The sequence below is a fragment of the Dasypus novemcinctus genome, chromosome 21 (genome assembly GCF_030445035.2).
Source record: "Dasypus novemcinctus isolate mDasNov1 chromosome 21, mDasNov1.1.hap2, whole genome shotgun sequence".
NCBI classification, from domain to species: Eukaryota; Metazoa; Chordata; class Mammalia; order Cingulata; family Dasypodidae; genus Dasypus; species Dasypus novemcinctus.
This window is the reverse complement of record NC_080693.1, coordinates 28273878-28395773: the sequence shown is the minus strand read 5'-3', so window position 1 is coordinate 28395773 and position 121896 is coordinate 28273878. Positions and strand designations below refer to the sequence as shown.

The 121896-nt window shown below is 38.6% G+C and overlaps 1 protein-coding gene across 1 annotated transcript; it reads right to left on the bottom strand.

Annotated features, from left to right (window-relative positions):
• Nucleotides 1-214: 214 nt before the first annotated feature.
• UBE2G1 (ubiquitin conjugating enzyme E2 G1) lies at nt 215-117842 on the bottom strand. Its single transcript, XM_023584215.2, has 6 exons — nt 117397-117842; nt 33078-33180; nt 24565-24662; nt 19376-19554; nt 15127-15250; nt 215-3229 (listed from the first exon to the last, which is right to left on the bottom strand). The coding sequence occupies exons 1-5, from the start codon at nt 117440-117442 to the stop codon at nt 15164-15166; spliced, it is 513 nt and encodes a 170-aa protein (XP_023439983.2). The 5' UTR covers nt 117443-117842; the 3' UTR covers nt 215-3229; nt 15127-15163.
• Between the last annotated feature and the right edge of the window lie 4054 nt (nt 117843-121896).

Sequence of the window (121896 nt, the reverse complement as noted above, 5' to 3'; positions counted from 1 at the left end):
TAAGAATGATGTTTGGCCCCCTATTTGGAAATTTTAAAGCATTGGAAAAGGCAAAAAGTTAGTGTCCCACCCTCTGAATCCTCCTTTAAATAAAGTTTGTAAATTATTTATCATAATTCCCTCCTGGACCCTTTGGCATCATGTGCTGTTTACATAGAAAGAATCGCACAATTTGCTTTTGAGACCTGCATCCTAAAACCAAAATAGCTCATGATACAGCCTCTAAGTCATCATTTATTGATTTATAGAGCACCCATCACATGATTGAGGTGCTTTACAATACAGTAAACATCACAACAGAACTCACATAGTTAAATACAGTCAACAAATTACAGAACTAAAAAAAAAAAAAAAAAAAACTGGAATGAAGCAACGTTATGTCAAATTTTAAAGATGCTGAGAAGTGGCAGTACAAAAAAAAGTTAATTCCACCAATTGGACACCAGATGGGCAAAGATACACAGGCACCACAACCCAAAGTGGGTAGATTTGTAGAGGGCAAGCAAGCATATAAAATAAAATTTCACAACCAAGAATGAAGGCCATTAAAGATACTACATGACTCTCAAGTAATCACAGAACTAGTGGAATAACCTAACAAAGATAATACCTTATAATGACAAGGAAACCAACCTTGTATGTATTTTGAACTCACAAGAGCAGGCCAGAAAGCCACTGGGATCATCTGTCCCATTATGAGCACAGACTGAAATCTATAAGCCTCACAAGAACTTGGGATAAATTTAGGAAACAGAAGTTTTACAATCCATGAAACTACATAGATGTTGTTGATGGTTGGCACAAGGTTAAGGGGGAAAAATCCTTTTCCTAAAGCAGAGAGGAATCACCTCACACTAATGATGAGGCACTGGGCCAGTGTCACCTGAGTGTGGTTTAATACCAAATAGAGGCATTTAAATTCCATTGTCAGGTGAATACTGAGAAAGGCACAGATGACACCTCTGACAGAGGAAAAGAAGTCATAAACTATGTTTCAGTATGTTGCACTGTCAGAGCACCAGGTAGAAAGGGGTGTAGAGAGATGAACACTCATTCCTTGCTTTCCCTTCCACTTCCCCAGATCTAGCCCTAAAAAAACACACCACATTCATGGTTACACCAAAGTAACTGCATTAAAGTGGCACTTAATGTTCAATAATAGTTGTCCCTGAGTTACTAAGTCATTTGCTACTCCCAGGAGAACCAAATCGCTTTGACTTGGCAGATTACCAGCAGAATTACAGCAATAGGAGAGCAAAATTCAGACTTCATCTTGCCACAAGCAACCACTATGTGAACATTTTCTGATTTAAGTAAAAAGGACTGCATTCCAAGTCCCAGACAAGTGTACAGTGCTGACACTTGGGGGCAACAATTTTGAGAGTCTTTGAAAAAAAAGTCACAAAAGAACTTCTGAAGAAAACTGGGCTCCAATGAATCAAATCAACAAATCTACATTTATAGTTACTACATATTTACGAATTTTTATAATGCTTCAGAGTGAAGAACACACTGGGATTTAGAAAACTCACTCTCTACTTGGACTAAACCCTCAACCATTTTACTTCTGCTTAAGAAGGTCATGCAAAGCTTGTAGAGGCCTGAACTATGAGCAGACATCCTTTCCCTCTTCTGTCAAAGCACTTCTCCAAAACCTACTGAGCAGAGATGCACTAATTCTCACTGATTCTCACAAACATAATGTTCCATCTGGTACACCTCAAGGTCTAGCCCTTATATGCCAAAGACTACTCCCCATTTCCAGCCTCACAACAAACAGCAGAGCCTAGCCCTGCCTTTAACACTGCACATGCTCATTTTACCATTTTCTGAAGTTGTTTTAGAAAACTGTATGATATGAAATGCATTTATGCTCAAATATTAATCAAATCTACTATGTCTGAGACAGAACCTTTGTGTCAAATGGCAAACCATTTACCCCTTTAATGCTTTTATATTCACCTAAGAATCTAGGTATAACCCAATACATATACTGCTAGGGTCATGTGATTTTTCAAGTATTGAGTTTGTTTGCATAAGGAATCAACCTGAGATTTTTCTAACCTGCACTTCTCTGGCATTCTGTTTTATAACCTTCATTAAATACAATAAAAGCCAACAAATTGACCATTATTGGAAAAAAATTATATTTTGGAAGAACTCACTACATAAGGAGACAGAATTCCAAAATCAAATTACATGAAAATATACATCACAATTTCTTTGTACAATAGGTGAGAAAAATCTGCAGTGTAGAAGAATAGAGGCAAAGAATTCAGAGGGGCCATGGAGAAGGTTATGAAGGTAAACCGTACTTTTAATAGCAAACCCAGAAATTGAGTAGAAAGCCTATAGCTGTGCATGCTTTATTTATTTAACCTTAACATAGGCAACTGGAAGGCAAAAGTGAAGCCAAATCAGAATTTTGTATTGTCTGGGGTAAATTTCCAATAAACTGAATATAGAACCAATGCTTTTTAGTTCTCAGGGGATAATGATGGGTTCAAGAGCTTTCAACAGCCAAAAATGTTATTGCTACATCCAATCCAAGAGATGGGTGCAACTAGAATACAAAAAGGACAAAGCACCTAGTGATGACCACTCTTTGGAAGTCATCATAAAAAATCAAGTAATTGCTTATTAAGTATTTTAATATTTGAACTAAATGATTGAGAACTTTCTGGCAGATAGACGGGATAAAAGCAAAGGGTAATGTGTCAAAACAAAGAAGATAACAAAAGTTTAGTAAGTGAAAAGAGTTTAATGATGCCTCAATGGTTTAAAAGGAAATTAATGGAAACTTTTAATCCTAATTGCTTTTCATTTGACATGCTTTAAGGAAGTCTTTTAAAACTGATAAGAAACAATAGGGAAAGAAAACCCGCTAAAATCTTTTAGAATTTACACGATTCTTATTCTACTACAAGAAAGCATTATTTGGTACAAGGTGTATTTGTGGATGTACATGAACAGTATATATATTATCCGGATCATGTTGTGCTATGTACAGGTCTTTACAATTCTTCCTGAAGGTTAAAACAGTTCATTAGAATTCAAAATGCGTAATCATCTGTAAGTTGGCACTTGTTAGGCTCTTGTCAGCATTGATAACTGGCATGTTTTATTGCAGCCCAGTTCCAGCCAGTGTTTGCCAACTTGTTACATCAGAAGTCCAGCAATAGGTGGGTAGAGTGCAGGAAAAACAGTGCCATGTTTCTCAATTGGAGACCTACAATAAAACAAACGGCATTTTATAATCAGTTTATAAATTACAGAAGAATATATGAATCATTTAGAAATTTTTATTTATAAATTTTTTAGTTCCTCAGTTGTACTGGCCACATTTCAAGTGCTAAATAGCCACACAGGCTGCCATAATGTACAGACCATATAGAATAATTCCATCATCAAAGAAAATTTTACTGGACAACACTGATTTAGGTTTTTCCAATACTCCAAATGTCTTTCCATTTATATTACATTTAGAATTTTTAAAATGGAAGAATTATTTAAAGCCAATTGATTTGGGAATTTATAAATATTTGGGGATATTCAGAGAAGCAATTTAAGATTGCCAGACTTTTCAATTTTCTAAATTCTAATCTAACCCTCTAAGTTCAGTCCAAACCCATTTTTCTCCCTGGAGCCTCCCTCACCCCATCCCAATGACAGTTGTCTAATTGTTTTGTATCCGCTGATCTCATGTCCTCAATTAGATTGAAAGTCAAGAACCACACCCAAATTTTAAAAACTACCATCTTATTCAGTGTTTACTATGTACCAAGTAGCACGCTAAATGCCTCAAAAACTTCTCATTTAATGCTCACAATCATCATATGAAAAGTAGTTTTTTTTCCTGTTTTGCAGAGAAAAGTAAGACAACATCACACTGGCTAAATCAGGGACAGTTTCCTGCCTAAAAAATTAGGGAAACACTGGGCTCAAGTTAAAAAAAAAAAAGTATTATTTAACCATTGGACTTTCCAGAGTCTTTATTCTATTAATGTGCACTACTCTGAATATTTGTTCGGGCGGTGTAAGGGCACAGCAGGAATGAGAACACCTATTACATCTTTAGATCAAGTGTTCCAAAGAACCTAGAAATATGCTGCCACACACAATGTTGAGCACAAATTCAAAGACAAGATGATTGTGAATTCAAGGGTTATAATTTAAAATTCCTGACAAAGAAGCCATTTAGAGTTAAAACAAACTCTATCTTAGATCAGATACGTTAAAAGTTTACTTTGTCTTCTAAAAATTGCCCTAACTGAATCATGCCAAACCTCTGTTGTGAGTAAAAAGAAAGTTGTGGGCAAATCTGCAGTGCCTATTTCTATAATTTAGACAAGTATAGATCACAAGAGGTAGAGCTACTGCTAAATGTCTTTCCAAAGGACTGTACCAAACAATGTAAATGTCCCCCAGAAAAGCATGAAACGCAGCAAATTTGAATCTATTACCTTTACCAGGATGAGTTTCTACCATTTACACATACATAGACATGTGCATAAGTATTTCATTAGAAAATCAAGGACATCTACTGAAACTCAAGAGACATTGTTATAGAGTAGATATTGTAATGTTTAGGTAATTTGACTTGAATATTTTTCCAAAAAGTATGACACGTCCAAATTAATCCCTGGTCAATCAATTCCTCACTGCTGAATGAGAAGTTGCATTCAGTAATCACTCCCCATGACAAACCATGAGAAATTTCAAGGCTACAAAAGAACCATTTAAAAACAGTTTTTGTGTGAGGTTTTAAAGAAAATCCCCCAGAGAAGACTGAATGCATAAAGTCATTAAATATCTACAATCAGGAAACCCAGCCTTTTAATAGTGAGGACCCAGCTTTAAATAGCATTAGCTTCTTCAGCAGGAATAGGAAAATACTGATGATGATTCTAAATAGAGAAAAAGTCTCAGTACAGAAAATGCAAGTTTGTCTTTCTTTTCTCTAGAAAGATAAATGTGAAAACGAAATTACATGAATAACAATACTCTAAATAAATGGTGTTAACCTGACAGTTGCTTATATTTTTAAGCATATCCCATTTCTAACTTAGATATATCTGCCTGTTTTTAAAACTGCACATATTTGTTAATTGAAATCATACCAACTGCATGTCTTATATGAAAGAATCCACATGTCTAATTTTACTGCATATCTTTTCCTACCAGTTCCTGATTTTTAACCTACAAATCTGGAGATGGTTCACCTCCAAAGGACTTAAAGTATTCCATTTATTTCTAAATTTAAACCAAATCATTAATTTCCTAAGGCCAAAGCATAATCTTTTCAAAATGCCTAAAAACTACATAACTCATGCATGTTTCAAATCAGAAAGCATTATTTGTTGTTAACTCATTACCTTTCATACAGATGCTTCCAACATTTCCAATTCATACTATACTGCCCACCCAGTGTACTATCAGACAGAAACCACCTCCTCATCAATTCATTTCCCAAAACTGATCTCTTCTTACTTCTTTTCCTTAAATCATGATATTGCTGGCCACACATACCCTACTTTCTTTCTGAGGTTTGTAAACTCTTCTTCCTATGACCATGTTTCCACATGTGTCTGTCTCTGTTTTGTTCCCTAAATATGGAAATTGAATAGAATAAAAAACCCAGAGTAATTGTTGGCTGGCAACATGGGTTAAGCAACAATGTATCAATTAAATGTGTTGAGAAGACCCACCTTTGTACAATGCTCTAACACTTTAGGCAGGGAAAACATATTCAAAAAATGCTGGTATTATCTGATTAAAGAGATAAAACACTGAAAAAAGCAAACCAACTTCTCAAAACAGAAGTAAACAATCACCTAATAAGATGAATGAGAACTTTGGAGTCACTTTAGTCCACATGATTTATATCAAAATGTACATCCCAGAGCTGTGAATCCTGTATGAGTATGTAGCAGTTTGATATTGTTTATGAATTCCAAAAATAGATATTGGATTATGTTTGTGAACTGGTCTATTCCTCTGGGACTGGTTCGGATTCAGAGGTTTCACTTTTACTTGATCAAATAACAACTAAGGCTTTGACTGGGCCACTTCAGTAGGACATTGAGTCCTACTAACCCACCAAGGGGGCAAGGATCATAGAGAAAACAACATGGCAGAGGAGAAAAGTTAAGGGTTTTGATCTTGGAGCCTGAGATGTAAGCATACAGAGAAGGCTCCATTAGACATGGCAGAGACCCTGGGAAGAGAGACAGGCTGTTCACCTGACAGTTTAGAGCTGACCTTGTGAAGAGAGCAGAGCAGCTGAGCCCAGAGAGAAACGAGCCCTGGAGAGAGACTAGACTTGTCCCAGCCTGCAGCTGAGACTGGAAGAAGCTGGGACTACGGAGCCTTGGGAGGGGAAGGAAGACTAAACTGTAGCAGACATAACCTGCCATCTTGTGTCAACATGTGGCAAAAGACTTTGGTGAAGGAAGTAATTTACCTTTATAGCCTGGTAACTGTAAACTTCTATCCCAAATAAATAGCCTTTATAAAAGTCAACAGATTTCTGGTATTTTGCATCAGCACCCCACCCTTTTGGCTGACTAATATACAGTACCATTGCTTTCTCTACCTATAAACACCCATCTCCTGACTTCTAGGAGTAGAGGATGATATTTGTTGAAGAACCTATCATGTTAGCAAATATGAGTATTAAATCTTTCCAGAAAATTAGATTAAGGAGAAAGCTAGGAATAGTTTTATGTACTGTGAAAACATAAGAAAAAAACACAGCTAACTCCTAATAGCCCTATTAATAATATAGGGCAAAGGGGAGGAATGAGGGGTTAAGCACAGGAAGTTTATACCATTCACAGGTAATCCCGGTACACCCTCCACACACACCTTTCTTATTAAAAGTATATCAAAAGGATCAAAGGAGTCAAAAGGATCACTACAACAGATCACCCGTAACAGTGGATGCCCAAGAATAAGATGGATAAGCTCCTGAAGCAGATTGGGTAGTTTTTGCTTTTCTATATAATCTTACTACAACACAGGAGCTCAAAAAGGCTCAACAATCCAAGGAGCCTTGATTTTAAGGAAATGTGGGTAAGATGTGGTCCAATCCTTAAATTTTAGGTTGATCTCTCAGATTGAAGACTGAAATAAATATTATTAAATAATCTTTTCTAGGTAAAGAAAAAATGTAGCCCTCCTGAGGTATGACTATGATACCCATCAAGGACTCAGCCATCTTGGATAACCACTTATTCCAAATGTGGTCTCAAATAAGAAATGGAGACTATATGGTTGCATTGGAAAAACCGAAGCCATGTATGTGCAGCTATTTAATCTTATTTCTGAGAAATGATTCTGGATTCACTCACACACATGTGCAGCTACGTAATACAGGAAATCTTCTGACTATAACAGGCTGGTATCCCCAGGTCAGGTTCCCTGGGAAACAGATTCTGGGAAGAGATTTATTTGTACAAGATTTACTGGGAGGTGCTCCAAGAAACAAGAATGAGGGAAGTAGGATAAGGCAGAAGGAGAAGATAAGCTGAGAGATCAGCTGAAACACAGGGTTCCTTGAGTCCTACACTTCAATGGCTTTGCAGAGAATTCCCAAACTGAGGCAAGGGGGTTAATGTCCAAGCCTTTGTACTAAACTGTATCACCCCTCAAACTGACTAGTCATTGGATACAGATGATGCCTAGGGAGGGACTAACCCAGGCAAGTCATTCTTTTTAGCTGAGGATAATTCCTAGAGAGAAACTCAGCTCTGACTTATCAGAAGGCAACACTCCCAGCTGTTTGTGGTATGTACAGCTTCCTTAAGGGAAGGAATCAGGGCAGGAGACTATAATACACACTACAACTAGCTTGCCCTCTTACTCTCTCACTTGCTCCCTCTGATGAAGCCAACTGCCATCTTACAAGCTGACCTATGAAGAGGCCCACATTAGAAACAACTGAGAGTGGCCTACAGCCTACGGCTTATAGTCAGTGGGGAATTAAATCCTGCCAATCACCACCTGAGTGAGCTTGGAAGCAGATCCAACCTCAGTATAGTTTTATGCTTTATGACTCAACTTTGTGATTGCAGCGCCAGTCAACACCCTTATTGGAGTTTTGAGAAAGACCCAGATCAGGAGGACTCAATTAAATCACACCCAGAGCTCATCTCAGGCCTACATAAAGTATGAGAGAATAAATGTTCTTAAACCACTAAGTTTAGGGTAGCTTGTTACATGCGCAGTGGTATAGAAAGTGGCCATATTGCTGGTCTGGGGAAAAGGAAAGATTTGTTTCTCTTCCTTTCTCTCCTCTTCCCATCCCACACTTGAACTAAAAGATAGGTAAGACTACTTATTACTAATCTCTACATGGGAAGAGGTAGAAACACTGATAAAAGCAGAGTAAAGAAATTATGGGCCAAGTAACATATACAATACTTCCATTTTTAGAACACATAATCATGGATTTTGGTGTATACTTTTTAAACAATTTTAAATTAATTCAACCCAAACAGATAGTACACTCTTCAAGGGTTTATTGTGGGTTTTATTTCATATCCATATCCTATTACATGACTAGAGGTATTGAGGATGCTCAGAAAGGTGTGTGACAAGCCATGAAAAAAGCCAGCTGTTAAGTCTGAGTGACAGGCCAAATTTAACACAAGACAACAGGTTTCTATCATAAGGCTTAAACCTAAAAATTATGTAATGACAGTGACATTTAAAAATTATGTGGGCACCTCAAAAAAAAAAAAAAAAGACTGACCAATTTATTCAAACACTTGATTGCCTGCATCATACCATACTCTGTGCATCATCACGTGGAAGAATACAACATAGTTGTGACTTTTAAATCCAATTTTCAAGTGATTTCATTTTTAATTCAACCCAGACAGTGGGGTCAGCTGCTTACTGAGATTATTTCTCAACTGACTCATTGTATATATAATGAGAGAAGTAAAACAAGTTCATAAATGACTGAAAGATAGACTGTAAATACCACAGATCAGAAAAGGAAAATTCTCCCAACAGTAACTGGAATTTGAAATGGGCCTCATCTCAACAAGTGGCAAAAGAAGTAGAAGACAAATATTCCAGACTACTGCCATAGGAACTGGCTTACTGATACTGAAATACTTGCTGAATGAAATGTGGAATGCATTACAGAAAGAGGAGGTCTATATAGGAAAGATAGGGAAATACTAGTTATTTTTAGGAAACTGACAATAGACAAGAAATACACTGGATATTTGAATGCCAGTTTAAGAAGTCTGCACATTATTCATTAAGCCAGTATTTTCCAAAGAATGTTTGTCTCCCTACCCATAGGTGGGCCAGACAGTCCTGATGAGCTTCAAACTGATGATAAAATACAAATTCCTGGGAAAAAGATGTGGCTCAAGCAATTGGGCTCCCATTTACCACATAGGAGGTCCAGGGTTCAATACCAAGGGCCTCCTGATGAAGGCGAGTTGGTCCACATGGAGTGCTGGCCCATGTGGAGAGCTGGCCCACGTGGAGAGATGACACAGCAAGTTGACACCACAGAAAGAGACACAGAGGAGAGATAACAAGAGATGCAGCAGACCAGGGAGCTGAGGTGGCCCAAGAGAATGATCACCTCTCCCCCACTCCAGAAGGTCCCAGGATTGGCTCCCAAAGCCACCTAATGAGAATACAAGCAGACACAGAACACACAACGAATGGACACAAAGAGCAGACAATGGAGGGAGGGGGGAAAATCAATCAATCAATCAGTCTTTTAAAAAAACACCAATTCCCTTCTTCAGTTTATCAATGAAAAACACATAGTTCCCAGGACTATAATTTTTTCACCCAAGTCTGAGGTTAATAGTAACCTGAGGGAACCGGACTTGACCCAGTGGTTAGGGCATCTGTCTACCACATGGGAGGTCCACGGTTCAAACCCCAGGTCTCCTTGACCGGAGTGCAGCTGGCCCACATGCAGTGATGATGCACGCAAGGAATGCCCTGCCACGCAGGGGTGTCCCTGCGCAGGGGAGCCCCATATACAAGAGTGCGCCCTGTAAGGAGAGCCACCCAGCGCAAAAGAAAGTGCAGCCTGCCCAAGAATGGCGCTGCACATGTGGAGAGCTGACACAACAAGATGAAACACAGATTCCCATGCCGCTGACAACAACAGAAGCAGACAAACAACACGCAGCAAACAGACACAGAGAACAGACAACTGGGGCGGGGGGGGGAGGGGAGAAAAATAAATAAATCTTAAAAAAAAATAGTAACCTGAAAAAGTGAGGAACAGTAACTAAAATAAATCATTTAATAAAATTAATGTATTACTAATTTCATTTAAGACTGTTCAACCAAGAACTCCAGCTGACACACACTTTTGCAACAGTGCAAATGCATGCACAAAATTATCCTGAGTACTTGGAACTTCTAAGGAGGTTTGCTGCACTAACAGTATTGTCCAATGTTAGTCAAGATTTCTGATTGGGAAACGGACTTTGGCCCAGTGGTTAGGGCGTCCGTCTACCACATGGGAGGTCCGCGGTTCAAACCCCGGGCCTCCTTGACCCGTGTGGAGCTGGCCCATGCGCAGTGCTGATGCGCGCAAGGAGTGTCATGCCACACAGAGGTGTCCCCCGCGTAGCGGAGCCCCACGCGCAAGGAGTGCACCCATAAGGAGAGCCGCCCAGCGTGAAGGAGGGAGCAGCCTGCCCAGGAATGGCGCCGCCCACACTTCCCAAGCCGCTGACGACAACAGAAGCGGACAAAGAAACAAGACGCAGCAAAAAGACACAGAAAACAGACAACCGGGGGAGGGGAGGGGAATTAAATAAATAAAAATAAATCTTAAAAAAAAAAAAAAAAAAGATTTCTGATTGCTGCTTTCTTACTCTCTAAGTTATTCTAAGTTTAATTATTAGCAGTGTACTATATTGCTTTTAATTAACCTAGTCTATGCAATAAAATAAGTTTGATTAACATTATAGGTAAGTGGACCTTAATCTTATTAAATATAAGACATATATATACTTATTAAGTATAAGAACCATATATATGGTTCAAATATAAATCAACTCTAATCCTACTAGTAAAGCAGATAATACACAAACCCTCCCTTAATTTGTTTGTGACACTCCATTAGTATTCTTTAAATAATTTGCAATATATTATCAAGAAAATGTAATAAAATTCTAGATTTCCTAAATTTATAAAGTACTATCTATATTTATAAGGTAAAATGATACATAAGTTTAGGCTTAAATATGATTATTTTGTTTCTCTTCATGTCTTAGCTCTTTTCTGACTAGAAAACAGGTATGAGTAAAGAAAACAAGTCCAGATACTCTTTGTTGTTTCTAAGAGGGTGTCATACACATAAAATAACAAATCCATAAGCTGAGCTGTGTGAAGACTAACATGGCAACTGTATCTAGGACGAAGATCTAGGATAAGGTGCGGGCAGTTACAAAAGATGCTGCACATCAGGAGACTAAGAAGAGTTTAGTAAACAAGAACTGGATCTAAGATGGTGGCAAGTAAGAATCAAAGAAGGGGAAAGATCAGATCCAAGGACCACTGACTAAGATGTGAGGGAGATACCAGATATGATAATGAAGTAAGGACAAGATTATTAGCAAAAATAGAACAAAATTAAACAGGGTAGGTATAAACAAGATGGTGAAAAACAGAAGTAATCTGGAGGCTGCAATATTATTGGTATATTTGGGAGTAATAAGAAAGAGGTTTAATTTTCAGCATATTGAACTTCAAGATTATCAAAAGGAGATCTAAAAGTACATATAATATCTTATCAGAAACAAGAGACAGAAAACATGAAAACAGGGTGAGTAGACTGGCTTAAGCCTGACTTCTGATTTGCATCTTTGTATTTGAAATATTTAGTCCTAAAAACAAATAAAAATAAAGACAGGGAAGGAGCTGTGGCTCAATCAGTTGGGCTCCCATCTACCACATGGGAGGCCCTGGGTTCGCGTCCCGGGGCCTCCTTATGAAGGCAGGCTCGCCCACACGCTGCAGATAGCCGCCAGCTCGCAAGTGCCGTGGAGAGCCACCAGCCCGCAAGTGCTGTGGAGAGCCATCTTAGCAAGGTGATGCAGCGAAAAAGGGAGACAAGTAAAAAAACACAGAAGAGTGTGCAGCGAATGGACACAGAGAGAGCAGACAGCAAGCAAGCCGCAAGTGAGGAGAGGAAATAAAATAAATAAATATAGACACAGAAGAACGCACAGCGAATGGACAGAGAGCAGACAGCATGCAAAAAAGCCATGGGGGGTGGGGGTGGGGGATAAAATAAAAACAAACTAACAAATAAATAAATAAAGACAGTGTGATATTGGTTCAGGGATAGACAAACCAACCCATGAAAAAAACAGAAAGCCCAGAAATAAATCCACACATACCTGGAAATATGATTTTATAAAAAAAGTGTCATTGAATATCAGTGGTTAGTGGATGAACTTGTTAAGAAATGGTGTCATCAATAGTTATACAGATAGAGGGGAAATGAAGATGAACCCCTACCTCTCACCATATACAGAGGCAACACTATAAAACTATAAACTACATATAAAATAAAAGCACTTTTTTTTTTTTTTAGAAGGAGGTACTGGGGATTGAACTCAGGACTTTATACATAGAAAGCAGGCACTCAATACACTCAATACTCCCCAGAACAGAAGCTTCTTTTTTTTTCTTCACTTTACAAAAGTTGTTTCATGTGTTAGAAAATGTACAGACATAATTACATCAGCATTTTTACTTACACAATATATTATGTTGACAAAGCACTGGGCCCAATTCTATCTAATGGTAATATGATCCAGTTAGGAATTGTTAACTAAGACACACTAAGTAAAATCCATAAAGGAAAGGATTTCCTTCAACTGCATTAAAAGTAAGAACCTCTATTCATCCAAATGTACCATAAAGAAAGCAAAATGATAAACCTACAAATCAACAACCTAACAGAAAAATAGTCCAAAGATCTGAACAAGCATTTCACAAAAGAAACATCAAAGGCCAATGTGGTAGTCTGAGTGTTTTGTGGACCCAGAAATTTATGATCTAAAATTGGTCCATTCTTGGGTGTGGGACCCTTTGAGGGCCATTTGATTGGACCGCTTCAGTGAGGCATAGCCCAGGGTGGGTCTTGGTCCTTTTGCTGGAGTCCTTTATAAAGGGAGAGAAGACACTGCAGAAACAGAGAGGAACACCCAGGAGTTGAGAAAGAAGGTCCCAAGAGCCAGAAGCAGAAATCAATGGAACATAGAAACTAAGAGGAGCCATTGAAGCCAGAAGCTGAAAGCAACGAGCCTGGAAGAAAGGGAATAGACAAAACAAATGCTGCCACATGCCTGACTGCCCAAAGCTGCAGCCTGGGGAGAAAGCATCTCCTGACAATGCCTTGATTTGGACATCATCACAGCCTCAGAACTGTAAGCTTGTAAGTTAATAAACCCCCAATATAAAAGCCAACCCATTTCTGGTATATTACCTTGGCAGCCTTTAGCAAACTAAAACTGTCAAACATGTAATGATGCACAAACTTCACTGATCACGTGGAAAATGCGCATTAAGGTCACAATGACATTTAGTCCTCCAGTTAAAAATTTTCCAAAGTCTTATAAAACAAGTTCTGCTTATACCTTTAATTCAACGATTTCACCCCATCCTAGAGAAACTCTTACAGTTTATGTGCAATAGAAAATCAAGAATAGCTACTCTTTATAGCAAGGAATTCATACATTCTAATACCACATCTGTACAGTTCAAAAATATGCAATACATTGCTTAAGAATAAAAACTTGGTAAAATTATGAAGAAAAGGAATGGTAAACATAGAAAGAACTGGGAATTTGAGAAGATGGGATAGGGGGAAACGCATCCAGGGGATGTAAAAGAGAATGGTAATGTTCTTTTTCTTAAACTTGGTGGTGAGTACCATGATCTCTGATTCTTTAGACATTTCAGAAATAGTTTTCATCACTTAAGTATTTAATTTTTTAAAAAGAAACCAGATAATTAAATGCCACATGTGTGGTCAATTCATCTAGACTGTATATCCTTCTTTAAAGTCAGGCCTGCTATCTTTGATTCCTTGTTAGATCTAAGATAAACTGCAATCAGATGTTTTACAATAAAAGGGAAATTTCTCCCACTGGTCCCATCAGTAACAAACAAGTAACTAACAAGAAGATAAAGACCAACTAAACAAGAAAGGTAAACATTTAATGGTCTTGGCCATATATTATGAAAACAATCTTTAAAAAATAGAAAACAAATTTAAATCACCCTTTATCATACATAATAGAATCTGAAAAGGAATAAGAAACCCAGCAATGGTCAAGATGGGAGATCAAAAGGTAAAACAGTACTTTATCATTAGAAATAAGTACTTTATCATTAGAAACTTTACCATCAGTGAAAAAGAAACAGACCACACTAAACATTTTAACACAATATCTAATTAACACAATATCTGGCAAGTAGATTGGCTCAAGCAATTGAGCTCCTGCCTACCACATGGGAGGTCCCTGGTTCAGTTTCTGGTGCCTCCTAAAGAAGACAGTGAACTTGCTGTGAAAGACAGGCACAGCAAGCCAACACAACAAGAGACACAAGAAGAAAAAACATAATGAGAGACACAACAAAAGCAGGGAACAGAGGTTCCCGGTACCTCCTAAAGAAGATGAGCAAGACAGCAATCTGATATGACGAGCAGGTGCATCAAAGTGACTTGACAATAGACACAAGAAGAAAAACATAATAAGAGATACAACAAAGCAGGGAACAGAGGTGGCTCAAGCAATTAGGTGCCTCCCTTCCATATCAGAGGTCCCAGGTTTGGTTCCTGGTGCCTCCTAAAGAAACAAAGAACAGAGACAGCAAGTGTAAACAACAAGGGGGTGGGAAGAAGTAAATAAACAAAAATAAATCATCTGGGTTTACTTAACAAGACAGCAAACATATTACACTGTAGCCTCCAGAACCAGCAGGCTACTATAAAATATTACTAAAATACGAAACCTATGAAAACAAGCAACTCAAATACCCAAACCACCCGATTTCCAAAAACTTATATGGCATAAAAACAAAACAGTAGTATGATTTTTAAAATGAACTTACCCTGAAATAAGTGAAGTTACTAACTGCTGAATAAATGTCACTCAAAAGCAGTCTCTTGACTTTTTCTTACACAACGAGCAACTTTCCTCTTGAATTCTCCATTTCTGTCTTCCCTCCATTCCTTCTATAGGTAAAAAGTAATATCAAATGATTTTATGTGAATTCCCCTTATACTGTCAAATACTAATTTTAATATTGAATGCAATGCTTTGGCAATTTGTATACTTTTTAAAATGTTTACAAGTAGATAAGGTTAAAAAAAGGAGTCAAAATAATTTTGCAAACATTCTGCTGAAATAAAGGAGTAGAAATTTCCTATGCAAATAACCTGTACAGAAAAAATCTCTTAATAAAAGCAAAAGGTCATGAAGAATTTTAATGGTTTTGTATTACACTGAAAGAATCTACAATTTACAAATAAGACAATCAGCCTATCTGAAGGATTACCAACTCTGTTGCAAACAACGAGAAAATAAAGTGGATATAAAAGTGCCTCTGATATAAGGTATATGGGTGGGAAAATAGCTGGTTCACAATGAGATGATATTGAGTACTGTTTTCTAGTGCCAAAAGGGGGAAACAAGCAAACAAAGAAAAACAGATGACAGTTTCTTTATTACTGCCAGGAGCATTAAAATGGAACACAGGGAAATGGACTTTGGCCCAGTGGTTAGGGCGTCCGTCTACCACATGGGAGGTCCGCGGTTCAAACCCCGGGCCTCCTTGACCCGTGTGGAGCTGGCCATGCGCAGCACTGATGCGCGCAAGGAGTGCCGTGCCACGCAAGGGTGTCCCCCGCGTGGGGGAGCCCCACGCGCAAGGAGTGCGCCCGTGAGGAAAAGCCGCCCAGCGTGAAAAGAAAGAGCAGCCTGCCTAGGAATGGCGCCGCCCACACTTCCTGTGCCGCTGACGACAACAGAAGCGGACAAAGAAACAAGACACAGCAAATAGACACCAAGAACAGACAACCAGGGGAGGGGGGGAAATTAAATAAATAAATAAATCTTTAAAAAAAAAAAATGGAACACAAAGGAAAGCAGATGTAGCTCAAGGGGTTGAACGCCTGCTTCCCATGTACAATGTCCTGGGTTTGATCCCTGGTACCTCCTAAAAACAAAATAAACAAATGAAAAAACCAACTCTCTCCTTGGGGAGTGGCTATAGCTCAGTGGCTGAGCACCTGCTTTCCATGTACAAGGTCGTAGGTTCAATCCCCGGTACAACCTTTAAAAATAAAAAATAAGTAAGTAAGTAAGTAAATAAATAAATAAATAAATAAATAAATAGGATGTGGATGTTGCTTGACCAGTTGGGTATCCGCATCCCATGTCCTGGGTTTGGTTCCTGGTGCCCAAAAACAAACAAGCAAAACAAATGAAAAAAAAAAAGCTCAGAAAAGCTGATGTGGATCAATCAATGTTTGAGTGCTGGCTTCCCCACATACGAGGTCCCAAGTTCAATCTCTGGCCTTCACTACCTCAAACAAATAAAATAGCACCAAGGATAGTTCTGCAAGTGAACAGAACTGCTTTTACATGTAAATGTACATGGCAGGAAATTCTCACAAAAATGCCCAGCCTTTTTTTTGTGTGTGGAAAATCTTCCACAAAAAGCAAGACACACCAGTAAGCCAACTATTATAACACATTGTGAGATGAACTATGTGCCTCTCACAAAGTGACATGTACAGATCACTAAGGAACTATGGAGCAAGAGAACTAATTTAGGGCAGAAGATCAGGAAAGTCAGTTATCATCAGGCCTGGGGAAAAAAGTAGTTCTGAATACTTTGTGGGACTACTGGGAAAATATGAATATAAACTGGATATTTGAATATATATCAGGGAATTATAGTTTACTTGGTTAGGTATGATAATGGCATTGTGATTACATAGGAAAATGTCCTGATCTTTTGAAGATGTTTCTTGAACATGGGTAAAATGTTGTAATGTCTGTAATTACCTCATCATTTTTTATGTAAAAGAAACAAAAAGGCAATTCCATTTGTAGCAGTTTCATATGGTTATGAATTCCAAAAAAAGATACTGGATTATGTTTCTAATCTGATCTGTACCTGGGCCTGACTGAATTATGATTAAGGCTTTAACTGGCCCACGTCATTAGGGTACCAAGGGGCAGGAACTCAACAGATAAAAGGCATGGCAAAGGACAGAGTTGGGGGTTCTTAAAGTTGGAGTTTGATGCTGAAGTCTTAAGCTGGAACCCCGGGGAAAGAGAGCTGTTCGCCTGATAGCCTAGAGCTAACCTTGTCGAAAGAGGCAAAGCCTAGAGAGCCTCACAGTCTACAGCTGTCCTTTGGAGAAAACAGGAGCTGAGCCCAGAGGAAGCCAGGAAGCCTCGCAGATGTCAGCAGTCATCTTGCTCCAACATATGAAAACAGACTTTGGTGAGGGAAGTAACTTATGCTTTATGGCCTGGTATCTGTAAGCTCCTACCCCAAATAAATACCCTTTATAAAAACCAACCCATTTCTGGTATTTTGCATCAGCACCCCTTTGGGTGACTAATACACCATCCAAAGGGGAAAAGGACAATTTCAAGAGGGGAGGGATCACCCAAAACAATACTACGGTGAGAATTAAGTCATTTCAGTCAGAGAATTAAGACTGAAAACAGGAAGATCAGATAGGAAGTCATTATAATAATGTAGGTAAGAAAAAAAAGTAAAAGGACTCAAGTCAATGGCAGAAGAATGGATAAGAATTTAGAAACTTATATATATGTAATATGACTGAAATTTCCTGGTGACTGAGACAAGATTGGACAAGGATGATTTCTGGGGGAACAGCAGATTGGTAGATGACGATTCCAAAGTAGGAAATAGCTACTACAGCTACTATTCATTGGCTCCATTGTGCCACACACTGTGGATTATCAGAGAGGTGATGTTATTAGGCTCATTTTACATATATTGTTATATGAATTAGATAGAGCAATAAGTACATATATTTATCTCCTTTCTATCCTAAGATCCCATTAAAATTATCGTATCGGATTTTTTTTAAAGGTATAAAACCTCAACGAAGAAAATAGCATGGAAGTCAACCAATAATGGGGTAAGGGGAGGAATGACAACAAATTTATAGGAAACCAAAAGCAGATTGAGTTTTGAAACATATAGCAGAAGAAGAATTATAGCAGCCAAGAGAAGTCTCAGTGTAAAGAACCTAAAAAGGAAGAAGAAAGTATAGAATAGGTCACACAAAAATGGAGATGCAACTAACATTAACCTTCTCATGGTAACAATAAATGCTAAAAGATAAACTTTGTTGAAATTTGATCCCCCCCACCAGAATACTATAAACAAAGTTTCAGTCAAGTATAAGGATAGGATTAAAATGCTTTCAGTCATGTAAGGACTCAAGATTTAATTCCCTCATGTCCTTTCGAAGACATTACTTTAGGATGAAGTACAGCAAAAGGAGCATATCAACCAAGAAAGAGAAGAAATGAGATCCAGGAAACAAGATTCAATGCAGAAAAGTAATGAAGGGAGACCCAGGGAAGGTAGCAGAGTAACAGGTGGAGAAACAAATCTAGTTTGGACCAGAGGATGGAGGAAACCAAGACAGAGAGCTCCAAGAAAAACAAGAAATGAAAAATGAAACAAAACAAAACAAAAGAGGAGGAGGAGGAGGAATGATAACAGGCATATAAAATGTTAGAGTTGGGAATAGGTGTGGCACAAGCCACATCCTTCCTGCTTCCCACATAGAAGACCCAGTGCCTCCTAAAACCAAAACAAAGCAAAAGCAAAACAAAAAACAACAAGCAAACAAACAAACAAACAATAACTCAGGAGACAATGTGGTTCAGTGGTCAATTCCCAGTCCCGGTACATCCGAAAAAAGCAAGAGTTGAAAATGCAAATAAAAAAGTTAAAACTGTTCATAAGAAAGTTATGCTAAATATGAGACAACTGGTTAAAGCATAAGAGAAAAGTGACTTTCAAGAAAAAAAGAATGGAATCAATTTTGTACAATTTGTAGTGCAAAACTCAGGACAGTAATACAGACTTTAATAAGGATTTGACATTAAATTTTCTCAGGTATGACAAATGGTATGCAGTTATGTAAGACAGTTCAGTTATTCTGGCTCAAGTATGTAGAGCGGAGCTTACTCACATCTGCAAATGACTCCAGAGAAAAAGAAATTAATATAAATAGTGATATGGCTATAGTAGCCTAGTTGACTTTTACTGGGGGAGGAGCACGCACAGGCCATCTTACCGCAGCATCGACATTAGCAGGTGAGTCTCCATTAGGGTCTGCCAGCATAGAAATGACACTAATCATGATGGTTTCCACAGTGTGGATAGGGAGCCAGCGTTCCTCTGGCTTTTCATAACCATATTTATCTTCCCCAGGTTCATGAAGAATAGAAATGCACACATCACCATTTTTATCAACTGCAAAATTAGAGAATAAAATCCTCTTGTTTAAAATATCAGTAATTTCATCATATACAAAATATCAAATATCTCTTACAAATGTGATCCTCATTCCCAGAATATCTATATGAAACATTAAACATATACAGAAATTAATTGCCAAATTGGAATCTGCTACCCTTTTAGAAAGACCACACAGTACCAAATATACAGGATCTATTTGACAAACTCAACAGGAATGAAAGCTACCTTTTTCATCTGTGTAAAATTTCAAGATGCCTAGTGCTCAGGAAATACAATGCAAATGAATGACAACTACTGAATCTGTCTCTCATTTTATAGAAAACATATGGTCCAAAAATCCTGGAAAATGAAATTCTATTTAATCGTTCCCAGTTTCTCCACTACCTTAAGCATTTAAATTAACGATAAGTTAAAAGTCCAAAGACTTTCCTCAGGAAAAAAATGGGAAGGACTAACAATGTATTTTTTAAAATTTATTTTTCCATAATGTACTTTTTATATCACAAAAAGGCAAAGCTGTATTTTCAGAGAAAGGAGTACATTCAGATTCACAAAAAGAACATGTCATATTGCCAGTGAAAATTCATCAACACAAATGACATTCATAAAGCCCCTTTTCTATAAATCTGTTATAAAATTAAAGCCACAAGTAACAGTCATATGCAAGAAAAGGAAAATGTCCTTATTTTCAGGAGACACATGTTAAAGTAACTGTATCTGACTTTGAAATTGTTCAGCCAGAAGTACAATAAAGTCCATGCCTTCAATGTCTTGTACATGACCTTTTTCTATAATTAAAGTTCCTCTTCCCAACCTACCCCTACCCTCCTGTAAAAGCTATTACCTAAAATGGATTAACTAGGTCAAAAGGCAAGAATAGTAACCATTTATAATAGCATAACAAAAATTAGAATTTTTAAAAGATGTCTTCCTCACTTACTACAGGATTTTTCCAAGTTATTTTCTTTCAAAACAAGATATTAAATGTATATATAGAATTCTATCAGAGGGAATCAATTTAACATCTCTTTTCCTTTTTATTAAAACTTTAAATATTAATCTTCTCATGCCTTTTCACATTAACATACAGTTTAAATTTTTAGAATGTTTGGGGGCAGGTGTTAATATCTATTACCAAAAAAGAACAAAATATAATAATGTCTATTACCAAATTACATTAAAAAGGATTATATCAATTTATACAGAGATCACCAATTTATGAGGATTAAGATTTTTTAAAAATAATTTTTAATGTCATAGCTGAAATCTGGTTTAATTTACATTTCTAAAATTTTTGGGGGTGAAGACTTTCCACATAAAAACCATATTTATTTCCTCTTTTGTAAAATGTCCATTCTTATCCTTTACCCATTTATGTATGCAAGTAGTTAGTTTTTTCTTGCCAAACTGCATTTTAATTTTCCCCATATAACAGTCTTCGGCTGTTACTTTTCCCATTCATTTCATTGTCCCAGTTATGTCTTTTATAGGTGGTCATATTTTCAGATACAAGATCCAATGAAGAATCCTATATTGCACTTAGTCACCTTTTTGCTTTAGTCTGGTTTTTAGTCTTTCATATCTATTGCTTTTGCATTACCCAACAAATAATTTATATTTACTTTTTAAATCATTTCTAACTTTTTATTCCATTTAGCTTTTTTACTTCACTTTGCTGTCTGGTGTGAAGAAAATGTCTAAATTCATTTTTCCATGAATGGTTAGCCAATGTCTCAACATCAATTACTAATAAGAAAACACATCTCTTCTACACTAACCTAACCTGAACAATGAATACCCTTCTAGCTATCTTGTTTTTCTTGAGGTTGTGTATCTCAAATTATGAAAAATTGATTTACCCTCATCTTATCTATTTTCTCACTCTTTTAACCTTACTGGAAACTGGCTTCTGTTCACTACCAGGACACTGTGACTGTTCTCAAAAGGTAGTCTAGATAACATAGTCCCTGAGGACTTTCATCTATATAAACTCAACCCTTCTGCGCCAAGACAACTGATACTGTTGATGACACCTTCCTGGACACATTTTCCTGATTTGGCTTTTGTGACACAGGTCTTTTCTCTCTGATTCTTGGACCACTCTCTTAGTTATTTTCTAGTTTTCCTCTTCCTTGGTCTGATTTGTGACTTTACCCTAATCGCTAAAATTATCTTTTCCCTGGGTAAGTTAACTCATTCATCATATCAAAACATTACCTATTATCTTGATGCCAGTAACTTCCAAGGTCTTGAGCTCACTGCTGAACTATGGACTAGTTTTATCTAATTACCTTTCTGAAAACAGTAAGTGTGCCTCACAAAAACAAATCCAAAACTGAATACATCTAAAGCACACAAAGTTAAACCTTAATCCAATAATCATTTTTAACAGCTTTACTGACAGTATAACCCATATACAATATACTCATTTAAGTGTAAGTTTAATGGTTTGACAGTTGTACAACCACCATAATAAATCCTAGAATACTGTTATCCCCCAAAAGCAAACCCTGCACTACTCATTATCAGCCATGCCCTATTTCCCCCTAGCCCTAGGTAACCACTAGTGTTCCTCTGCTTCTACAGAGCTGCCTTATCTGGATATTTCACATAAATACAATCATATATTACGTCATCTTTTGTAACTGAATTCTTTCACTGCTAAATTCCATATGGACATAAGTTTTCCATTTTCTTGGGTATATACCTTGAAGTGGAATTGCTGGGTCATATGGTAACTATGTTTGACCTTTGAGGAACAGCCAGACTATTTCCAAGGTAGCTATACCATTTTACTTTTTTTTTTTTTTTGGTCCTTGGTCAATTTTTTTTTTTTATTGATTTTGTAAAAATATTACATTAAAAAAAAATATGAGGTCCCATTCAACCCCATCACCCCCACCCCACCATTCCCCCCCCAGCAACACTCACTCCCATCATCATGACACATCCATTGCATTTGGTAAGTACATCTCTGGGCATCTCTGCACCTCATGGTCAATGGTCCACATCATGGCCCATACTCTCCCACATTCCATCCAGTGGGCCCTGGGAGGATTTACAATGTCTGGTGATTGCCCCTGAAGTACCGTCCAGGGCAACTCTAAGTCCCAAAGGCGCTTCCCCATCTCATCTCTTCCTGCCATTCCCCATACCCATCAGCCACCATGTCCACTTTTCCCACTCCAATGCCACCTTTTCTCTGTGGACCTTGGATTGGTTGTGTCCGTTGCACCTCTATGTCAAGAGGAGGCTCAGATTCCACATGGATACTGTATGTAACCCTCCTGCAATCAGTTGTAGGCACTCTAGGCTCCATGGTGTGGTGGTTGTCCTTCTTCAACTCCATCTTAGCTGAGTGAGGTGAGTCCAATAAATCAGATTGTAGGCGTTGAAGTCTGTTGAGGCTCAGAGCCTGGCTATCATATTGTCAGTCCAGAGATTCAAATCCCCTAAATATATCTTAAACCTCAACACCAACTACAATTCCAGTAAAGCAGCATGAAAGTCTTGTGAAAAGAGATCCCCTCTGAGTCCGATTTCATCACGCAGAAACACCAGCTCCAAAGAAGGGCCATCTGACATGGCAGTGAACCCCATCTGCCATGACCATAGAACCCCTGGGTCTCTTTAGCCCTCAAAGGAACGAATACCTGGGGTTGTATCTACTTTCTCTCTTAGACTCTGCTCAGTTGTGCATAAGGGCAATCCTTTTGACAGCCTCCAGACTCTTTTTTAGAGACTCGTAGCCATATAAACTCATTTCTCCTTTCCATTTCCCCCTTACATTAGGTCAAACAGCATTTTAAAGTCATGTTATTCCATTTTACATTCTTATCAGCAATGTTTGAGGGTCGAAATTGCTACATATCCTCATAAATACGTGTTACCACCTCTTTCTGATTACAGCTATCCTAATGTGTATGAAGTCATATGTATCTCTCATGTTTTGAATCTATAAATATTTTTTGAATTGCCAGTGAATTCTAATTATTTCTCCATTACCACCGCATCTGGTAGTCAAGAAGTGAGAGTTGTTTCCTGTTGCTACTTTCAGTTCAAGCTTTTATTGTCTCTTCCCTAAACCATTTACAAAATCCTCTACCTCCTGGCTATCAGTCTTGCTTCCCTTCCAATCCTTCCTCAGTGAGTATAATCTTTGTAGAAGGAAAATATAATCAAAATGAACCTAAAATACCACTTTAAAACCATTCATTTAATGAGTCCCCACTGCCTAAACAACCATATTCTCAAGAATTATTCCCCGATTCCCTCTTCTGTATTACCAAAACACTTTTTTATCTACAACGCTTTTATCTCCCAAGTTCACCATTATATTTACATATCTATTCCCCATTACATAGCCCATAGTATCAGTACTAAAAGGTACCAAAACGCATTAGTCATCTTTGTACCTCCAGCGTCCAAGCAGACATCCAAATGCTTACTTACCGAGGCTTTCCTTCCATTCCTATTTCAGAATGACTTTTCACTCTGTCCTAGGTCTAACTTTTCTGTAGTTGCCATCCCTGTTCCCATCACCTCCTCAGGTATCCTTTCTTCCAAATTATCTCCTCTCTCAAATCAAGTCTTGATTATTTCCCTCTCTAACTCATTCTCCCTTATGGGCCTACAAAAACAAAAAGCTTCGCCTGCCTTTTAAAAGAAAATCAAAAACAAAAACTAAAAAACAAACAAACTGATTTCGACCAGCTCTTCTCCTAAGCCATCTAGTATCAGCCAGAAACCCTACCTCTTATTTTGGAACATGGTTAATCTTAAAAAGAGCTGAAAATTAAGTAAATAAATATCTTTTTTTCTGTATGATCAGTCACTCCATCTCTTTTAAAGACTCTAGCACCAGCCATGTGCACAATGAACAAAGAACTTAGGAAAAATTCCAAAGGACCTCATTGAGAAGGACATCTCTCTTATTGAACTTAAAAAACTTTAATGGCAAGCCATCATATTTGCAAATGTAAAAGGAAAACTAGATAAACTTACCATTCGGATGCCAAATTTCTGTTATGAATTTCATTTTAGGAGGCCGGAGGGGATAATCTTTTGGGAAAGTGAGATGAGCCTTAAAAACACCTCCTTCACTGGAAAAATAAACAAACAAAAAAAGTTGTCTATAAGTTCCTGCTGATAAGCAATTATTCAAACAAATATAAAACAAGGATGTGTTAGCACTAACACTAAAACTGGAATAAATGTGTAATCTCAACTCCAAGCAGTTACTTACTAAAATACCCAGTTTAATAGACTGTCATACCTAGCACCTTTTATTAAACTCTCAAGAGAGCTAGTAAAATGGTAAGATCACATTACTAACCAAGCTACAAACTTTTCCACCACTTCTCATTGCACTTAGAACAAAATTCAGAAGGCTTAACATTGCCTATAGTGCTCAAGTTGTCCATTTCTCTGTTCATCACAATCACTTTTCTCTCTGTGACAGCCAGTCTTCTTTTAGTTCCTTGAACACATGAAGCTTTTCCTCATCTCAGAGTTTCTGAGATTTCGTTGATCTTTGTCTGGAATTAGATGTGCTCCCGATCTTCTATTTATCCAGCAATTTATTCAATTCATCATGTTAACAAATATTTGGCACTCATGTGTCAGACACTAGGAGAATAGTGAACAAAATACAAAGTCTCAGGCCTCAAGGAGTTTATATTCTAGTGACGCTCTACAGCAGTGCCATCCAATAGTACTTTGTGCAACTCTGGAAATGTTCTCTATCTTCACTAATACGGGGGCCACTGGCCACTTGAAATATGTCTACTGCAATTCAGGAACTATAGTTTCAGTTTAAATTGATTTTAAAAGACTAATGTGGTTAGTGACTAATGTACTAGACAGTGCAGTTCCAGTACACTGCCATCTCATTAAGAATAGCTCTTGAAGAACTGTCAAAAGAACAAAATGACTTGTATACATTAGTAACTAAAACCAAAGAGAACAAGTCAGCCTTAAGGGCAACAATAACTAAATTCATGCCTTAAGGCCTCAGTATTACCCAAGTATTTTCCTCTGAAACATCCTTCTCTCCTTCTCTTTTTTAAAGATTTTTTAAAAAATTTAAACCTCCTGCCTTGCCACTTGCTTGCTGTCTGCTCTCTGTGTCCATTCCCTGCACATTCTTCTGTCTGCTTGTCTAGCTTTGTTGTGTCATCTTGCTGTGTCAGCTCTCCGCGGGCGTGGGCCAGCTTGCCTTCACAAGGATAGGAGCCTAATGAATTAAGCCACATCCACTTCCCTCCCCTTGTTTTTCATTTTTTTTTAAAGATTTATCTATCTGTATTTCTCTCCTCTTCCCCGCCCCCGGACCCAGTTGTCTGCTTTCTGTGTCCATTCACTATATGTTCTTCTGTATTGGCTTATATTCTTGTCAGCGGCACTGGGAATCTGTGCCTCTTTTTGTTGTATCATCTTGCTGCATCAGTTCTCCATGTGTGCGGCGCCATTCCTGGGCAGGCTGCACTTTTTTTGCACTGGGCGGCTCTCCTTGAGGGGCGCACTCCTTGCGCGGGGGACTCCCCTGCGGGGCACGGCACTCCTTGAGTGCATCAGTACTGCACGGGGGCCAGCTCATCACACGGGTCAGGAGGCCCTGGGTTTGAATCCTGGGTCCCCATGTGGTAGGCGGACGCTCTATCCATTGAGCCAAATCCGCTTCCCTTTTCCCCTTGTCTTTTTTTTTCTTCAAGATTTATTTATTTTATTTCTTTCTTTCCCCTCCCCCGTAGTCCCCAGTTGTCTGTTCTCTGTGTCTATTTGCTCATCTTCTTTGTCCGCTTCTGTTGTTGTCAGCGGTACGGGAATCTGTGTTTCTTTTTCTGTTGCGTCATCTTCTTGTGTCAGCTCTCTGTATGTGCGGCGTACTGGGGAGGCTGAAATTTCTTTCGCGCTGGGTGGCTCTCCTTACAGGGCGCACTCCTTGCGCATGGGGCTCCCCTACGCAGGGGACACCCCTGAATGGCACAGCACTCCCTGCGCGCATCAGCACTGCACATGGGCCAGCTCCACACGGGTCAAGGAGGCCTGGGGTTTGAACCGCGGACCTCCCATATGGTAGATGGACACCCTAACCACTGGGCCAAGTCTGCTTTTCCCTCCCGTTGTTTTTTGGTTGTTACTGAGAACTCAGCTTAAATGTTACCTCCTAAGAAAGAGTTTACTTGACCATCCAATCTAAACTAACCACTAGGTCCTTTTATACTTTTTTTATTGCAGAGTAATGCTCAATCTGATTCTTTTTATTGTTCACTGTAAACTACATGAGAATAGGATATATAATCATAGTTGTTTCAGCATTCAGATCAGTGAAAATCAGAATTCTTAACTCATTAAATGGTTGTCATTCCCTGAATAAATATACAATGAGTATCCAGTATGCGTTGGACACTTTTTTTTTGTAAAAGAACACAACAGTGATCAAGACCTTAGAGGAAGCAGATGTGGCTCAAGCAGCCAAGCTCCGCCTCCTACATAGGAGGTCCCAGGTTTGGTTCCCAGTGCCTCCTAAAGAAGACAAACAAGACAGCACGCTGATGCAATGGGCTGGTGTAGAGAGATGACACAGCAAGATGATGCAACCAAGAGACACAGCAAGGAAACAAAGAGACACAACAAAACAGAGTGGAGGTGGCTCAAGCATTAGGTACCTCCCTCTTACATGGGAGGCCCTGGGTTTACTTTCCAGTGCCTCCTAAAAAGAAGACAAGCAGGTAATGAGCACAAACAATGCGGGGGAGAGGGGAGAATAAATAAAGAAATCTTTTTTTAAAAAGACCTTAGAGAGCACTGGTTTCATGGACTTTGCATTCTAGTGGCACATGAAAAATACCTATCAAGAAAAGTATCAGTAATAAAGTACTGTCATGGAATGATTGAGCAATCTATTGATAAATGAAAAAAAGCAAGGATTTATAAAATAAGCAATTTATGTTTTTAAGAAGATACAGTGGGGAAATGTTTGTGTACAAATAGGAAACTCTGGATACATGACACCAATATACAGCAATGATTAACCCTGGAGGGCAGGATTATGGGATCTTTTACTTTCTGCTTTATACATTTCAATATTGTTTACATTTTTTACTATAAGCAAGTGTTAATTTTTATTGCCTTTTCTGATCTTAAAAACAAAATTATGTGTTGTGTGGGAAGTCTATACATGTGCATGATTGTTTTCTAAGTTCATAACTTCTGTAATAAAATATTTTTTTAAAAAACCAAAATTAGAGGGAGAAATTAATTTTTAAAAAGAGGCAGCATCAGTAATAGCACGTAAGTCAGAATACTTAAGGCACTAGTTTGAAACGTAAAGAAACGCTGATAAAACAATTTTGGTGACAAAATAGGAAAAACAACTGCAGAGGATTAAAGAATGGGGTGGCAAAGTACAAGTATAATCCACAGGAAAATTTGTTTAAGAAGTTTAACAGTTAAAGAAAATGGTAACTATATGAGGGGATTATACAAATGAAGGGCTTTAAGAGAGGTAAAAAAGGAATGTGGTTTCCAAGGATATAGAAAGGTGCTGGGAGAAAGACTAAAGATACTAGAGAAAGAGTAACTCAGAAATTAGGTAGAAATGGGACAGGAAGAAATTAAGGGCAGGAGAAGACTTAACTATGAAAAAGAAAAGAACATTTCTCCTTTCACACAGGAAGAAAAACAGATATATAGTACAGCTATCTAGGGGTAGAAAGAAAAATGACAGTTTATGTCTGTCTTATGGCCTTGATTTACATAATTTATGGAGTCAACTATTCAAGGGGGAAAAAAACCATGAAGGCTTAAGGGAAATGTAGGCTGGAATGCCTGTTGTAAAGAATGCATTACACTGATAAGAGATAAGTGTTTATCTTCTCAGTCTATGTTACCTCAACTGTGTAAGTAAGTGCCAAAACTGGTCTTAGAACATTAATTATTTGGACTAATTTTCCAAACTGGGGCTACAAAACCTATTTAATGAGTCACTAACCATTTTTTAAAAAACAAATAAAAAGCAACTAGATAACACTGGGATCATCACAGGTAGTTTATTTCTGTTACTTAAGTTTCATGCACATTTCTGTTTACTAACCTATATATACATATGTATGCACTATATATGAATATAGTTTTATCTGATGTAAAATATTTTTGATTATGGGTTGTGGGAAAAACAGTTTGAAAGCTACAAATACAGAACATATATTTGAATGTGGTTTAAAGCAAATTTTAGGTTATATAAATGTTACTAGAATAAAAAAATATTTCTTACAAAACCATAGGACTGTACAACACAGTGAACCCTAATATAAAACATGGACTTTAATTAAAAGCACAATTTTAATAATATTCCTTCATCAACTGTAACGAATATACCACATTAAGATAAAGTTTAAAAAATAATGGGGAAGAGGAGTTATATGGGAACTCTATCTTCTGCATGATTTTTTTGTAAACCTACAACTTTTCTAATTTAAAAAACAAAACTACATCAAAACAGCCCCTACAAAGCCCACACAGTTGATTCCAACTGTAAGAACTGTAAGGCTGTTTCTTAATAATATTAAGTTAGCTGTCCCAGGCTCCTTTTTTTTTTTTTTTTTAGGAGGTACTGGGGCTTGAACCTGGGACCTCATACATTCATTCATGGGAAGCAGGTGCTCAACCATTAAGCAACACCAGCTCCCTAAGGCTCCTTAATTTCAATTCATCAGATCCACTCAAACTCAACAGTAGATTACTAGAATCCCCATCATGAAAAATCACCACCTTTGTGCCTTTTCAAGCTGTCTGAAATGCCCTTATCCACTCTAAACTAACCATGCTATCTATTCCTTATAGTTCTTCTTTCTGTGGTAAAACTAGTTTTGGTTCAGTAAAGAACATTTATCAGAATAGAAAAGATTTCTTTTGAAATAAATTGTCATTAAAAACAAATTTCGTTGCATAAATAAAAGTCAAAATAAACCGCAAATCCCCTGTTACGATACTTAATAATTTGAATCATATTTTAAAATATGACTCTAACTGATAACATTCTAAATAAAAATTCTTCATTAGCCATGCGTTGCCCTTAGGATGCAGGATAAATCTCAACTCTTTCATAATGAACGTTAATTAAGAAATTGCAAAAAAGGAAAGTGAAAGGCTCAAAATATATTAACAGTGCTACTGCTTTTTAGAGAGCTTTAAAAATAATTTTTAACTTTAAGCACATGAATATTAGAAAAGGTCATTAATAAAAAGGAATCAATCCAAGCATTTTTGTATTATTATTATTATTATGTCTTTCAACCGCTTTAAGGCTTCACTATTTACAGTATGTTAAAAGTATGTGTGGGCTGAGTTTAAGCTACAGCCAGGGTGCTACAAGTACTCTAATCAGGAAGGAAAAGTACAGAAGTGGCAACCAGTGGTTGCATTAGCAAATACACACTCCAGACGCAGCTGCCAAAAGTAATTTTGCTATCCACGTCTCAAATAAACAGTTAACACTTTTAAAAATAAACACTGAATACCAAAAATGGATTTTTCTTGGTGAAAGGAATGACCTATTAATTAGCACAATGTATATTAAAAATTGGTTCTGTAGTGAAGCTGAAAGTATAAAGAATATGTGGACCTGATAATATTTTTTTAATTTTTTAAAAAAGATTTATTTTTTATTTATTTCTCTCCCCTCCCTCCCCCCCACCAGCTGTCTGTTCTCTGTATCCACTCGCTGTGTGTTCTCCTGTGACTGCTTCTATCTTATCAGCAGCACCGGGAATCTGTGTTTCTTTTTGTTGCATCTTGTATCAGCTCTCCGTGTGTGCGGCGCCATTCTTGGGCAGGCTGCATTTTCTTTCGCACTGGGCGGCTCTCCTTACAGGGCACACTCCTTGCACGTGAGGCTCCCCTACGCGGGGGACACTCCTGCGTGGCAGGAAACTCCCTGCGCACATCAGCACTGTGCGTGGGCCAGCTCCACACGGGTCAAGGAGGTCCGGGGTTTGAACCGCGGACCTCCCATGTGGTAGGCAGACGCCCTATCCATTGGGCCAAGTCCACTTCCCTAATAATATTTAGAGATACCCTCCACCACAGCATAAAAAAGAATCCAGTGAGGCCTTTACAAATGGATCTCAAGAATGGATCCCCAGGGAAACAATGTGGCTCAACTGACGGAATGTCCACCTACCATATAGGAGGTCCAGGGTTTGATACCCAGGGCCTCCTGGCCTGTGTGGTAAGCTGGCCCATGCACAGTGCTACCGTGCATAAGGAATGCCATGCCATGCAGGGGTGTACCCCGAGTAGGGGTGTACCACACACAAGGAATGTGCCCCACAAGGAGAGCTGCCCCATGGGAAAAAAGCACAGCCCACCCAAGAGTGGCACTGCACACAAGGAGAGCTGACACAGGAAGATGGCACAACGAGAGACACAGATTCCCGGTGCCACCTGACGAGAATGCAAGTGGACACAGAAGGACACACAGCAAATGGACACAGAGAGTAGACAACAGGGAAGGGGAGAGAAATAAATTTAAAAAAGAAATCTTTAAAAAAAAATAGTGGGGAAACGGACTTGGCCCAGTGGTTAGGGCGTCCGTCTACCACATGGGAGGTCCGTGGTTCAAACCCCGGGCCTCCTTGACCCATGTGGAGCTGGCCCACGTGCAGCGCTGATGCGCGCAAGGAGTGCCACGCCACGCAGGGGTGTCCCCCGCGTAGGGGAGCCCCACGCGCAAGGAGTGCACCCCATAAGGAGAGCTGCCTAGCGCAAAAGAAAGTGCAGCCTGCCCAGGAATGGCACCGCCCACACTTCCCGTGCCACTGACGACAACAGAAGCGGACAAAGAAACAAGACGCAGCAAATAGACACAGAGAACAGACAACTGGGGGAGGGGGGGAATTAAATAAATAAATAAATCTTAAAAAAAAAAAAAAAAGTGGATCCCCAAGCAATCCTCTATATAGATAACTGTTTAGAAGAATTTCTCTCTTTGCCTCTTATCTACTCTAAAGGTAGCAAGATTCTGTCTCTGGAATATTGCTGTCTCCCCCTCAGTTGCATGGTTTTAAAAAGGTCACTCTCCCCTCCCTGCCCTGAACACTTTAACTTCTACAACAAAAATAGGAATATACACTATTTTTGAACTCACACCAATCACTAACATAAGGAAACCATGGTGCATCTCATAAAATGTAGATACTAGTAAATTTAAGTAGTCTATAAACAATCTGAGTAGAAAATAAGATTATATAGTCTTTGTATATAGTAATGTATTAAATGAACCATTTAAGAAATTCCATCTCTCTTTCTCCATTGCTCTTTGGAACCACTATATTCTGTTGTCTATATTTAAATCATTGGTTCAACAAGAGGTAGTCAGTTAACAGATTATTTTATACCCCAATAACTGCTTTTGTAAACTAAGAAAAGGTGACCGTTAGTTCATTTTAGGGTCGGAACACCTTGGTTCTGCCAGTATTCTTTGACCAATTAGAGAACCACTAAAATATATGCTTCTGAAAAGTCTCTCCAGTCTTGAGACTACATGTTCAAAATGTTATAATGAAATCTCTCTGAAATATGCATCAATATATATTAATGTACATTTGTTACATTAATATATATTTAAATACATTTCAATAGAGAATTTTCTTCTTTTCCTGACCCTGTCAAAATTAATTCTCCAATTTCTGAATAATATATATATTACTAACATAAAACATCACCTTTATTAAAGACAGCTTTTCTGAAATAAAATTTATTCCAGATATTCAGAAATATTCTATTAAGAACTTTAAAAAAAAAAAAAGATTTATTTATTTATTTATTTATTTATTTATTTATTTATTTATTTATTTATCTCCCCTCCCCCCGCCCCGTCCCGGTTATCTGTTCTCTGTGTCTATTTGCTGTGTTGTCTTGTTTGTCCACTTCTGTTGTTGTCAGCGGCACGGGAATCTGTGTTTCTTTTTTGTTGTGTCATCTTGTGTGTCAGCTCTCCGAGTGTGCGGCGCCATTCCTGGGCAGGCTGCACTTTCTTTCGTGCTGGGCGGCTCTCCCTATGGGGCGTACTCCTTGCACGTGGGGCTCCCCTACGCGGGGAACACCCCTGCGTGGCACAGCACTCCTTGCACGCATCAGCACTGCCCGCATGGGCTAGCTCCACATGGGTCAAGGAGGCCCAGGGTTTGAACTGCGGACCTCCCATGTGGTAGACGGACGCCCCAACCACTGGGCCAAGTCTGCTTCCCAAAAACTTTTATATATATATATACACACACACACATATATATATAAAAGAAAGCAACACATTTTAGAAATTATAGCTTGAAGTGGAACACAAAAAGTCTAGACATAATCAAATTCAGTACAAATGGCAGCAAATACAGGCCTTTTACCTGTTCTTCACAAAATAGTATTTTAGTTTATATTTCATTTAATTAAATAGTTTATATTTTATATTTCAATCAATTAACAGAGCTCCATTTTGAAGATGTTAGTTCCATTATACTTACTAAAGAGTATCTGGAGGACCAATAATAAGGACTTCCCATCGGTAGAGATCATTATCATCTATTAAACCTGCTGAAAAGCCTTCCACTGGATTTTTGTTGAGTTCTGTAGAAAAAGAAAAATTTGATTTAAAAAACCTACAAGGCATGTAATTTACATCAAACAGATAAATTATGCAATAAAAGCATACATTATAAATTCTAAACCATTAAATGGATATGCCCTACCAGGCACCTAAGAGCCAAAGCATTCCTATCTCTATAATACAAGGAAGACATGCAAACTACCAAGAAAACCAACTTCTACTACCTTCTTGCTTTACCGAGGTTTATAGCTAGCCTCTCACCATTCTAAGTAGCCCTATAGTAGCCTTTAAGCAAGCTTGTTAAAATGCATATACCCAAGCCCATTCTCAAGAGATTCAGATTCAGAAAACTGATAGGGAGCCAGAAATCAAACCAGGACATGATGTTTTTTACATTGTGAAAATATGTTTCAGAGCATACTTTAAGAAACACCAATAGAGTGTCTAATACCTTCACATTGGAATTTGCTGGGTTTAACCAACCTTCTTTTCTTCTAATATTTGCTTGTATATCTATTTGACAAACCCTCTGTGGTCCTGAGGATCCATGCCTACAGTTGGTGTTCATGTGTAGCCCATTAGACTCTAAGCACAGAAGGAGCAAAAGCCCCATGTGTCTTGCCCATGTTTCTTGGCCTCTCTGTCAGCCACAGCTTCCAGCACACAAGAATGCTTACGAATAACAGCTAGAGTCTATGGGAATGGCAGTAACATCATGAGGTTTTTCTCTTCTAGAAAGAGTGCTCTGGCACAGATGAAGAATGACAAGGGTGTGGGGTGAAGATAGAGACAACAGCCTAGTAACTTAGAGAAACATGGGCTAAGAAGAGCCCTTAAAGGAAGAGGTGAGAGTGGTATGGAGCCTCAACAGTTTTCAGAGTGAGACGAAGTCTTTAGTAATGTGACCTATTTATGGTGAGCAGATCATGTGGAAATTTCCTTCCAGTTATAATGAAACATGATTGACATTCACTGCAATGCACATATGTGAATACAATTTAGTAAGTAATGATGTATGTATATACCTGAGACACTATTAGTTTCCCAAATGCTAAAACAAACCCATATAATGGGTAGGCATAACAACAACAAATTATGGGCTCATGGTTTCAGAGGCTGGAAAGCTTGCTTCCTCCTGGGGTCAGTATCTTCTGGCTGGTTGGCCATCCTTGGAGTTCCTTAGCTTTCCTGTCACACGGGTATGACCCTGGTGCTATTGCCTTTCTCTTCCAGGTTCCCTTGACTTCCAGCTCTGATTGTTCCCCGTGACTTATCCTTTCGTGCCCAATTTCCCTTGCTTATAAGGACTTCAGCCATATTAATATTAGATTAAGGTTCACCCTCATTCAGTCTTGGCACATCTTACTGAATAACATTTTCAAAGGTCCTATTTATATAGACTCAGGGGGTGGGACCTGAACATCCTTCTGCAGAAGGCATGATTCAACTCCCAACAGAAACCATCACAATTATGACAGTGAACATATATATCCATCACCACCAAAATTATCAGTTGTTTAACCTGCCAAGAAAGCTTAGCACTAACTGGCTCAAATTGAGAAATGGGACAGAGTAGGTACAAGTGGGAAGAATGGTTCAGAAAGGACTTGCTGGGAGCCTGAATAGGTTTTTCATGTAATTCAGTATTTTGAGGAGTCAGGAAAAGCTTCTGAAAGAAAGGAAACTTCTGAAATAAGATAAAGGAATTGGGTGGGGTAGGGTAAAGGTTTACAGAGAAGCATGTATAAAAACTTAAAAAAGGTAGAGCAGTATATGACTGGTTCAAAAAGTAGAGGGCAGTTGAAACTAGGCAGAATGCCAGAATGTCAGAGCCTATCTCAGCCATAGAAGTTTAGATTTTATCCAATGGGCATTGATGAGCCTCTGGAGATTTTTCATTTTTTTGTAATAATGGATGATCTCATAAAATTTACATTTTAAAACACAAATCTTGCAGAGACTGTGGGAAGATGATGCAGTAGGGAACTCTAGGAATTTGTTCCTCCACCGAACTATTGAATTCATAGGAACTTTCTGAATCAGTTATTTTAGAAACTCTGGAGTCTAGTGAAACACTTGCAGCTTACAGGGAAGAGCTGGATGAAGGCTTGTAAATATGAGTAAATTTCACCTTCCATGTAGAGGCTACCAGACTCCAAGCCCCACCACATGGCAGGCAACCGGGTAGTAGCCTAAAGCCCACATTCCTGGAGTGTGGCTTGCTGGTCGGGTGGCAGAGTAGGCAATAAGGACCTCATCCTTCAAAATCTAAGGGAGGGAAAGAGGAAGAGGAAGAGGAGAGGGGGGGAGAGAGAGAGAGAGAAAGTGTGTTTGTTTGTGTGGTCTGATTGCTACTTTTGATGGGGGGGGGGCAGAGAACCAAGGGTGGCCACGGTTTCAAAACCCACAGGTTGAGGTAGCAGTCTTAGAGACAGTATTTTTCCCCCCTTTTCTTTCCTTTCCCCATTTGGGAACAAAAACAGTTTCTGGAAATGTCACAAACAGATGGTTACAGCACTCAACAAGGAAAAAGACTAGCAATCCCGAAGGAATAGAAGAATTAAATTACCAGAGTTAAAACAAAATAATACTCGGAATTTCCCGTTCTTAAACAACTTGTTCAAAAAGTAGGCAAAACGCTTGAAAAGACATTTCTACAAGAAGATATACAAATGGTCAAAAAGAACATGAAGGTACTCAATATCATTAGCCATTAGAGAAATGCAAATCAAAACCACAATGGGCTACACCGTTTCACACCCACTAGAATGGCAATTATTTTTTAAAAAAAACAAAGCAAAACAAAACAAAAAACAAAGTAAAACTTCAGCTCCTACACTTTGACTTATTGGACTTACTCCACTCAGCTAACATGGAGTTGAAGAAGGTCAACCACCACAACATGGAGCCTAGAGTGTCTACAACTAGAAGCGGGAAGAGTGCATCCAGTACCCATGTGGAATCTAAGCCCTCACTTGACATAGGTGTGCAATGGACACAACCAATCCAATGTCCACAGAGGAAATGTGAAATGGGTATGGGAACGGTAGCCATGGGGGCTGCTGGGTGTGGGGAACGGGAGGAAGAGATGAGATGTGGAGGCGTTTTCGGGACGTGGAGTTGTCCTGGATAGTGCTTCACGGACAATTACGGGACACCGTAGATCCCCCCAGGGCCCACTGGATGGAACGTGAGAGAGTCTGGGCTATGATGTGGACCATTGACTATGGGGTGCAGTGATGCTCAGAGATGAACTTACCAGGTGCAATGGATGTATCACGATGATGGGAGAGAGTGTTGCTGTGGGGGGAGTGGGGGGAGGGGGCGGTGGGGTTGAATGGGACCTCATATATATTTTTTAATGTAATTAAAAAATAATAATAAATAAATATTTAAAAAGAAAAAACAAAGTAAAAATTGTTGGAAAGGATGTGGAAAAATAGGAACCCTTGTTCAATGTTAGCAGAATGTAAAATGTGAAATGGTGTAACCACTGTGGAAGACAGTTTGGCAGTTCCTTAGAAAGTATAGAATGGCCATATCACCAAGCAATCCCACTTGTAAGTAAGCGTATATCCAAAAGAATTGATAGCAGGGACATGAACAGACAATTGCATATTGATGTTTATGCAGCATTATTCACAAATGCCAAAAGACAGAAGCAATCCAAGGGACCATCAGCAGATGAAAGGACAAACAAAATGTGCTACATATATACAATTGAATATTATCCAGTCATAAAAAGGAATGAACTGATATGTGTGAAAACTTGGATGAACCTTAAGACATCATGTTGAATGAAATAAGCCAAACACAAAAGGACAAATATTGTTATGACCTCATTGACATGAAATAATTAGAGTAAGCCAAACTCAGAATTAGAAACTAGAATACAGGTTATCAGGGGTCCGAGTAGGGGCAGGGAATGGGGAGTCAACACTCAATGGGTACAGAGTATCTGTTTGGGATGATAGAAAAGTTGGTAACGGATGTTGTGATGGTACTACAACATTGTGAATGAATTTAACATCACTAAATGGTATATTTGAATGTGGTTTAGAAAAATTTTAGCTTATATATCTGTTACTAAAGTAAAGATATTATCAACGAACAAGCAAAAGAACCATAGAAAAGAAACAGATTTGGCTTAATGGATAGAGCGTCCACCTACCACACGGGAGGTCCAGGGTTCAAACCCAGGGCCTCCTGGCCCGTGTGGAGCTGGCCCACGCACAGCGCTGATGCGTACAAGGAGTGCCCTGCCATGTACGGGAACCCCACATGCAAGGAGTGCATCCTGCAAGGAGAGCCATATAGCACGAAAAAAGCACAGTCTGCCCAGGAGTGGAGCCACACACACGGAGAGCTGATGCAGCAAGATGACACAACAAAAAGAAACACAGATAACTCAGGGCCGCTGACAGGAATACAAGCAGACAGAGAAGAACACACAGTGAATGGATAGAGAGAGCAGACAATGGGGGATGGGGAGTGGCGGGGAATGGGAGAGAAATAAATAAAAAAAGAAATCTTTAAAAAAAAAAAGAACACACAGTGAATGGACACATAGAACAGACAACAGGGGGGCGGGGGGGAAGGGAGATAAATAAATAAATCTTAAAAAAATAATAATAGGGAAGCGGACTTGGCCCAGTGGTTAGGGCATCTTTCTACCACATGGGAGGTCTGCGGTTCAAACCCCGGGCCTCCTTGACCCGTGTGCAGCTGGCCCACTCGCAGTGCTGATGCATGCAAGGAGTGCTGTGCCACACAGGGGTGTCCCCTGCATACGGGAGCCCCACGCACAAGGAGTGCACCCCATAAGGAGAGCCGCCCAGGGCGAAAGAAAGTGCAGCCTGCCCAGGAATGGCGCTGCCCACATGAAAAGCTGACATCAACAAAGATGACGAAACAAAAAGAAACACAGATTCCCATGCCACTGACAACAACAGAAGCGGATAAAGAAGATAACACAGCAAATAGACACAGAGAACAGACAACCGGGGCAGGGGTGAGGGGGAAAGGGAGAAAAATAAATCTTTAAAATAATAATAATAATAATAATAATAATAGAACATCTAGACAGAAGATAAATAAGAAAATAGAGGACTTAAACAATATTATAACCCACTTAGAGCTAGAGACATATATAGAAAACTTACACTTAATAAGAACAGAATATGCATTCTTATAAAGTGCATATGAATCATTCTTCAGGCCACAAATCAATAAATTTTAAAAGACAGCAATCAAAGCATCTTCTCTGACTAAAAGAGAATGATGGTAGAAATCAGTAACAGAAGGAAAACTGGAAAATTTACAAATACGTGGAAATTAACATATTCAAACAATCACTTGGTCAAAGAGACAATCACAAGGAGAATTAGAAAATACTTAAGAGACAAGTGACAATGAAAACACAACATACCAAAATTCACAGGACACAACAAAGACAGTGCACAGAGGGAAATTTATAGCTTACATGCTATTAAAAAAAAGAAGACTGCAAATCAATAACCTGCCTTCATACCTCAGGAAATAGAAAAAGAAGAGCAGAGCAAATTAAACTAAACCTAAAGTTAGCAGAAGGAAGGCAACAATAAGGAGTACATCAGATGAATGAAAGAGAAATAAAAACAATAAAAAGAATCAACAAAAACTAAAGTTGTTTCTTGGAAAAGCTCACTAACATCAATAAACCTTTAACGAGGGAAGCAGATGTGGCTCAACTGATAGTGTCTGTCTACCACATGGAGGGTCTAGGGTTTGATCCCCAGGGCCTCCTGACCTGTGTGGTGAGTTGGCCCATGCACAGTGCTGCCGCATGCAAGGAGTACCCTGCCACGCAGGAGCGCCACTGCGCAGGGGTGCCCCACATGCACGTGTACATCCCACAGGAAGAGCCACCCCGCATGAAAAAAGTGCAGCCCACCCAGGAGTGGCACCACACACATTGGAGAGCTGATGGAGGAAGATGATGCAACAAAAAAGAGACGCAGTTTTCCAGTGCTGCTGGATAATGCAAGCGGATGCAGAGGAACACACAGCGAATGGACACAGAGAGCAGATGACCGGGGGGGGGGGCGGGGGAATAAATAAAATAAATCTTAAAAAAAAAAACAACAAAACGAAACAGACAAACCTTTAACCAGACTGACAAAAAACGAGGACACAAATAACTAAAATCAGGAAAGAGTGAACATTACTACTGACCTTACAGAAATAAAAAGGATTATAAAGTACTATGAACCAACAAATTAGAAAAGTTAAATAAAATAGTCCTTGAAATATATAAATTATCTAATCTGATGCAAGAAGAAATAGAAAATCTCAATAGACCTTTAACAAACAGATGGAATAAATCATTTAAAAGTTTTCCAACAAAGAAAAATCCAGGACTTAGATGGTTTTGCTATTTAATTTTACCAAACATTTAAAGACAATTTAGGGAAGCAGATGTGATTCAAGTGACTGGGCTTCCACTACTACATGAGGGTTCAGTTTTCAGTGCCTCCTGAGAAGGCGAGCAACAAGATGATGCAACAAAGAAACACAAAGAGGGTAGACAATGAGACACACAGCAAGCCAGGGAGCTGAGGTGGCTCAAGCAACTGAGCACCTCTCTCCCACATGGAAGGTTCCAGGTTTGGTTCATGGTGCCTCTTAGAGAGAAGGTGAGCAGACACAGAGAGCAGACAGACCTCAAACAACAAGGGGGAGGGGAATAAATACATAAAACAAATCTAAAAAAAAAAAGTTTAACACCAATCCTTCTCAAACTCTAAAAAAAGAAAAGAGGAAGGATTACTTCCTAATTCATTTTAAGGAGGCCAGCATTGTCCTGATACCAAAGCCAGATACAGACAGCCCAAGAAAAGAAAAATATAGACCAATACTGAAAGCATGGGCAGGAAAAACAGTTTGTAGAGGTATCTTCTGTTCCTATAAACTCTTCTTCTCGATATGTTTAACTGCGGGTCCTATAACCTGAGCACGAACAGAAAACCCTGCATTTGTCCCTCAGACAACCTTTGAGACACCATGAACAGAAGTCACCTCCCTCAGATCCAAGATTATAAGGACAGGGAGACACTGGAAGCAAATCAATTGTGAGAAGTCCTTCAATAAGGAAGATCTGGCCTAAAACATACTCTAACACATACGGACAGCTCTATATTTAACCAGCTGGACCATGCCAAGTCAAACCTCCCCATTTCTGTCCCCACCTCTCACCTCAGATTCCCATAAAATCTCCCTTAGCTCTCAGGTCAGGAAGACAGATTTGAGCCATGATTCCTGTCTCTAAGCTGGTCAACCTTGCATTAAAGCTTCTAATTTTCTCAAAATCCCAGTGTCATAGTATTGGCTTCTATGTGTGCATCAGGCAGTAAGCCCTTGCTTGGTAACAATATCTAATATGAATATAGTTGTAAAAACCCACAACAAAATACTGGTAAACCAATTCCAACATTAATAGGATTGTACACCATGACCAAGTGGGATTTATCCTAGGAATGCAAGGGTGGTTGAAAAATTAAGGTAGGAAGCAGACTTGGCCCAGTGGTTAGGGTGTCCGTCTACCACATGCGAGGTCCGCGGTTGAAACCCCGGGCCTCCCTGACCCATGTGGAGCTGGCCCACACACAGTCCTGATGCACGCAAGGAGTGCCCTGCCATGCAGGGGTGTCCCCCGCGGAGGGGAGCCCCATGAGCAAGGAGTGTGCCCCGTAAGGAGAGCTGCCCAGCACAGAAGAAAGTGCAGCCTGCCCAGGAATGGTGCCACACACACAGAGAGCTGACACACAAGATGACACAACAAAAAGAGACACAGATGACAACAACAGAAGTGGACAAAGAAGAACATGCAGCAAATAGACACAGAGAACAGACAACTGGGGGTGGGGGCGGGGATAAAATAAATAAATCTTTTTTAAAAAAATTAAAGGAAAGAAAAAGAAAAATTAAGGTAATACATCAAATTAATAGAATGAAGGAGGGAAAAAAACCACATGATCATTTTAATTGCTGCAGAAAGGGCACTTCAGAGCATCCATCATGCTTTCAAGATTTTAAAAAAACAACAAAAAAGCCCAGGAATAGCAGGGAACTATCTCAACATGATGAAGTACATTTATTTAAAAACCCACAGGAAAAAATATTCAATGGGGAAAAACTGAAAGCTTTTCCCTTATGATCAGGAATAAGACAAGGATTTCTGCTGACCCCACTGTTATTCAACATTGTACTAGAAGTTCTAGACAGAGAACATAGATAAATAAAAGGCACCGAAACTGAACAGGAAGAAGTAAAATTGTCTCTATTCACAGATGACATGGTCCTATACATATTCACAAGAATTTACAAGAAAGCTACTAGAACTAATAAAAGAATTCAGCAAAATTGAAGGATACAAGATCGACAGAAAAAAAACGAGTTTTGTTTGTATACACAAGTAATGAACAATCTAAAACGGAAATTAAGAAAAGAATTTCATTTAAAATAGCATCAAAAATATTAAATACCTAGGAGTAAATTTAATCAAGAAAATGGAAAACCTGTACACTAAAAATTATAAAACATGTTGAAAGAAATTAAGGAAGACCTAAATTAATAGCAAGATATCCCATGATCATGGGTTAGAAGACTTAATATTATTAAGATGTCAATACTACCCAAAAGAATCTGCAGATTCAATGCATCCCAACCAAAATCCCAGCAGCAGTTTTTTTGTTTGTTTGGTTTTTTGCAAAAATGGAAAAGCTAACCATTAAATTCATATAGTATTGTAAGGGGTCCTGAATAGCCAAAACAATCTTGAAAAAAGAACAAAGTTGGAGGACTCTCATTTCATGAATGCAAAGCTACAGAAATCAAAACAGTGTGATACGGACATATGGATAGGCAAAAACCAATGATAAGGAATTGAGAGTTCAGAAATAAAACCATTCATCTATGGTCAATCGGTTTAGACAAGAATACCAAGGCAATTCAACAGGGGAAAGAATGGTCTATTCAACAAATGGTGCTGGGAAAACTGGATGGTCACATGCAGAGGAATGAAAGTGGATCCCTACCTCACACCATATACAAAAATTAACTGAAAATTGATCAAGAACCTAAACATAAGAGCTAAAACGATAAAATTCTAAGGGAAAAAAAGGGAAACATCTTCAGACCCTTGTATGTGGCAATGGAGTCTGAACAGATATGACACCAAAACAGTAACAAAAGAAAAAATATAGAGAAATTGGATTTTATCAAAATTAAATAAAAAGCCTTTGTGTATCAAAGGACATTATCAAGGAAGTGAGGGGGGGGAAAACAACCTACACAATAAGAGAAAGTTGGAAATGAAACATCTAAAAAGGGTTTAATATTCAGAATATATAAAAACTACAACTCAACAACAAAAACAATTAAAAAATGGGTAAAGGACTTGAACAGATACTTCTTCAAAGAAGATATATAAATGGCCACTAAGCACATGAAAAGATGCTTGATCAACATTATTAGCTATCAGGGACATGCAAGTCAAACACTGCACAGAGACACACTACTTTACACCCATGAGACTGGCTATTCTTTAAAAATCGCAGAGTATATCTTGGCCACTGTACTGAGAAATAGGAACCCTCATACATTGTTGGTAAGGATGCAAAATGGTGCAACCACTATGGAAAACAATGTATGGATTTCTCAGAAAGTTAACCACAGAATTACCACAAGTCCTGGCAATTCCACTCTTAAGTACTTAACCAACAGAACAGAATTGAAAATAGGGACTTGAATTTGTTTTATACAGATATTCATAGTGGCATTATTCACAATAGCCAAAAAAATGTAGAAGCAATCCGTAAGTCCATTAACAGACAAATGAAAACAAAATGTGTTATATCCATACAGTGCAATGTTATTCAGCTATAAAAGGAATGATGTTCTGATTCATGCTACAACATGAAAGAACCTTGAAGACATCATATTGAGCAAAATAAGCCAGACACAAAAGGAAAATATTGTATTATTTCAGATATAGGAAATTCTTACTATAAGCAAACTCACAGAAACAGAAGGCTGGGGGAATGCAGGAATTGGGGGGGGGGTTATTGTTTAATGGGTACAGAGTTTCTATTCAGGATGATGAAAATGTTCTAGATATAGAAAGTGGCAAAAGTCATACAATACTGCCAGTGTACTTAAAGTCACTAAACTGCTCATTTTAAAATGGTTTAAAAGAGTTTTATGATATATATATTTTGCCACCAATTAAAAAAAAACAACTTTTGCAGTGTGTGGAAGATGACATAAAATAAGGCAATGGTGAGGGAGGACAAAGAAACCAAAATAGAAGCTATTCCAGTAGTCCTGGAAAGTATAACTGAAATATATGGTAGTGAAAATGATGACAGAAAACACGGATATTTAGGAAATAAAATCAGCCAACCAAACCTGGTAGTGTGGGGATTAAAGTAACAAAAGTCAGGTGTCTGTACAGAGCAATTGGGTAGGAGTCTATTCATTCAATGAAATGGAGAACACAGGAGGTGCTGATTTGAGGGGTGAGGCTAAGAAATGATGATGGTTTAGTTTTGTTTGTTTTTTTTTATCCCCCTCCCTTGAAGCTTTTTGTGTGCTGCCTGCTCTCTGGGTCCAGTCACTGTACGTTCTTCTGTGTCTGTGTTTATTTATTTATTTTATTTCCCCTCCCCCCTTGCGGCTTACTTGCTGTCTGCTCTCTGTGTACATTTGGAGTGGGCTGTTCTGTGTTCTCACTTGTCTCCCTTCCTTGTTGCATCACCTTGCTGAGCTGGCTCTCCCCGGCATCTGTGGGCCAGGCGGCGCTCCGCGGCATGCGGGCCAGCCTGCCTTCACAAGGAGGCCCCAGGACCCGAACTGAGGGCCTCCTATATGGTAAACAGGAGCTTATCTGATTGAGTGACAGCCACTTCCCTATGATGGTTAGTTTTAAATGCCTATGGAGCATAAGTACTTTGTTTTAAAACTTTTGAGAACTAAGGATAGACATTTGGGATTGTCAGAACATTGTTGAAAACTTAAATCATGAGACAGACCCGGGTGCTGAGTGTAACATTTACAGTTTTATGCATGTTTGTTATACTTGAATTTAAAAGTAAATCCTGGACATCACATGACTGTTAAATAAGAGTTAAATGCATGTTATGAGTTTGGAAATCACTACAGGCCACAGTGGTCCATAAACTGTGAATAAAGAGGAAATCAAAAGACAAAGTCAAAACAAAAACAAAAATAAGTAAAAGATAAAGAAATGTCCTTGAAGAGTAATGATTTGGATAGGTATAAATAATGCAAAGAAAACAACAGACTTACTAAGATAGATTCATTATCAAGAATAAGACTAAAAGAATGGGGGGAGCATATGAAAAGTAAAAACCATCTAGTCCTGAATTTCAATTAAGAGTTAATTCCAGTATGAATTCATGACAGTGCTTTAAAATATGTATTCCTTAGCTCTGTCCACTGAAAAGTTCTTGAAAAATAAAATGACCATCCCAATAGCAATGAGCAATCCTAATGCTAAAAATATGGCCTCCATATATGATTTACAAGAAAAGTGACCAGGGCTCTTCAGAGAAATGGCTGATTCCAGCCTGGCACAGGAAATGTTCCAGACACCATTTATATATCAGATAAAAATTAAGATATTAAGTAATACTAAGTCCTTGTCAAAAAGACTCAAGAGTCAACTTGAAGATGCTCCCACTGGTCAAATGTGGGACAATTTGAATATCAATAGAGATAAAAACCATAAACGTCCTAAACACAAATGTCTAAACCTATGACTTCATGACTGTGGCATCAAAAACAACAAACTAACTGGTCATTATTCTAAGATGCTAGTAAACCAATGTTATTGTGAAAGCCAAGAAAGAATCAAGATTTTTCCTACCTTTCCTGTACAAATTATATCACCAAATAATCAAAAAGTAATTGCAATTTGACTAAATGAGCAATTTCTCTCTCTAGAAATACTCCACGTATTTTCTCCATGGAAAAATTAAAACACTGCCATTTTACTATTTGAATCTATGCATAAAAAGAAATACAACCAGACATTATGTCTCCTGATAAATGAATGAGCCACCAGTTAACAAAGAAATTCACCTCATTCACTCAGGAACCTGAACTGATCAAATCTCTAGGTCCAATTACCAATTTACAAGAAATAATGAGGACAGAGAAATAAAGTTTAAAGACATCCCAGGATGCAATCAGCAAAATCTACATTGTGGGAAATACTAAAGGACAAAACCTGGAATCTTCAGCAAAAACACTGCAAGAGCAACAAAAGAGAACTAAACACAAATTTTTAAAAAGTTTTGACAACTGACTAATATTAAATGATATTACAAAATTATTATTGGCTTTGTTAAGTGTAGTAATGGTGGTGTACTGGCTTTTTTTTCCTTCATTTTTTTAGAGATAATGCAACATTTACATGCAAATGGCATTTGAGATTTGCTTCAAAACAATGAGAGAAAGGTAGAGATAGATGAAACAAGATTGTTTCTTTAATAGTTTACTGTTGTGGCTAGGTGAAGAGACGGAGATTCATTATATTAATCAGTCTACTTGGTATTTTATGCTTGAAAACATTCTCAAAACACCCCAAAAATAATTACACTACAAGACCGGTTTAACATAGTCTAAAACAATGCTTTAAGTATTCTGTCCATCATTATGTGAAAATAAACCTTTACTGCAACTCAGCAAGAATACAAGCTGTCAGGATAACAATGTTCAAACTCCCACTATATGCCTATTTGTACTTGACTACTGAGGAAGTAAGTTACTTTACCTGTAAACATACTTTACCAAGACTAAATCTATGTGATACAAAGTTAAATACAACCTGATATTTATAGCCTCGCACTGATTTTCTTTTATGTCTGGGTGGCTGTGGTCTCCTGCTCAGGGAATGTGCATTCCTATCAAGTTTATTTATATAACACATAACTGGTTGTAAGATGCATTTATGTAAAGTAACTATTTATACACTGCCTTCATTTTGAACTTTTTTTTTTTTTTTTTTAATTTATTTATTTAATTCCCCTCCCCTCCCCTGGTTGTCTGTTTTCTGTGTCTTTTTGCTGCGTCTTGTTTTTCTTTTGTCCGCTTCTGTTGTCAGCGGCACGGGAAGTGTGGGCGTCGCCATTCCTCGGCAGGCTGCTTCCCTCCTTCGCGCTGGGCAGCTCTCCTTATGGGCGCACTCCTTGCGCGTGGGGCTCCCCTACGCGGGGGACACCCCTGTGTGGCACGGCACTCCTTGCGCGCATCAGCACTGCGCATGGGCCAGCTCCACACGGGTCAAGGAGGCCGGGGCTTGAACCGCGGACCTCCCATGTGGTAGACGGACGCCCTAACCACTGGGCCAAAGTCCGTTTCCCCATTTTGAACTTTTTTGATCACAGAACTTATCTAGATATTATCTAATTACTCCTATAAGTATTGAGATAGCTTGTCAAAATAATTCTGACTTTATCATACGAATAAACTGCCATATTCCTTTGAAAGATATAAACTGTCACAAAACTAACCACACCAAAGTTAACTGAGAAAACATTCATTTCCTCCAAGTTTCCATTAAATTATCTATATTGGAAAAAGAATGTATCAAACAATTCCAAAGATCTATTTTAATTTCCTCTGTAGATTTTTAAATGCACCATCAATTAAATGATCTTATAGATTTCTGGCAAGCCTTAAAACTTTGCTTAAAATTATTTCCCCTTGTATACCATGCGATGAGCTAGGCCTAGCTAGTTTTCTGATGAAAATCATTTTGAACCAAGATGAATTTCTTCAAAAGCATAAGGAATACAGAGCAGACAAACAGGTCAGAGATTATATCTTGCAAATATTTGCCAATTTGCTCTGCCCAAAATTTGCTTGGCAGAATTCTGTACCACAGTCCTAAAATATCACTTAAGGAATTCTGCTGCTTGCAATATTTTACCTTGATCTTATCCTCTTTGACCAATTATCTAAGGGTCCTTAGGTATTAAGTTCTAATCACACTGTTGCTTGGCTTCAAAGACAGTACCTGTATTATCACCATACATCTCTGCCAAATGTGCTGCATCAAGAATTTCTAGGGAAGCGGACTTGGCTCAAGAGATAGAGCGTCTGCCTACCACATGGGAGGTTCGCAGTTCAAACCCAGGACCTCCTTCACCAGTGTGGAGCTGGACCATGCGTACTGCTGATGCACGCAAGGAGTGTCATGCCACGCAGGGGTGTCCCCAGCATAGGGGAGCCCCATGTGCAAGGAATGCACCCTGTAAGGAGAGCCGCCCGGGTGAAAGAAAGTCCAGCCTGCCCAGGAGTGGTGCCACACACACGGAGAGCTGACACAGCAAGATGATGCAAGAAAAGGAAACACAGATTTCCGGTGCTGCTGCCAAGAACAGAAGCAGGCACCAGAGGAACTCACAGCGAATGGACACAGAGAGCAAACAACTGGGGGGGAGGAGGAAGGGAAGGGGAGAGAAATAAAATTAAAAAAAAAAAAAAAAGAATTTGTAATAGTACAGAAATTGTTATACCCTGACAATATACTCCAATTTTACAAAATCATCAACCTACTTTGAGCTCATCTACATTATTATAGATTTGGTAAGTTTCATTTAAAAAGAGAGAAATTGGGCTACAGCTTTTGGCCACAAAATGTTACAGTATATCTGTCAGACCTGGGTTTCATGCCTGATCTTTCACTGGTCTTATCATCTTAAATAAGTCATTTCACCCTTTTTCAGTCTCATTTTCGTCATCAATAAAGTAAAGGTACATGTAGAATTGCAAGACATACAGGAGATACTGTATAAATAAGAGACTGTCCCATATTAGAGAATGATAAATGTTATTTGTCCCTTATCTTTAGGATTGCTCTTTAGACTACACGATCTAAGAGGAATTCAGTCAATGTTCTTTACATTAAGCCATACCTTAAATACTTTTTTTAAAAAAAGAAATGCACTTTTTTTTTCCTTCCCCTCCCCCTCCGCTGCCCTGCTGTTTTTGCTGTCTGTGTCCATTTGCTGTGTGATCTCCTGTATTAATTTCTCATTTTGTCATCTCTTCTCATATTTCTCCTCTAGGATTCACCAGGATTCAATCCCGGGGACCTCTGAGGTGGAGACAGGTTCCCTATCAATTGTGCCACCTCAGTTCCTGGTTTCTGCTGCTCTTCACCTTGACTCTCCCCTTTGTTTCTCTTTTGTTGCATCATCATCTTGCTGCTTGACTTGCTTGCATCAGCACTGGCTCACTGTGTGGGAACTCAACTCACAGTTTGGGCATCAGCTCATTGCATACGCACTGGCACTTACATGGGCACTTGGCTTGCCACGCAGGCACTTGTGTGGGCACCTGGCTCACCTCGTGGGCACCCACATGGGCTCTCGGCTCACCGCGTGGGCTCTCAGCTCACCATGTGAGCACTTGGATCACCGCGCAGGGCACTTGGCTCACCACAAGGGCACAGACTCGCTGCACAGGCACACTTTCTTCTCTTCTTTTTCAACAGGAGGCCCCAGGGATTGAACCCGGGTCTTCCCATAAGATAGGCAGAGGTCTTACCATTTGAGCCATGTCCACTTCCCTTAAATGCTTCTTTGGGAAATATTTTTTGGGGAAATACTATCCTTCCCCCAAACATCAACTTCAATGATTAATTACACCTTAAATTAAAAGACAATGATTATATACATGAACAGAGTAAAGATATTAAAGAAGACATATAAATAAAATTGGTATTCCTAAAGATATGAGAACATAAAAATGCCATAAAACTTTCCTGTAATAAATACCTAAATATGCAAACTCTTAAAACCCAAGAAAAAACTGGAGCAGAGTAAGCACCAAACATCTTTCAAATGAAAGATAAATAATACTGTTCTCATTGAAATACTATTTCAAATGAAAGATAATATTATTTATCTTTCTAGAGATAAACTTTATAAAGAAATATAATATCATGGGCATTTGGATAGGAAAAAAAAGCAAGTCAAATATAGGTGGGTGGATGAAATCAGGTCAGCCTTAGATTTCTACACAACATTCCAAATAGATAATTATAAAAGTGTGATATAAAAGAATTTAAAACCCAAAAAAAGGTCCAAATACGAAGGCAATAAACATTCACCAGTATTAAATAATTTGGAATAAGTAGCACTTTTTGAAATGACTTCTGGGAAATGAATAAAAAAATTCTGCCAATGAAAAAAACAAGGACTGATATAATTACTGACCACATGTAAATATATAACCTAAAACAAAACCACGATGAACTGTTGTTTAAAGCAAATTTTTCCATGTGATCCAACAATACCACTACTAGGTATATACCCAGAAGAACTGAGAGTACTGACACGAACGGACATCTACACACTGATGGTCACAGTAGCATTAGTCATGACTGCCAAAAGATGGAAACAACCCAGGTGTCCATCAACTGATGAATGGATAAACAAATTGTGGTATATGCACATGATGGAATATTATGCAGCTTTAAGAAGAAATGAAGTTGTGAAGCATGAGAACATGGATGAAACTGAAGGACATTATGTTTGAGGGATGCAAGTCAGACACAAAAGGACCAATACTATATGTGCTATTATGAACTACATATATTGTGTAAACTCATAGATTAATAACTAGAATATAGGTCAGAAAATAGAATGAGGTTAGAGAGTGGAAAAAAGAGGGTTAATCTGTACAGAATTGGTAAAAGGGTTGCTTGTAAATCTTTGGAAAGGAAACAGAAAGGTGAAAGCATATCAGTGTTTGTAATTAGCAGTGCTAATACATGGTTATGACAGTGGTTCAAAGTGAAAAGTCTGAGGTCATGTTTATTAGTAGAAGGAAAGCTAAAAAACATAACATGGCACTGTATGGCATAATGAAACCTCATGTAAAATATGAATATGGGTGATACTGCATATATAAGATTGTTTTTACAAAACTTAAACACAAATAAACTAAAGAGAAGAAATCAGAATAGCAGCTATGTACAGCAGGGGAAGCATAGAGAGACTAAGAGGTAATAAGTTTTGTTTGTTGTCTGGCTGGTTTTGTTTTTTAGTATTTAAAGGGAAAGAGGGAAGCAGACATGGCTCAACTGATAAAGTGTCTGCCTACCACATGGAGGGTCCAGGGTTCGATTCCCAGAGCTTCCTGACTCGTGTGGTAAGCTGCCCCACATGCAAGGTATGTGCCCCACAAGGAGAGCTGCCCCACATGCAAAAGCACAGCCCACCCAGGAGTGGTGCCACACACACAGAGAGGTGATGCAGCAAGATTAAGCAACAAAAAAGAGACGCAGATTCCCAGTGCCGCCTGATAATGCAAACAGACGCAGAAGAACACACAGCAAATGGACACAGAGAGCAGACAATGGGGGGAAGAAGAGAGAAATAAATAAATCTTTAAAAACAAATAAATAAAGGAAAGAAATTAGACACAAGGTACTATATACATTGCTTGACTCCATCTAGACAAAATATAAATACAAATAAACTAGGAAGACAGAAATAGAATAGCAGCTATGTATGGCAGGGGAAGCATACACAGATTGAGAGGTGATGAGTTTTTGTCTGTGTTATTATTATTATTATAACTGGAATAACAAAAATGTCTAAAAATGACTGAAGTGATAAATGCACAACTACGTGATTATACCGAATACTGAATATGGGTAATACTGCATAATATAAAACTGCTTTCCTTTGAAACTGAACAAATGTATCTTAATGTTACAAGATGTTAATATCAGACAAAAATATTTTCTTTTTAAAGATTTTTTTATTTATTTCTCTCCCCTTCCCCGCCCCGCCCCCAGTTGTCTGCTCTGTGTTATTCCTGCATGTTCTTCTCTGTCCGCCTGTGTTCTTGTCAGCGACACCAGGAATCCGTGTTTCTTTTTGGTGCATCATCTTGCTGCATCAGCTCTCCGTGTGGCTGGGCAGCTCTCCTTACAGGGCTCACTCCTTGCGCGTGGGGCTCCCCTACATAGAGGACACCCATGTGGCATGGCACTCCTTGCGCACATCAGCACTGCACGTGGGCCAGCTCATCACATGGGTCAGGAGGCCCTGGGTTTGAACCCTGGACCTCCCACATGGTAGGCGGCCAAATCCACTTTCCTCAGGCAAAAATATTAACACAACTAAAGCAAAATATGAACAGTAGTGTACAGCAGTATACGAATGATCTTTTATTAAGGGTGAAAAAAGAAATATACTAAGTGAAAGAAACTAGACAAGAGGTACTACATATTGTTTGACTCTATCTATACAAAATATAAACACAAATAAAGGGAAGCTGATGCAGCAAGATGAGAGAAAGAGAGAGAAAGAGAGAGAGTGTGTGTTCCCTCATTCAGGACAGCAGAAAGTCAACAGATTCTATCAAAAAATAAATACTCAAAACTATTTATAGACCTTTTATAATTTTCTTCTCTTAACTTCAGGACCCTTTTAGGAATTTATCTCTTCTTGTGGCAACAAAATATACCTGTAGTTCAATCATTTTTTTTCAGTATTACCTTGGTTGTTTTTGTATTTTCAATCTAATCCAAACAATTTAAAATTTGTAAATGGCATGCATATTACAACCCCATATTTGTAAAAACTAATTTGTACCTGCACTTATGCTTTTCAATCTAGCTATAGTTACAATAAAGAATTTTTAAAATATTACACAAAGCCCAGATAAAATGTTTGCTAGACAGTCAAACATACGGACTACTTCCAATTAAAGGAAAAGGCAACTCCCCTAAAGCAACACAAGGAAAAACTAAACTTAAACCAGGAAGAAGCATGATACTAAAGAGGGTGGGTGACCACTGAACATCGAGATGCAATGTATTAATAGCTCTTAAAGTAATATAATGAATGAGCTTGATCCAAAGCCAACAGAAAATCTCAATTTGCTATGCTAACTAGTGGTTTGGCTTAAATGCATTAATTTCATTGCCTTTAAAGGGATGAAAGAAAATAACATCACAAAGAAATCAGATGCAGTGATTTGTGTCATCAGTTGAAGTTTAGGATAACACACTCATTAAACCATGTCATCTCCCAACCCACTATTCCTCTACCCCCATTTCTTGATAAACTCTAAGCTGTCAAGTAACAGGACTTTTAGGGTTTAGGGCCAAATGCACTTGATACATACACAGTCTATGTTCTCATCATTTACTTAAAGTTAGCAACTAACTATTCTGTTATACAAAGTTGAGTTGCTAGCATGCAGAAGTAAACGGCAAAGACTGTTTATCACAATATCAAAGCAATTTAAATTCTGTCAACTTTTATAAAAATTTGTATAACATTTTAGATATCTTAACCTTAGCTATTGAGACCAATGACAAGATCAAACCACCATAATAAACCGCATATAAAATATATTAAAGCAAGAAATTGTCTTATAAATCTCTTGCTCTGTCCTTAACTCTTTTCTATTAAAAAAGTCACCTTAGTGCACTTAATATTAAGCTGAAAAACCAGATTATAGTGAAATTTAATTTTTAATTATCAATGAAATGTTTCCAGATGTTAAGAAATTCATATCCATCCTATGCTTATTAGCACCCTATATTAGTCAGCCAAAGAGGTGCTAATATAAAGTACCAGAACTCTTGGCTTTTATAAAGGGTATTTATTTGGGTAGAAGCTTAAAGTCACAAGACCCTAAAGAGTCCAACTCAAGGTGCATAAATGGTACTTTCTCACCCGAAGTCTGCTGCTACATGTTGATGCAAGACAGAAGGCCATGTCTGTGAGGATTCAGCCTTCCTCCTTCCTCTTAAGGTTCCATGGTTCCAGCTTCTTCCTATCTCAGCTGTAGACTGGCATAAAGCTTGTCTTTCTCCCCGGGGCTTGTTTCTTTCTGGGCTCAGCTGCTCTGTTCTCTTCAAAAGGCTGTAGACTATCCGGCTCATCTCTCTCCTGGGGCTGCAGGATCCTCTGTGTATCTTCTCTGTGTTTACTTCCATGTGAGTGTGTTTCACCTCCACCAAGGGGGCAGGGACTCAACCCTGCACACCCTAATGATGTGGTCAAAAGCCCTCATCTTGATTTAATAAAGTGAAAATGAAACCTCTGGATCTAATACAATCTAACATGCCCTGAGGAACAGAGTAGTTTACAAACACAATACAACATCTATTTTTGGAATTTATAAACAACCCCAAACTGCTACATGCCCCAAGTCAGAAGTCCTTTCAATCTTCCTCATTGACAAAGAATAGGGAAACAGATATTTTTTAAAGTGCTGTTTATGTAGACATAAAATACATACCAGAGAGTAAAATATTTCACTGTGTATATGCACTAAAATTTGATTTAAAAGAAAATATGAATTACAATAATTTAGCTTAATTTTTTTTTGACGAGATTAAACATGATATGAAACGCAAATGTCATGGAAGTCAGAATGACAGCTTTGTCTACTTAGAAATGTGTACTTGAATGACAAGGAAAAAACACTTCCAAAATGGCAAAGTATTAGTATATTTAGCATATATTTTTAGTGCCTTTACTTTTAATACATGTTTAAGCGGATTCACAAAACAAAAGCAAAAAGAAATAATGCACAAAGTATGAAGAAGTAATACAAATAAGATATTCTACTTCACAAATGTATATTAAAAGTGTTGATTGCTCATTCTTCCACTACTTCTAAGTAGGCCCAATACCCATCTCAGCATAAGACAGAAAGAATAATCTAAGGAGGCCATGCCAGTTCCAATCCAAGATTTCTTTCAGACAGGGGAATAACAGATGTCTTATGTGGAAATACCCGTGATATAATGCTATTAATTAACCTCTGGTTTACTTCCCTATCTGTTTAAACTCCTTAAATCTTCCCTAAAGTGCACTAAGAGATCATGTTTGTCTAATTCTAATCCCTGTTTACTTTATTTGTATGCGCTTTTTCTCATTATAATCACACTAGCAAAAGGAAAGAACCTTGTTGCATCATCAAGAATGGTATACAGTGGAATCTAAGCCCCACTTGACATAGATGTGCAATGGACACAACCAATCCAATGCCCACAGAGACAATGTGGAATGGGTGTGGGAAGGGTGGCCATGGTGGCAGCTGGGTTTGGGGAATGGGAGGAAGAGATGAGATGTGGAGGCGTTTTCGGGACGAGGAGATGTCCTGGGTGGTGCTTCACGGACAATTACGGGACATTGTAGATCCCCCCAGGGCCCACTGGATGGAACATGGGAGAGTGTGGGCTATGATGTGGACCATTGACTAGGGGTGCAGTGATGCTCAGAAATGTACTTATCAGGTGCAATGGATGTGTCACGATTATGGGAGAGAGTGTTGCTGTGGGGGGAGTGGGGGGCGGGGGCAATGGGGGTGAACGGGGACCTCATATTTTTTTAATGTAACTTAAAAAAATAATAATAATAAATAAATAAATAAATAAAAGAATGGTATACATACAATAAGCCTTTACTGAAAGGCATGCTGTACATTATTACAATTTTCTCTACAGTAAGTAAAATGCTTCTAATACAGTGAGATACCCTGTGAAAAAAAATACAGGTGTATCTAAGAGGCCCAAAAAAGCACATATATTAGAAGAAAAAGTTAGAAATGATAAAACTTAGTAAGACAAGGGAACCAAAAAATATATCCCCATCCTCCATATATAAGGTTGTTTCTATGAAAAAGAAATACAAGTGATGAAGATAATATTGGTTGGTCATAGCATGATTTTTTTCTAAATACTAGAAAAATTATTTTGTACAGTAGATAATAATCAGCATGGGATGCCACTGAACACTGTATGGGTGCAAAAATAGGCACATATTATCTTAAAGATGTGAAGGTGGAAATGGAAGGAGGAGAGGAATTAAGTGAGAAAACTGAGTTGAGTCCCTAAATTGTTTGAGAGATTTAAGAACCATGCAAGAATGAATTAAATGTCATCGGTAAAATGGCTTCTGCTCATAGTGAGGATGCAATAAATTTTCACCAGTGAGCTGGAGAAATTATGAATCAAGACAATAATGTTGAAAAGCAAATAATATCAATGTAAAGGGACTTTTTAAAACAAATGCTATCTTATACTTCCATTTCATAAGAAGAAAATGTATCAGGCTAACAGTGCTTTTAGACAGAGAAAGTGAAGAAGCTGTTAGGCTGAAGCCTTTGTTGGTATGCTCTGAAAACCCATGATATTTAAGAAAATGTGGATGAGTGCACTGCCTATCATATGGAATTCAAATGGATTGAGTGGACAGTAAAAACGTTAAAAAAAAAATACCATCTCAAAGTGAAGAACTTCCTACTAAGAATCTTGTATAACTTGAAGCTCATTTTTAGAGGAAAAGGAAATAGAGCCACAAAATTCAATGCTAAATCTTTAAAAGCTTTAAACCAGGGGTCTTAACCTTTTTTGTTAAGACAAAAGCCAGATGAAAATCACAAACCCCTTACTAAGTCCACACCATACTGCGTATTATTTAATAAATATATCACACACCCACTCCAACACATCCCCACAAGAATTTTTTTTTTTATTAAATTCAAGCTCATGGACCCTTGTTAAGAATCCTGCTTTAGATCAGACTGACATATGACTCTGTTACAACTAAGTGCCATAAGGAACACAACATTCAAAAACTCAATGTAAGCACAGTCTCATTATGTTGAGTTGTACAATGATAAAGGGAAAAAGAACAGAATTCTGCAGGGGTTTTGTTTTTTTTGTTTGTTTGTTTGCTGTTTTAATCCTGATGCTTCGGAAGATAGCTCAAAATTGTTCCCTTCTGGAGCCTCAAGAAGAAAAAAAGTTTATTCTCAATAGTTCTTTGAATTTAGACCAAATGAATCTCACTTAATCAGCTCATACTCATTTATCACATAAGAGTTACATTTAAGTAAGCTTTTAAATGGTGATCATTTTTTACTTTATTGTGCTATTATCTGCATTCACTTTGTATTTTTTACATTATTGCTTATTGACATTATAGTGTATGTTCATTACGGTATAGACAGAAAATATAATTTCTGATAATGTAGTTCATATCATCAGATCCTGTGTAGTCTACATAAATGCACCCACTAATGAGTTTATTAATGTTAAATAATTAGGTAACTGACATTTTAAATGCTGTATAAATTAGAAATGCCCAATCTAAATTGTTATATAGGTCTATTTAGCATATTTCAGTTGCAATCCATAATATACTTTTTTTTAAAGATTTATTTTGTATTTATTTCTCTCCCTCCCCCCCCCCCCCACTTGTCTGCTCTCTGTGTCCATTCGCTGTTTTTATGTGTCCTCCTCTATTCTTGTCAGTGGCTCGGCAATCTGTGTCTCTTTTTGGTGCTTCATCTTGCTGCGTCAGCTCTCCGTGTGTGCGGCGCCACACCTGGGCGGGCTGCGGTTTTCATGCAGGGTGGCTCTCCTTATGGGGCGCACTCCTTGCGCGTGGGGCTCCCCTACGCAGGGGACACCCCTGCGTGGCACGGCACTCCTGGAGTGCATCAGCACTGCGCATGGGCCAGCTCCACACCGGTCAAAGAGGCCCAGGGTTTGAACTGAGTACCTCCCATGTGGTAGGTAGATGCTCTACCCCCTGAGCCAAATCCGCTTCCCCCATAATATTCTAATTCAGGTAAGGATCATCAACAGCAGAGGCTAAACCCATGAAGTGCAAGGTCACTGGGAAACAGAATATTAGCATGGTAGCCAAGCATCACCCCACAGATGACTTACCAATATGAAGGGAAAAATGTATCTTGACTATGGCAAAATCTGATAATTACCAACAAATGAAGTGTTCAAACTAACAGCAAGGTGACCCAACAATGTCTGCACAACATCACCTATGACATAATCTTGACCTCCCCCTTCAAAAAAAATGTTTACATGGAATCATACCAAGCCTTTAAATCTATTCTGTCCAATCAGTAGACATTTGCTATATAGGGCTATAGAGGACATATAACACAGCTGGTCTGAACTAAAATGTGTTTTAAGAGCAAAATAAACACTGGCTTTTGTGAAAAAGGAATGTAAAATATCTATATTAACTGATACTTCCATTACTGGATCCAGAGCCCAATTCTGAACAACAAGGAAAATTCAAATGCCAAACAATCCAGGTTGCAACAAGAATCAAAAAGCAGCAATAACACACAACTTCCCACCACTAAATCCATACGAAGAAAAGAAACTGAACATCTGAGGTAAACTACCAAATGCCTAGACATCAGCAAAAAATTACAAGCCATACTAAGAAAATGGAAGACATGGCCCAAGAAAATGAATATATTAAAGCCCCAGAAAAGATGCATGATTTGAGAAAACTAATTAGCGAGATGAGATAAACAACATCAAGACCCTGAGCGAGCAAAAAAAAGAATTTGAAACCCTGAATAGAAAAGTAACAGAGCTCATGGGAATGAAAGACATAATAGGTGAGATTGAAAACACATGACAGGAATACAACAGCAGATTCAAAATGAGAGAAGAATGAATAAGTGATACCAAAGACAGAACAACCAAAATTGAAGAGAGAAAAGAATGGAAAAAATTGATCAGGGCCTCAGGGAAATGAATGACAGCATGAAAGGCAACAACATATATGTAATGGGTGTTCCAGAAGGAAAAGAGAAGGGAAAAGGGGCAGGAAGAGTTATCTGAGGAAATAAAAGTTGAACATTTCCCAACTCTCATGAAAGAAATAAGCTTACATGTCCAAGAAGTGCACCATATCCCAATTAGAATAAATACCTATAGTAATCTATTTATATTCATTAGATGTTGAAATAGATATATTGGGTTAAAGAAAACATATTAAAAGCAATTTTACCTATTATTTTTACTTTTTAAAATGTGCTTACCAGATAATTTAAAACTACATATTAGGCTCTCACTTGTGGTTTATAAAATATTTCTATTGGACAACAGTATTCTAGACCTAACTTTCAGAGCATATATAATCAAGTGGTTTTTACAGCCAGTTCCAGAAGACAGAACCATGTTATTCAGGGTACAATAAGAAACTTAAAATCAGGAACTGTGAGTGCTACAACCCTTTTTTTTTTCAAGATTGTTTTGGCTATTCAGGGCCTGAAACAATTCCACATGTAATTTTTTTTTTTTTAAGATTTATTTTATTTATTTCTCTCCCCTTTCCCCCTATTGTCTGCTCTCTGTGTCCATTTACTATGTATTTTTCTGCGTCCATTTGCATTGTCGGGTGGCACCAGGAAACCGCGTCTCTTTTTTTGTTGTGTCATCTTGCTGCGTCAGCTCTCCATGTATGCAGCACCACTCCTGGGCAGGCTGTGCTTTTTTTTCATGTGGTGTGCACTTCTTGCGCATGGGGCACCCCCCTACGTGGCACCACACTCCTCGCACGCGGCAGCACTGCGCGTGGGCTGGCTCACCACACCAGCCAGGAGGCCCTGCGTATCGAACCCTGGACCCTCCATATGGTAGGTAGATGCTCTATCAGTTGGGCTACATCTGTTTCCCTTCCATAAGTAATTGATGACTGGCTTTTCCCCATTTTTGCAAAAATGGCTGCCGGAATTTTGATTAGGATTATGTTGAATCTGCAGATTGTTTTGCATAGCACTGACATCTTAACAATATTCAATCTTATAATCAATGAACATGGGATGCCTTGCCATTTATTTAGATCTTTTTAATTTCTTTCAGCAATATTTGTAGGTTTTAGCATATGCATCTTTTACATCCATGGTTAAATTTATTTGTAGCTATTTTATTATAATAGCTACTTTACTCTTAATCCTATTCTCTTCCAATCCTGGGCATAATAGAACATAGATTTAGACTCAAACTGGTCTCTGGAATAAAATATTTTCAGACTTGGGCACTCGAGGTATTCTATTCTAGCTATACCACCGGGTTCTAGGAAATTCTGTCCTCCCATGTCTCTAGGATTCCAATCACCCCTAGTTAATAACACAAATCTTCTCGGTGCACAGTGTTCTGTGTGTGTGAATACAAAGCATACATTTAAAAAAAAAGACAAAATCTAGAAATAAACTCAAGGGTTAGATAAGAGAGATACCTTTAAACAAACAAAAATTCCACTATACCTCAAATGGAAGTCAAGCATGTTCCTACCTCCTTGTGAGGCAAACATAAGTATATATCACTGTTCTTTTTTTTTTTTTAAGATTTATTATTTATTTATTCCCCTACCTCCCCCGTTGTCTGCTTTGCGTGTATTCTTCTGTGACCACTTCTATCCTTATCAGCAGTGCTGGGAATCTGTGTTTCTTTTTGTGGCATCATCTTGTTGTGTCAGCTCTCTATGTGTGCAGCGCCATTCTTGGGCAGGCTGCGCTTTCTTTCGCACTGGGCGGCTCTCCTTACACAGGGCACACTCCTTGCACACGGGGCTGCCCTACACAGGGGACACCCCTGGGTGGCATGGCACTCCTTGTACACATCAGCACTGTGCATAGGCCAGCTCCACACAGGTCAAGAAGGCCCGGGGTTTGAACCACGGACCTCCCATGTGGTAGGCAGATGCCTTATCCATTGGGCCAAGTCCGCTTCCCTATCACTGTTTTTAATCATCAAGATGTGGCCCATACTCAAGAAAGGTACCATTAATAACTAATCATAGAACTCAAAATTTCTCTCAACATAGAACTCAGGCAGCCACAACCAACCAAAAAACCTGGCACAGAGATGAGACATTTGCCATCCTTGCCTTAAAATAAATGACCTATGAAAACAAATCTCCACTTCCTTCCATGGGGATTCTTTCCCCTTTGTTTTCTATAGAGCTTCTCCTACATGAGAGGAGCACTTTAGTTCATATGAGGTGCAAGTAAGCTAATATCCTCATGAAGTAGAAATAACTCCAAACACATCAATAAATCAGACTTCTTAGGTTTTTAAGAGGCATCAAACTCCACCAAGTTGTAAAGCCACCATTTTACAGACTGGTAACTCAAAGCCAAAGACTAAAAAAATGATAGCTAGTCTGGTTCTCCCAGCTAAGTACCAAACTAGAAGCAGCACACAAAGACAATTTAATCTTGCTTCATTTAAATGTACAAGCTGCAATGATTTTATGCTATTCAAAATACTGACATACTGGATTTGTTACAAAAGCATTTTAGAATCTTATGTAAACCAAAGAGCTTTTTCCAGTTTGGGTAGTTTAATGGACAAATGATTAATGTTTGGCTAACAAGAAATACAGTAAAACCTGATTTTGTTCCAAATTCACTGACTGGGCCTTGAGTACTAGAGAAGGAAAGGTGATAGAACAAAATAAAAGGATGCTGTCATGTTTGCTTCTTTGCTTCCTGTTTCATTCCTCTACATTAATGCCTACCTAATGCTACAGAACAATTTCTATCAGCTTGTGGTACCAATAAGTCATGAGAATTAAAATTATTTTTATATATATTTGCTCAAACTTAGATTAGGAAATTTAAGGACCAACAGGAAAACTATAATTTGAAACTTTTTCAAAAGGATCTAAATGAGAAATTATGTGACCACCACTGGTGGGTTCTTGTACTGCATTAAAAATGAAAATGAAGACAATAGTATAGCAAAATTGGAAATGTTTATAGAATTAGAAGAGTTATATGATTATAAAATAGAGAAACAAAAGCATATAAAAATCCTAAGTGGATGTGTTCAGGTGAAATGAAACGGAGATCATCTCTTTCCACTATTAGTCAACCTCTTACCTCTCACAAACCGGGTATCATTTCTACAGTTTAAAGACTTTAATACAATGAAATTTCAAGATGCTTTTATAATGATTAAGGATATTTCAACAACCAGGAAAATAAGGATCCCGTCAAAATAATATTAATCTATCTTTTGTAGCCAATTTATAAACCAATTTATCTTCCCAATATAACTTTTTTTAACTATGCTGCCTACCTAGTTCACTGCCATTTAGACTTTATAAAAGACTTTTTTTTTTTTTAAAGAAAGTACCAGAGATTGAACCCTGGACCTTGTACATGTGAAGTAGGCACTCAACCACTGAACTACATTCACTCCCCTAAAAGATGTTTTTTAACATGTATAATGTTGTTGCTTATAAGTACCCTAAAATGTCATAAAGTTCTCTTAGTCCAAATAAGTTTTTCCCCAAAAAGAACTAAACTAAAACCAGTAGAAGTTCCTAATTGAATTATACCAAATGGTGAGAAATTCCCTGGAGATGTTCCATGGCTCATTAGGAGAAAGCTTATGTATCATACCCTTTGACTAGAAAGACTAGTTTAGCCAGATTATCCAGTACAATGAATTAGTAATAACATCTTGTATGTCTAAAAAGCTTTACACTTAATAAGACACTTTCACGAAGAATTTAACAATTTAACAACTTTTTAAGACAAAGGCAACTGATCTTATTTGGAGGGCAACAATTCAAAACTAAATTATTATGATGGATTTTCTAAACCCAAATCAAAGGTCAATTGTTTGATTGTTGTCAGAACTCTTTACATTATTTCCCCACTTCAAAGCTATCTCAAAAATTTCCATTGTCTTATCTGATCTTAAGAATGGAAAACATCATTCTAAGCATTGAAGAAAAGGGAGAACACATAGGAAAGTCTAATTAATGGAACAATTCTTTAAAAAAAAAAAAATTTCCATAGTGAAAATACCCTTAAAATAGGAAAAGGCAAACAATTGCTCTTACATCTAAAACAACCAAAACACATACACACAAATCTAAAACTGTCAAAAAGTGTTCAACTTTCTTGAGAATTTTTAAATAAAATTATTTTCTTTTTGCCTGGCAAAATCAAACATGTTTAGAAACATTTTAGAAACATTTTAGACTAAGAACATAGTGAAAAAGAGGCAATTTATACACTGATAGTGGGAATATAAATTAGCATTATCTTCCTAGAAGGCTAAAGGTGGTATTAAGAAACTCAAAAAATGTTTATCTTCTTTAACTCAGCAATGACCACTCCTAGAATTTTTTTCCTAAGAGAAATAATCGTTTATGTATAAATCTCTTCATTAAGAAAATCCACAGAAATATTAGCTATAATTTAAATTATTTATAATTTAAAAACCTAAACATCAAAATTGGGGTAATATTATGGTACCAGCATATAAAAGAACGCTATCCATCTATTTTTAGCATTTTGAAAGAGTATCTAATGACATGAGAATATTTACAATGTTTTTTAAAGATAAAATAGTAAATATATCCAACTCTTTAAAACATATCACACATATTTAAAAAGAATAGAAAACTTTGCCCTAAATATCTGTCTTCCAATTCAAGGTGCCAGTATGAGCACACATGTATATCTCTTCTCCCTCCTAAAATCTTAATTTTTCTAAAGAAATTACAAAATATATGTTTATCTAGTAAAAAAAATAATTTTTTAAAGAGTAGATTGCCCATGGTTCTGAAAGATGAAAAACACAGGAAGAATGCGAAATTATTAAGCAGAGTGGAGGGAGCAGAAGAACAAAATACTCACAGAGGGGGCTGCAGCGAAGAAGGGAGGCTAATCTTCTGGGCAGAACCCCAGAGAGGCGCCAGTTCAGTGACCGTCGTACGAGGAAGGTCAGTAGTGAGAAGTGGGACTGAAAACATCTGTCATAGCAAGAAGTCAACAGATAATGTCTAAAGTTGATAAACCAAAAATTAAACACTATAAGCATATTATTTAGAAACATGGAGTTTAGCCCCAGGAGATCCAAACCTAAAAGCTTTTTTAAAGTAGCTGCCTCTAGGGGCTGGGGTTCTTCATTATTAGGACTTCTGTATAATTGGTGATTTTATTTTTTTTACTATGTACATTATACAATATGGATTTTAAGATTTTCTTTTTCACATTATACTATGTTCATTTCCCCTTAATATACAATATCCTAAATTTTACTTCCTTTCTACTATGTCAGAGGCTACCTGCCATTTGGCAGTGTTTCTCAACTATAGGTCAGAGAGTCATGAAATAAACCTAGTAGGACATAACCAGCATTTCTTTTTCTTAATAGAAAAGAAAAATGAAATGGGATATTGTAGGTAAACCTTTCATTTCAGTTACAAATGTTTACTTAAATGTGTGTAAAATATTTTTCTTATTGTGTGTTTATTCTCAACTCAGCAGCCAGAGAGATCCTATGATGAAAATGTGAATTCAGATCATGTCCCTACTTCAATACTTTTCCATTCTCACTCAGAGTGATGGCCTATAAGGTCCTTTAGAATTAACTAACTTCCCTCTCCAACCTTCTCTTCTCTGCCATTTTTTCTTGGCTTCAGCTAACTGCTCTCTCTCATCTTCCCACATTCAACTCTGTCCTCCCTTCAAAGCTTTTGGGCTTATGATACCCTCTGCATGATTGATTCACTCTCTCTTTTACCTCAATTATTTGGTCAAATGTCACTATATATTAAATTATAATCCCATGCCCTTATACACTATTTCATCTCCTTTCCCTGTCTTATTTTTCTCCTTAGCACACTACAACTTTTTATTAATTTGTTTTCTCTCCCCCACTTCCACTAGAATGCAAGTTCTAAGAGGGCATGGGTTTGTGTTTGTTTATGTATAGCCCTAGCACCTGTTAAAGTCCCTGGCATGTTGTAGACCCTCAGTAAATATTTGCTGAATTAACAGATTAGCTAAAAAATAAAATCATATTAGAAAGACGTTACATTATTGGCAACCAAGTACAACAGTTTGGTACTCTTAGGAAACTGACAATTTTAACTGATGAGGATAAACTACTGTAATTTAAACCCTGGAGTAGCAAATTAAGGCTATTCACAATACTGAATATGTTGTTGGTATGTGCAAGTTAGCTAAAATAATGAAAAACAATGAGAATAACCTTTCTTAAAACCAACAATAACAATAACCTAAGAATGTTTTTATTTCAGCCACTATTAAAAACAAACAAAACAAACAAACAAACAAAAACCTCATGGGAGTACCTGTCCCCTGAACAGTTAAGATGCTTTAAAGTTTAAAGGGTAAAAGTCTTATACCTTGTTTATGAGGCACAATTAAAGCCTTACTCTCAGTAACCATAATTTGCACATATTCAGAATTTTCACAATTTCCTTCAACCTAGAATGGAGATCAAGGGAACAAGCGTTGACCACCTAGCTTCTTCAGAATAAAACAAAGAGTTGGCTGGGCAGGGCATACAGGAATCCCCTACAGTTTTCATATACATTTAATAATCTAAAGCTTCTTTAAAAATAAAAAAATTAAAAAAAAAACAAAAAACAACTAAGAGTGAACTAACATTCAGGTGAAATTCACATAGCAGGTATTTTATTGTGGCACACAACAGGGCCTCTGTCAGTAGTGGTATCAATTAATTTTTTCTAGTCTACATTACAAGTCACTGAAGGAACAGATTTTCAATTAAAAAAAAGTCACTGAACGCCTCTGCCTCATACAGAAAACACACAGAGCAAAGAGTTCTAGTAAGTGCAAAAGAAGCTTATCTGATTGAAAAAGACATGTCAGTAAGCCTGCAAATGGGTAACAGCCATTTATCATGCCATTTATAAAATACAACTTATAGCATAACTTGATAAAAACAATTTTACTAATCATCTGTTTTATGTTCTCAGCAAATAAATTCTGATATTAGATACTTTACAACTATTTTACCAATCTTCTTGAAACCAATATGATTTTACCTGTTTTTCCTACAAGCTCTAAAGGACGTTTTAAAGAAGAAAATAAATGAGAACAAGTTGAAAGAGCAGTTCACTGACATAAAAAAAAAAAAAAAGAATGAAATACCAAAACCACTGGAAAAATTCAAACCAGATTGTATATATGAGAAGTTGACCCGATACTGGTAAAATGTATACAATGAAAGATAATTTTGAGAAAGTAACACAGAACATAGCAGAAAAGAACAAGAGAAGCATTTAGAAAAATAATAAAATGGAAGACAAAAAATAAAAAATGAAACTATCATAAACCCAATGTTCCTTGAGGAGAGAAAAATAATACAAAATCATATTAAAAGATAAATAAGAAAATATTCCTGAATCTACAGATTAAAATGCCTTACCATGTAACAAGAATATGTAATAGAGAATTATACCAAGACCAAAATATATACTGAAGTCACTGAACTTCAAGGATAAAGAAAGAATTTCTAACAATACCCAGGCAGAAGTAGGTCACCTACAAAGGGAAAAGAGTCAGGCTGACCCTAGACTTCTCTACAGTAACTTCAGAAGCCAGAGGCTAAATGGAATATATCTACTGGGCATTACAGGAAAGGATATGTAGCCAAAAAATTCTATAACCACCCAAAATGCACTCCCTTGTGAAAACCACTGATAGACATTTTCAAATACATAAGAATCATGAGAACGGAACATTCAAAAAACCACTCTTGGAAAATTTGATAAATGTAACTTAAACATATTAAAACTGTATAAATAACCACAGAACTAAAAACAACAAACCATATTTCATCCATTTAAGATGTATTTTTGTCTACATTTTAACAGTTGAAAGCAACATGCATATTACACTTTGAGGGCATGTCATATTTTCTTTGACAGCGTTTTACCATGTTAGAGCTATCCAAACTAGTGAGGCATCTTACAATCAATGTTACCTAGACATAATGAAATACAGTACCAAATATCCAAAATAAGAGTGAGTCAATATAAAGAAAACAAGTCATTAGTTTAAAAGAAAAAACTAAGCAAAAAGAAAGGAAACAAAAAATACAATAATAGTATAGAAGCAAAACCAAATATATACTACTGTAAATGATGAAAAGCATCTCAAACAGGGTCCAAAAACATGACCTTGAACCAACTACATGTGGTCTACGAGACATAAACCTAAAACAGAGTTTAAAAAAGTAAAAGATTAGACAATATATCACCCAAATATAAACATCCTTTTAAAATCTGCTGAATTCAAAGTAAAAAAGCATTAAAGGGGGCAAAATGAAGGACACTTTTTATAATGATCACAATTACAATCTATAAAGATAAAACTTCTGAAAAAAACTATACACACCACATTCTTCAAAATAAGTATTTCAAACAATAACTTTAAAGAAATAAAAGAAAAACTGGGCCTAACTGAAGGCAATCACCATTTTTAATCCTGAAAGAGCAAATAGACAAAATGAAAAATGGCTGAACATATTATGTAATGAGATCAAGTCCCTAGGAAACAGTTAAAAAATTAGTCATCTATTTTGGCCACAACATGCCCCTTGTCACCGCCCCTGCCCTCCATCATCAAAAAGGTAAGGAATAGTATAGACCACAATCTGACCGGAAGCAATTAAACTGCAAATTAGTAACAGTAGGGGAAAAAAATCTTTGGTGGGCAGACTTGAAAATTTACATAATATCTCTCCCTAAAGTACTTCATTCAAAGATTATCTAGAAAATAAAAGTTATAAAAAATACTTACTTAAGAACCTTTGGTATACGTGTAAAGCTATATTCAGAGGAAGACCCATAACCTAAATACTTTCAAAAGAACAAGAATTAAACTAAAATGTATAAAGCATTCACCTCAAGATAAGAAAAAAAATGACTAGGATTGGCAATTTATATCAAAACCCCCTTACCTAACAGCACAGAAGAAACTATAGCTGTGCCTTAGAATTCCTAAAGGCAGCAAACATTGTCTCTTATTGATGCTGTAGTACTGCACAATCACAGAGCCCTTAACATGCTAACAGCAGCACAGGGGGCATCTAACTAAGTGTATTTCTTCTAGAATTAACACCTTCCAAAACAAGGCATTAGTCAAGTGGGGATTTCAGCCAGTTCTAACCACAGTGCCAGACCCATCTTCCCTTAACCTCAACAGAACAGCCAGAGAGGTTTACACCCTGTCAGGCAGGGACTACAGTCCTAACCAGCAGTAAGTAACTACAGAAGAATGATCATCGCCCTTCAGCACCCCCTTAAGAATAAGAGCATAAACTTTCTGAGGGCAGAGTTAAGGCAGGTTAGTATAGGGTAACTGGAAGAGAAGATGAGCCACACATGGCTGGCAGACTGCATAGCCAGCTGACTGCAAGACCAGCAGACAACATGGCTACAAGACCTCACTGGGATCTGGAGTATAACCTTGAGGTCGCAGTTTCTCTTTTCAGGACCTCCCCTTGGCTCCAGATTTTCCCAACAGTCCTCACTATTGGCCCCACCATTGGTGGGGTAACCAATAACAGCTGGGGCCCATCCCTTATCATTAGGAAGGAGGAGGAATAATAGTTTAAAAGGTAATCACACTGGGAAGCAGATTTGGTTCAACTGATAGAGCATCTGCCTACCATATGGGAGGTCCAGGGTTCAAACCCAGGGCCTCATGACCTCTGTGGTGAGCTGGTCCACAGGCAGTGTGCTAATGCACGCAAGGAGTGGCATGTGGGGGGGTCGCACGCACAAGGAGTGCACCCCGCAAGGAGAACTGCCCCGTGCGAAGAAAGTGCAGCCTGCCCAGGAGTGGCTCCATACACAGAGAGCTGATGCAGGAAGATGATGTAGCAAAAAGAGACAGAGATTCCCAGTGCCTCTGACAAAAAAGCAAGCAGACACAGAAGAACACACAGCGAGGGACACAGAGAGCAGACAACGGGAAGGGGAGAGAAATAAATAAAAAATAAATCTTTGGGGGAAAAAAAGGTAATCACAGGAGGGAGAGCTGTTTCTCTCTGCCTAGAAGAGTGCACACCAAATCTTGGTGTGTATTTATTTCTGTCTTTCCCATTTCTTGCCAAGATCCATTCTTTCTCCTATTTCCCAAATAAATTATTTTTATTGGCCTTAAAATCAGAAAAAAGGCATTAAAGAAATATAGAAATAACCTTATTAAAAACAGAAGCCATTTGCTAGATTTGAAAAAAAACATAACTACATAAAATTATGACTGAAAAATAAAGAATAAGATGATAAAGAAAAAACAAAATAAGTATGAAACAAGTTTCCAGTCAATCTTGTTTTTTCTTAATAGCCTTTTTTTTTTAAGATTTATTTTATTTATTTCTTTCTCTCCCCTCTCACCCCCTCTCCACCCCAGTTGTCTGTTCTCTGTGTCTATTTGCTGTGTCTTCTTCTTTGTCCACTTCTGTTGTTGTCAGCAGCACGGGAATCTGTGTTTCTTTTTGTTGTGTCATCTTGTTGTGTTAGCTCTCCCCGTGTGTGCGGCACCATTCCTGGGCAGGCTGCACTTTCTTTTGCGCTGGGCGGCTCTCCTTATGGGGCACACTCCGTGTGCTTGGGGCTCCCCTACGCGGGGGACACCCGTGTGGCACGGCACTCCTTGCACACATCAGCACTGCTCATGGGCCAGCTCCACACGGGTCAAGGAGGCCCGGGGTTTGAACCGTGGACCTCCCATGTGGTAGACGGATGCCCTAACCACTGGGCCAAGTCCGCTTCCCTCCAGTCAATCTTTAAGTTACTAATTTTCAAATATCACTAAAGCAAATGCTTTTCTAGGAAAATATAAATTGTCAAGTGGAATCAAACAGAATTAGAAAACAAAAATGTATCAACTTCAAAAAGTTTAGGAAGTTGTCCAAGCTATTTCCCCAACTACTCCAAATACCAGTCCCAGATATTTTAATAAGTTTTTTCAAAAGATTAATCCTTTATTAAACTATTCTATGAAACAGAAAACTTCCTAATCATTTCATAAAGCTGACTGCACAGATAACATTAAGAATGCTCTTGGCAAAAATTCTAAGTAATAATGGCAAACTAAAGTATATATAGTATTTACTGTACCCAGGCATTGGTCTAGGACATGTTCATACATTAACTCATTTACTCCAAAACAGTATGTGGAGTTAGGATAAGTGTCAAAATATTTAAAAGCAAACACAGAACTGGCACTCATCAATCAGAAAGATGCCAGAGCTAGGCTACAGTAGAGCAGGGTTCTAGAGGTGTTCTTTTTTGTGCCACTCACTATCACTCTGAATGTCTAGAAGATGAAGAAAGAATATTCAAGGCAACTGCTAATTAGCAACTAACATGCAAGTATTTTAACAACCTGTTAACCAACATATTGGTGATAGCTCCTACTGACTGATCACCACTCCCTAAGAGCTGAAAACTTAATCTCTATTTTACAGTTTAAGAAATACTCAGAAAAATTAGATTAACAGAAAAGGGGGGGTTTGAAACCATACAATGAGGCTCCAGAGATCAGGCACTTGAACCTCTATTCTACAGGGCTTTTCTAAAATAAATTATTTCTAAATATAAACCAAAAAATAGATTTAAAAGATATCAATCTTCCACAAACTCAAGGGAGGGTCAATCTCTTGATTTTAAATCACATTAAGGTAAAAGGAAGGAAAAAAATCTTTCATTGTTGTTGAAAAGTTTTCATAAAATGCAATATACTAGCACCATGCTGCCATCCGCTGGCTGGGAGACTGGGAACACACCAGCGCCCAGAGGCCTGCCTTGCCCACGCCACCTTTGCCACCTGCCCTTGCACAGGAGGCCGACCTGGCTTCCTTGACAAGAGATCTAACTCTTTCTGCTGGATCCCTGTGGATCAGTCTAGAAAAGAGCAAGGTAAACAAACTAAATTCACTGAATGAAACAAAGCTGCTTGAAATGAGGACCGAAGTAGAAGCACTTAATGCCCAGCAAGGTCAACCTCTCACAAGACAGGAAAAGAGACACTGAGGTCACTGGCCTCAACCATGCTCAAATCGCACAGGCTTGATAACAGTAAATATTTAGCTGGCTCTGTATTTACATGCTTACCAGTAGCTCTGGGATTTTGTCACCTTTGAATATAATAAAGCCTATTTAAAGAGATCTCTATTGTTTTTCCTTAAAATATCAGACTACCTTTTTTTCTCATTTCAAATTTTAACCCTGATTTTGTTTTTAGTGCATACTATTTATTTGCGTGAAAACTATAGACATTATAGCTAAAGTAGCATAATCAGGAATTTCATAATCACCCCTTCCACCTTTTCTGTGAGTTGACTTTAAACACGAATGATGGTGGACAAAGCTTTGAAGAGTCCACTTAGCCACACCAGGGAACTTGGTCTAACCTGTGGTACATACCAAAAGTAAGTGTTTTTCATCATTTTCTACCAACTTTTTAAGTTTTTTGTCACACAGAGAATCTGGGGTCTCTAATTAAAAGGTACAATGGCTTTAATAAATGTTAAAGTATCACTGAAACTAAACCAAGGACACTAAATCTTCTTTACCTAATAACCCAACCCTTAACATACATTAGTTCCCGTATCATATTTTCTGACTCCAGAGTACCCTGAGTTTCATCTCTCCTTAGTAGGTATGTTAATAATACACTTGTACTTCTATGCTCAAAAAGAGTTTGTCCTGTTGATGTTGTTGTTTTAATTTTCTATTGTCTTAACAAGTTTTTTTTTTTTTAAGATTTATTTATTTTATTTAATTCCCACCCCCCCTTCCCCGGTTGTCTGTTCTCTGTGTCTATTTGCTGCATCTTGTTTCTTTGTCCGCTTCCGTTGTCGTCAGCAGCAGGGGAAGTGTGGGCAGCGCCATTCCTGGGCAGGCTGCTCTTTCTTCCGCGCTGGGCAGCTCTCCTTACGTGTGCACTCCTTGCGCGTGGGGCTCCCCTACACGGGGGACACCCCTGCATGGCGCGGCACTCCTTGCGCGCATCAGCACTGCGCGTGGGCCAGCTGCACACGGGTCAAGGAGGCCCCGGGTTTGAACTGCGGACCTCCCATGTGGTAGACAGACGACCTAACCACTGGGCCAAGTCCGTTTCCCTTAATAAGTTATTGTTACAGTTATTTTTTCTGTGCCCTCCAGGCAGAAAATTGTGTTGCCTAAGGAAGTGTTATAATGCAATAGGGATTCTATTTTACCTGTTAGAATTAAATTTTCCTCCCTCCCTTCTGATTCCCCCCCAACACACACATACTGTCTCACTTCCCCACCCCTTTTCTACCTTCTCCCCTCCCTTCCCCCCCAAAATGCAATACACTTTCTTGATATTAAAAGGAAAGAGAATCCCAATCAATTAGAGGTGGCTATGGTACCAGTATTTTCAAGAAAAACATACCACATACTATATTAATAGTAATAAATTAAGCTATGTGTGTGTTTATTAAGATTTTACATTAGAACAGTAAGCTGAAAATGAGAAACCTTCCAATTGAAGTCAGGCAACAAGACAAAACAAGGATGCCAACCATGACAACTACTATTTAACAGTTTTTAAATTAGGCAATCTATTCAGGTAAAAAAAAAAAAAAAAGATTAAAATATTGAAGGAGGAAATTTGAATATGATTATTGTACAGCCAGGACAGATAACATCAAAGGGAAACTTAAAATAAAGTGATCAATTATAAAATTAAATCAATAACTTTCTTATGAATACCAATTTTTTAAAAAAGTGGAAAATGATACTGAACACAGTAGGAACTCAAGTCTAACAGAAAATATAAAGGGTGTAAATTTACAAATTGAAATTCATTTAAAAAGTACACTGGAGGGAAGCAGATGTGGCTCAACCAACTACTATATGGGACGTGAACCCAGGGCCTCCTTGTGAAGGCAAGCTGGCCTGCACGCTGCAGAGAGCTGACGGCCTGCACTGGCGGAGAGCTGGCACAGCAAGATGACGCAACAAAGGGAGACACACAGACACAGAAGAACACACAGCAAATGGACACAGAGAGCAGACAGCAAGCAAGCAGCAGGGGGTGGGGATAAATAAATCTAAAAAAAAAAAAAGTACACTGGAGTACTTGAATATGTAGGAAGTCAGATTTTTTCCTTGGGAAAGATAACTCAATGTAGTAAAGATGTTAAATCTCCCCTAATTCATCTCCCCTAACGTAAATTTAATGCACTCAATCAAAATTTTTTTTTGGAGGGGGGTGCAGCTAGGGAGACTAATGAATAAAACTTGGCAAAGTGATTCTAGTGTTTATAATCTTGGAGCAAAAGAATATCTGGAGGAACATCTAAGTTTGTTTACAGGATTAGATGAGACAAAAGTGCGTGGACAGAACTTTTTTGGAGTAAAGCTTCTAACATGTTAGGCTTGTTAACTTGTTAAGCTGCATTTTGTCTGTTATTTTACTTTTTGAATTTGAAATAAAGTTTGAATGAAAAAAGGATATCAACGTTTTTTCACATAAGACCTAAATTACCTGTATTAATACAGGCATTTTAATTAAGGTGTTCAGAATTTTTAACAGTTTCAAAAATTAGCAAAATTAAAGAATCATCTCAAATGGACAAAACTCTAATTGTAAAATATCAAGAAAATATAAATTTATTAAAATAAATGTTAAATATATAATCCAATACGCACTAACAAACTATTTTGAAAATAAAATCTGCTTCCAACTAATGCAGGGTGTTAGTGGTAGGGTGGTATTACTCCTGTACTTTATGAATGATTGTTCATAAACCTACTTCTCTTATTAAAAAAATTAAACACTGCATAAAAATTTACTTAAAACACAAAAAATGAAAAACTGTAAGCTTGATCTTTAAAAAAAATGCAGGTATTCTAGCTGCAGAAAAAGTGCACTCTGACCCTATAAGTACTCAAATTTGATTATATCCTTAAGTAATTCCATCTCCTAATCAGTAATGCTGAGGGTTGCAATTTTTGTTTTATTCAGAGTGCGCCTATTAAAAATAAGAGATCATATCTCTCCTTTTAAAAAAAACCCTCCATGGCATATCACCTCACTTGGAATAAAAGCCCAAGTTCTCATAAAAGCCTATAAGGCCCTACAGGCCCTGATACATACCTTTTCCCTTTATCTGTCTCGTCTCCTCAGACTCTCACCATTGTGCACCTTTTCACATTGGTCAACAAGTCTATATACAGGTATACAGAGATAGATATATATACATACACTCACATACATAGAAAACTTTTCCAGAACTACAAGACATGTTTATAAACTGCCCAACATATTAAATGAAAAAGCTTACACCAAGTCACAACAAAATAAAATTTCAGAACAGAAAATCCTAAAAGCTACCAAACAGAAAAAGTTGACTTTTTTTATTTTAGTCAAATAAAATATTTGGTCTTGGATTCCCCAAGTGAAAAGGAACAAAGGCGGCTGCCTGTTAATAAGCCTTTTAGAATATATTTTTAAAATCTATGTGCCCATAATTGATAAAAATAAATTTTAAATTGAGATGATCTACACATGAAAAACTTTTCTAAAATTATAGTAATTAACATAGCATAATCTAGCCTAAGGATAGACCTGAAGGTCTATAGAACAGAAGAGTACAGAAATGGGAAGCGGAGATGGCTCAAGCAATTGGGCTCCCATCTACCATATAGGAGGTCCAGGTTTGATGCCTAGGGCCTTCTACTGAAGGCAGGCTAGCTCATGTGGTGAGCTGGCCCACGCAGAAAGTTGGCCCACATGGAGAAGTGGCCTGGGTGTAGTGCTGACCCATGTGGCATACTGGCCCACATGGAGAGCTGGTGCAACAAGAAGAAGCAACAAAAAGAGAAACAGAGGAGAGACAATAAGAGACAGAGCAGACCAGGGAGCTGAAGTGACACAAGAGATTAATCACCTCTCTCCCACTCGGGAAGGTCCCAGGATTGGTTCCCGGTGCCACCTAAAAGAGAAGACAAGCAGACACAGAAGAACACAGCAAAAGGACACAGAGAGAGACAGCAAGCGCCAAAAAAAACAAAGGGAGGGGGGGAATTAATTAATAATAAAAAAAGTGTGCAGAAATGAATTTGATAATGAATTTGATGGCTTTTCAAATCAGGTGGAAAAAAATGGATTAATAAAAATGGTGTGCTAGGACAACTAGTTAACCACTGGAGAAAATAAAAAACAATCTCTACCTAAATCCTTACAATAAAAAAGGTCCGGGAAGCGGACTTGGCTCAATGGTTAAAGCGTCCGCCTATCACATGGGAGGTCCACGGTTCAAACCCCGGGCCTCCTTGACCTGTGTGGAGCTGGCCCATGTGCAGTGCTGATGCGTGCAAGGAGTGCCGTGCCATGCAGGGGTGTCCTCCACATAGGGGAGCCCCACTCAAGGAGTGGGCCCGTAAGGAGAGTCACCCCGCGTGAAAAAGTGCAGCCTGCCCAGGAGTGGCACTGCACACACGGAGACTTGGCGCAGCAAGATGACGGAACAACAATAACAAAAGAGACACAGATTTCCCAGTGCCGCTGACAAGGATACAAGCGTACACAGAAGAACACAGAGAGCAGACGACTGGGGCAGGGAAGGGGAGAGAAATAAATAAAAAATAAATCTTTTAAAAAAAAAAAAAAAAGGGAAACGGACTTGGCCCAGTGGTTAGGGCGTCCGTCTACCACATGGGAGGTCTGCGGTTCAAACCCCGGGCCTCCTCGACCCGTGTGGAGCTGGCCCATGTGCAGTGCTGATGCATGCAAGGAGTGCCCTGCCACGCAGGGGCGTCCCCCGCGTAGGGGATGCCCCACGCGCAAGGAGTGCGCCCCGTAAGGAGAGCCGCCCAGCGTGAAAAGAAAGTGCAGCCTGCCCAGGAATGGCGCCGCCCACACTTCCGGTGCTGCTGATGACAACAGAAGCGGACAAAGAAAGAAGACGCAGCAAATAGACACAGAGCACAGACAACGAGGGGAAGGGGGGAATTAAATAAAAATAATAATAATAAAAAATAAATAAATAAAAAGGTCCAAAATAGATCAAAGCTCTAAATGTAGAAAAGAGCCATTAAAGTACTGAAAGTAAGTACAGGAAGGTGAAGAAGGAACATTTTTATAATCTTGGTTTAGGAGAACTCTTCAGTCAGATATCAAACCTAGAAGCCACAAATGAAAAAGACCAAAACTTGACCAATCAAAAGCTTCAAACTTCTGAAAGGTTTAAAAGCAGATGGGTGAATGGGTGAAAAACATTTGCAACACCTGACAAAGTTAATCCCTAAAAAAGCAAAGAGCACTGAAAAATTATTAAGAGATTAAATACATCTTCACAAAAGGATAAATACAAAACTTCAATAAATACGTGAAAAACTGTTCAACCTCATTAATTTTTTAAAATGCCAATAAAATATTTTACCCAAAAGATTGGAAAGTGGTTATCACAATTTTAACCAGAATTGGCAGAGATCTGAGCTGACACACTCTTCACCTCACAGTAGATGAAAACGTCAACTGGTATAATATTTTATAGAGGGCAATTTGACACTATTAAAATTTATTTTCCACACTTTCCACTTGAATTCTACTTCAAGGAATTTATCCTACAGAAACACTGTTACAATTGAGAAAATTACCACTTAATTCCTCCTAATACACCATACTTTTAAATTTTTAAAAATTTTTAAGCAAAGTTATATTTTCACATTAGGTTTTAACGATTCACTCTTCTTTTACAATTTGTTCTATATTTTCCAGAAGATTTTCTCAATTTTATTTTCTAACCTCCCTCCTGAAATTTTCAATTACTATCAAGAGCTCCTTTCCTTTTTTACAGAACCCTTTCATGTTTGTGAAGTTAACCTTTTTAATATCTTAGGGTGTTTTTGTTTTCTTTTTTAAAAAATATTTCTTCTTCACTGTGGTATATTTCTTTCGAGTTGCTTTTCTATCTGCACTGATTTCATTCCCATAAGGAGGCTTTCCTTATCTGATAAAAATAATGGTTTGTGTCTAAGACTAGAGGACTGGAATCCTAACGCATGGGTAGGACTTGAAAAAAACCCAGGGCCTCCTGACCCATGTGGTGAGCTGGTGCACGCGAAGTACTGATGCATGCAAAGAATGCCGTGCCACGCAGGGGTGTCCCCCATGTAGGGGAGCCCCACACACAAGGAGTATGACCCACAAGGAGAGCTGCCCCACGCAAAAAAAGCGCAGCCTGCCCAGGAGTGGCACCGCACACACAGAGAACTGACGCAGCAAGATGACGCAACAAAATGAGACACAGATTCCCAGTGCCACCTGACAAGAATGAAAGTAGACAAAAAAGAACACATAGTGAATGGATACAGAGAGCAGATAACAGGGGGTAGGGGGAATGGGAGATAAATAAATAAATCTTAAAAAAAAAAAAAAAGTCCAATAGGCCATGGAAAACTAGCATATTCAAAACTGAGTCCCTGTTAATCTCTCCTCTCCAGCAGTCTTTTCCATCTTGGTTAAAGACAACTCCATCCTTTCAATTGCTTAGGCTGAAGACCTTGAAACCATCTGTATTAGTCAGCCAAACGGGTGCTGATGCAAAACATCAGAAATCTGTTGGTTTTTATAAAGGGTATTTATTTGGAGTAGGAGTTTACAGTTACCAAGCCATAAGCATAAGGTACTTAGGCCATGTTTACTGCCATGTGTTGTAGCAAGACGGCTGCCAATGTCTGCAAGGGTTCAGGCTTCCTGGGTTCCTCTCTTCCTGGGGCTTGATTCTCTCCAGACTCAGCTCCTCTGCTATAGTTTCACAAGGCCAGCTGTAGGCTATCAGGTGAACAGCTTGTTTCTCTTCCTGGGGTCTTCTTTTGCCTCACAATCAATCTCCTCTATGTGCTTACTTCCCTGGGCTTCAGCTCAAAACTCCAACCTCCCTTCTCTGCAGTGCAGTTTTTCTACTGACATGGCCCAATCAAAGCCTTAATCATTATTCAGTCAAGTAAAAATAAAACCCCTGAATCCAAAACACTCTAATATGCCCAGAGGAAAAGACCAGTTTACAAACATAATCCAGTATTTCTTTTTGGAATTCATCAATAATATCAAACTGCTACACCATCCTTGACAAATTGTCTCTTACACATAACTTCCCTCCCAATCCCTCCCCCCAAAAAAATAAATCCTGACAGCTCTACTTAAAAAATTATGTTCTGATAGGTTATACCAAACTGACCAGGAAGGACTCCTTCTCTTGGTTTATCACACATACTGTTCCTCTGACTTACTACCTCAGAGCCTTTATACTTGTTAATCCCTCTGCCTGGAAAGCTCTCCCCCCTAGACATCAAGGCTCCACCCCAACTTTTCATTCCCTTTCTCTGCTTTATTTTCTCTCTGGAGCACTATCTAATACTTTTTCTTTTTTTACCAATTATCTAGTTTTTTATATCTTTCCATATTAAATGAAAATTCTGTGCCAGCAAGATTTTCATGTTCTGTTCTTTAAAGTATTACTATGTTTAGAGAAGTAGGTACTCTCGTAAGTGGATATGGCTCAAGTGATTGAGCTCCTGCCTACCACAAGGGAGGTCCCGGGTTCAGGTCCCAGGGCCTCCAGGAGAAAATGAGCAAGATACCAAGCTGACATGACGGGCTGACACAGCAAGCTGATGCAACAAGATGATGCAACAAGGAGACACAACAATGAACACAAAGGCAGGGAATGGAGGTGGCTCAAGCAATTGAATGCCTCTCTCCCCCATGGGAGGTCCCAGGTTCAGTTACCAGTGCCTCCAAAGAGAAGAGGAACAGATACAGACAAAGAGAGCAGACAGCGTACACAAACAATGAAGGGGGGAATAAATAAAATAAATCAACAAAATAAAAAGTAGATACTCACTTTTTAAATGTAGAAATTTGAAGATTAAATTTGAATATCTCAGCATTTTATATTGAAAGTACTATATATAATAGTTTTTACATGATCCTAACATTTAAATGCTGTAAAACTTTAAAACAAGGCCAAGCCCTTTTATCCTATATAAGAGAGTAAAAGATTTCCCTAAACCTTTTTCTTTTTTCTTTTTTTTTTTTAAAGATTTATTTATTTATTTAATTTCCCCCCCCCCTCCCCTGGTTGTCTGTTCTTGGTGTCTATTTGCTGCGTCTTGTTTCTTTGTCCGCTTCTGTTGTCGTCAGCAGCACGGGAAGTGTGGGCGGCGCCATTCCTGGGCAGGCTGCACTTTCTTCTCACGCTGGGCGGCTTTCCTCACGGGCGCACTCCTTGCACGTGGGGCTCCCCCACGCGGGGGACACCCTTGCGTGGCACGGCACTCCTTGCGTACATCAGCACTGCGCATGGCCAGCTCCACATGGGTCAAGGAGGCCTGGGGTTTGAACCACGGACCTCCCATATGGTAGACGGACGCCCTAACCACTGGGCCAAAGTCCGTTTCCCCCTAAACCTTTTTCTAACCTTTTTTAACCAGAAGAAAAAATTATATTACTAGTAAATTTCTCTTTGGTTGCAACAGATATGAACTCTGGAGACTTAAGCTCTAGGGATGCCTCTGGAAAAAAACTAGCAATGACTATTAGTCAAAAGAAAAGGAAAAAAAAAACAACTAAGGCAAACAAATACTTCAATACTCAGGCAGGTTTCTATACCAGCATGAAGTCCTTCATTTATTGAAAGCACTGGCAAAGTTATCATCAATAGTATTATAAGTCCATATGAACAAAAACAGAATACTTAGAGCTATCAATACTGAGCATCCAACAATATAATTCTTTGTATATCAAAGAATCTACAGCAATGAGAAGCAATAATATGAAAAAGGTTCTCAATGGAACTTGTCCTAGTACTGGGGGCAAGTGTCAAATGAAAAGAAATGGTTCTAAGAAATTATCTCAACTCTAATTATTTAAAAAGAAAAAAAATCTTACCCCAATCATGAAGCATATGAATAAAGAAATTGGCAAAACAAAAACCCTAACTTCAGAGAATCATAAATACCCCAAATATAAAATTTCTTTCAAATGATGAAAATTAAAGCAAGTTTTTCATTCTAATGCCAAAACATATCCATGTTTAATACAATATGCATGGTTTTCCTCAAATCCTCAGATAAATCTGAAGTTCCAGAATGTCTGCACCATAGTTTATCCTGTAGCTTTGGGTAATCTTAATAAAATTAGACAAGCATGAATTGTCAGTAAAGTTAGAATAACACTATCACCTTTGGAAAAATAAAGCATGATTTTAAATTTCACAGATAATTCAAAAATTCACCAAAAAATTCTCCTGATCTTAGTCTGAATAGACAGCTCAAGAAAAAATTTAACAATTAAGAAAAACCTTAATTACCTCATAAATAAAAACAGAATTTTATGTAATTCAGTTAAGACCAAAGCATCAAAATATATGACCTATTTTAAAACATCAAATTTTCAACAAAGAAATAATAGTAAAATGATCTACCATGTTGTATCATTCACCTAGTAAATAATGTACTGACTACCCTCTATTTGAACAGAAGCAAAGGCATGTTGCTTTTCTAAATCCATTCCAGACTGAGACAGTAAAATAGTCATCTCAACAGTGTGCATTTGTTTTAATGCCAGCTAATAAACTTTTAAATTAAAAAAAAAAAAGATCTACCATGAATCCCTCACCATTCCAGTTCAATTATCCACAAGTGGCCCATCATCTTTTTTCTTCCATATCCCCCCACCCGTACTCCCTCAACCCTGATTTTAAAGTAAATCCCAAATGTCAATTTTATCTGTAAATATTTTAGTATGTGTTCTAAAGCATAACCCTACCATTATCACACCTAAGAAAAATTAACAGTAATCTATTATCATCAAATACTCTGTGCTCAAATTTTCCCTTTCCCTCCAAAAGACTTATTTTTACAATTACAGGTATACTTGAGAAATATTGCAATTTCAATTCCAGACTTCTGCAATAAAACAAATATTACAATAAAGTGAATCACACGAATTTTTCTGGTTTCCCAGTGCATAAACAAATTATGTCTATACTAGTCTATTAAGTGTGCAATAGCACTGTATCTTCAAAAAAAAACAATATACATACCTTAATTAAAATGTGACATAGACTAGAAGGGAAAACATACTGCTGGGAAAATGGTAGGGCAGACTTGCTCAATACAGGTTTGCCACAAACTTTCAACTTGTAAAAATTGCAGTAAAGCTTAATAAGGCAAAGCACAATAAAATGAGGTATGCCTGTAGTTGGCTAGAATCAGGAGAACTCCAAACAAGTTTCCCACAATGTATTTGGTTGGCATGCCTCTCCTTTTAAATAGTTTTCCTGACCCTTTTTCTTTTCTTGTCATTTAATTGCTGAAGAAACCAAGACACTAATCCTATAGAATTTTCCCCATTATAGACTTTACTGATTGTATCTTTCCATGGTTGTCTTTTAACAAATCCCTCTGTAACCTGTCTTTCCTACAAATCAGTAGATCTAGAGGCTTCATCAGATTCAGGTACGCATTCTTTGCAAGAAAAGTTCATAGGTGGTGCCACTGCAGACATCAGAAGGCACAAAATGTCTGGTTGGTCCCTCTTTTTATGATGTTAAAAAAGATCTGTGGGCAGCCAGCTCTTTCCTTCTCCCACAATCCCTCCCACTCTTCTTTTCCGACCTGTCTGAGGCAAAATGGCTCCCACTTAAGAAAGGTGGCCAGAAGGAGGACCATTCTGCCATCAATGAAGTGGTGACCAGGGAGTATACCATCAAGTGCATCCATGGAATCCGGCCCTCAAAGAGATCCAGAAATTTGCTATGAAGGAGACAGGAACACCAGATGTGCACACTGACAGAAGGTTCAGCAAGGCTGTCTGGGCCAAAAGGATAAGGAATGTCACATATAGTATCCGTGTACAGTTGTTCAGAAAATGTTAATGAGGATGAAGATTCCCCAAACATGCTCTATACATTGTTACCTATGTACCTGCCACCACTTCCAAAAACCTACAGTCAGGGAAGCAGACTTGGCCCAATGGATAGGGCGTCCACCTACCACATGGGAGGTCTGCAGTTCAAATCCCGGGCCTCCTTGACCTGTGTGAAGCTGGCCCACACGCAATGCTGATGTGCACAAGGAGTGCCATGCCATGCAGGGGTGTCCCCCGCATTGGGGAGCCCCACGCGCAAGGAGTGTGCCCGCTAAGGACAGAGGCCCAGCGCAAAAGAAAGTGCAGCCTGCCCAAGAATGGCGCTGCACACACAAGAGCTGACAGAGCAAGATGACGCAACAAAAAGAAACACAGATTCCCGGTGCTGCTGATAAGGATGGAAGCAGTCACAGAACAACACACAGCGAATGGACAGAGAGCAAACAACTGGGGGTGGGGGGAGAAATAAATTTAAAAATTAAAAAAAAAAACAAAAAACCTACAGTCAATGTGGATGAAAACTAACAGCTGATTATCAAATAAACTTATAAAGTAACAACAAGAAAAAAAAGAGTCTGGATTCAGATGTTGCCAGTCTTTCACCTATTAGCTTTGGTATAGTAATTGATACCATTGCCCAGATCTATTACTTCATTATAAGTGGCAAAACAGTGACATTCAACATCTTTCATTTCTTCATTTATTAGCTAGAATACTACTTTAAGGAAAAACTCTGTATCAACTATTTAGAAATCCCAGGAAGTTTTAATGGATGAATGCCTGATACTTTCCCCTTACCCTCAGAATAAGTTGGTTCCACAGTAAATTCCAAAGGTGACCATTAAGACGTTCTGTTGTTGTATTCGGTTTGGATGGTATGAACTCATGGATTTTAACATGATGATATGTTTTGATCCACAATTGTCGCTTTTTTTTTCCTGCCCAAAGTGTCCCAATGGACAATTTGGTAGCTTTCTTGCTTTCTTGTACGATAAGATGTTCTGAATACTTCCAGCCCTAGACCTAGAATTAGCCATTTCTCATGAATCCCTGGTTCCTTTTAGTGGGAAATAATTTAAAAACATACCACTCCCTGTGGCCCATCATCGTGAAATTGCCAATTTTTTTTCTATCCAGCTAATAGACAAAAGTTCCTCATGGCTATCTACCCAAGCAGAACACATCTTCTTTGCCACAGCATTTTTTAAAGGGAGCAGGGGAGGCAGAACTCAGAAAAGATGCCATAGGTGAAGAAAAAACAGACTTTCAGGAAGATGGCAGACTAGAAAGACATAGGATTCTCTTCTCCTCCAGAGAATTAGCTAAAGGACAGGCTGAAACAGCCTAGAAAAACATCTTCTAGGGTTAAGGATACAGGTGAAGGTTGAACACCATACAGTGGAGAGAGGGACAAAGGAGGGATATCGCTGATGTTAGAACTGAGTTGAAACCAGTGGCTGCTGCTGCCAGCACCATCCCCCACATACATGGAGGACACATTAGAATTCTTCAGGGCCTCTGGGCCTGAGACTACAGATAAAGGGGGCCCCAGGGACCCACCACCCCAGGAAAGGGGAAAGAGGGGGATAGCCTAAGGCTGACCCTGCTTCTGACCCACAACTTTGGTTTGCAGTACCCCAGGAGTCTTTCCAGGCCAGGTGGGGCTGCACTATTGTTTGCCTTGGAATAGGCGACGGAGGAAAGATTTATGACACTCCCAATCTCCTCCTCTTCTAACAGGGGCTGACTGTTGAGGACTCAGGAGGAGTGCAAATATAACCGACCTGGGAAAAGGGAGGGGGGCTGCTAGAAAAGGCTGGAGAACTGTCTCAGAGAAAGTTTGATTTACAAATTTCATACCCTCCAGACAGGAAGCTCCATCCCATTGATCCCATCTGTCTTGCAAACAAACACATTCCGACCAGGCATTGAACTGAGACCTGGCAAAGAACGCCATCTGCTGGCAGACCAAGGAAGCACATGTGAGAAAATTAAAAATAAGTGAGAGAGGCTTTTCCTGGCCTCTATAGCCTTCCTGCCAAAGTCCTAAGAAGCAACTCTACAACCAATAACTGGGTCCAGTGTCCAGTTTTGAAGCAACAAGTAGGACAATCCTAATAATCCAGGTCGAGCCAAGAATCAAAGAGCCGTGATAACACACAGCCTCCTGCCACTAAATCCCTACAAGAGAGAAAGAAATTGAGCATCTGAGTAAACGACATCCTACTCAGATGCCTAGATTATCAGCAAAAAATCACAAGCCATACCAAGAAAATAGAAGACATGGCCCAAAAAAAGGAATATATCAAAGCCCCAGAAGAGATGCAGAATTTGAGATAACTAACTAGTGAGATGTGCACAAATTTTCAAAATCAAATTAGTTGAAAGAAAATAAGATTAAAGAGATAAATGATATCGAGAAGACATCGATGGAAGCGGACTTGGCCCAGTGGTTAGAGCATCCGTCTACCACATGGGAGGTCTGAGGTTCAAACCCCGGGCCTCCTTGACCCATGTGGAGCTGGCCCATGCACAGTGCTGATGCGCGCAAAGAGTGCCCTGCCATGCAGGGGTGTCCCCGCATAGGGGAGGCCCACGTGCAAGGAGTGCGCCCTGTAAGGAGAGCAACCCAGCACAAAAGAAAGTACAGCCTGCCCAGGAAAGGCGCCGCATACACGGAGAGCTGACACACAAGATGATGCAACAAAAAGAAACACAGATTCCCATGCCGCTGACAATAACAGAAGCAGGCAAAGAAAGAACACACAGCAAATAGACACAGAGAACAGAAAACTGGGGCGGGAGGGGAGAAGGGGAGAGAAATAAATAAAAATAAATAATAAATCTTTTAAAAAATTAAAAAAGACATTGATCATACACAAAGAATTTGAAATCCTGAAGAGAAAATAACAGAACTTACAGGAATGAAAGATACAATAAGTGAGATAAAAAACACATTAGAGGCATACACAGCAGACTCGAAATGATAGAAAGAATAAGTGATACTCAAGATAGAACAGCTAAAATTGAAGAGCGAAAAAAGCATGAAAAAAATTGATCAGGGTCTCAGAGAGTTGAATGACTACACAAAACACAACAACATATGTGTCATGGGACTTCCAGAAGAAGAGAAGGGAAAAGGGGCAGAAAGAGTATTTGAGGAATAATAGCTGAAAATTTCCCATCTCTTATAAAAGAAATGAGCTTACATGTCCAAGAAGCACACTGTACACCAATAAGAACAAATGGAAATAGACCTACGCCAAGACACATACTACTCAGAATGTCAAATGTCAAAGATGAAAATTCTCAGAGCAGCAAGGGAGAAGCAAACCATCATGTACAAGGAACATGCAGTAAGACTTAGTGCAGAGATCTCTTCAGAAACCATGGAGGCAAGAAGACAGTGGTATGATACAACTAGAATGCTAAAAGAGGAAAAACAGCCAGCTGAGAATTCTTTATCCAGCAAAACATGACGGTGAGTATAAAATATTCGCAAACAAATAGAAACTAAGAGAGTTTGCAAAAAAGAATCCACCTTTGCAGGAAATATTAAAGGAAGCCTTAGAACCTCAAAGAAAAAGACAGGAGAGACATGCTTGAGGAGAATATAAAAGAAAGAATAGCAGAAAGGATAACCAAAAGAGTAAAAAGACAGACAAAACTAAGATATGACAAATTAAAACCAAAGAATAAAATGGAGGAAGTAAAGAGCATTTATAGTAATATCATTGAATGTGAATGGATTAAACTTCCCAGTACAAATACACAGGCTGACAGAATGTATAAAAAACACGCAGCGAATGGACTGAGAGAGCAGACAACTGGGGGAGGGGGGAATTTAAAAAAAAACGAAACGGTAGGGCAGGAGGAGGGGGAGAGGGGGGAAATAAATAAATAAATACATCTTAAAAAAAAAAAGAGGGAGAGAACTACAAGTGTTGGAGAGGATGTAGAGAAGTAGGGACACTTATTCACTGTTGGTGGGAATGAAGAATGGTACAGACTGGCAGTTCCTCAAGAAGCTGAATACAGACTTGCCACGTGACCCTGCAATACCACTACTGGGTCTATACCCAGAAGAACTGAGAGCAGTGACACAAATAGACATCTGCACACCAATGTTCATAGTGACATTATTCACAATTACCAAAAGATGGAAACAATCCAGGTGTCCATCAACAGATGAATGGATAAACAAAGTGAGGTCTATTCACATAATGGAATATTACGCAGCTGTAAGAAAAAATGAAGTCGTAAAACATATGACAACATGGATAAACCTGGAGGACATTATGTTGAGTGAAGCGAGCCAGACACAAAAGGACAAATACTGTATGACTGCATTACTATGAACCAAAAATACTGGGTAATATATTTTATAATTTTTTTTAAAAAACTTATAATGTATCCAGTACATTTAAATGAGAAATGGATGTTTTAATTCAACTGTTTTCTTTTTAGTTTTTAATTGTTTATATTTTCAATTGTTAAATGCACAAAATAAAGTTAATTAAAAAGAAGAAGAAATGAAGTCATAAAACACATGGATAGCACGGATGAACCTGGAGGACATTACATTGAGCAAAGCATGCCAGACACAAAGGAACAAATACTGTATGGTTACTATGAACCAAATATATTGTGTAACATATTGTATGATTCAAAAAAAAATTTATATGTATCCAGTACATTTAAATGGGAAATGTATGCTTTTATTTAAAGCTTGAGCATACCTATTTCAAAGAATAAACTATGAGCTTACAGGCAAACCAGAATTTAAAAAAATAAAAGTGGTAAGAGTTAAGGTATGAAAAAATATTGAATAAGCCCTTACCTGCCTTCAGAAATTTCTTACATTTCAAAATTCAAACACGTTTTGCTCTATTAAATGGATTCATGTGATCAAGAAAGAATATGCAACTTCAACCTACATTCAATGAAATTTGTGAATGGACAAACAAAACAATTTTAAATTTTAAATTAGACTTACAAAATAAATTAGCTCATAATTGCGGTAGTTTGAATTATTTATGAATCCCAAAAAAGAGAAAGATTATGTTTGCAAACTAATCTATTCTGGGTGTGATACCTTTGATTACATTTGATTCAGTTGAGGGGTTCTTGATTAAATTACCTGTTAAGATTAGGGTTTTGATTTGACCACTCAGGTTGAATCCCTGCCCTCTTGGTGGACCTATATAGACAGACACTAAGTCAAGAAGGCACAAGGAGAGAGAGAACACTTGTTCAGTTTTGATGCGGAGCCATGGGAGGAAAGATGACCTGATAGTATGCAGCTGACAAGAACTGAGCAGCTGAGCGGCTGAGAAGGTCCAGAAAAAAGAGAGACCTATGGCAGAGACGGAGAGAGGAAACCCTAAGAGACCGGGCAGATATAGATATCACCCACCATCTTGCTTCAACACGTGGCAACTGACTTTGGTGAGAAATGAACCTTGAGTTGGACACTTTAGAGCCTTGAAACTGTAAGCTTCTACCATCCCAAATAAACACCAACAGATTTCTGGTATTTTGCATCAGCACCCGTTTGGCAGACTAATACAATAATTAAAGTCTGATATGATTTCATGCTAAGCCAGAGACCTAGAAGAGACGGCAAGTACAGTGATTGGCCCTGAAGGGCTAAAAAGTCCCAGACTCGTAACAAGCACCTTAGTTCATTTTCACTTTTTTTTTTTCAAGGAGGTACCAGAGATTTAACCCAGGACCTCTTACATGCAAAGCAGGCACTTAACCACTGAGCTTCACTGACTCTCATTTCTTCTTTTGAGAAAAGAAGTATCATTAGATCTTCCATGCAATCTTTAGCCAAAAGGTAATCCTCTAGCAAATAATCAAATCATCTTTCTAATCCAAGCCCCAAGTAGATTCTAATAGCCTAAAAAGTATGAATGTTACTGAATTTAAATTTTAAACAATGCTGTTCCACTTTCACTTTATAATGAGAATGAAGACATAATAATGCTTTGCAAAACATTTTTTTTTAGTTCAACAGTTACGGCTTATTTCCAAAAATCTGTAAATATTCCACACACTACTGTCATTGATACCTAAATATAAAAGTAAAAAAATAAACATACAGATGGTAAAGCTTCAACAATACTAAAAAAGAAAAAAAAATTACATCTGCAAAAAGCCAGCCATTTGTTTTTTACACTTTTTTTGTTAAAGATAATAGGTCACAAAGAACATTACATTAAAAAACATTTAAAAAAACATAAAAAGCATAAGAGGTTCCATTTGTTAATCATCTTTAGTCACAATACCAAGAAATATTTGGTAACCCAGTTGTTTTTACTTTAGAAAAACTCAATAAATGTTCATCAACTTATTAAGACTTGTTTACTCTTTTAATAGTCACCTATTGCACAATTCTCATCTTACAAGAGAAGTGCTCTCTTGTTGATCTTCAGAGCATGAAATCAGAGACAGCTTCAGTACGCAGACACACAAGTAAAAATAGAACAGATTCCAGGGACTCAAATTGAGAAGGGGGGGGGACACACATCAAGTCTTATTTAAGAAAACAACATATGCTGCTATTCAAAATCATAAAATGGATGATGATATCACATCATTTTGATACAAGTACTGACTAATTCAAGATGCACTTTTCAAACTAGTTTTACTTGACTAATAGGATCCTAATATCTACTACTGATATTTCAATGATACATGGTTTATTACTGTATAAAATTTATTCTCTTTATAAAAATGACTGTCATTTAAATACAAATCTGACTCACTGATGTTATTCTGAAGACTAATTTTAGGTCTCATCTTAGGTATATTTTCTACCTACTAAAAAGAAGGCTTTATATATAGATCATTCTTCACACTAATTCAATAAACATTAAATATTAGTGCTAGACAATAGGCATGAACATTATCCAGACTTAAACTGAAATAACCCTAAATATATGGATTATATATCCAATGCACTCAAATAGTTTTTATGGTCCTTCACAGTAAGTGAGTTAATTATTGCTGTCTCATTTATACAAATTATGCTTTCAACAGGCGTCAAGAAAGAAGTATCAGAGTCGATACCAGAAACAGAGGAAAAGAATAAAGAGGAAACAAATACAACTGTGGAAATGCAAAAATTAAAAAGAAATACATGGGAAGTGGATGTGGCTCCAGTGATTGGGCTTCCGCTTACCATATGGGAGGACCCGGGTCTGATCCCTGGGGCCTCCTGGTAAAAAGCATGCCCGCATGGTGAGCCAGTGTCCACACAGTGAGCCAGTGCCTGCACAAGTGAGTCACGCAGCAAGAAGACGATGCAACAAAAGAGAGACAAAGGGGAGAGTCGAGTCAAGGCAAGGTGCAACAGAAACCTGGAACCAAGGTGGTGCAACTGACAGGGAACCTCTCTCCACATCAGAGGTCCCCAGGATCGAATCTTGGTGAGTCCTAGAGGAGAAAAATGAGAAGACAAAAAGAGAAATAGATACGTAAGATCACACAGCAAATGGACACAGCAAAAAACAGTGGGGGAGGGGGAGAGGAAAAAAAGAAAAAGAAATATTGTCTTGGTCTCCTAATATAATGCCATTCATCCAGGAATTCTCTAACATCCCTTACAAAAATTAAACATTACCATCTACTTGATCATTGCCATTCACTTAGCTTATATTTATAGTGCCTACTAACATGCCAAGTACTGTGCTATATGCTAGTAATATATATAATATGATAGTCATTAATTCTCTATGCCAAGTATTTCTGGTTTTCTTCACTTGAAGGCAGACACTAAGATGACATTTCTTTCTTAGCCTCCTTGTAGCTGGGGCACTGTATGACTAGATTTGCCAATGACTAGTGTGTGGAAGTACCTCCATTCACTTCTGGATAGAACATTTACCTGTCTGTGCAGGAGCTTCCAGAAGTCTCTCTCTGGCAGTGACTGGCAACATCTGAGATGGTAGCTACCCTATTAGTGAGTACTTCAATGAGCAGACACCCCTGCCAACATCAGCTTAGACTAAGAAATATATCTTTGTGATTTAAGTCAGTGAAGAGTTTAGGGTTGTTTGTTTTTTTAAAGAAATGAAGTTTTGTTTTGTTTTGTTTTAAGATTTATTTTATATTATTTATTTCTCTCCCCTTTTCCCCTTGCCCCCATTGTCTGCTCTCTGTCCATGTGCTGTGTGTTCTCCTGTGTCAGCTTGCATTCTCAGCAGTACTGTTTCTTTTTGTGGCGTCATCTTGCTGCATCAGCTCTCCTTGTGTATGGCACCACTCCTGGGCAGGCTGCCCTTTTTTCACATGGGGCGGCTCAATGCAGGGCGCACTCCTTACGCATGGGGCTCCCCTACTCGAAGGACACCCCTGCGTGGCAGGGCACTCCTTGCGCACGGCAGCACCACACATGGGCCAGCTCCACACGGGCCAAGGAGGCCCTGGGTTTGAACCCTGGACCTCCCATATGGTAGGAAGACACTCTATCAGTTGAGCCACATTCACTTCCCTTGTTTGTTTTTAACCTAACAGCATAACTTAAGACTGACTACATGCATCAGGTGATCAATATAGGTCACAAGCTACTTATTGCTAACCTAAGTCTCCTTGACCTCATGCTGGAAAAGTTGTGTTTTTTTTTTTAAAGATAAATACCTCTATTATCTCTATTTTTTGTGGAAATTTTTCTGCCCGACTATGGAAAACTTTCTAAATCCTGATTCTATCAACCAACCCATTAATTTTCAATTCCTATGATTCCTACAAACTTAATATATATATATATATATGTATATATATATATACATACACACACACACACACACACACCAATGTCTGCATCTGATCAAGCCAAGTTCAGGAACTCTGCTAATATGAACTAATCAAGCACTAATCTTTGGTTATAACTGTATAACTATACAAACATCCAGCCCTTTCCAAAAGGTTATCATGAACCATTCTTTCAAGTGTCTTAATAGAATCACTACAATTACATGTCAATAAAGAAAAGTAAGGAGGAGAAGGGCAGATGAAAAAGAGGATACTAGGCAAACTAGTTAATATCAGGCAAGGGCAAACATGTACATAAAAATCAGAACAAAGTAAAAAATGACAAATGCCTGAAGTATAAAGAAAATACTACAGCCACTAAGTAGAGAGTAGAAGTTCATGAAAAATATGCCAGGCCATACTGTGGACATATTCTCAATGTCAACAACCTTGAAAAACTATTGCAAGGGTTAGGATGTCAGAAACTTTTAATTAGCAAAAACAGCTGTACTGGTACCTTTTCACAAAGATGGTGCCTGCCCTCCCTCCACAAACTGAAGTCAAAGTAAAAGCTTTGAAAGCCAAGGAGGCAGTACTGAAAGGCATCCATAACCACATACACACACACAAAAGAAGATCCACAGGTCACCCACCTTCTGTCTAAGATATTGCATCTCAGGAGACAACCCAAATATCCACAGAAGAGCACCTCTAGGAGCAACAAGCTTGACCACCATGCCATCATCAAGTTCCCCCTAACCACTGAGTCAGCCGCAAAGAAGGTTAAAGTCAACAACACACTTGTGTTCATTGTGGATATCAAGGCCAACAAGCACCAGATCAAGCAGGCTGTGAAGAAGCTCTATGACATTCATGTGGCCAAAGTCAACACCCTAACCAGGCCTGATGAAGAAGACGTATGTTGAACTGGATCCTGATTATGATGCTTTGGATGTTGCCAACAAAACTGGGATCATCTAAAATGAGTTGTCTAATTCTAAGTTTGACCATTAAGTTAAAAAAAATTTTTTTAATTAAAATAAAAATAGTAACAGTTGAATTGGTCCTTAGCCTTAAAGGATGATTTATTAATTAGCCAACAGGGTGTTATTGCTAAGTACCAGAAATCTGTTAGCTTTGATAAAAGGTACTTATCTGGGGTAAAAGCTTACAGTTATAAAGCACTAAAGATTCCAAATCAAGATGACTTCTTTACCAAACTCTGTTGCCACTTGACGAAGCAAGATGGCAGTTGAAGTCTACGAGGATTCAGTCTTCCTCTTCCCTAAGGCTTCTGTGGGTCCAGCTTCTTCCAGTCTCAGCTGTAGGATGACACAGGGCTCTCTCTCTCCCTGGGGCTTGTTTCTTTCTGGGCTCAGCTCCTCAAGTCTCTTAACAAGCTCAGCTGTAAACTATCAGGCTAATGGCTCATCTCTCTTCCTGGGCCTTCTGCCATGTATATGAAGTTCTCTCTCTCTGTGTATGCTCTCTGTGTATCTACTTCTGTGCATCTCTTTTGATTGAGGGTCCATTTATATAACTACGAAGAGGGAGGGGACTCAAACTGAGTTACACTCTACTGACATGGTCAAATCAAAGCCCTAATCTTAACATAATTTAATCAAAGATATCTCAGTTGAATACAATCAAAGGGTATCACACCCAGAGGAAAAGACCAGTCTGCAAACATAATCTTTTTGGAATTCATAAATAATCTCAAACTGCCACCAATGAGTTTATTAATAAGCAAAGAAGGGAAAAAGAAACGAACACCCCAAATAAAAATTATGTGTCACACAGGAAAAGGAACACATAGGAGGGAAAAAGAAATTTTTCCCCAGGATTTGGGGTTTGTTTTTAAATATTCTCCCTTGTCCCCCAGTATAAAGTGCTTTAGAGCCATACATAAAATACAAAATCATATTGATTAGAAATTGATGAGAAAAAGAGAAACAAGGTAGGACATTACATGGAATCAGAAATGTGAATACATAAAAATGCATATCAGAGTTCAATACATTCACAAGGTAACAGCCTAGAATTTCAGTTCTAAGCCATAGCCCCTTAATAATTTTGATGACTAGTTCAATGCATTAAAGATTTCTAGCAGATGATATGAAAAAGGAAATCTGATCACATAACTAAGTGCTAAAAAATAATTTTTCTGATACAGTGATTTATACTGCCTCAAGAATGAATTGACTGGGAAGCGGCTGTGGCTCATGCAACTGAGCTCCCATTTGCCAAATGGAGGACCCAGGTTTGATCCCCAAGACCTCCTGGTAAAAAAGAAAGAAAAAAACATCCCAGACTGGCACAGCATGGCAAGGCACAGGCCCCCGTGACGACACAACCAGATTAAAAAGAAAAAAAAATGTATTTACTCCTGATAGTCCCCATAAAAAAAGGACACTATAATGTAACATCTTCACAAAACCCAAAATAAGGCTTGTGAGACTGATGCTTATAGCATATCTCCATAAACAGAGATGGCAGCTAGGAGCACCACTCTCTGCCTAATCTGAAGATTTTAGAGTATCCAAAACAATGATGAAACAGGGGAGAAGGAGTAGTTGCAGCAGGGAAGAGAGAAGGAAAGCAGTAGGAAGGTGGTTTCAGAACCTTATGGACAAGCTATATGAAAGGAACAAATCCTCTTCTCCTGCCAAATATAATTTCAAGGGATTCTAGTCTATAATATCCATCTAAGAACACTCATGGACCTCAGATTAAGAAGCTGGATATAGAGGAATGAATTGACTACAGAGCCTTCAGTCAAACCTCAAAAAAATATAGTTTACCTTAGCAGAGTTGCACAAGGTGGCAATGAATCTCAGACTACACAGGATGGTCAAGTACCTATAGTGGAGTTACATATATTCTATGTGACAACAGACAGTAAATCTAGAGTAAAACAGACATCCTCAAGGGTCATAATGAGATCCTGTGACTAAAGAAAACACTATGCCACTGGATACTAATTATGGCTTAATACCTTTCATCAACATCTGCCAACCCTCCAACGCCCAGCCCAACCATTCAGTACCTCTCTCAGTATCCCCAAATGCTCTAGCCTTTCCAAACACCTGGCTAGATCCTATTAATTATCCTTTAGTCCCAGCTTAGATATCACTTTCCTCAGTGATACTTTCCCCAACCCCTCCTGCTATATATTCCTCCTATGTTATGGACTTAAAGGTTTGATTGTCTTCCCTACTAAACTAATGTACACCCCACAGAAAGCATTTTTCCAGTATCTTCCAAACCCAACAGTATATAAAGTCAGCATTTAATATTTACCTAAGAATGAGATTACCTCCAATCAAAAGCAAATTCTAAAGAAAAAGAAAGAAAGAAAAAAGCAAATTCTCTTAGAAATTTTTAAATCTTCTTTCTTCTATTCAAGTGAGCAAATTTCTTTCCTATACAGTACTGCTAATATAACTAACTTAGAAGGCTGCCAGTGCAGTTAAAACCAAATGCCCTGGGGTGGTGGGGGAGGGCTAGAATATGGAAAGCCCCCGTATTTTCTGCACAATTTTCTGTAAACCTAAAACTGCCCTAAAAAGTAGTCATTTTTTTTAAATGCTACCTTTAATACTTAAAAATAATAAAGCTTTCACAGAATGTCTGGTTTTGAGTAGTGTTACTTTCTGCTCTACTCTCCAAATTAAACTATTAGTGAAAATGTGCACCTAGGAAATGAAAGCAGCAACCTATAATTAAATGGCAGGACCATTATTAATTTAAATCACACAGATGACAATATAACCATACTGTCTTCATAAGACATTGTCTTCCTGTTTTCTATAGAGCAAACACTTGTATCTTCCTCATTCAAAGGTGGTATCAGAATTGTCCTGCACGACACTGCAATGACAGATACAGGCCATTATACACTTTGTCAAAATCTATAAAATTGTGTGGTACAAAGTGTAAACCCTAATGTAAGCTACAGACCATGGTTAGTGGCAATATTTCAGTATGTTTTCATCAATGTAACAAATGTACTACATCAATGAAAGATATTGTTAACAGGGAAAAGTGTGAGGGGTGGTATATGGGAATTTCCCTATTGTTGATAAAACATTTATACAGTCTAAAGATTCTTAAAAACTATTTTACATTAAAAGAAAAAAAAAACTAAAGGTGGTATCAGCTTATGAAGGAACTATGAAAAAGGAAACAAGTCAAAACAGATTCATATTTTACTCCCATGTTAATTACTAATTGGCCGATAAAGAAATAGTCTCCAAGGACTTCTGGAGTGACCCTTATAGCGAATGGAACAATATCGGTCAGAGTTTACGGAACAAAACAGAAAATACGTTAAGGATTCTAAGCAGAAAAGATCTAATGAGGAATGGGGTAGTTATAAAATTATTGAAAGGACTAAAAGAATGGGTTCTAGAAAGAACCTACAGTATGACATCCTGAGAAACAGAAGTGATCACCAGCAGCCCTGACTAGGAGTTCAAGAACAAAGCCTAATAACTGTGATCCAGATTCAGAAAGATGAAATCAAGAAGAAATCACTTCTATACAACATTAATTGTACTAGATTTCACAGTGTGATAAGAAAAATAAAAGGCATACAGATCTGAGAAGAAGCAAAACTGTCTTTATTTGCAAACTAAAATTGTGTATGTGGAAAATCCTGAGGAAAATATTAAAAAGGCACTAGATCTAATAACTGATGCAAAGGTACAGGTTACAAGGTCAATATACAAAAATCAATTGTATTTCTATTTATAAGCAATGAATTAGCAAATAAATTTTAAATAATTTATAACAGTATTTTTATAAAATAGGGGAGAAGATATGGTTTAAGCACCTGCTTCCCACACAGGAGGTCCTGGTTTTGGTCTCCCGTGCCTCCTAAAATCCAAAAACCAAACAGCAAGCACACAAGCAAAAAAAACCAACTCAGGGCAGCCAATGTGGCTCAGTGGTTGAGCGCCAGCTTCCCACATATGAAGTCCAGGGTTCAATCACTGGTCCTGGTACCTAAAGAAGCAGGGGGGAACATGAAATACTTAGGGATACATTTAACAAAACAAGTGTGAGATCTATACATGGAATACTATAAACTTTGCTAAAATTTTTAAAAGACCTAAATAAATGGAGAGATATACCATCTTCATGGAAGAGATGAGAACCACTATTGTTAAGATGTCAGTTCTCCTCAAATTATTCTACATACTCATCACAATACCAATCAAAATCACAGCAGGCTTTTCTGTAAAAATTAACAAACTGATGTGAAAAGACCTCAAATAGCCAAAACAATTTTTGGGGCAGGGGGTGGGGGTACTGGGACTGGGGATTGAACCCAGGACCTCGTATATGGAAAGCCAGCACTCAACCACTGAACTATACCAGTTCCTCTCAAAACAATTTTTAAAAAGAAAAAACTTGGAGGACTAACATTATATAGCAATACTCAAGAAACTGGTATTGGTCTAAGGATAGACATATAGATCAATATAACAGAATAGAATCCCCAAAGAGACCTACATAACAGGTTGGTCACAACAGGCCAGCAAACACATTTTTCAAAACTTCCAAGGTAATTCAACAGGAAAAGTATAGTATTTTCAACAAATGATGCTGGGACACTGATATATGCTATGACACAAATGAACCTTAAAAAATCATGCTAAATCAAAGAAGCCAGTCACAAAAGGTCACTTATTGTATTATTCTATTTATGTGAAATGTCCAGAAAAGGCAAGTCAATAGAGGCAGAAAATAGATCAGTGGATGTTTGGGCCTGGGGCTGGTTCATAAGGGTGAGTGACTGCAGATGGTCAAGGTTTCTTTTTGAGGTGATGGAAAAGTTCTAAAATTAGATTGGGTGATGGTTGCACAACTCTGTAAATGTACTAAAAATCACTGAACTGTACAATTAAAATGAGTGAATTTTATGGTATATGAATTAAATGTCAATAAAACTTCTAAAAAATAATAAACTGGTATGCAAAAGAGGCAAGATGAAGTTCTTGAATATTAGAACTACAAGTGCCAAACGGAAAATTAAGTGAACAGCCCAAATAACAAAACAGGCATGGCTGAAGATCAAAGCACAAAATAAATATAAGAAATCTCCACAATAAATGACATATGAGCAATGTGTGACTAAAGAGGCAAAGAAATCAAAGAGTTCAAACACCTGGCTTATAGGAGTTCCAAAGACAATACAGAGGAATGTGGAGGAAGAAAAAAAAGTAATGGGAGGAAATTTCTAAGCCGAACAGAGCTAACTAAGCTTTCAGTAAGAGAGCCCACTGTGAGCTAAAAGCCATGAATGAAAAAAAAAAAAAAAAAAACCTGTGTTTTTTCATTTTACCTGTATGTGTCTACATATGGGTAAAATTTTAGAACTCCAAGTAAAGAAGAAAACTTTAAAAACTTGAAGAAGTTATCTACACAGGATAAAAAATTTAACAGGGATATCATTTCTTCATTCTTGAACAATTCTGGATCCTGTAGACAATGGAACAATGGCATCAAAGTCCCCAGGGAAAAAGATTTTGAACCCAGAATTCAATTAACAGATAACCTAGCAATCAAATGTGAAGGCAAAATAAAGGTATTTTTCAATATGCAAAGACTCAAAATTTACCACCCACGAACTCTTCATAAAAATTAAGAAGTACTAGAAAAACAACATGACATAGGAAAAAAATGGTAGTTATGTATGAGCCAAAAAAATTTAAGTCAAAATAGAAGAAATTTAAGACTTTGATACTTGAAGATTCTTCCTCAAGCAGCAAATTTTCAGTGATTAGAACTGTATCTCGGGAAGTGACGTGGCTCAAACAACTGAGCTCTCACCTACCACATGGGAGTTCCCTGGTTTAGTTGCCAGTGCCTCCTGAAGAAGACAGCAAGTTAGCACAACGGGCAGGCACAGCAAGCTGACACAAGATGACCCAAGAGACACAAGAAAAAAAACATAATGAGAGACACAACAAAGCAGGAACAGAGGTGACTCAAGCGATTAGGTGCCTCCCTCGAACATGGGCAGTCCCAGGTTCAGCTCCTGGTGCCTCCTAAAGAAACAAGGAAGATGAACAGACACAGCAAGTACAAACAACGAGGGGGTGGGGAGAAATAAATTAATTTTTTTAAAAACAATACATTAAATTGATACTGTATTTTAAATAAATGTGTGGTACAGCCACTTTGGAAATCAGTTTGATAGTTTCTTATAAAGTCTCGCCATACAACCAGCAATTGCACTCCAAGGTATTTACCCAAGTGAATCGAACAATGAGTTCATATAAAACCTGTACACAAATTCTAAATTGCTAAAAACTAGAAACGATGAAGATGTCCTTCAACAGGATTGAATAAACTGTGATAAAATGATATGTATACAAAGGAAAGTACAAAATGGAATACTGTTCAGCAATAAAAAAGAACAGGCTGAGTCATGCGACATGAAGGAGCTGTAAATGCATTTTGTTTTGTTTTTATTCTCCCACCCCAACCTCACGTCCATTTGCTGTGTTTTATTCCATGTCTGCTTGTCTTTTCTTCTCATCTTTCTCTTTAGAAGCCACTGGGAACTGATCCTGGGACCTCTGGTGTGGGAGGGAAGCACTTGATTGCTTGAGCCACCTCAGCTCCCTAGTCTGCTGCATCTCTCACAGTTTCTCCTTTGAGTCTCCCTTTGTTGCATCAGCTTGTTGTGCCAGCTCTCCATAGGCACATGCCATGAGCTCTCCGTGGGCAAGGGCCATCAGCTCTCCATGGGCACATGCTAGTTTGCCTTCACCAAGAGGCCCCTGGAATCGAACCTGTGGCCTCCCATGTGGTAGATGGGATACCAATCACCTGAGCCACATCCACTTCTCTAAATGCATTTTGTTAAATGAAATAAGCCAGATCCCAAAGTATTGTACAATTTCATTCATACAACATTCCAGAAAAGGAAAACCTATAAGGACAGAAAACAGATCAGTGTTGCGAGGGACTGATGGAGGGGAGAATCAATGGCTGACTACAAAGGGCACACACAAGGGAAATATTAGGGTGACAGAACTATTCTGCATGGTCCTGGGGTGGTGTATACATGACTGTGAATTTGTCAAAATCTATAGAAATGTACATCTCAAAGAATGAAATTTAATGAACGTAAAATGAATTTTTAAAAAAATCAACCGCAATGAATGCAAACTATGACAAATGAATCAAACTACTACAAATGTATGACATAACCCTCCCTGATGGGGTAAAAACAGGAGTTAACCTAAGTAACTGGAAAATGATGCTGACTAAATTGAAAAGATAAGGACAAAAAGAATTATACAGGGAAACGGACTTGGCCCAGTGGTTAGGGCGTCCGTCTACCACATGGGAGGTCCACGGTTCAAAGCCCGGGCCTCCTTGACCCGTGTGGAGCTGGCCCATGTGCAGTGCTGATGCGCGCAAGGAGTGCTGTGCCACATAGGGGTGTCCCCGCGTAGGGGAGCCCCACGCACAAGGAGTGTGCGTGCCCTGTAAGGAGAGCCGCCCAGCACGAAAGAAAGTGCAGCCTGCCCAGGAATGGCACCACCCACACTTCCGTGCCGCTGATGACAACAGAAGTGGACAAAGAAACAAGACGCAGCAAATAGACACAGAAAACAGACAACCGCGGGAGGGAGGGAATTCAATAAACAAACAAATCTTAAAAAAAAAAGAAAGAAAGAAACAAGACACAGCAAATAGATACAGAGCACAGAGAACAGACAACGGGGTGGGGCGGGAGGGATTAAATAAATCTTTAAAAAAGAATTATACATAAACTTTGTACTCTAGGTGTAAAGTTGTCTTACACAAGGGGATGGGTTAACAACAGTTCTGAAACTGATTTTTTTTTCAATATTTTATTTTTTTTACGATCTCTTTATTTGAAACATATTTTAAATAGTGGATAATGAGAATGTCATTTCTTACTGTTAGAGAGGAAAGTTACGTATAAATAAGAAGGGAAAGGGAGTAGATATGGCTCAAGCAGCTGAGCACCTGCTTCCCATGTCAGAGGCCCCAGGTTCAGTCCCTGTGCCTCATAAAAACAAAAATAAACAACAAGCAAACAAAAAAAACTCAGAGTAGCCCATGTGGCTCAGTCGTTAAGTGCCAGCTTCCCACATACAAGGTCCCAGGTTCAATAGCTAGCCCCCAGAACCTTAAAAAAAAAAAAAAAAAAAAATTTAAATAATACACAGTATAGTGTGGATTTAAAACAGAGTCCATGGTTTTCACCTGACTGGCAAAGAGGTCTGTGGAACAAAAAAGGTTAAGAACCCCTGGATTAGAGTAAGAAAAATCAGCTGGAACTTATGTTTAGCTTAATACATATACAGGTAAGCAGATACAGAAGCAGTTATAGATATGTATAAATATAGATTAGTGTAACTACACATATTGCTTACCTCTGTCCACTGAGGGCCTATAAGCAATGACACTCCAGTAGCAATGAGCACTCCCAACACCCAGATTTTGACTTCTAGATTTGATTCTCTAATAAAAGGAACCAGGGCTCCTTGGAGAAACAGCTGATTCTAGGGCTGGCACAAGAAAAATAAAAGAGGGCCTGGTACAGTGGAGAACCTGGCAAACACGGCCTTTTCCAAGAGATCAAGGGTCACATCATCAGTGATGTCAAGTGGGTGTTATGTAACCCGACATGATAATAACGAGACACACACTTCACTGTGGTATTTTTTTCTAAAAACCCATAATTCAAGTCTAATCATGAGAAAAACGAGACAAATCCAACTTGAGGGACATTCTCCAATATACCTAACCAAAATTCCTCAAAACTGTCAAAGACACAAAAAATGAGGAAACAGAATTGTCACACATCAGAGGAGAAAGACAACATGACAATTAAAGGCAATATGGAATCTTGGATAGGATCCTGGAACAGAAAAAGGATATTAGGTGGAAACTAAGGAAATCTAAATAAAGTACCAGACTTTAGTTAATAATAATGTATTAATATTGGTTCATTAATCATGACATATATATCCTATTAATATAAGATGTTAAGAATGGGAAAACTGGGTGAGAGGTGTATAGGAACTCTCTGTACTGTTTTCACAATTTTTCTATAAATCTAAAATTGTTCTAAATAAAAGGTTCATTTTGGGGGGGGGGGGGGAGGCTACCACTGGTATTGCTTACCACATGCCCTAGACCCTGAAGAAGGTAGCAGGCAGCACAATACTGATGCACCTGTGAAAGTTAAATATAAGCCAAATTGGGTGAGACAGTTTTGTTCTGTATCTACCAGGCCAATGCTAAGGGCAGAAACAGCAGCAAAAGTATAATCCTAAGGGAGAGATGTGAAAACAACCAGAGAAGACACTGAAAATACAGTATTCCCCTGGAGGAATTATCAGACCAAGAAAGTTTACAGCAGTTTGGAAAAAAAAGAAGTCAGCACAGCCTAAGGCCCTAGGCTTCTAATAATAACAATATAAAGCACCCTGTGCACTGCTAAATACAAAAAATGACAAAGAATATTATCTTCTACCTACTTAGGGTGAAAATAAATATAAGAAGTCCTTAGGGTAACACTCCTCTCTACATAAGACTTGAAATAAGACAGTTATTTGAGCTTTACAATCCTGAAACTTAGAAAATGAGATACTGACAAATTCAAAACAAATGCAACCATGAGCAAGAGTATTTCCCCTTCCAAAAATCACAAAGATGTCAGAGTTTAACAAACAGTAAGCTATGGTATCAAAAGCAGTAGTCTTGGGAATAAGGTGACCTGAGTTTCAAATTTAGTTCCGTGCTTACTTGTTAAATAAATCTGAGAAAAGAACTTCATGATCATACTCTATCTTTTAAAAAACTAAAAATGCATGAGGAATTTTAATGAATTCAACTTCAAGATGTATGATTTTCACTAAAATCCTTAACACTGAAGTATCTTCATTGTAGAATTTCAGTTTACTAAAAAGATAAAATAGAGTGAAAAGAAAAATAACCAAAAATGTTAACAGAGGCTGGAAAGGGATGGCTGATGTCTGTATCATCATACACAGTTTTTGCTTTTCCGAGTCTTCTGCAAGAGCCTTTAAAATAAAATTATTTTAAAACATGCATATGCCATTTTCCTCTAGAATATCATTACCTAGGTAACTGGACATTTATTTTAAATACTCATCCCCAATAAAGTGAGAAAATCAAAGGACATAACCTCACAGTCACCCTAGGATTTAAATAGGAAGGGATAATTGGATAACACTAATTTCTACATTCTATAAGGTAGATCTAATTTAAACACTGCTTAAGGACGGTTCAAACACTGGTTATCTAGGTTCTGCCATTGTGCGATAAGCCAAACTCAGTTTCCTCTTTCTGAAAAAGGTGCCCAGCCACCTAGGTAGAAAGCCTAAGATAGGGAACCACAGAAACCCTTCAAAGATATGGATAGATGGGAGAAATCTTTCTTTTTAAAAAGCCTTTAATTTTTGTAGTAATTTATAAATTATAAAGAAGTATAGTCCTTAGCAGGTAGACTCAAGTTGTCCATTAAGAAACTACTCTTAGGGAAAAACAAGGACCCTGCAGAGACAGTGATGGTGTTCCAACAAGCTTCAACTGATCAAAGCTATGCTTTAGCCAGTGGAAGACATGTAAAAAGAGAAAGAACATCTATACCATCAAGGTGAAGTATATACACTGTAATTATCAACCCATATTCATTTTATATAAGTCTATCTTCCCCACCAGATTAAGTCAGGAGTTGTATCATGAATCTTTGTATCCCTAAGGCCTAGCCCAATGTATATAAGAGTTAAAAGTTTACTGAACGGAAACAATCTATTTTTTTTTTACTCTATACCTTAAATGATTTATTCCACATTTGATTAAGCCCTCAGAAAGACAATCTAAGGGAAGCGGATGTGGCTCAAGCAATTGGGTTCCCGTCTACCATATAGGAGGTCCAGGGTTTGATGCCCACGCAGAATGCTGCCCTATATAGGCATGCTGGCCCATGCAGAGAGCTGGTACAGTAAGATGACATAACAAAAAGAAACACAGAGGAGAGACATAAGAGACACAGCAGATCAGGAAGCTGAGGTAGCACAAAAGAATGATAGCCTCTCTCCCACTCCGGAAGGTCCCAGGATCACTTCCTGGAGCCGCCTAAAGAAAATACAAGCAGACACAGAAGAACACACAGCGAATGGACACAGAGAGCAGACAATGGACGGAGGCGGGAGAGATAAATTTTAAAAATAAAATAAAATTTAAAAAGAAAAACAATCTAGTTTTGTTAGTTTGGTAGCTTTAATCCATTCAGTAAATATTTGTTCATTGCCCACTATGTTTCAGTCACCCTTCTAGGTCCTGTAAGACATCAGTGAAGAGTCAAAAATTAAAATCTCTGCCCTCCTCATGGAGAAAATAGTCTAGCTAACTGTCATTCTCCACCCTGTCTACAGCAGTGCTACTCAATCAAAATGTGGTGGATAAACCTGTGCCAATCCACCCAACTATTACTGGTCCCCAAAACACAGTAAACATAAAGAGTAGGCATTTAGAAACCTTATAGCAAGTTGACGGTCATTTTAAATTTGTTTTTTTTTTTTAGATGTATTTTTTATTTCTCTCCCCTTCCCCTTCCCCTGCCCCAGTTGTCTGTTCTCTGTGTCCATTCGCTGTATGTTCTTCTGTGACTGCTTCTCTCCTTATCAGCAGCACGGGAATCTGTGTTTCTTTTGGTTGCGGTCATCTTGTGTCAGCTCTCCATGTGGGCGGCGCCATTCCTGGGCAGGCTGCACTTTCTTTCACGCTGGGCGGCTCTCCTTACGGGGCACACTCCTTGCACGTGGGGCTTCCCTACGCAGGGGACACCCCTGCGTGGCAGGGCACTCCTTGCGCGCATCAGCACTGCGCATGGGCCAGCTCCACACGGGTCAAGGAGGCCCGGGGTTTGAACCTCGGACCTCCCATGTAGTAGACGGACACCCTATCCTCTGGGCCAAGTCCGCTTCCTCATTTTATATTTGATGAGCCTGATATTATAAACTGTGGGCTCCACCTTAAGTCTTTTTTTTTTTCCATTTAATTTTTCTAATCATTCATATTTATTGTTTTTCAAAATAGCAGTCCATAACGGATTGAAAATTTTTAAAAACTGCTTTCACCACAAATAATTTGAGAAGCACTGGTCTAAAGCCTAACTTCCATCACATCACTTCTCTCCTCCTCACAGAACTCTATAGCGTTTTTCAGGGTCTTCCACAAATACCAATCTTTCCAAATATTGGTTTCCTACTAGTTCAGTTTATCACATACCCAAACCACAATGATATGCTTCCAGTATAAGTTTTCTGTACCTCAGTCTTAATACTCTTCCATGTCTATATGATCAAATTTTCAGATCCTGTTAAGGTCAGGCACAAATGTCACCAACTTCTCCCCAAAGCCCTTAATGAACCAGACGGATAGAATTGACCAATATTCATTTTATATACGTGACTTTCTGTAACATTTTAAAACAGCTCTCTTGCCGAGCCAGGGTAGCTCAGTGATTAAGCACCTGCTTCACATGTACAAAGTCCCAGGTTCAATTCCCAGTACCTCCTAAAAATTAAAAAAAAAAGTAAAAAAAAAAAACCTGTCTTATGGGACTTATATTTTCTATAGGCTACAAGTTCCTGATTCACAAGGACAATATCTTATTTATTTGGTATCCCTATAGCACAAAAATCAGGCATCTAATTGGCTGGACAAATGACATAAGAGACAGCATCAGATGTGTGCCTATGAGTTTCACTGAGAGATCAGTGATATACTAAAAATTGTGCGTGCACTTTTCTGGAAAGAAGGTATACAACTCCTACCAGTTTCTCAAAGTAGTCTAGGAACACCTCCCTCCCCATGTTAAAGAAACCACTCTGATAAGGAAAGGCTTAGGTTTCATCAACAGACAGACCTGCTTCTGCTGGTCAGCTCCATCAGCACTTAGCAGGGTTAGCTTGGGAGAAATTTCCTATTTCTCTAAACTGCAGCTAAAAATAAAGTGCTAATATTCATTTCAAAGTTTTGGTGTAAAAACTGAATATATACAGATATCCTAGGATCATGAAGTATATATGACAGGCATTCAATTACATTAAGTTTCCTTTCTGCCCTAATCTTTCCCTTAAATAAGCTTACATATTCATGAAGTGAGGAGGTTTATGTGCCTCATAAATTGGAGGGAGAGGGAGAAAGTACAAATTACTGCCATCTCTTGAGATTCGTTTTCAGACTATTTTCTTTGATATTTACCATTTATACCTTCAACAGGGTTACTTTACTTGTCTCTCAGAAACATTTAAATCCATAACATGGAAAGCAAATGTGGCTCAAACAGCTGGGCTCCTATCTACCACACAGGAGGTCCTGGGTTTGGTTTCCAGTGCCTCCTAAAGAGGAGCGAGACAGAGAGCTGACACAATGGGCTGGTGCAGCAAACTGATGCAACATGATGACTTAACGAGATGATGCAATGAGGAGACACAATGAGGAAACACGAGAGCCACAACAAACAAGGAACAGAGGTGGCTTAAGTGATTAGGTGCCTCGCACATGGGAGGCCCCAGGTTGGGTTCTCAGTGCCTCCTAAAAAGATGAGCAGACAGCAAGTGCAAAGAATGGGAGGGGGGATAAATAAATAAAAATAAATAAATCTTTAAAAAAATAAAAAATTAAAAAACCTGTCAGGAAGTCGTTTGACTCAACTGATAGAGCATCTGCCTACCATATGCGAGGTCCACGGTTCAAACCCAGGGCCTACTGATCCATGTAGTGAGCTGGCCCATGCACAGTGCTGATGCATACCAGAAGTGCCGTGCCATACAATGATATACCATGTAGGGGAACCCCAAACGCAAGGAGTGCGCCCTTCAAGAAGAGCTGCCCCGCGTGAAAAAAGTGCAGCCTGCCCAGGAGTGGCGCTGCAAACAAGGAGAGCTGATGCATCAAGATGACACAACAAAAAGAGGCAAAGATTCCTGGTGCCACCGACAAGAATGCAAGCAGACACAGAACACACAGTGAATGGACAGAGAGCAGACAACGGGGCGGGGGGGGGGGGGCGGAGGGGGGAGGAGGGAGGGAAGAGGAAATAAATAAAAAATAAAGAAAAATCTGTCAACTTTATATTTCTGTCACGTAAAATAATTCTAACTACTGGTTTCTTTATAGCTGATAAATGTAAAATTGTTGGGTTTTTTAAGTATACAACCAGAGAAATGACATGGTGATTCTGCTGTACTCAAATGTAGTCCTTTTCCTATGAACACCTTCCCTGATCTCCCCGTACTGCCCCCTAATTAATCACTCCTTCCTCAGTACTACTTTCTGTTTCTTGAACATGTATATACGTACTTATACTACATTTTAACTTTGTCTACCTGCCCATCAACTCCTACTAAATGTAGCACTTTTATATAGGGACACCATATCACTTATCTCTTCATCCACCCAGCATTTCTCAATGCAACTATATAGAAGGGCTCAACACACGAACCTTTACATCGATCTCTTCTTCCATTTCCCAAATGTCAACACAAGAAGCTTAAATGAGCATTAGTATTTAAAATCAAGACGGAATTTCTATCACAAACTAAAGATTTTTCTATTTTAACTTTCTGTTTCTTGAAAGTGTTAAGATGGCAAATATGTTGCTATGTTTGAAACTGTTATTAGTAAATTTAAAATAGGAGTAGTTCTACTTGAAAAAGAACTCACAAGAATACCGTTGTTGCAGATAACTTTAAAAACTTTATTTTGAAATAAAGAGTCACAGGACATTGCAAAAAATAGTACAGAGAGGTCTCACACATATCCTTCACCCAGTTTTCCCCGATGCTAACATCTTGCATAACTACAGGAAAATATCAAGAAACTGACATTGCCCGGGGAGTGGATGTCGCTCAAGTGACTGGGCTCCCATCTACCATATAGGAGATCCAGGGTTCAATTCCCAGGGCCTCCTGGTGAGGGCAAGCTGGCCCATGCAGAGAGCTGGCCTGCTCAAGAGAGCTGTGTGGAGAGCTGGTGTGGAAGGTGATGCAACAGAAAGAGACACAGAGGAAAGACAATAAGAGATACTGCAGACCAGGGAGCTAAGGTGGTGCAAGAGGTTAAGCACCTCTCTCCCACTCCAGAAGGTCCCAGGATCAGATCCCGGTGCCACCTAAAGAAAAGACAAGCAGACACAAGAACACACAGCAAATGGCACAGAAGCAAAGAGTGAGTGAAAAAGCCATGGGGAGGGGGGGGATAAATCTTTAATTAAAAAAAAATTGACATTGGCACAATCCACTTTATTCAATTTCATCATTCATTTGTATGTGTATATAATTCTATGCAATTTTAGCACATGTATAGATTAATATAACTACAGTCAAGACATGAAGCTGTTCCATCACCACAAAGATCCCTCATGCCACCTTATAGCTACCATGCACTAGACCCCATTCCTGGAAACCAGTAACCTATTCTCCACCACTATAATTTTGTCATGTCAATAATGTTATATAAATGGAATTATACAGTGTGTAACCTTCTGAGATTGGCATTTATCATTCAACATAATTCCCTTGAGATCACACAAGTTGTTTTGTGTATCAACAGTTTGTTCCTTTTTATTACTAAGTAGTATTCCGTGGTATGTATGTACCACAGTTTAACCATTTACCTGTTGAAAGATGTTTGGGTTGTTTACAGTTTTTGACTTTTACTAATAAACGTTATTCTGAACATCTACATGCAGGTTTTTGTAATAATGTAAGTTTTCATTTCTCTTAAATAAATGCCCAAGAGTATAACTGCTAGGTTATATGCTAAGTGTATATTTAGTATTAGAAACTGTTTTCCAGAGTGACTGTTATCATTTTATATTCCCCTCAGTAATATATAAGCCTCCAGATTTTCCGTATCCTTGGCAGCATTTGGTGTTGTTACTATTTTTTGTTGGTTTAGCCATTCCAATAGCTGTGAGATGCCTTCTCATTGTGGTTTTAACTTTGCATTTCCTTGATGTCTAATGATGTTGAACATCTTTTCCTTTGCTTATCCTCTTCAACAAAATATCTGCTCCTGTCTTTTGCCCATTTTTCTAATTAGTATTCAGCTTTTTTACTGCTGAATTGAGAGTTCTTTATATATTCAAGATACAATTTTTTGTCAGATAAATGATTTGCAAATATTTTCTTCCAATTTGTAATTTGTCTTTTCATCCCTTTATAGGGTCTTTCCTAGAACAAAAGTTTTTATTTTTGATGAAATCCAGTTTATCTTATTTTCCTTTTATGGATCTGCTTTTGGCATCATGTCTAACAACTCAAATATTACTTTGTCTTGACATAGAAGCCATAATAAGTGTAACTTATACAAGAATAGGAACATTATTATTTTCTAATGCAATTAAAGTGCAAGCACATTCAAAAGCAAATCAAAACAGTGTCTCATCACATATAAGGACCTTTTTTTAAAGTCCCTATTTGATAACTTATTCCTTAAAAATATGGCTTGCTTCGTAGGATTAGAGCAAAAACAGCTGCCTGGTAAAATTTAAATAGGTTTTTTGTTGTTTGCACTATTAACTGATCCTTAACTAATGTAGGGGTGGCAAAAAATGCTAAGAAAAGCAGAGAAAAGAGCAATAGCCAGTTATTCTCTTATAGTTATTAGAAACTAATACAAAATCTAAATAAAAGGTAAAATATTTCCACTTAAAAAATTAACTTTTCACAAATTCTCTGCAACATAACCTCATAAAGAAAGGAATACATCTAATAAACTATTTTTCTCAGCAGTTTCTCTTAAGACTAGAATCTATCAAGGGAAAAGCACTGATAAAAATTTCTGATTTGCTCTATTAGGTCTAATATTCTCTTACAGTAGGGGGAAATTTTTAATGCTGTATTTTAACACTTAAATATCTTATTTCCTGGAAAAGCATTTTATTGTTTACTATCTAATCTGTTCTTAGTAGTTCATGTTTATTACCAATATTTGGAACATATTTGCTTTTACTTATTCGTACTTTTCTGTACCTGAAATGCCACAGACCAGATATAACTACATTATATTTAACTTGCCAAGCTGTTGTCATAAGCACATACTGTGCTTTCCTTTGAAATCAATTTCCTATGAACCAATTTATTTTAGACAGACTCTTAGAGAGCAACTAAATTCTAACAAAAACAGACCTCAATAATTAGAAGGTACAAATTCTTTATCCTAAACTGAACTGAGTCCATTAAACAAAAGAACACTTAATAGTTTGTCTGATTGTAGCACGGACATACCCAAGCAACAGTATACCATAAATAAGCACTTCCCCTCTCCCCTCAAAAAAAAAAACAAAAAACTTTGCACTGAAGCACCCAAAACCAAATAATCCCAGGATTGAAACTCATCTTGATAGTGCACTGAAGCCTTCTTCACCTGAGGAAAAAAAGCCAAAAGGCAACAATATAGCAGAAGTCACTAGAGTATCAGATTTTCCACATTAGATACCATCCTATAAATAATCGAGGTATTTAATTTCACAATTATATGTGGAAATAATACAAAATGCAATATTTATTAATTTAAGTAAGCTATATAAAACTATACACTTTAGTACTACTTTACTTAAAGTACTCTAGCTTATGCTAATATACTGATAAATATCTACAAATACAGTATAACATCTCAGTATATTCAGCAATGTTTTAGATTTTGAAAGTGAGGTCATCCCTCACAAAAAACTAATATAGATAATATGTTTCATTTTGAGGTATTTTATATATAGAAAATTAAACCACCATATTTATAAAATAACTATATCTTATTATATTATCAAAAATATTCACTAACACTAATTGTAACTTAAAAATAATTTATTGTAACTTAAAAATAATTTACTTCTGGGAAGCAGCTGTGGCTCAACCGGTTGGGCTCCCGTCTGCCACATGGGGGGCACTGGGTTCACGTCCCAGGGCCTCCTTGTGAAGGCAAATTGGCCTGCATACCAGGGAGAGAGGACTGCCCGTGCGTCGCAGAGAGGTGGCATAGCAAGATGACACAACAAAAGGAGACAAGCAGATACAGAAAAAAAACATGCAGCACATGGACACAGAGAAGAGACAGCAAAAAAGAAAGGAATAAGCTGCAAGAGGGGGAATAAATAAATCTTTAAAAAAAAATAATTTACTCCTTAATGTTAAAAAAATTCATATTCGCTAAAAAGTTAACTTAATACTACTTATATTCTACAGCACAACACATCAGATGACTAATTCCTTCATGCTCCCAAACTACCAGGATTGCAAATCATCTGATTCTCTCCTCTAACCAAAATATGCTTGTCTCATTTATGCCTTTTTTCTGGAAATATTTAGTATAATATGTATCACTACATTATTTCCCCAATTGTATAATGATTGCTGAATTTCTAGAGGTTAAATTATGCATCTCAGAGTCTCACTTTGAACAATTCTCTTAAGAAATAAAAATGCTATACTACCAAAAGAAAAATTTCCAAACTTTGTTAAACAATTTGTAATTTGATGCAAATTAACTCTACTTTTGGACTTATCAGCCATTTCTAAATATATGAATTAATGACTCTTAGTATTAGGCTCATCACCCATAATCTTTCTTTACTAGCTAACGTGTCCTTGTCAATAATGAATTACTCCATTTCCACTGTGTTTAAGTTTGTCAGAGTACCAATATAAAAGTATTAATCTTTCCAATTTCTCCCTAGGAGAATTCTTTGAATATCCTATTAACACCAACTCAACTAACAGTAAACTACAAGTGTTGGAGAGGAAGTGGAGAGAGAGGAATGTTCATTCACTGTTGGTGGGAACATAGAATGGTACAGCCACTGTGGAAGTCTGTTTGGTAGTTCCTATGGAAGTTAGATATAGATCTTCCATGTGACCTGACAATACCATTACTGGGTATATACCCATAAAGTCTGAGAGCAGATACAACACAGACATCTCACAACAATATTCACAGCAGTCTTATTCACAAGGGCCAAAAGATGGAAACAACCTAGGTGTCCATCAACTTACAAATGGATAAACAAACCACAGTATATACACATGATGGAATATTAATTACTCAGCTGTAAGAAATGAAGTTGTGAAGCATATGGCAACATGGATGAACCTGCAGGACATTAAGTTAAGTGAAGCAAGCCAGGCACAAAAGGACAAATATTGTATGATTTTGCTATTATAAACTAAATATAATGAGCAAATTCATGGAGTTAACAGCTAGAATAAAAGCCAACAGCCAAGCCATCTCTTCAACAAATGGTGCTGGGAGAATTGGATATCCATAACCAAAACAATCAAAGAAGACCCCTCCCTATATCACTCCCTACACTAGAAGCAACTCAAAATGGATCAAAGACCTAAATGTAAAAGCCAGGACCACAGAACTACTAGAAGAAAATGTAGGGAAACATCTTCAAGACCTTACAGTAAGTGGTAGTTTCTTGGACCTCACACCCAAAGCACTATCAACAAAAGAAAAAAAAAAATAGAACCTCCTCAAACTTAAAACACTTTTGCACTTGAAATGACTTTATCAAAAGGGTGAAAAGGCAACCACTTCAATTGAAGAAAATATTTGGAATCACATATCCAATAAGAGTTTAATTATCTATCATACATAGGGAGATGCTACAACTCAACAATAAAAGACAACTCCATTAAAAAATGGGCAAAAGCTTAGACACTTTTCCAAAGAATAAATACAAATGGCAAAAAAATTTCAATGTCATTAGCAATTAGGGAAATGCAAATCAAAACTACAATGAGGGAAGCAAATTTGGCTCAACTGACAGAGCATCCACCTACCACATAGGAGGTCCAGGGTTCAAACCCAGGGCCTCATGATCTATGTGGTAAGCTGGCCCACGTGCAGTGCTGATGCGCGCAAGGAGTACTGTGCCACGCAGGAGTGTCCCCCACATAGGGGAGCCCCACGCACAAGGAATGCGCCCCGCAAGGAGAGCCACCCTGTGCGAGAAAAGCGCAGCCTCTCCAGGAGTGGTGCCGCACACATGGAGAGCTGACGCAGGAAGATGATGCAACAAAAAGAGACACAGATTCCTGGTGCCGTTGACAAGAATGCAGGTGGACACAGAACAACACACAACGAATGGACAGTGAGAGCAGACAACGGGGGTAGGGGGAAGGGGAAATAAATAAATAAAATCTTAAAAAAAAAACAAACCTACAATGATACTATTTCACACCTATAAGAATGGCCATTATTAAAAAACAGGGGAGTAGATGTAGCTTGGGGAGTTGAGCACCCGCCTCCCACACAGTAGGTACCCTAGGTTCATTTCCAGGTGCCTCCTGAATAGTAATTTAAAAAAAAAACAAAAATAAAAACAGCAAGTAAAACAAAAACAAAAACTCAGGGAAGTCAATGAGACTCAGTGGTTGAGCGCTGCTTCCCACATATGAGGTCCAGGGTTCAATCCCCAGCCCCCAGTACCTCAAAAATAAAATAAAGACACAGAACTACAAGTGTTGAAAAGGATGTGGAGCAAAAGGAACACTTATTCACTGTCGGCGGGAATGCAGAATGGCACAGCCACTATGGAGAACTGTTTGGCAGTTTCTAAGGAAGTTGAATACAGACTTGTCATGTGACCAGGTAATACCACTACCAAGTATATATCCAGAAGAATTGAGACCAGTGACACAAACAGACATCTGCACACCGATGTTCACAGCAGCATTATTCTCAATTGCCAAAAGATGGAAACAGCCCAGGTGTCCATCAATCCATGAATGGATACAAATTGTGTTGTATATACACAATGGAATATTATGCAGCTGTAAGAAGAAACTAAGTCATGAAGCATATGACAACACTGATGAACCTGGAGCACATTATGCTGTGTAGCAAACCAGACACAAAAGGACAAATACTATAAGACTGTACTACTATGAACTAAATATATTGTGTAATCTCATGGAATTAATAACATGAATATGGGTCACCAGAAAATAGAATGAGGTTAGAGAATGGAAAACTGTGGGTTAATTTATGCAGAACTGACAAAAAGGATGTGTGTTAATCTTTGGAAATGAATAGATAAAGTGAAAGCCCAACATAATGTCTCTAACTGGCAGTACTATTATGTGGGTATGAAAGGGAATTAAAGCAGAGGTTCTTAACCAGGGGTCTGTGGAAAGATTTCAGGGGGTCCATGAAGTTGAACTGAAAAAATTCAACTTATCTTTATTTTCTCTGACCTCTAACTAAAACCTAGCATTTCCTTCACTTACGAATGCATGCAATAAATTACAGTAGTATTCATTTCCTATCACATTACAGTTGTTGCATATCTTGAAAAATTGTTTACGCTCATCCATACTTCGAAATTACGGTAGTTGTTAGACCTGGTGCTAGGTGAGTGTCAGAAACTCACCTGCTTCCTCATTCTGAGAAGGGGTCCATGGTTTTCACCTGACTGGCAAAGGGATCCATGGAACAAAAAAGGTTAAGAACCCCTGGGTTTAAAGGGAAAGTCTAAAAGTTCATGTATATTACTAAAAGGAAAGCTGAAAACTGTAAGATAAAACTGTATAGCATATTAAATCAGAATGTGAAATATAAATATGGGTAAAACTGCATATTATATATATATATAAAAGACCTTTTTTTAAAAATTGAATATATGTTAACAATACAAGATATTAATATCAGACCACAAAAATTATGCTAAGTGAAAAAAAAGACACAAAGTACTATTTATTGTATGACTCCATTTATATAAAATGTAAATATAAATCAATTTATAAAGATGAAGTTAGATTAGTGGTTACACAGGGCTGGAGAAGGACTGCTAAGGGGTGTGGAGTTATTCTTTTTGCAGTAATGATACTGTTTCAAAATTTTTTGTGGTGATGAATGCACAATATTGTGATTATACTAAAAGCCAAGATTATATACTTTGGATAGAGTGCATGGTATATGAATATATCTTAATAAAACTGCTTAATTTTTTTTTTAAGTTATCAGAGAATAGAATGTGGTTAAAGAATGGAAAGCTAAGTTTTAATCTGTGCAGAAATGGTAAAAAGTTGTTTGTAAATGTTTGGAATTGAATAGAAATGGTGAAAGCACATCATAGGATTTGTAATCAGTAGCACTAATATATGGGTGTGATAGTGGTTTGTTTTGGGGTCTTTTTTATTTTCTTTATTTTTGGGGTAAGGAAAATGCTCTAATACTGTTTGAAGTGATGAATGCACAACTCTGATTACACCAAATGCCAATGATGTACACTTTAGATAAACTGTATGGTTTATGAACAAAAAATAGTGGGGAAGACTCCAGGAAAAGTACACCAAAGGTAAGATAGAGGCTGTAATCAGTAACACTTTGAAGACAGTCTTCATAATTTGTAACAAATGTTTCAAAACAAGGCAAGGTAGTGGTGGTGGATGATACATAGGAGCCCTGTATGATGGTATGCCCATTGTTTTCTAATTTCACACTTCTTACTACATACTTATTAAGTATGTTCACGTGTGAATGATACACTTCAATACATTTTTTTTTAAGATTTATTTATTTAATCCCCCCCCCCCCCCGTTGTCTGTTCCCTGTGTCTATTGCTGCGTCTTGTTTCTTTTGTCCTGTTTCTTTTGTCCGCTTCTGTTGTCAGTCAGCGGCACGGGAAGTGTGGGCAGCGCCATTCCTGGGCAGGCTGCACTTTCTTTTGCACTGGGTGGCTCTCCTTCTGGGGCACACTCCTTGCGTGTGGGGCTCCCCTATGCGGGGGACACCCCTGCGTGGCAGGGCACTCCTTGCGCGCATCAGCACTGCGCATGGGCCAGCTCCACACGGGTCACGGAGGCCCAGGGTTTGAACCTCGGACCTCCCATGTGGTAGACGGATGCCCTAACCACTGGGCCAAGTCCGTTTTCCCATTTTTTTTAATGGGGGAAAAAAAAATTGGATTGTTGGGCCCCATCATGATATGCAGACTAATACTCTGGGGATGAGGCCAGGAATCTCTATTTTTAACACACATCTCAGGTGATTCTATTACAGAGAACCAACATAACTAACTCATCACAGCAACTTGCTTATTTATATGGGTAGCCAGGGACCTGCAGATTCTGGAATTTTCCAGATTATGTTAAAATGCACAATCAAGATTTCTAAAATAAAAGAAGCTCAATTATTTTATTGTTATTGCATAAAGGGACTCTTCTTCCTAGTTCTGGAATGTCAGATGCCTCTGTAAATGTAATTAATGAAAATCTATATTCTGAGTGTTAAAAGAAAATTCAAGTGATCTTATAAAAACTTTCTGATTCCTTATAAATGTTTGTCATTATAGTTAAATTCATTAGGGCTAGGATACGGAATAAAACTAATTAGTCCAAAATTTTTTCTCAAGACTTCACTTTATCGCCAAAAAGCTTAGTGTTACCTTCATTAAATTAAAAAAGTTTCCTTGATTCTGCAAAATGATAACCTTAAATTGACAATGGCCGAAATAGACTTTTTATGATTACCTTAAGTTCTTAGTGTTATTTTGTACAAAAAATTTTCTCAAGATGGGAAAACTAATTTTGATAGCTAATGGGTAAATTAATTTTGAATATTTAAATTTATAAAACCCTCTTTCATGATTATAATTACTCCTCCCAGGGAGGCAATATAGTCTCAAAAACAACACAGCCTCTAAAATCAGGAAGTCCTGAAAATCCAGCAGCACCACTTACCACCTGTGTGACCTGGGGCAAATTACTTAACCTCTTTCTAATCCTCACTGAGGATTAAATGAGATAATATATATAAAGTGCTCAGTACACAGTGGTATCTGTTAGTCCTCAATAAACATTAGCCCAAATAAACATATATACAAGGATCTCTGAAAAGACAGAAGAAATTGTCGAAGATGGTAGTTTCCATGAAAAGAATGAGGTCAGGGTGAGAAAGACTTAAACAAATCACTATACCTTTTTGTACTCTCATTTTTTTAAACCCGTGCTTATAACACCTTTTCAAAAAAAAAAAAAGAAAAACTTTTAAAAAATTATTCCTTGTGAACCTACTGTTGAATTCTCAAAGGATTAAGTCATACTTTAATAATATCCAAAAAATAAATACACAACCTGATTCATGAATCTGCTAGTTTATTCTTACTTGCTGTACAATAGCCATATGGTCTTCACTAAAACATCTTAACCCAGTAATTTTCAACCTGGAACAATTCTGTCCCCCAAGGGATATTTGGCAACAGAGACCTTTTTAGGTGACACAACTCGGGGGAGGGGTGCTAGTGGCATCAATTCAGTCAAGGCCAGGAATGCTGCTAAACATAATGCACAGTACAGCCCCCTCCCCCCAACAAAGAATTAACTGCCCAAAATGTCAGTAGTGTAGAGGTTGAGAAACCCTGTAACAAAAACAAAAAAAAAATTTTGCTCAACTCTGCAAAATACAAAACAAAACAAAACACAATAAATTCTCTGCTCAAGTAATGAAGTAAAATCATTATGGATTGGCAGGCTAAGGCTTCAATAAATCAGCCACTACTGTAAACTTCTGAAATCCTAGCAGCTGGAATGGTTCACAGGTTGTCTACTCAACTCAGTACTTTCAAAACTTTTAAAGCTTTTTTTACTGAGTCTTCCTAAAGTTCACTCTAAATGATTTTAAAGACAGTACAGTTTACCATTCTTTACTGTTTGCAAATGGTATCTGAAGAACCACAAAGTTCAAACAATAAACTACTAAAATGCAATAGGGCGTCTATTTAGGTATGTAGTTACCAAGTCTTTCCGATTAACTTAATATTTTTGCATCTCACTTAATATTGCATTGGCCTACTATTTTGTAAATTTCGAAAACTATTAAGAACACTTCCATTGTTTCTGATCAAGAAGACAAGAAAAGTTAATCAGCAAAGTAATTTTAATAAGGCTTGAAAAAATAACAAATTAAATCACTCAGTAACCTTAAAGCAAATTTTAGAACACCCTAACAGAACGCTAACCATTAACATAGAGCTTTTGGAAATGTTTTAACACTATCTGAGATTAATCCTGTCAAAAAAGATTGCAAAACTGAACCTTAAAGAGACCGTTTTAAGATACTGCTACTGCTAACACTATTATTAATCATACTTTACACTTTCTTAGTAACTGCGTAACTTCTTTTACACCTTTTAAAATGTATATCTTTCCCATTTGGTAAGCTGAGTACCATTTTAATACTGCTTTATTACTTTCATTCTGTTTAACAGTTCAATACATAATAGAAACCTATTCTGATTAAAGAATTCTTAGGGAAACAAAAGAAAATCTTCACTTCTTCCTCCAAAACAGCACAAAATAAAATATACAGAAAAGAAAGGTAGGTTTCCAAGTACAAGATGCAATAAAGTCGTTTTTCTCTCACTGCTCTTCCAATATATTCTTCGTGATACATATGTGTATCCCTTATCAATAGAACTTCTCCATTCACTACACATAACTCCCCCGACTATCTAGAACTTTAATACGTTGTCCAAACCTGCTTGCTCATGGTCTAATAATAAACCTAACCATACAATCTGCAACAACCCCTGACAACCTTACCTTTCTTAAGAAGGCCTAAAGGTGAATTAACTGACACCTCAAACTCGTAGTACATCTATTTCAAAACCAGATTTTTTTTCTTTCCTTCCAATCTCTGGCTACTCCCGAGAGCGAGGGGCTGGCTGTAGAGTGGGGCGGGGGACTATCAGCAAGAACTGAGAATGACACACGCTGTGAATTGGACAGCAGGGGTAAATGCTGGTTCATTTCTCTTTAAATCTGGCAGCACGTGGGGCGGCATTGTGGAGCCACCAACCCGCCTCCCCCCTTACACTCCGCACACGTACATTTCCAGCGCGCATGCTCCGCGCACACAGTCCTAGCAGAGTAGGAGCCAACCCCCTAAAAAGTCAACCTGGAAGCCGCAAACGGCCGGAGGCCGGGACAATGGGGGAGGGGGAGAACAGACATCCTCGCGGAGGCAGACTCAGCCGCCGCCCCACGCCACAGCCTGCGGGGCGCAGCCCTGGGGGTCTGCAGGCCTGCGCAGGGGCCAGAACTGCTCGGAACACAAAGCCCCGCGCCGGCCAGCAGCGGCTCTCCCCTCTGCCCGCTCCTACCCTCCCCCAGCCGGGCGGCGCAGCCGGAGCCGGTGCCAGGCAGAGGCAGGCGAGGCGGCGTCCCGCACCCTCGCCAGGTTCTCAACCTCCCCGCGCGCCCGCGACGAGGCCCCGGGGGCCGGCGCTTTTGTTGTCGGCTACAACTCCGCCGACCGGACGCTGCCCGGGGAGAAGTTTTGCGCGCCTCACCTATCCGGCCCGGGGCCAGCTCCTCCGGCCCACTCTGCCCCTCGCTGCCCGCCCCTCGGACAGCCCTTCTCCGAGCTGCGGACCCGTAGCCGTGCCGGGCCCAGACGTTCCTTCCGGCCCCCGGGGTCTGGCGGCCTCGGCCGCACCTGAGCCTGGGACCCGCCCCTTCAAGGAGGGTCTGCGGGTCTGGGGACCCACAGCCCCTCCCCCGCAACGTCCCACCGAACAGTGGGGGAAGGGACAAGCCCCTCGGCCGGTCCCCGGGCGCCAGGCCCCGTCCCAGGGCCGAGGCTCGGACGCGTCCCCGCCCCCAATGCCCTCAGAAACCCGGGGAAGAAGTGCTGGGCCCTGCCGGGACCTGCGACCCGGGCTCGCCACCCTCGCGGGCGCTCGCGCTCCCCCTCGGCCAGTCCCGGGAAGAGGGGAGGAGGTAACACCCCGCGGCTCGCCGCGATCGCGGCCGGGCCCGGCGCCCGGCCACCCACCCGCTCACCTGCCAGCTGTCTTCGCAGGAGCAGTGCCGACTGCAGCTCCGTCATCCTCCCCGCCAAGGGCCCGGGCTGGCGCCGGGACTTCCGAAGAGCTGGAGGCAGGCTCCGGGGGCGGCTGGAGCTGGGGGAGCTGAGGAACCCGGGACCCCAAGACCGGAGCGCCCAAGTCGAGGAAGGCCGGGCTGGGGGGCGATAGCGGCTCCTCGCTGCTGGTTCGGGTTCGTTCGGTCCAGCTCTTCTCACAGCGCCTCACGCCCGGAAGGGGAGGGTACCTGGGCCGCCGCGGCGCGCACTGGGACTTCGCTCGTCCGCTTCCCTCCTTCAACCCGCCCGTCGGCCCCACCGGTGCCTTCCCCCGCCACTGCCTCACTGCGCTCAGGGCCGATCCGCGCAAGCGCATTAAGCCAGCCTGTTTCGGAAGCAGTCCGCCTGCTAGGCGGACCCCTCTGCCTCTCTGTCACGCCCCCGGCAGCGGAACCACGCCCCCTACGCGCAGGAGACCCGGGCGCCGCCATCTTGAGAAGGTCGACGCCCGGCTCTATGCCAAAGTCTCAGCTCGTAGACGCCCGGCAGACGCCATGACAAAGAGGTCTCGGAGGTCAAGTCACCGCCTCCGGGTAAAAAGCAGGTGGTCTGGGAATGAAGGGACTAACAGCAGTGGTAGGTGCTTGCCTGTTGGCGAGTGCCCAATAGCCATCTAACGCTGCATACATGGCGTGTGAAATTACTCATTGTTAGAAAGCCAAACTTAGTGCTGGAGTGCCCCATTTTAAGGAACCCCCAAAAGAGAGACTTAACACGCCCTAATAATTAACTTTACAGAAAAAATACGGGGAAAGATTCTTGAAATAAGCCAAATGTTCTGCATCCCCTACTACGAATATTTAAATGTAAACTGAGGTGCGATTAGCAATCTGATACAATTCAAAATGTCATTCAGAAAGGCATCTATCTAGGATTCGGAAAAATCAACCTTACTTTGCTCTATGTCCTCAAATTCCGTATTCCCCCGAGCCTTATGCCTTGCATAAAGAGATGGAGCAGAAACAAGAGTAATATCTAATGGCACTGAAATTTATCAACATATACTTATTAAACCCATATTAACTATGTGCCTTGACAGAAGACACAGAGAAGTATAACGCTGTCCCTGCCCTCAGACGGCTTACATTCTTTGTGAGCACTAGGTGAGGCAAGTAAACAAGGGAGGAGCAAATTCCAGCACAGTTCTTTTAAATTATAAAAATTACCGAAAAAAAAAAAAACCTACTCATTCTTCCCCCCAAATTAAGAATTTAAAGGAACAGATAAACACTGAGTGAATCCCAACCGCCTTGGGATACAACACCACGGACTAAACCAGGCATTGTCAGGTCTATAGTTTCCTCAATCTGAGGGACCCTCTTTAAGGAAAAGGATAAAAATGAGTTTTGAAAGTGAATATTTATTTAGAATGAGGAAATCCCAACAAATAATTTCAGGCCCGGAGAACCGGATCTTTCTCAGATCTCTTTGGGCAAATTATCAGAAGTGCTCTGTGATTACAACCTGGCTTTCCCTCTCACCCAGAACAAATTCTGGCCCCCACACAGAGGGGCCCTGAAGCTTTGTTGGCTTTATCCTGAATCCAGTCCCAAAATCCCTCTTTTATGAACAAATTTTCTTCTTTTTAAATATTCCATTCATCAAAGTATTGCATATGCATAGCTCATAATCAAAATTTCACTCTACGGTGAAAAGCAAATGTGCCTTGTCCCACCCCTCTCCCATTCCTAAATCCTGCTTGCCAGAAGCAATCCCTTTTAACTCATTTAGCTATTTCTTATAGTAGTTACCTCCATTTTTTTGTAAACATATTCTTATAATATTTTTTCTTTATTCATTTTAGGCCTTCCATATTTATTCTTACTGTATTTGATAAGGATTTAACTGTCTTATACTACCTTCTACCCTTTATTCTCCTAATATTAAATAATCATTTTTAGTTATATCAATAAATAATTTTTTACACTATTGTGACTTTATAAATGTTGAATAGGAGAGCCAAATACTACAATGAATTATAATAATATTGGGAAGTGGATTTGGCTCAACTGATAGAGTGTCCGCCTACCACATGGGAGGTCCAGGGTTCAAACCCAGGGCCTTCTGACCTGTGTGGTGAGCTGGCCCACACACATCAGCACTGTGCACAAGGATTGCTGCCCCACATGTAGGGGAGTCCCACGTGCAAAGAGTGCATCCCATAAGGAGCACTGCCCCATGTGAGAAAAGCGCAACCTGCCCAGGAGTGGCACCACACACACACACAGCTGATACAGCAAGATAATGCAACAAAAAAGAGACACAGATTCCCAGTGCCGCTAACCCAAGCAGACACAGAAGAACACACAGCAAATGGACACAGAAAGCAGATGACCAGCGGGGGCGGGGGGATAAACTTTTAAAAAAAATTTTTAAGTATAATTATATTTATTCCTGATACGCATTTTATTTTGGCCTGGAGTTTCTTATTATGTATTTTTTCTTGCAGTATTTTCATTATAATCAGTCTCCTTTCCCTCCCCACCCCACTCTAAATGCTATTATACCAGTTATTCTATCCAGCTCTCTTTTTCTAAGAAACTCTCTCTTGAAACCCTCCATATTACTCCTCTAATTTGGGCTTGTAGCTTTGGGTGATGCCTCTTACATAGAATCTTCCCAGGACTTCTCTTGACTGCTGCTGGGTTGGGTCCACTGAACTGTGGATCTCAACACATTTTTATTTACTCCCTTCTTTTACTTGAACATATCAGATAGATTCTAATGAATATGTGGGAGCCGAATCTTGTGAATTCTTAAATGTCTAAAAATGCCTTTGTTTTAGATCATGTTTGTTTTTTTGTTTTGTTTTGTTTTTTAGGTTTTGGGGCCAGGGATTGAACCCAGGACCTCGTACGTGGTAAGCCAGCGCTCAACCACTGAGCCACATCAGCTCCCAATGTCTGTATTTTATTTTATTTTTTTTTAAGACTTATTTTTAATTTATTTTTCTCCCGTTCTGCCCGTCCCCCCCACCCCCCAGTTGTGGGTTCTCTGTCCATTCGCTGTGTATTGTTCTGTGTCTGCTTGTATTCTTGTCAGGGGCACCAGGAATCTGTCTGTTTTTGTTGAATCATCTTGCTGCGTCAGCTCTCCATGTGTGTGACACCACTCCTGGGCAGGCTGCACTTTTTTCGCACAGGGCGGCTCTCCTTGGGGGGCGCACTCCTTGTACGTGGGGCTCCCCTACACAGGGGACACCCCTGCATGGCACTGCACTCCTTGCACGCATCAGCATTATGCATGGACCAGCTCATCACACAGGTCAGGAGGCCATGGGTGTGAACCCTGGACCTCCCATGTGGTGGGCGGATGCTCTATCAGTTGAGCCAAATCCGCTTCCCTGTCTGTATTTTAAACACCCATAATTTAATGTCAGTTTAACTAGGTATAGAATTTTAAGTTTAAAACCAACTAATAGTCCTTCAAAAATACAAAAGTACTTGTCATTGTCTGCTAGCAACCAGTGTTGCTCTTGATCCTTGTTTTTTTGTAGATGACTTTAAAAAATTTTTTTCTGGATAGTCTTAGAATTATCTTGTTATCTCTGGTAATTTAAAGTATTATGATAATGTGCCTTGGTTTGTGTATAGATTTTTTGGTTTTAATTTATTGTGCTCACAGTGAGTTTTTGTGGTAATAGGATGGTTGTTTTGATTTAAATAATAAGTTCAGAATAATGAGATAGTCCCCATTTTTCTTTCAAAAAGCAATTGAGGGAAGCAGCTGTGGCTCAATCAGTTGGGCTTCCATCTACCAAATGGGAGGCCCTGGGTTCACGTCCCGTGGCCTCCTTGTGAAGGCAGGCTGGCCTGCATGCTGCAGAGAGCCACCAGTCCAGGCACCACAGAGTACCGCCCGACCCGCAAGCACTACGGAGAGCAGACTCAGCAAGGTGATGCAACCAAAAAAGGGAGACAAGCAAAAAAAAAAAAAATGCAGAGGAGCGCAGGGGACAGACACAGAGTGGTGCAGACAGCAGCAAGCCTCAAGGGGGGGAGGGGAAATAAAAAATAAATACAGACACAGAATGCACAGCGAAAGGACACAGAGAGCAGACAGCATGCAAAAAGCTACAAAGAGGGAAGGGAGATAAAAAAAAAAGCAATTGAGGGAAGTGGATGTGACTCAGTTGGGTACCCACCTGCCATGTCCTAGGTTTGGTTCCTGGTGCCTTCCAAAGAAAACAAGCAAGACAGTGATCTGACGTGATGGGCTGGCTTGGTAAGCTGATGCAACAAGATGACTCAACTAGAATGAGGTGGTTCAATGAGGAGGCACAACGATGAAACACAATGAGAGATATAACAAGCAGGGAGCACATATGGTTCAGGTGATTGGGAGCTTCCCTCCCACATGGGAGGTGCCAGATTCAGTTACCAGTGCCTCCTAAAAAGAAGAGGAGCAGACAGCTAGTG

Excerpts from the sequence above, each read along its gene's own strand:
- UBE2G1 (XM_023584215.2), bottom strand. The coding sequence starts at position 117,442 with ATGACGGAGCTGCAGTCGGCACTGCTCCTGCGAAGACAGCTGGCAG. Across the intron at positions 33,181-117,396 it reads CCTGCGAAGACAGCTGGCAG|AACTCAACAAAAATCCAGTG; the intron begins GTGAGCGGGTGG and ends CTTTTTCTACAG. Across the intron at positions 19,555-24,564 it reads AGAAATTTGGCATCCGAATG|TTGATAAAAATGGTGATGTG; the intron begins GTAAGTTTATCT and ends CTAATTTTGCAG.